Source organism: Aplidium turbinatum, chromosome 17 (genome assembly GCF_918807975.1).
Source record: "Aplidium turbinatum chromosome 17, kaAplTurb1.1, whole genome shotgun sequence".
Classification (NCBI taxonomy): domain Eukaryota; kingdom Metazoa; phylum Chordata; class Ascidiacea; order Aplousobranchia; family Polyclinidae; genus Aplidium; species Aplidium turbinatum.
This window is the reverse complement of record NC_137488.1, coordinates 1,004,223-1,130,051: the sequence shown is the minus strand read 5'-3', so window position 1 is coordinate 1,130,051 and position 125,829 is coordinate 1,004,223. Positions and strand designations below refer to the sequence as shown.

Here is a 125,829-nt window from a genome sequence, read left to right as displayed (position 1 = left end):
CCTGAAAAAACAGCTGACTGAAAATCGTGTTACCGTACCTATACTTCTAACCCAGCCAGTAAATCAACCACTTAAAACAATGATTCGACGTCTGCAGACGTTAAATAAATGTAAAATGGACCAATTTTGCTGGCTGGGAAAGAATGTGATAACCTAGAGTTCTTTCAACCAGAAAATCAATCTGCGAACGTTGAATCAATGTAAAATAATGATTTGCTGGCTGGGACGCGACAACTATTTTATGCTTTCATTCATCTTGATTTGTCATGAGAGACACTGCGATGCTAAGCAGCCATGACCACATGTGGAGAAGCTATCAGTGCAATTCATCACAATAAACTCAAAATCGCTTGATGTAGCATGAATATGAAAAATGCTGTATTTATTGTAGAAAAAAATAATTTGTTTCAAAGTATTTTTTTGAATGTTCACAAATCATCAAAATTAAAATTCGAACGAAGAAAATCGGACATAAAATGACTAAATGCCAGCAAAATTCGCGTTTTTAGAGCTTTTTTGCAACATATGTCTTCAGAATACACAAACTAAGCATTTATTTCGAAAACAAATAATTACAATATAAAATAAAAGCATTTGACTATGTACATGCATATTTTCTCAAATGTGCAATATTTAGCGGCTGAGTTATAACCCATTAATCAGGGCGTGGCCAAATGGTCCCGTCTCGTGCTTTTCGCGTGTCTTTGCAACGAATACCAGAAAGGGTTAAAGTGTCCTTAAAGCGTTTTCTTTGACCACCTACATGACGTTTGCCGTTAGTCAGTTCTCCGTAGAGCAGTTGTTTAGGAATGCGATGGTTCGGCATCCGGTGGACATGGCCAGCCCATCTTATTTGTGCCTTTTTTACGAGGGTAAGAGTGCTGGGCATGTTTGCTTTACTGAGAACTTCGGTGTCTGGGACTTTGTCCTGCCATCGAATCTTGAAGAGCTTTCGGAGGCAGGAGAGGTGGAAGTGGTTCACCTGCCTTTCGTGTCTCCTATAAAGAGTCGAGGCCTCACATGCATACAGAAGGGTCGTCAGAAAAACTGCTTTGTAAACTTTTAGCTTTGTGGGCAGCTTGATTCCCCGCCTCTCCCATACGTTAGACCTCAATCTACCGAAGGCGATAGATGCTTTGGCGATTCTGTTGTTGATTTCCAGGTCAATGGTGGCTGTGTTAGAAAGAGTAGGCCTACTACCGAGATTGATTGATTGATTGATTGATTGATTGAATCTTTATCCTCGGACTGGGAAAGCTTCTTGCAGAGCTTAATCCTGGCAGTTTCGCATACTTGTAGAGGCTTTGAGTCACTGACGCAGGCCCGGTCACCGAGATTGACAGAGTGGAGTTTCCGATTGTTGAAGTCTTGTTGCCGGGGAATTATTCCATCCATTAGACGCCACTGAATGGAGAGCAGTCCTTAACGTGCGTTGCTCAAGCGCACACCCCGAGAGTCGAACCAGCGCCGCTTTTGATGTTGAAGTTTCTTCGTTGCAGAAGTGACGCGCTAACCAATTGAGCTATCAGGGCGGATACTTGAAACTATCAGATACTTGAAACTTTGACATGCATGTAGTATCTGGTCGTTTACAGTGATGAGTGGTTTGCTATAGGATTTTCCAGGGGCTGGTTGATACATTGCCTCTGTTTTCTTAGTGCTGATTGTTAGTCTAAAATTATCGCAAGCAGAGGAGAACTTATTCATTTGTTGTTGGATTTCGCTTTTGGAACAGGCGTTCAGGGCACAGTCATCCGCGTACAGAAGTTCTTTATTGACAGTTTCGGTAACTTTGGTGATTGCTTTGAAGCGTCTCAGGTTAAAAAGTTTTCCGTCACAACGATAGCGATTTGGAATACCATTGCAGTCTTTATCTCTGAAAGCATCTGTTAGCATTGCTGAAAACATCATGCTAAATAAGGTAGGTGCCAGGACACAGCCCTGTTTAACGCCGTTTGTAACTGGGAAGGCTTCAGAGAATTCATTGTCATCACTCATCAGCAACGTAGGCCATCATTCCATCATGAAATTGTCTTACAATGGAAATGTATGTGCTTGGGCATCCGTATTTGTGCATGATCTTCCACAACCCTTCTGTAACAGATATAATCGATGCTGCCTCCAGCGGCATGTGTATGTTATATCCGCATCATGTTAACTCAAGTAGTTGTATCATGAAGAAGTAAGAAGTAGATTGTACTAATAGTTTTCTTGTTCTGTATTCATCGCAATCGACCAATAAAGACTAGACAAGCCATCAGTTGTCATACACAAGAGAAACTATCACATGGTGTCAGAACTGAGATTTCAAGTACTTGCCTAGATGACAGACTTTAAGCAACCTCAGCCCATGAACTTTGCTAGCAGCAATCTAGCACAAGCATGGAAAAAGTGGGAACTTGGCTTTTCTACTTATTATACAGCGGCAGAACTGTCCAAGAAATCCAATGCAACTCAAGTGGCAATTCTACTTCACTGTGCTGGGATGGAAGCACAAGAGATATTCCAGGACTTTGTATTTGCTAATGATCAAAGTGCAGACAATTATAAACATGTCTTGCAGAAATTTAGGCTTTACTGTGAACCTAAGAAAAATGAAATATTCCAAACTTATAAGTTTTGGAAAAGAGACCAAATGCCAGGTGAATCTATTGACAAATGGGTTCATGAGCTACGACTACTGGCAGATGGATGTAACTTCAGCAATGCAAATGAATAAGAAAGGAACCTGAGAGACAAGATTGTTTGTGGAGTTCATGATATCAGAATCAGGGAAAGATTGTTGCAAATGCAAGATTTGACACTTGCCATGGTCATGGACACATGCCATGCTGCAGAAGCCAGTAAAGAGCAGATCAGAGTTATGAATGAATCTGCATCACAATCAGTGAGTGTAATACATAAGACTGGTAAAGCAAAATCTAAAAGTACATGCAAGTACTGTGGCACTACACATGCTCCACGTCAGTGTCCAGCATATGGAAAGATATGCAATAAATGTGGTGTACGCAACCATTTTGCAAATGCCTGTCGCAGCACCACAGGAACCTTGAAGAAAAGAATAAATGAACTTGAACCAAGGTCATCATCACAGATCACTGAAGGTGAAGAAAGCTTCCTGAAGATTTCCTCAATCAATTCGCAGGACGACAGCGGTAAAGAATACCAAACAAAAATGAGAAAGAAAATGACAATAATTGACGATAAGTTGCAAAAATTTTCAATTGTATTTAAATGAGATACTGGTGCTGAAGCTAATGTCATTCCTTGTCGTTATTTTAAGCAAATGAAGCAAAAGCTAAATGCATGTAACACTACGCTATGTGGTTTTGGAAATACGAAAGTAAAACCAATAGGGACAAGTGTTATCAAATGTGTTAACGAGGATAATATGTCATATGATATAAGATTTTACATTGTAGATCTACCGTGCATGCCCATATTAGGCGAATATGCATGTGCTATGTTGAATCTCGTGAAGCGTGTAGATACCTGTGCAAACAAATCAACTCTCACATTGCATGATGTTAAGAGTGATTATGCTGATATTTTTACTGGCACTGGTACATATGAGAAAGAATATCGCATAAAGCTGAAATCTGATGCTACAGGTGTAGTTCAACATCCTCGTAAAATTCCCTATGCAATACGCCCTGTGTTAAGAGAAACCTTAAACAACCTAGAATCCCAAGGCATAATAGCCAGTGTTGATAAACCAACTGACTGGGTTAGCAACCTTGTCATTGTAGAAAAGAAGAATAAATCACTGCGCATTTGTCTTGATCCTAAGCCCTTAAATGAAGTGATAATGCGTGAGCGATATAACATACCCACTCCTGCTGATGTTCAGTCTCAGCTATCAGGAAAAAAGTTATTCACTGTCATTGACATGAAAGATGGGTACTGGCATGTTAAGCTTTCTGATGAATCATCATACTTGACAACTTTTCACACCCCTTGGGGACGTAAAAGATTCTTGCGAATGCCATTTGATATCTCATCAGCCAGCGAGATCATGCAGAAAAGAAATGAAGAAACCTTTGGAGATCTTCAAGGTGTATATGTCATAGCAGATGACATCATCATTGCAGCAGACAATGAAGTTCAACATAATGATACCCTCCTGAAAGTGCTAAGAAGAGCTAGGGAGAAAGGAGTAAAGATCAATGAAGACAAAATTCAATTCAAAGTGACCACTGTACAATACATGGGAAACATAGTCACTGAAAACGGTCTCAAGCCCGATGACAGCAAGATCAAAGCTATTGTCGAAATGCCCAAACCTTCAGACATTCAGTCTCTACAAAGAGTTTTGGGCATGACAAAGTACTTGTCACAATACATTCCAAATGAATCAACAATCGCAGCTCCTCTGCGTGAACTATTGAAGAAAGGAGTTCCATGGGATTGGACAAAGAAACATGATGATGCTTTGTCTGAACTGAAAGATCTACTATCCAGAAAACCTGTTTTATCATTTTTTGATGTAAAGAAACCTGTAACCATACAGTCAGATGCTTCGCAATGTTGTCTTGGAGCCTGTCTGATGCAAGAAGGCAAACCAATTGCTTATGCCTCTCGATCGATGACACCGGCAGAAGTAAACTATGCCCAGATTGAGAAAGAAATGCTTTCAATTGTCTTCGCGACAAAGAAATTCCACCAATATGTATATGGTAAAGAAGCTATCTCTGTGGAGTCCGATCACAAACCCATTGAGTCTATAATGAAGAAGCCGTTATGCAAAGCACCGCCGCGACTCCAACGCTTGATGCTTCAACTTCAACCCTATGATCTGAAGATTATGTTCCAGGAAAGCTCATGTATATGGCTGACACTTTGTCACGTGCATATCTTGAAGTAGAGTCAGATAATTCATTAAACGATGAATTGGAACATGTGATTCATTCACTTATAGAAAATCTTCCGGTTACAATACCAAATTTCAAAGAAATCCAGCAGGCAACAGCCAATGACAATGTACTGCAAAGAGTTAAAGCCTACTGCAAAACTGGATGGCCAAAAGCGAGAAAAGATGTGCCGATAGAAGCTCGCAGCTATTGGAACAGACGCGATGATTTGTATGAAGCTGAAGGTGTACTATTTTTAGAGGATAGGATTGTAATGCCACAAGCACTCAAACCTCAAATGCTCAAGCTCATTCATGAAAGCCACCTTGGCATGGAGAAGTGCAAGTCTCGTGCTAGAGAGTTACTTTATTGGCCACGCATGTCGTTCGATATTGAAGAAGTTGTTGCTAGCTGTGATATTTGTAATAAATACCAAAATAACAATCAAAGAGAACCCCTCATACCACATGATATCCCTGATGGTAGGTTTTCAAAAATTGGTGTTGATATTATGACTCTTAGAGGTATCGATTACCTTGTTGTTGTTGATTACTATTCAAAATACCCAGAAATTGTGCAGCTTTATGATAAAACTGCTAAAACTGTTGTCACTGAACTTAAACAAAGTTTTGCACGTCATGGCATCCCGAGTGAAATTGTTTCTGACAATATGCCCTTTTGCAGTAAAGATTTCTTAGAATTCACAACTGAGTGGTGTATTAAAACTACCACTTCAAGCCCTACATATAGTCAGAGCAATGGGCAAGCTGAAAGAATGGTTCAAACCCTAAAAAAGCTCTTTAAAAAAGCTTATGATGATCAAAAGGATCCGTACATTGCTTTGCTCGGAATGGCCCGTTTCGGTGAGTCCGATTCGGTTAGTCCGATTCGGTGAGTCCGATCCCTTAACGGGGGATTTTTTCAATTTTTTTTTTAAATTATCGGGTACCGTAGCCTAATTATCATTGCCGTTTTAGGGTTAGGGGTTAGGAGTTAAGGTTAGGGGTTAGAAGTTAGGAACTCACCGAATCAGACTCACCGAATCGGACTCACCGAATAGTAGCAGACCCACTTTGCTTGAGTATCGCAATTCACCTGTGTCTGGATTACAGTATTCTCCTGCTCAAATGCTTATGAGTAGACGATTAAGAACCAAGTTGCCTGTTGTGACGAATCTGCTTGTGCCACAAGTTGTTGATGCCTACAGGGACTTGTGTGACAGACAAAGTCGTCAAAAACGTTATTATGATCGCGGCACAAAGCCTTTATCTTCGTTAAAAAAGGGAGATGTTGTGAATTATCGAAGTAAATACAAGCAATGGAACAAAGCCATTGTAGCTAACAAAAAACATGAGCCTCGTTCATATGTCATCAAAACTGCTCATGGTCATGTCAGACGTAATCGCCGTCACTTGTATAAAACACGCAATGCTTCTCCGTGTTTTGAATATGATTATGACTACCTACCGGACGCAATGCCTACTCAATATACAAGTAACCACAATGTTCGTCCACCGCAAAGCAATAGCAACATAGATGCTTCACCTGCAGAAACATTGTCTGATGCTAATGCTCACATTCGTACATCAAGATTTGGGAGACCCATAATTCCTCCCGTAAGATATCGTCACTAAATTGTATTTTATTTCAAGTCAATATGTTGAAGTGCCGAGTAGTCGATGTGTGTTATGGTGCATTGAGCATGTGTCGATTATTATTGTTTTAGGACTTGCGACTTCACCACCGTTCAGATGCATCCGTAGCCTACATTTATTATCCATTTGACATGATTGGTCAATGTGTATCTCAATTGATTTATTTTATGCATGATGCTTAAGAAGAAGAGGGATGTAACAGATATAATCGATGCTGCCTCCAGCGGCATGTGTACGTTATATCCGCATCATGTTAACTCAAGTAGTTGTATCATGAAGAAGTAAGAAGTAGATTGTACTAATAGTTTTCTTGTTCTGTATTCATCGCAATCGACCAATAAAGACTAGACAAGCCATCAGTTGTCATACACAAGAGAAACTATCACACCTTCCCTGCTCACTGTATTAAAAGCTTTTGTCAAATCGACAAAGACAGTGTAAAGGTCTTGGTGTTGCTCCATGCACTTTTCTTGAAGCTGTCTGGCCGCAAAGATCATATCTACAGTTCCTCGGCCCTGGCGAAATCCACACTGGCTTTCAGGGAGGAGGCCTTGCTCGAGATGGTTCAAGAGGCGGTTCAGTAAGACACGAGCGAGAATTTTTCCAGCAATTGACAGGAGGGAGATTCCTCGATGGTTGTCGCACAATTGGGGAGTTCCCTTGCGTTTGTAAATGTGCACTATAGATGCATCTTTGAAGTCCTGGGGAAGTACACCTGTAACCCACATTGACTGGAATAATTCAGTAAGACTGTCAACAAGGCCCTTGCCACCTGATTTGTAGATCTCTGCTGGTATAGAGTCAGGTCCAGGGGCTTTTCCCAAGGGTAAGAGGTCGATGGCTTTCTGAACTTCATCAACTGTTGGGAGGGCGTCGAGTTCACGATTGGTGGTTACCTGAGGGAGGCGATCAATGGCTTCGTCGTTTATCTCTGAAGGCCGGTTGAGAACGTCATGGAAGTGTTCGGCCCACCTTTGTAAGATTTGGCTCTTGGTAGTGAGCAGAGTTGATCTATCGATGTTAAAGAGAGGGCGTGGTTTAGAGGTGGACGGACCATACACAGTTTTTAAGGCAGTGTAAAAGCGCTTAGTGTCGTGCCTATCTGCATAGCTTTGGATTTCATCAGCTTTAGCACTGAGCCAAGAGTCTTGCATGTTTCGCAACTTGGCTTGAATCTTGCTGCGTATATTGGTAAAGGCAGTTTTCTTGGAAACATCCAAGGGGTTACGCTGGTGATCTCTAAGTAGAAGTCGCTTGGCTTCCAGCATTTCCATGATCTCTGCATCGTTTTCATTAAACCAGTCTTGATGGTTTCTGACTGCGGGGCCTAGTACCTCAGATGCGGTGGAGTGTATTGTGTCTCGTAGAATGGTCCATTGACTTTCAATGTTGTTATCACTACTGGTTGTGGTTGAGAGATTGTTTCTCAGGGCACATTGAAACTCCTTCACAGTGTCAGGGGACTTGAGCCGGTTGATATTGAGCCGTTTTGTGACTGTTTGGCCTTGAGGTCTTCTCTTGGGCTTGATGTGAAGCGATTGGTTGGAGACTATTAAGCGGTGATCAGTCCAGCAGTCAGCACCACACAATCATGGCTTTGGTCACACGTACGTCATGTTGTCTTTGGTTCTGGTTATAACATAGCCTAATCAATGAGATGCCAGTGTTTAGAGCGGGGGTGCATCCATGATGTTATGTTACGGGTAGGAAGACGGAACATAGTGTTTGTGATAGCTAGGCCATGGGTGGCACAGGTTATTAGCAGAAGAAGACCATTGCTATTGCACTTTCCTATACCATGTTTTCCAATAATGTTCCAGACCTGGTGTTTACAACCAACACGGGCATTGAAATCGCCAAGAATGAATAACTTCTCCGATTTGGAAATGGAAGCAATAAGAGAGTCTAGTTCTTCATAGAATTTTTCCTTTGCATCGGTATTGTTGGTCATGGTGGGGGCATAAGCACTAATCAAAGTGGCATTGTTTTTGCCCAGAAGAAGCTGCATTGACATTAGACGGTCGTTTACCCCATTAGGTAACTTAGTTAGTTTCTTCACATGGAGAGACTTGATGACAAATCCAACACCAGACTCTCTGCGTTCGTTTATGCTGCGGCCACTCCAAAAGAAGGTGCAGCCACCTCCTATTTCAGACAGATGTCCTGAATCAGCAAAGCGAGTTTCACTTAGGGCAGCAATGTCGATGTTGTAGCGGGCTAGTTCTCTGGCCACGAGAGCAGTTCTGCGAGCAGGTCTGTTAGAGTTTGGGTTATCGAGCAGTGTTCTGACATTCCATGAAGCGATTTTGAAACTATAGAATTTTCTTTTGTTTTTTTGACCGCGTGAAGGGATCCCCACCAGCTGCGGAAGCATGGCCACGGTACGATGGAGCAGGCTATTTTTAGGGCACCTTTTCTAGCCCTGTCCTCAGACTACGGAGACGAGCAGAGCATTCCTAGATAGGGCTGCTCGGTCGCTCAGGGGGCTGCCGGATTCCACTGCTGCTCGGATTCACTGGAAAACGACCATATGGCCTGAGCCGCCTGTGTGTGGGATCATGGCTACAGCTTGGGTGTATCCGCACCATCTGATTCGCCGTTCCTCCATCGCCACAGGGCTTCTTGATCCAGGATCATGACTTGCGCGTGATTTTGTTTAAAGTGAGGAAGGGCTGCGCGGGACTCCAACCTCACTCTCAGGTTTCAGGGTCCAATGGCAAGACATGGTCAAGACGATTGGGTGAAGCATGAGATGCAGCAGGATGACCATAACGTCTACGTGTCACGTCATGCTCTTGGGCACGTCCTGCAACTGTGATACTGGATGGTGCCTTCCTGTCCGTTGAGCTATGTCCAGTGATGAGCTTCTTCCGCACAGTCTGCCACACATCCAGGTTTGAATAAGGTGACAAGCCGGAGTGGTGTTATTTGACCCATAGCTGGGGCCCTGAAAGGTGCTACTGCTACGGGCCAGAGCAGACCTGGGAGTAATGGAAAACTAAGGGGTAACTCCATATTCCCCATAACTTCAGAGTTCCCACACTGGAGCCTTTCCCACCGGTTGCAGTTTTTAACGTCATGCCCAGGACAAGACTAAATTTACCATACATCATGAATATAGCCTCTGAAGCTACCCAGACAACAAACCAGTCTTTTTTTACATTATATCAACATCTGCAGACATTAAATCAATATAAAAAAACGACAGGTTGCTGTCTGAGTAAGCAATACAGTAGTGTTCAATACCATGCAGAGCAAATTACACGAGATATAGTTAATAGTTACGGTATTAGCCTGCTTTCTTAAACAGTTGAAGTTGAAGTGCAAATTGCAATTCTCATAAGTTTCGGCCAAATGTTCTCATAATTTAAACTTGTTAGTTAAAAACATGATTGGCTATGTTAGCCTACATAAGTTTTGCACTTGGCGTTATGGTTGCGCAAAAAGACATGGAGGCTGGAGCCTGGAGCTAAAGTAACAACATGCCTGAGTGCATATTTGAGGTCATCGTCTCGCTTGAGTAAACAGGAAACAGCCAACCAATGAAGCGTGACGTTGAAAACAAATCACTTCAAGAACTGGAATCGTAGTTGTGAAGCACAGTTTTTGAACGTTTTGATTGAACCATCGCTCATTTTAGTCGTACATTTTGTACTAAAAGTACTTTTTTGACTGAGTATTACAATTAAGTTATTTATTTTCAGAAAAAAATTGAATTTACTACAGGGCCTTAGCCCATGTGCCTAACGTAACTACCGCCGGCACAGCACTATAGCCTACTGCACGGGACCACTGAACGAAAGGACCTCGCATTGATAAATTTCATTTCAAAAATATTTGAGCTAACAACTCGAACTAAAGAAGAGGTAGCATAAACGGGTGCAACCTAGTTCGTACCTTGAACCATTCTTACGGTCAGTTCGTACCCTGAAAAGATCAAGAAAAAAATTAAAAAAAGCCGAAGTCGCTGATCGCAGTTTAATAGCACAAAGCCGAAGTCGCTGATCGGAGTTTCCCCAAACAATTTGTAACAAGCTCGAGGGTTAGGGTTAGCGGAAACTGCGGGAAAATGTTTGCGGAAACTGCGATCAGCGAGGGTTAGGGTTAGAGCATAGATTACTCTATGGTTAGAGTTAGGGTAAGCGGAAACTGCGGTTAGCGGAAAAATGTTTGCGGAAACTGCGATCAGAGAGGGTTAGAGCTTCCCTAGTTAGAGCATAGATTACTCTATGGTTAGGGTAAAGGTTAGCGGAAACTGCGGAAAAATGTTTGCGGAAACTGCGATCAGCGAGGGTTAGGGCATAGATATCTTTCATATAGATATGCAACTCAGTGGTGCGTAACGATGTTTGAAGGCTAACAGCGTAGCTATGGCTGTATGCATTGACTTCAAACTTGGCACAGCAAAACAACTTTATTTTTAATATATTTTTTTGGATTTTGTTTAAATAAAACTTTCTTCGTTTTTAACTTGACGCATGGATTGCTTGTGATGACGTCACATTCTCGTTCCGCATGGACTGCTTTATGGAGATTCTGGGGATTGAAAACAAATCACAGTCACAGAGGGTACCTCCAAATACCCATTGTCAGGCATTGTCGGGCATTGTCGGCTTTTTGGGGGGTTGTGGAGCATTTTCAGGGGTTGTCGAACATTTTCAGGGGTTTCAAGTATTGTAGAGTAGGCTAACTACTTTCAGGCATTGTTGGGAATTTCTAGGCATTGTGTAGGATTTCCAGGCATTGTCGATCATTATCAGTGGTTGACAGGCTTGTGAGGCATTGTCGAACATTTTCAGGCATTATCGAACATATTCAAGGGTTGTCGAGCATTTTCAGGGGTTGTCAGGCATTGTAGAGTAGCTACTTTCAGGCATTGTTGGGAATTTCCAGGCATTCTCTAGGATTTCCAGGCATTGTCGATCAATATCAGTGTTTGACAGGTTTGGTAGTCATTATGGATCATTTTCAGCCATTTTCGAACATTTTCAGGGATTGTCAAGCATTTTCAGGGGTTGTCAGGCATTGTAGAGTAGCTACTTTCAGGCATTGTTAGGAATTTCCAGGCATTGTCTAGGATTTCCAGGCATTGTCGATCAATATCAGTGTTTGACAGGTTTGGTGGCCATTATGGAACATTTTCAGGGATTGTCGAGCATTTTCAGGGGTTGTCAGGCATTGTAGAGTAGCTACTTTCAGGCATTGTTGGGAATTTCTAGGCATTGTCTAAGATTTCCAGGCATTCTTGATCATTATTAGTGGTTGACAGGTTTGTCAGGCGTTGTCGAACATTTTCAGGGGTTGTCTAGCATCGACAATTCGAACGCGCTAACCACTCGGCCACGGCTGCCGTGGCCACTCGGCAGCCGTGGCCGAGTGGTTAGCGCGTTGGGCTCGCAGTCGAAAGCCTGCATGTTCGACTCCACCCACTCGCACTTGCTGTTGTTTCTCTGGGCAAGAAACTTTACGATAATTGCCTCTACCTAGTGATCGATTTCGAGTAATGGGTAGTACCAAATTTAAGTCATAAGTAAAGTAGACAACCGGAAACAGACATTGCTGTCGGCTGCAGCGTGGGTTAGGTGTATGTCGGAAGGCGTACACCGATGCATAGCGCTCAAGTCCGCTTTCCCGCAATGCAGGATAAAGATAAACAAACAAACAAAACAAAGTTGCATAACCTACGTGAAGAAAGATTATTGTCTTGATTTTTCATAGTAGGCTATTCTGTGAAAACTTGAAATATACGCCAAACAAAATATTCCAATTGAGCTCAAAAGCCACCACTCGCCAAGCCCAAACCATACAATAATAGCCTACCATAGATACGCTAGCCAAGCTGGCAATGTTGATTGTGTCCATAAAGTCAGTCGAGCGTGACGATAATTCCACGATTGCTGAGTTGCATATCTATATGTAAGATATCTATGGTTAGGGTTAGAGCATAGATTACTCTATGATTAGAATTAGGGTAAGGGTTAACGGAAACTGCGGTTAGCGGAAACTGCAGAAAATGTTTTGCGGAAACTGCCATCACCGAGGGTTAGAGCATAGATTACTCTATGATTAGAGTTAGCGGAAACTGCGGAAAAATGCTTGCGGAAACTACGATCAGCGGACTTCGGCTTTGAGCTATTTTTTCTCTCGATCTTTTCAGGGGGAAAATTATAAAATGATTGCGGAAACTGCGATCAGCGACTTTGGCTTTTTTTAATTTTTTCTCTCGATCTTTTCAAGGTACGAACTGACGGTCCGAACTGTTCATGGTACGAACTAGGTTGCATCCAGCATAAACGTGTTATCATTTCATTTAGAATCTACACTTATATTTTTTTTCGTGCAGTATTTCCGTTTATTACTTGATGTTTTTGTCCTAGCTTAGGCTACCCTATGCTTTTGGTCACTTCAGGTTTCTAGCCACTTAATATTTGTGTTTGGTTCGGCTTCTTTTATTCTTATGGAACTATATATTGACACAGAATGAGACAGCATAGGCTAGGCTAATGTATTTTTGGCAATTATTACTTTCTGTCGAAATAGGAATAATCACATCACAAGTTTGCAACACACACGCATTCATTTTAAATTGGACTACAGCGCAAGTGAAATCCCCAATACCACACTTTTTGGTTAGACTAACACAATTTTATTAACTTATTAGCCTATAGGCCTACTAACTGTTGTCTAAAATTTTAGTAAACTTTTTAACATTATAAAACTCTAATTTAAGACAAACAATTTATAGTAATGATAGGAACTGCATGGTTGAGTGGTGAAAACGTTTGCGCAACGTTCGCCAAGGACGTTGGTTTGACACCGCTCCAGAGTTTGCGGTTGTGCCTCGGCAGTCGGCAAAGACACTTAATGGCATGCTAAAACAAGGATAGCAGCTGACTTAACAACTAGGCTATATACCTCTTCGTTGCTTCTTATTGTGTTGCATTTGTGATCGCAGTGAAGGGTACGTACTCTACATGTTGTTGCAATGGGACCAAAAAAACGTGATTAGGCTAGCCTATTACTGGACTTTATGTCAACCTTACTGGGTGGCTTATATGAAACTGGGTAGGCTAAACAAACAAATAATTGAAATCCTTCTGTGGTCGGAAAAAAAGATTAAAACGTAACTTCGATTTCATATCTACAGTAATCACCAAACTTCTGCCGAAATCCAGTTTTTATTGGATGAGTTTGGGCAAATGCAAAGTGTGTGCCCTTACGTCTTCATCAATAGGTTGACCCGTTAGGCAATTGAGCCAAAAGGCGGCCAAAACAAGGTATAGCTTATAGTAACAATAAATGTTTGTCAGCAGCTGATTGTAGCAAAAATTGACAGCAATAGACAGTTAGACACCGGTGTTTCGTGGTCTGCAGCTCGTGCGAGCTTTACATATGTCACGTCTATGTTCTATAATTCATATTCAGTGCAAGTAGGCCATAGCCTAAGTGATAGGCTGCATTGATTTCACAAGTAAAGAAGCAAAAAAAAGCTACAAACTGAAATCTCTTAGCCTACTTATTGTAACAAATAAGACAGTAATTCTCTTTTATTATTATAAAGACATAGTAGCTAAAGCAGAAAGAAATTTCAAGTCTATCAGAATTGCAGACCAACAGCGTTTTGCTTAGACATTAACACAGTAACACACTACCAGCAGTTCCTTCAAGCGCCATTAGGTTACTAGAGCCCATTAAATAAGTGGCTTATCATTGTATTATGCCTACTTGATGGTTTGTTTTTTATATAAAAGTAAGAGAAATAAAACATAGTAACTTTAGCGGGTTTAGCATACTTTATTTCACACAAAATATAACATAATTAAATAAAATAAACTCAAACGTTTTCGACACGTACGTGTGTCCTCATCAGGAATTAAATCTGCAATTGTTGCAAAATCTGCAAAATCTGCAACTGTTGCAGATTTAATTCCTGATGAGGACACACGTACGTGTCGAAAACGTTTGAGTTTATTTTATTTAATTATGTTATATTTTGTGTGAAATAAAGTATGCTAAACCCGCTAAAGTTACTATGTTTTATTTCTCTATGGTTCAACAAAGCAAACTCTCTACCAAAGCTTTATCATATAAAAGTAACTTGACTAAAATTTAACAGTGAGATCCTTGTTTTTTAACGTTGATTCCATGTTTTTACAAAGATTCTACTAACTACGTGCTCAACAAGTTATCAAGTATTCACAAGCATTAATAAGCAATTGGTACTTACCAATGAAGCAGCCAGCGTAATTGTTTTCAACGTCACGCTTCATTGCACAGAGCTGCGGGAAAGGTTTATTCACAAAGATTGATTAAATCTTTATTTTCGGACTGGGAAAGCTTCTTTGTAAGCTCAATCGTCATCCTGGCAGTTTTCACGCTTCCTGTTATGCCACTCTCACAGAATTTAGGTTACGCTTCCTGTTAACAAATGCCACTCTCACAGAATTTAGCTCACCACATTTGTATTTCTGAAATAATTTAACATTTCATTAAATTTCATTTGCCTATTGCCTCTATCCAGTGATCGAATTCGAGTAATGGGTAGTACAAAATTTAAGTCATAAATAGAGTAGACAACCGGAAACAGACGTTGCCGTCGGCTGCAGCGTGGGTTAGGTGTACGTCGGAAGGCGTACACCGATGCATAGCGCTCAAGTCCGCTTTCCCGCAATGCAGGCTAAATATATGAAAAACAAAAAACAAAACATTTCAATAAACTTGTTTAATTTTTGTAGGCAATCATACCCCTAGACCTAGACAGAAGTCTAAATTATCCTTTTGTAGTTATGTTCCAGACGGTTGTTCGCCTGGTCAAACGTCATATAAAAACCGTTCAAGTCTACTGAATATTACGTCATGGAAATTCCTAAAACATGAGCCAAAATTGCGCCATCGTTCGTAAGACCTGGGTCAAACCTGTTGAAACCTGTTTGGGCCTGTTTCAGTTTGAAACCTGTTTAAACATGAAAATATTGCGTCACGAACTGCCGGCGTGCCTTTGAGTTATCACAAATTTTTCTGATTCATTCTCGAAGTTGTTTGTTGGAAGTCGGTCGCACATTTAACTGGTTTATTTGGTGCTTGCTAGCTGGACAAATTCTCCGTCTTTTATCCAAGTAATCTGTATCGTAGTGACAGTTTTAAAGGTGTAGGCATTGCATCTCCATTTCGATAGCCGCGGGCTAATTTTACAGAAATACACTGTTTGAAAAGAAGTTCAAGTGTGTGTTTCTTCGGTCATTATATACAGACGAACGGATTCGGGAACTTTATGTTAAAATTTTCCCACGAAGAGATTATGGTTTACCGCTGTGACCATAAAAAATAAAAGACGATTCTCTGTCTAGTGTTTGGCACAGAAGCACTTAGAAGCAAAAAATAAAAGACGAGTTCTTGTCAGTTGGTAGGTCAAGAAGAAATTAAAGCAAGAAAAATAAAAAACGATTTTGTTAGCTGGTAGGCCAAGAAGCACTTGAAGGCATAAAAATAAAGACGTGTTTGTTGTCAGCTAGTGCAGAAGAACTACTTAGAAGTACAAGAAATAATAAAAGAAGATTTGTTGGTTGGTAGTCTACACTCTTACAGAAGCAAAGAAAAGTAAAGACAATTCTTCTCAGTTTGATAAAGAAGAAAAATAACTTTGACATTCATTGGCAAGAAAGAAGATTAAAAGACAATCCATGTGTGCTTGTAGATTCAAGTGGAAGAATCCAAGCAAGTTTTGTGGACTTTAGGACTTCATACCCGTACAGCTACGGTATCGTGCATTTAAATTCTTTTTTGTATTTTTACGGTCTTGGCAGTTAAGTTTTTTGTAACTACTGTAGCCTAATAATTTTGTGTGTTTGTGTAACTTCATTTTTTTAATTGTTAAATTTAGCCCCAACATTTAATATGTCTACACTCGGTGGCGACAAGGACTCGACCGCCGTAGACTCGACTGAGTTTAAGCCTGATGATGTTCTTTGCGGTCGGGCAGGCCATTCTGGGGAGGGACCCATTAACGATGAGGCTAAGTCAGTTCGAGAGGCCCGGCATCTTAGACGGGATATTTTGACTCAAATTGGGAAACTTTCTGTAGCCCTAGGTTCTTTGAGTGATAAGCAGGAAATGTTAATTTTTAAATCTAAGTTATCTACTTTAGAAGAGGAATTACGGCATTTCCATGCTCTTTTGACTAAAATCTTTAACTCTGCAATCTTGGCAGAACTTCGTGATAGGGTAGATCCCGAATTTAACTCGTTAAAAAATAACTTTGAACAAAAAGAAAGTGAGTTTTCAGATATGTTGGATGCTGACATACATCCTGAGGATAGCGCCTCAAATGTAAGCACTGGGATGTCTAGGACTTCGTCTCGGATAGTGGCACAAATTAACCTGCAGCTAAGACGAGAGGAGCTCCAGATACAAGCTGAGGCCATTCGAGCTGAGGCTGCCGCGAGAGCTGAGGCCGAAGCGAAAGCTGCTGAGGCTGCCGCGAGAGCTGAGGCCATACGAACTGAGGCTGCCGCGAGAGCTGAGGCCATTCGAGCTGAGGCAGCCGCGAGAGCCGAAGCGAAAGCTGCTGAGTTCGCACTCAAAGACGCTCAGTTGAGGGCTGAACAACGTAAAGAGGTAGTTTTAGCTGAATATCGATCAGAGGTGGGCTCTCGGCGTAGCTCTAAGAAGGGCTCTTCTAGGCATTCCAGAAATGAACATCAATCGCAGTTTAATTTACATAACCTTTTCCAAACGCCCGTTCAACCTGTGAGTGGATCTGGGCAATCCACACGTTTTCCAGCTGTTTCAGGAGGTCTCGGGGCCGCGGCTAAGGGTCTTCCGAATGCTGTAGAGCCAAGGTCTGCGAATTACAACCGAACTCCTCCCCCAGAGCGTACAAGTCACGGGGCCGCCATTAGTAGTAATGCTTTGCCCCCTTCACAGTTTTCTGCGCCGCTAGGTTTTGATCGCCCAGCTACACGTAATTTGAGTGGTTGTGAGAGGCGTATCGCGTCTCCTGATTTTAACGTGTGTGAGGATCGTGATCGGGCTATGCACGTGACTGAGCCCACTCAGCCCCTTAAGGGATATAGCTTGTCTTCTCCCGCTAAATAGAGTTCTCAACAGCAGGATTGCTTTTTTGAATACCAAAATAGTAGGACGTTTTTCGATAAGGCGGCCTTGATTGGTTACGATGGTAATAATATGCCATTTATCTTCTTTAAAAATCGTGTTACGGCCTTAATGGCAGCTTCGCCCTTTAAGGGGACTTGTTTGACTTTGTTACAAGCAGCTTGTGTTAGAACAGCTGCGCAAACGATTGCTAATTTGGTTTCTGACACCCCTGGCTTGTCAGAGGAAGACAGGATAGAAATGTCGTTAGCTCGCTTGTCCCAGCGTTTTGGGGTTCGTGGAGGTCTTTTCGCAGAACCAGAAATTAGAAAGTATCGCTATGGTAGCAAATTGACTTCGACCTCTTCCAGTGATCTGAAAGAGTTTAAAGATGAATTATCGCAGTGTTTGCTTTATGCGCAAGCTTATGGTCAGCGTGATAAATTAGAAGGACGTTTTGTTTTGGATTTGGCTAAGCGACTCCCGTTTGACGCTAAGCAGCGTTATCTTGACTTTTTAGGTGATCAGTATGGTGGCACTGATGAGCCTACCTTTCAGAGTTTGTTTGAATTTGTAGTACGGGAGGAAACGCGTAAGTCGACTGATTTTAGCATTATGCTAATGGGCGATTCTGGTGAGTCGCAGCAATTTAAAACGTTTGGCAAAGGAAAATTGCCTTCATGTCCGGTTAGGCAGACGTCCGTAAAACCCCATGATGATGTGATGTCAGGGAGTTCGCAGTACTCGACTGTTGTTGGCGCACCGCGCGGTGGTGAGACTAGACGTAAAAACCTACCGGCATGTATTTGTTGTTCGTCACGTGGTCAAGTTGAATATCATTTTTTGTCTAATTGTAAAGAATTTTTGCGCTTGACACCTAAAGATCGGAGAGATGTCATTGTGAAAGCTGGCAAATGCTTGAATTGTTTGCGCCAGCATATGGTTAGGGATTGCGTTCATGCAAATAACTGTCGTAATTGTGGGCCTAACAACGATAGGAAACACTATTTTCTTCTGCATGATTTTTATGTGACGTCACGTGATTCTCTGGATTCGGTTGGGAAAGATGATGCTCGTGCCAGAGTTCCTGTGCGTAATGTTAAGATTGGAAATGTTAAAGCAGCCTTTAACCGCGTTACTGCTGCTCGTGTTTTGAATCCAATGACTGGCAAATCGAAGTTGGTGTATTGTCAGCATGATCCTGGTTCGCAGTTGACGTTTGTTTCGAGTGATTTGGTGTGTGAACTTGATCTTAAACCGTACGATAAAGCGTCGTTTAAAATGGATACCCTGGCTGGTCAGAAAGCTACTTGTGCTGACCTTGTCAAACTCAACATCCAGTCGTTAGAGACAGATGAACTGTTTTGTGATATAACCTCGGTGGTTAACCCAGCTTGGGCTGATGATGTTAAAACTTTACCGCATAAACAAGATTTAAATGGTTTCCGTCATTTTCATGACGTGAATATGTTTCATTTGAATGATTGTAGTACTGTAGATGTACTGATTGGCAACGACAACGCTTATTTGATGTGTGCAAAAAAAGAGCGTGTTGGTGAAAATCGTAGTGAACCACATGCTTTGCTCACTCCTCTCGGCTGGTTGGCTTGTGGTGGTAAGTCACCCCTAGATGAAAGCGTTGCTAAAGTGTGCAGAGTGCAGACGTCTTCAGAGTCGGATGTTATCTCTGGCTTTCAGCGTAAAATTGAGTCTCGTGATATGGAAATAGCAGACCTGAATAAAGTCATTCAGGATTTGACGTTGCAAAATGAAACCTGTGAATTGTCTCGCAATGATAATTTGGCTAGAGAACTTGTCGAACCGAAAATTGAGTTGAAAGATGGTCGATTTGAGATACCTGTTCCGTTGAAGGAAGATATTGATCTACCTAACAATTTTGTGTTGGCGTCAGATAGAGCTGCTGCTTTAAGAAAGAAAGCTTTAAAACAACCTGAACTTCGTGATTTCCTTACTGACACCATGAAAGATCTTAAATCTAATGGCTATATTGAGCGTACTGGTGAAGCAGGAAATGTCAAGGGATTTGAATGGTATTTACCATACTTTGTTACGTCACAATTAAAAAAGCGCATTGTTTACGATGGCAAGTCTGAATTTCGAGGAACTTGTGTTAATGATGTAATGTTTTCGGGTCCTGACTTGTTAAACCCTCTGGTAGATGTCTTGGCTAGATTTCGGCTTGGTAGATTTGGTCTCATGGCTGATGTGACTAGATGCTTCTTTCAAATAAAGTTACCCGAGTTGATAGAATCAGCTGAATTTCACAACGCCCTGAGACAGAGAGAGATAAACTGGGAATTTATACCTCCGTATGCTCCGGCGCAAGGTGGCGCCTGGGAGGCAATGGTTAAACAATTTAAAATTGCATTTTTTCACATTTTGGACTCTTCAATTCGTAAGCCCAATTTTATTGAACTGCTTACGTACACAGGCAGTGCCGTTCGGATCGTGAACGAACGCCCTTTGGTACCTTTGAGTGACGACCCTAGGGATTTTACTGTCATCACCCCTGCCTCACTTTTGACCCCATACTTAGACCCATACTGTGCTGTTGGGCAACCACATGATCGTGACCAACTAAGAAGGGATTATCGGTTCAATTTGTCACTTTCTCATCAGTTTTGGAGTAAATGGATCGATTTTTACTTGCCAGGTCTTCAGGGCCGGAAAAAATGGCTAAAAATGGCCGAGAATTTGGAGCCTGGTCAACTTGTAGTGGTAGGTTCTCTCCAGGACATTGGTAAACGTGGGAAGTATCAACTTGGGAGGGTGCATGAGGTAGTTCCACAAATTAGGAAAGGGAAGCCTGTGGTTCGTAGAGCTAAAGTTGCCGTCTGCAACTATGATGAGACTACGGGGAAAGTGAAAGTAGACTATGTGTTGAGGGATATTTCGTGCCTCGCCCCCGTAAAGAACACCTAAGTGTTAGGGTTTGAGCTTGGTTTTGTCTGCGGTGGCCGACCCTTGTCTGAGCCCAGAACAGTCGGTTATTATCGCAACCATTGTATATAGCGTCATTTTTTGCGTGTACCTAATACCTATGGTACCAATTTCATGTATCGTCGTGTTTATTCTTATTGCTGTTCATTCTTTGCATGCCCTTTGTATTTGCGTATTAACTTAAACGTGAGTGATTCAAACAATTTGTGTATCATGTGTTTCTATTCATTGGCTCACAATTGTCGTCAATTCTTTTTTAGTTATGCCATGTCAGACTGTCATAACTAGGGGCCGCTATGTTCCAGACGGTTGTTCGCCTGGTCAAACGTCATATAAAAACCGTTCAAGTCTACTGAATATTACGTCATGGAAATTCCTAAAACATGAGCCAAAATTGCGCCATCGTTCGTAAGACCTGGGTCAAACCTGTTGAAACCTGTTTGGGCCTGTTTCAGTTTGAAACCTGTTTAAACATGAAAATATTGCGTCACGAACTGCCGGCGTGCCTTTGAGTTATCACAAATTTTTCTGATTCATTCTCGAAGTTGTTTGTTGGAAGTCGGTCGCACATTTAACTGGTTTATTTGGTGCTTGCTAGCTGGACAAATTCTCCGTCTTTTATCCAAGTAATCTGTATCGTAGTGACAGTTTTAGAGGTGTAGGCATTGCATCTCCATTTCGATAGCCGCGGGCTAATTTTACAGAAATACACTGTTTGAAAAGAAGTTCAAGTGTGTGTTTCTTCGGTCATTATATACAGACGAACGGATTCGGGAACTTTATGTTAAAATTTTCCCACGAAGAGATTATGGTTTACCGCTGTGACCAAGTTAGAAACTCAGAGTCTCTCAATAAGCAAAACACCACAGTATCAAAAAGCCTTGGCCTACACATAAAGTCGCGCATACTTTAGTAAACGTATGAAGGTGGTAGCATTAAGAAAATGGCAAAACTAAAATCCTGAATTAATACATGTGATAAAATTATTTTCTTGAAATAAGTATTGTTAATTTTTGCAAACACTAAACTTACTCGTTGACAATAAAAATAGAATGCATAAAATCAGTCATTTTCGTAAACTTAGTTAGAAAATAACATGAAAAGAAATTTGAAATCAGTGACCCAGAGCAAACAGTTGTGCAGCAAAGATCTCGTGCAAGTTCGATTGGCAGACATGGTCGTCCCCTTTTGGCAAACAAAAGTTTGCTTACAGAAATTCTCCAACTCCAGCAAAATTACAAAAATTCTAACAACTTTGATTATTCATACTTACAGCTGGAAGCAGTAAAAAAGCATTAGGCCTATTATCGATAATATAGTTTCGGGAGAGACTTTGCTTTCTTGTACCGGACTTAGCACCAGACAGGCAAAACACAACAAGGTAACAAAATATTATAACAATAACATTATAACAATATATTTTACTTATTTACAAATAGTTTAACAGTCAAACGTTTTCGGCTTAACTTAAGCCCTCATCAGGAATCTGAAAATATTTAGCCTATAAAATGCAATAAATTTCAACTTCTTGAAGGTAACTAAATAACTGACTATAAGCATCAAGAAACACGCAGCGATTAAAAGCAATAGTGTGGAAAACATAGACAGACAGATAGAGAACAAATTACATTAGGAAAAAGCAACTACATGACTACAAAAGAATTCGCACCACGGGTAGTCTACGCGATACATCTAGTAAATGTTGAGGAGAATCGAATCCTGATGTAATTTGTTTTCGGTCTGTCTGTCTGTTTTCACACTATTGCTTTTAATCGCTGCGTGTTTCTTCATGCTTATAGTCAGTTGGTTAGTTACCTTCAAGAAGTTGAAATTTATTGCATTTTATAGACTAAATATTTTCAGATTCCTGATGAAGGCTTAAGTTAAGCCGAAAAACGTTTGACTGTTAAACTATTTGTAAATAGGCCTAGGCTATGTAGAATATATTATCGATGAAGTTTTAAAAAAAGGAAAGCGCTTCTGGCCGGGACTTTCTGGGCGGTGTCAGACAGACGCTCTTTGGAGTCTGAGGCAGATACAGTTGTTACGAGCAAGGTGCATTCATAACAAAGTTTTCCGGGTTTAGAGATTATAAATCCACTTTTTTTTTGTGTAAAGAAGAGAAAGAAAGAAAACTGCGTCATGCTTGAGTGAACATGTGCATATAGCCTCTGAGCCTCTATATTTTATTTGAATATAAGGACATCAATCAATCAATCATTTTATTTTTCGTCATTAACGCGTCCGAGACGAAAAAGATAGTAACTACAAAAATCGATATAAACCTACCAGCACGTTAACGAACGGGAAAAGGTGGTAAAACCTTGAAAGGTTTAAAACGTGCCTGAATGAAAAATTATGTAGTAGGCTATATATCAGTAGTTAGCACGGCCACAAAACCCAAAAAAACAAATAGCAAAACATAAAACGAAAACAGAGAGAAGAACACATGTAGTAATGAATGACAGCCTAATGAAAAGTGTTGTGGATTAAATTTGCCAGTTCCAATATTGATGTGGATGAGCAGTCATAATAATAAGATGGAGAAAGAAAATCGGACATAAAAGAAACCCATCCTCAGGCAAAAGCTCGTTTCGATGTGGCCCAGGAAAGCAGATGTTGAGCTCTTTCTATGGTAAGACTGCACACCACACAGTAGCCTAAGACGATTGAGGTTTGATATCCAGTTTAAGTTATTGTTTCTTGTCCTGGTGGGTGATGGAATGGATGAGCTGGTAGATGATGATGTCCTGATGGTGTTGATGAAGCTCTCATCCCCTTTTGCGACGTGTCGTGTTGATTATGGAGTGTTGCGTTTGCTGTTAATATCTACAAACATAAAAGTACAGCACAAGCAATCGATATTATTGTTAGGTAAGCCTAATCTTTTGTAAATAATTTCGGATTTCCACTATAATCTTCACAAGAATGCAAGAAAGCCTTTCTACGTTGTCTTTCTATTGCGTGTCCGTTTTGCTTAAATGTTGTTTTAGTTTGTGAATAAAAAGTGATTTTGTATCAGTCTTTCTAATTGAAGAAGGAAATTTGTTCCATGTTTTGTGTTCCATTTCTGATGATCTTCCTTTTAGCTTCATACTGGCAAGACCGTAGCAACAAAAAACGTGTCCTCCTCCAAACATAAGTCCAGCATCTTTCCAAAAAGAACCATAAAAAAAATTCCCTACTTTGAAATTTGACTAATCAGAGTCGCGCTGATCAGTACTTTAACACTCATTACTTTGAACTTTGGTAATTGCAGAAGAGAAAAGAGCAATAACAGTGGTGGGAATCAAATCCACGTCAATGAAATGACTACCATCGTCCTAAGCCTCTGCGCCAAGCCAGCCGATGGCAAAACGATGAATTAATTTAGCTACGATTTGCGTTTTTCCTTTTTCGTCCGAAGTTTCAATATAGGAGATTTTTTATGGTAGCCTACCTTTTGAAAAGTTGCGTCCGGGGACCCCTTACAACGCAGAAACTGGAATGCGATTTATTTCTCGGCATCTTTTGCTGCCTTTTGTTTACCAACTCCGCTCTGATACATTCTCTTGCACATCACAAAGCACGCTTCAGCGTTTAAAACGATAAAAAATTAAACAACTAAATTCAGTGGCGTATCCTGGTGGCTTAAGCAAGGGAAGCAATAAAACTCGTGGGGGTTAACGCGTGCCGAAGACACGCGTATTCTAGGGAGGTCCGGGGGCATGACGCCCTGATTTTATTTTGCAAAATTACACTCAAATAATGGATTATAGTGCTTTCTGGAAACACTTTTAGGGTAATATTTGTATGAAATTTATTAACAGATAAGCAGCTATTTACTTATTAAAGATAAGTCTTACTCACGAACGGGCAATAACTGCGGCAAAAATTAGAGAACACCAAAACTCAGCTACACAAAAAATTCAGCTAAACTGCTCAGCTACAGCTACCTACTGCTGTAGTACTAGTGTAGTAGCTTAAGCCAGTATTCATTTCAGTCAAGTCTAGCCTAGACCTCACATATCTTGTCTCACGCTAGCCAGCCAGGATAACAGTATAAAGATAGCATTTGGCTCAAACTTTTTCTTACGAGGTCGATATAACCGATTAAACCTAACAGCGCCTTAGATTTTCTCATTACGTAGCCTACCGATAGCCTACAATACGTTGTCAATTGTCATGACCTTTTTAAAGAGTTGGGTACTAAAAATGTTTTGTTGACTGTACTGCAATTTGCAAGGAGTTTTAAAGTTTCAAGAAAATTTCCCTGGTTCCTTGAATTAGAATCTTTCCGATGACCACGAAAAGGAAGATTTTGTTTAATGAGAAACTTTATAACTGCGATTACTCTCTGCAGGATTTACTCTCTGCACTACAAGAACACATGTAGTAATGAATGACAGCCTAATGAAAAGTGTTGTGGATTAAATTTGCCAGTTCCAATATTGATGTGGATGAGCAGTCATAATAATAAGATGGAGAAAGAAAATCGGACATAAAAGAAACCCATCCTCAGGCAAAAGCTCGTTTCGATGTGGCCCAGGAAAGCAGATGTTGAGCTCTTTCTATGGTAAGACTGCACACCACACAGTAGCCTAAGACGATTGAGGTTTGATATCCAGTTTAAGTTATTGTTTCTTGTCCTGGTGGGTGATGGAATGGATGAGCTGGTAGATGATGATGTCCTGATGGTGTTGATGAAGCTCTCATCCCCTTTTGCGACGTGTCGTGTTGATTATGGAGTGTTGCGTTTGCTGTTAATATCTACAAACATAAAAGTACAGCACAAGCAATCGATATTATTGTTAGGTAAGCCTAATCTTTTGTAAATAATTTCGGATTTCCACTATAATCTTCACAAGAATGCAAGAAAGCCTTTCTACGTTGTCTTTTTATTGCGTGTCCGTTTTGCTTAAATGTTGTTTTAGTTTGTGAATAAAAAGTGATTTTGTATCAGTCTTTCTAATTGAAGAAGGAAATTTGTTCCATGTTTTGTATTCCATTTCTGATGATCTTCCTTTTAGCTTCATACTGGCAAGACCGTAGCAACAAAAAACGTGTCCTCCTCCAAACATAAGTCCAGCATCTTTCCAAAAAGAACCATAAAAAAAATTCCCTACTTTGAAATTTGACTAATCAGAGTCGCGCTGATCAGTACTTTAACACTCATTACTTTGAACTTTGGTAATTGCAGAAGAGAAAAGAGCAATAACAGTGGTGGGAATCAAATCCACGTCAATGAAATGACTACCATCGTCCTAAGCCTCTGCGCCAAGCCAGCCGATGGCAAAACGATGAATTAATTTAGCTACGATTTGCGTTTTTCCTTTTTCGTCCGAAGTTTCAATATAGGAGATTTTTTATGGTAGCCTACCTTTTGAAAAGTTGCGTCCGGGGACCCCTTACAACGCAGAAACTGGAATGCGATTTATTTCTCGGCATCTTTTGCTGCCTTTTGTTTACCAACTCCGCTCTGATACATTCTCTTGCACATCACAAAGCACGCTTCAGCGTTTAAAACGATAAAAAATTAAACAACTAAATTCAGTGGCGTATCCTGGTGGCTTAAGCAAGGGAAGCAATAAAACTCGTGGGGGTTAACGCGTGCCGAAGACACGCGTATTCTAGGGAGGTCCGGGGGCATGACGCCCTGATTTTATTTTGCAAAATTACACTCAAATAATGGATTATAGTGCTTTCTGGAAACACTTTTAGGGTAATATTTGTATGAAATTTATTAACAGATAAGCAGCTATTTACTTATTAAAGATAAGTCTTACTCACGAACGGGCAATAACTGCGGCAAAAATTAGAGAACACCAAAACTCAGCTACACAAAAAATTCAGCTAAACTGCTCAGCTACAGCTACCTACTGCTGTAGTACTAGTGTAGTAGCTTAAGCCAGTATTCATTTCAGTCAAGTCTAGCCTAGACCTCACATATCTTGTCTCACGCTAGCCAGCCAGGATAACAGTATAAAGATAGCATTTGGCTCAAACTTTTTCTTACGAGGTCGATATAACCGATTAAACCTAACAGCGCCTTAGATTTTCTCATTACGTAGCCTACCGATAGCCTACAATACGTTGTCAATTGTCATGACCTTTTTAAAGAGTTGGGTACTAAAAATGTTTTGTTGACTGTACTGCAATTTGCAAGGAGTTTTAAAGTTTCAAGAAAATTTCCCTGGTTCCTTGAATTAGAATCTTTCCGATGACCACGAAAAGGAAGATTTTGTTTAATGAGAAACTTTATAACTGCGATTACTCTCTGCAGGATTTCTCTCCATCTATTTTTTTTCTTTATTCATAAGAATTTGCATTTCTTTGTCAATTGTTTGATGACCTGAAGCCTCAGTGCGAGCTCACTCCATTTATCAAAACACTGTTTGTAAACTTTTGAATTTCCATGACAGGAAATGCTCGGAGTAAGACGCCAAACATTTACAAAAGGTTTGAAAACAAATGGAGAATTATCATTTCTCGATTGAAATAACCTGCAACAGAAACAATATAATCCTGAGACCCTGAGTGGTTATTCGAATATAGCAACCATGATCTGAGAACATCATCAGCATTCGTTAGCGTCTTATAAAACCACTTCTTACTCAGAAAGCTAAAGGATCCATTCTCTTTGTCTCCTTCTTTACTTACTCTAATCGCTGGCTTGAATGACCCTTCTTTAGTCTGAAACCTTTCGGGCCCTAATTTGATCATCTCAACTCTCATGTTATGAGTTAACATTTCTGACCAAGTAGCCACATCGTTATGATAATAATAGACATCAACCATCTGTTTTATCTTTATCTGAAAGTGTTTCATTCATAGGCTGACTTCCTTCAATGATCACTTCGTTATTGTTTTGCTCGAGGTACACTTCTTCCGTCTCAACTTGAGGTAGCGATTTACTGTGGCTGCTAACCTCTTCTGTTTCTTTGGTAGAGGCAATTTTTACAAACTTCAACATGGCTTCTTTATTCCCTTTTAGTTCCTCTTCTCTAGCTTTCTTTTTCTTTCTAAAAAAAACTCCACTTTCTTTTACTATTTTCATAAGCAAAAAGTAGCTTAAAAAATTTGCAACTTTAATCTTGTTCTGGAATCTGAAGCACACTAGTTTAAAAACAATAACCAATGTCTATGGTAGACCATCCAACTAATTTACCTTCTGAGAACTGTCCATAAACCACCCCTTGCAGGGATACATTCACTTTCGCCTGAATGTTTAGTACCACTCCACTTTTTGATATCCAGTATAACATTGGTTTTATCTTTTTCGTTTTGTGAAGAGTTCACCATAGCTACTACTGAACGGGGAGATTTAAGCCTATGTGAAACTTGTCTATAACTCATTTCTATTTGAATTTTTAGATATTCAGATTTTTTTATATTAGCAAAGTGTTAATTCTGTTTGTGGTGTGAGTAAGTGGCAGGATATGGCATCTTCAAGGAGAACGTGTGAAAATGACCCTGATGTTTTTTGTTACATAAAGATGTGGCAGTTATAGGCTACTGTTCCTAACCAAAGGCAAACCATAACAAGTTTTGTGCAACAAGCATATCTTGCATATTTCAAAATTCGCCTGGATGATCAGGACAAATCATGGGCTCCACATACTGTATGAAGAGCTTGTGTAGAAAACCTTGCGGTTTTGCCATCTTTTCCTTTTGGTGGTGCTACAGTTGTGTGTTTGTAATGTCATTCGCTATATGTTTGCACCAGCAAAGAAGAATAACATTGAATAAATTGAATAGACACATAAAAATACGTTCAGTTCTACAGAAAAAAGAAATTCACATGCACATTTGGAAAACGTTACTTTGGGACAAACTTTCGCTTGCATGATTTTCGTAAATGTTGTGAATGGCTTTTGGATTTCCATTGATCGATCGTCTTAGGTTTAAAATATGAATTGGGGATTTGCACAATGCACAGTCACCAAACCTGGGCTACTTTTTAAAATGAAAAAAATAACAATGTAAGCCCTACTCTTACAAAAAAAAGGGCGTTGAACGTTTAGTGTTAGCAGATCAACTTTAAAGAATTGGGTTCAAGTTACCAGACTTCAATAAAATAAAATAAAAAATAAAAAAGGTCATGAAATACCTCAACGTTTTCATTAATAATATGTTTGTATCTTTTGTGTATTTAGACTTTATCGGAGACCTTGTTGACAAAAAAGGGTCAAATTCCCTGAAACGCCATAGTCTACCAATATAGATCAGGAGTCGATTTTTACCAAAAACAGCATTCAGATATCATAAAATCCTGATGTGATACAAAACATCTGATGATCAAAAGTGAGAAAAACTAACTGGAAAAGGTGATCAGGTACTATGACACTTCCTCAAATGGGCGATCAACCTAACACAGAAAGCAATCATTTAAAAAATAAATCAATAGTTTTTTTTACAAGTGTAAACCTTAAACCATTTGACCAGGTTAACACTCACAATAGCATTTCAAAAAAAAATCTGATGTGATTTTTGAATTCAGCACCCAAAATATAGCCTACCCTAGAATGACATTTACTATGCTGACACAAAAAGTGTGTTGGCTCGTGTAATTAATTGATTTTTGTGTCTCATAAAAGTTTTTTTTCCCCAAACTAAATATGACAAACTTACATTTACGTCATTTCGACAAAATTTTCAATGTCAAAGTTATATCATGTCAACAAAGTTACTTTCTCAGGCTTGTTACATTCATAAAAATGTTTTAAAGATTTGGATTTTTATATGCTCTTTTTCGTTGTGAAAATTTACGATGCAAGCATTGATTTGCGTGTCATCATTGCAGAAATCAAATTGCAAAATATGGAAATGCATATCTCACATAGTAAACTTATCCTAACAGCCTACACTACGGTGAAGGCTCAAATTACGTAGCGTCAGCATAAATTCATTTTCTTTTACCAGAACCTCAGCGCTATGGTGCAGAAGTTTCAGATGCCTATTTAATCACAAAACATTCATCACATTACGTTTGAAGTCAGGTTGCAAATTTGTGAAGTCATAGGCAGTGATCGATGGGCATTATCGGCGATAATTTTCCGGCGATAATCATCGGCGATAAATTGTTATCGCTTATCGTTATCGCTCAATTATTTTTTCAGTTATCGTTTATCGTTATCGCGAAAAGCAATATTTGATTATCGCCGATAAATTTTATTTCGGATCAACACATAAGTGGAAAGACCATGAAAAGTAATATTTTTACTAGCCACCTAGTTAATGAAACTAAAATTGAAACCAGTTCTTCTTCAGTGCCAGAAGTGTGTGTGCACAGGTCGTTGTCAGGGGAGGGGGCACCCCCCCTGCAGCGACGGCCCTGACAACACAATAATTTTTAGAGTTGCAAAATGCAATGAAATGCATGCAACAATTCTCTTGTTGTTTTACTGCAATCGGCAATCGCGAGTGAATTTTACAATTAAAATGTAAGCGCACAGGCGCACAGCTTCCTTTGAAGCAAAGCGAAAGAAATTGGCAAGTGGTTTGTGAAAGTGTCGCAATACGAGGCCGCTTTCAAGTAAACATTGCAGCAGAAAGAGAACTCTGATTGCAGCATCGTGCCTTTTACCGCACTTTTCAAGATCAAGACTCTGGAGAGTGGGATTTTATTGCATAGGCTTAGATTAGAGGCGTAGCAAGTTAAAAGTTGTTCCTGTTTAAAGTTAAAGAAAATTAGCCATGCAGTAAGTATGAAGTAGATAGGCTATGTATGACCGTCGAGAAAAGACGCAAGAACAATACAGTAGGCGTATAGTTCAGTGCTCTCGCCAGAGCGAAAAAAGTAGGGAAGAGGTCACCGGCTCAAATTGAGAGAGCACCAAAATGTTAACCTAATGAACAAGTCATAAAAAAGCCGGTTACATAATAAACGCCATAAGCTTTCGTGGGCGACAGTATTATGAATGCTGAGTGGTAATTTTGCAAATCAGAGTTAACAAATAACTAATCAACATAATAAGAAATTGGTTTATAAGGAGAGGCCACAGAGACAAAAACGTAACAAATAATGGCCTAGTAAATTTGAATGAAAAATCATTTAAAATTCAGCCAGAGAATTGGGGAAGCGCTGCAAACTTACTCAGTGGAATCCGAGAACCGGAAGCTCAGGGAGTTTATCAGAGAGTTTTTGGCAATAAATGGCTAATTCTAACATTGAAAAATCCGATATTGTTGTTCCGATATAAATTTCGTTTGGTTTGGAGGAATTTCTTGTGTGAATTCAATGGAGGATCTATCCAATATCACCATTTAACTGCCAAGGTTATGTTGAAAGGTTATGTCCAACTGGTATCTGAACGTATAATTATAAGCACGGCGGTTACCTCAGTGGTTTGATTTTGAATCAAGAGGTTGAAGATTCGATACCCACTGCCGCTGTTGCGATTCTATTCATGCATACCTTACAAAAAGTTTTGTCCCTTTACTTATAGTATATTATGTTCAATTTTTCGTCATGTTGATGAAAACAGTTCGTGCTGCATGAGATGGGCAGCGCTAATCAAGAAAAAAAAATTATTGTTATCGGACATTATCGGCGATAATTTTATCGTTTATCGTTATCGCTTAACTTTTTTTTGATTTATCGTTTATCGTTATCGCTTTAGGTTAGGCATTTTTCGTTTATCGATTATCGCTATCGCTTAACTGAAAAATGAGTTATCGCGCCCAACACTGATAGGTTTGTAAGATTTATATATTAACTTTCAATTTTTTGATAAAACTGTTTGTTTCACTGACCATCATGAAGTGGAGACTTAGCAAAATGCTTAATAAACCGAACCGAAGGTCAAAGAATGTATCACTCGTTATGTCTTCTGTTACGTGGCCTGGAAACGAACCAATAACTTATGACATAGAGCAGGAATGTCCAACTTATTATTATAGTGGGCCGCATTGTTACTTGAAATAATTCACCGCAGAACCTATTAAATTTCAAGAAAAACGGGTACCGTACAAAAAGTCACCGTTAAAAACCGTTAATCTCAGCTTTGAAAATAGAAACAAATAAAACACATATAGAAAGAAACAAAAATTTATTTCTACAATATTTTTGACATTGTTTTCCAGCTAAGATGTTATCAACATTTGCATTAAAGGACGATGTCTTGATTCTTAGGATGTTTGCTAAGTGTTTGTCGGTCAGTCTGTTTCTTTCTGCAGTTTTTTATGTTTTTTATGGATGAAAATAACTGCTCGCAACAATATGTGTTGCCCCACATGCACAATAATTTTCTGAACAAACTAAATAATTTATTAAATTCATTACATGAATGTTTTATAAAATAGGCTAAAGGAAAAATGTGTTCTCTGTGGAAAGTTTTCAAACTTTCTCGACTTTGCAGTTCAATCAGTTCAAGTTGGAATTCGTGTGGCGCTTTATCAGACTGAAATGAAACTGTGGATTACTAAATAATTTTAATTCAATTTCAATCTTTTTGAAGTCAGAAAATCTTACTGTAAATTCTTCAAGCAAATCTTCAATTCTACAAGCAAACCAGTAATTCATATAACTTAGCATACTTTTCATAGTTTACAGAACAGTCTTGAGCTCTTTCAGATAGACTACGAAAATATACAATTGCACCAGCTTTCAGTTGTGCTATGAAAAGTTTTAATTTCCTGGTAAAGCTACTTATTCGCTCGAACATTGAACTACACAACTGACCTTTCCCTTAGTAAATGCAAATTGAGCTCAGCTATAGCATTTCTGTGATGTCAACCAAGAAAGACAAATCATTCAACCATTCTCCATTTTCTTTCTTTTTCTACATGAACTGTTTTATTTTAGGTAACAATATTTGAAATCTTTGGTTCCTGTTCTACTGAGCCATCGGACTTTAGATATAATCGGACTTGTATATAATCCTGTTGCTCCCATACTATACTATTACTACGCCCCTAAAAACTGACTGGTACATTTTAATAAGGCTAAGATTTCAAGTTGATGATGATGATGGCGTATGAGCGATCTTTCCAAGCTAGATTGGGGGGCAAGAAATCTTCAGCCACTCAGCAGTCTCGTCGTTCAGGATTCTCAGACCATGCGCACCGTGTGGAGGCCGGTGGGTTAGGCAATGGTGGATGACATGATCTGCGGTCTGTTCCGTGGCACCACACTCGCATTCTGATGAAGGAGCCAGGCCCCACTTGTGCATGTCCGAACGAAAGCGGTCGACGCCAGTTCGCAGGCGGTTAAGCCTGACCCACGCAAGCCTTGCGAGGGACATCCCTGGTGGACGGGGATCGGCGTCGGGTATGAAATCACGGAGCGTGGAGGTGTGATTTTGCCACTTCGTGTTCCACATGTGGTTCGTCCAGTGTGCCGCACTTAAGCCAAGTTCTTCTGCGTTCTTAAGGAGTTGTTGTGCGGCAGGCACAAAAGGGCGTCTTGATTTCAGCCGCTGCTTTATAGGTTGTGGTCTCTTGAATGTTGCATGGAGGAGATGGTCCGGGTTCAAAGCGCGGCGAGCGAGAGAAATCTTGGCTCCTTTACGGCGTAGCTCAGCGGGTTGGATGCCTGCTAGGATGGGTAGGCAGTCCGTTGGAGTGGGACGCAGGCATCCAGTCACAGTACGCAGTGCATCGTTGATGGCGGTATCAATCTGGTGGGTGTAAGAACTACGACACCAGACCGGCACGCAGTACTCAGCGGTGGAATGAACAAGGGCTAGGGTAGCTGTACGAAGAGTTTTAGCACCAGCTCCCCAGCCGGAACCCGCCAATCGCCTCAAAAGTGCGACGCGTGTAGATAGTTTTTTGCGCAGTGACTCCAAGTGTCGGCGGTACGTGAGTGACCTGTCCAGGGTTATGCCGAGGTATGTAGGTTCGGCACAGTAGGGCAGGCGTTCCCCATCAATCTTGATGTTTATCTCACGCTGTGCCTCCCGGTTGTTAAGGTGGAAGGCCGCCGACACTGTCTTTGACTTGCTGAGCCTGAGTTCAAAATACCACTTGGAGTGAAAATGATTAGCGGCCGCATTAAAATATCAAGCGGGCCGCAGGTTGGATATCCCTGACATAGAGCATTTCATCCAACAATAACAAATGAATTAGAAGAATTAACTTAAAATGGGAATAAAGCTAGAAGAGGAAGATGTAGGCTACACTTGACTTGTATTATTATAAATAGGCGATTGCAATCACTAACTTTTCTAGCAATAGTTGCAACTATCACTTATAATTTATGTACATTAGGGTTACTCCTTGACATGATCTTGTCATCAAACTTTTTACATTGTCAAAAATGTAATTTTATGATATACCGGTGCTATGATTACATGGCTGTAACTTAGACTACTTTTTGAAAAAATTTCCATGTACATATTTCCATGGAAAGTCAGACGGTGTTGTGGGGAAAGGCTTGATTCGGTTTGGAATCTTTATCCTCGGACTGACAAAGTCTTGATAGGTTATTCCTGGTAGTTTCGCATGCTTGTAGAGGCTCTTGACACAGGGCTGGAACCGAGGTTGGCAGAGTGAAGTTTTCGATTAATTATTGGAGTGTTGTTGTCTTTCCGATTATTGGAAAATTAATTATTTACCGTCCGAAAGTAGGCTATTTCCACCGTGGAAGAAATAGCTTCATAGGGAGAAGGTTTGAAAAGCGGAATTGCGGTTTTGGGAATTTCCAGGATTTAGTGGTTTTTCGATTTCTCGTTTCCTAATTTTCTCGAGTAAAGATTCCCGTCTTTTTGCAAAAAGCTAGGATGAGAACAATCATATCCAGCTGGTTGACAGCAGTAGCGTAGCCAGGAATTTTGAAAGGGGGGGGTTTTGACCACCCAACGGCGGGGGGTCTGAGGGGGCCTCCCCCAGAAAATTTTGAAAAATTACTTTGAATTTGATGCATTCTGAGAGCATTTCCAACAAAAATGTGGGTGCAAATATTCCTGTAAAATGGTGCTGTCCGGTAGCATAGCAAAAGGATAAGATCATGTTTTCTTCGGCATTTTTCGGAAAAAAAAGCTACGTCTCTGTGTTTTCTTGTTGCTAATTCCTGGCTGAGATGTTTGAATGTTTGGTATTGGCAAAACTTGCTCTTTTAATGCAATTTTGTTTAAAATTAGGCAATTTTTTTTTAGATTGAAAGCATCATTCTCAATATCGTGACGTCACACGCGTGCCAAAGGGGGGGGTTGTAACCCCCAAAACCCCCCCCTTGGCTACGCCACTGGTTGACAGCAACCAAAAGGATGATAAAGCAAGAGATGAGATTACTGAAAGCTATAGTATCGATAAAAAAAAATCAAATCAAGGCCAACAATAGTTGCATCTTGTTGGCTATGCGCAACTCTAATCAATTGGAAGTGTTAGTAGCTCAACTCACCAGCATATCTGATAGAATATTAGAGCTTCACCTATTCTCTGCTCAAGGTTGTCAATGCAAAATTACATATATTTTGACGATCCCAAAAGAATGGACTATTGTTAGCAAGCTATTCAGCTGTTATACATTTTCTCGCTATATTGAAACCGCCTGTTGTCGTCACCTGTGATCTTTCCACGATATGTTTACTTAACACAACGAACAATTGAAGCTAAAATTTCTTTTGTGATTTTACTATTGCCAGTCAAAGCCGCGCTGGTGTATGGTTGTTACTAAGAATACCAGTTCTAGGCCAGTTTTAGACAACTAAAATTATTTTAGTATTTCTAAATTAGATTAGAATTGTAATTAGAGCTATTCAATTTTTTTGCAAAGTAGACCAGAATTATAGAATTAAAGTTACCCAAATTTTTACAAATTACAGTAGATTAGAGTTTAAATTAGATTAGAATTAGTTAGACGCAGTTGTCACAAATCTTTTTTTGTTTTGAAAAAGACGCCAATATGTCAACTCTGGCTCAAAGTGTCATTCCACCATCACAGCACTAAAACCTGCTTTACTATAGCCTACATGTCATAATATAGGCGCTGCGACGCCGATAAACAAATGAATTAAAAGTGTTTTTAATGACTTTGCTGCTGAAGCGATGGAATGACAGCATGGCATTTTGATCGTAATCGTTTTGTTGCATTTTCTTTGCATAAAACTAAAGTTTCCTTTTATTTGCTAAAAAATACTGATAAACAATCTAACATTTTTGGAAACATCCGAGATTAGATTAGAACTTCATTTAAAGCAAACAAGTTTTAACAAATTATAGATTAGAATTCCGACGTTTTGCTCTAATTCATGCAATTAGACAACTAGAATTATCTAGTTGTTCAAACTGTCTAGCTAGTGAAACAGACAGAAGCAAAAGATAAGATATATAGCAGATTTACATTAAATGCAGGATTTTCTGATGTTTTTCGCTCTAACTGGCCGACAATTTAAAACTAATTGTGTAAAGCTCATAACAGACCATCTGGTGTTGTTATGTTTTTATAAAACCAAATTAAACAAAAACAAAACCTACGGGCACCCTCCCGGGTCTTTTTACTGGGTCTAAGAATGACATTCATCTGCATGTTTTATAAGACATCAATGATGATACGACTACGACTATGCAAAGATGTGCGGTTGTAATAGCATCAAAAATAAATGAAAATTGTAATCCGGCTTATAAAGCTGCTCATTCTATTTTATTTGTGTTGCAAGCATAAAGCACAATTAAATCAAACATGCAAAACAAAGCAGCTTCATATTTCATGTTGTATCACACAAAGAAAATGTACAACATAATTAGGCTACAGTAAAATTTCAACGTTTTCAACATATACATAAAAAATATAGGAAAGGATGAATTTAATGCACAAACTAAAACAATAGTCCAGGACAACAGAAACTCAACACGTGGTATAAGATTAATAACAGGTCAGCTAAATACTAAGTATTGTAGTTTGTGCGTATTTTAATTTGCGTCACCTGCTTGTGTCTCACACCTCATGTAATCTGTTTCTCTCCGAGTTATCTAATTGTTATTATTCTTGTGCCACTTGTTGAGTATTTGTTCTGTAGTAGGTAGACCTATGTCACCAAGTTTTACGTATGAGCAATTGAGCATACCCAGTTTTATTTTCTTCAACTCATTTCAGAGTTTCTCAAGTGCAAATTGTCGCACAGGTTCACTCTCTGGTGCTTTCTTTTTGAATTCCTCGGAGGAAATATCCTCCAAGCCGCCATCTTTTCGTTACTTTTCGTTGATTAGATGTTTATGGATGTTATTATCAATCAACTGATTGGTTCCAATTGTTGTAGTTCTGCCATAAGAAAAAACAACTCAGTTATCAGAAAATAAGAACGCGGTGTTTTTATTTCATCTCGGGACTTTAACATAATTCTAAAATGGAGGATCACGTGGCGGCCAGGTCCAATTGATCCTCGTTGATAGAGCTAGTGTGATCAATTGCGACTTGAAACAACTTTCCTCTATATTGTCACTTTCCAAATTATTAGTTTCCGCCAGCCTTACTTCATTCCATTTCTATTTAGTACCACCACTTTCGTTGGCTACAATAGTCTTGTTTTCTAACTCAAACAAAATATGATTTAAAAGTGCGTTAACCTGGTAAGTGGCCAGTCCTGGACTGCTGGTTAATTTTGCTAATCTGATTTTTGTTTTTATTCCAACAGAATCGCTCAACTGCAAAGCGTTTATCACAGCGTTTCCCAGCCAGTGGGCTCGGCTCACCATCTGTCTAACTTCAACATCTTTGCTACAGTTCAAATGAAATGTAGAAAAATATTTCCCTGATAAAAGTAGCCCTGTTAAATATTCCCTTGAAAAATACCCCCTCTAGTCAACATCTCCAAGGAAGAATATCTACCCGAAAAAATGTCGCCCGAGAAAATCTCTTTGGTAAATACTGTCATGATAAAAGATTGAAACATTTTGTTGGAAGATATTTTCTCGAGGGTACCATTACCAGGGTGTTTTTTTGGGGGAGAGAATATTTTGATGCGGTAGTTATTAAAGTTAATTATGGTTTCTAGCACTAGTTGCAACGTTCATCTGATAAAATTGAAAGTAAAAGCAACAATAAACAGGTTGGTTTATTGCTTCACTGACGCTTCGCGCACCATGACAATGCGCATGCTCAGAGCGAATAATACACAAAGTAATTTTTCTGGGCATGGTTTTTACCAATTACCTTTCAAATGTGGTATTTTTTCAGCCAATTTTGATATATTTTCATTGCCATGCCCGTTATTGCTAGGCATTATTTGTGGTTGAACCATCGAAGCTATATTGCTAAGGACTTTGGCAATGGCACAGAGTAACCTGAAGAAAATGTTTAGTAAAAGGCCGTGGGTTGAAAAACATTGAGCAGCATTGACTTAGCATAATGTAGAATAAAACAACTATAACACAGAAAAACTTTAACTGATGTTTCTATTAATCAGACTAATACTTTCCATGACGTAGAACTAACAATACCTTCTGTAAATGTAAAGTTAACATTAGTGGCATGACTGCTGCAAACATCCCGAAGAGTTCCAATGGCTCGCCGATATCAAAATACCAGCCATTAACCTTATTTGACATAAGCAGGGTTAAAAGCAGAATTCCAATATTTGTTCATAAACCTAGTAACGACACCACGTCACTTCCGCTATCTAAACCAAAAAAGCATTATTCCTTAGGAAGTGGAAACAGCAAAATTCCAGTTTGCAAACACAATTTGAAAGATTCATCTCACAATCCTGCACACATCTCGCGAATGGCTTTAACCCGGAAGCAAGTCGCCAAAGGAAAACGGCATTTGATGCATTCTTCAGACAGCAACAAGACTCTAAAAATCGTCAGACTTCGTGGTCTGGAATTAGTTTCTATTAATTCTGAGATATTTGAAGATTCTGATGTGGAAGCGCTGTATCTTAGCCCAGAGAGAAAAGCTTGTTTGGAAGTAAGTTGCGTGTAATTCCTGAAGTGACTGCGCGCGCTTAGTTTCCAGAGCGCTACTCGGCCACCCAGCCTGCATATCGCAATGACGCAATAAATGCCAGATTGGGTGGACGAAGGCAGTCGAAGTTTTATAGGTGGGGACTGAGGGAGCACAATGTTTTTTTCAACGTTTTTTTATCACTTAGGGCAAGGGCAGGTTAGTTGATACAAAAGGTTAGTTGATACACCACTAAAAACGGATTCCAGAAAACGGATTTTGTAAAAATACCTCCACCAACTGGTGAAGAATAATGATTGAGTGGTGACATGATGATTTCGCTGTTATATCCAATTTCAAGTTTGTAAAATAATGCAAAATGTTCAAAAATTGAGTTTTTTTGTAAATTTTTTCAAATTTACAATTCAGTTAATTCTTGAGTGTTTGAAAAACGGTAAAAGATTAACTTATTGGCGACAGGCAGTATATAGGTGTATAGTATCATTGCATAAATCAAATCATTTTAACCGACTTAGTTAGATTGATGGCAGACACATTTTTGACAAAACTAAGGAAAAGGTTAGTTGATACATTTTAGCCCAGGTTAGTTGATACACTGTATCAACTAACCTGCATTCATACATTCAGTAACCTGCAATATTTCAACCATATTTTCAGGTAAAATAGGCCTACATGTGAAACTCTGTAAATTGGTTTGGAATTAGTTGTTGAACTTTTGAGCTGTGTGTAAATGAAGCTGCAGAACTTGTGAACTTGACAACATCACAGAATTAATAAGGCCTCTTTGACAACATGCCCCAGTTTTATAAAAGAAAAACTGATCGATGCAGTGGCGTAGTCAAGAATTTTGAAAAAAGGGGGTTTTGACGGCCGACGGCGTCTTCGCCAAAGGCGACACCCAGCGGCGGGGGTCTGGGGGGCCTCCTCCAGAAAATTTGAAAAAATTACTTTAAATTTGGTGCATTTTGAGATCATTTTCAACAAAGATGTGGGTATAAATATTCTTGTAAAATAGTGCTGTCCGGTGGCATAGCAAAAAGATAAGATCATGTTTTCTTGGGCATTTTTTGGTAATAAAGCTGTCTCTATGTTTTCTTGTTAATTCCTGGCTGAGATATTTGAATGTTTGGTATTGGCAAAACTCGCTCTTTTGATGCAGTTTCGTTCAAAATTAGGCAAACTTTGTTTTAGAGACATAGAGACTGAAAGCATCATTCTCAATATCATGACGTCACACGAGTGCCTAAGGGGGTGTAACCCCCCAAACCTCCCCCCACCCCTTGGCTACGCCACTGGATGCTACAGATCAACTGAAGACTCTCTTACTGTACGTTGTAGGCCTACGTGAACCCTGGCTGTCATAACAATTGACAATTATATCAATTTCCAAATCTGTATAACAGGTTGGCGTTAGGAAGAACATCCGGATGTAAAATATCTTTATCACATTTTACACTAGATAACAATATAAGACTGCAGCACTGTCATGGATTTTGGTTAACTCTGACCTGGCAATATATGGTTCTACTATCTACACTACAGTAGTTTGAGTATAAATTTCAAAAGTAGCCTATAAAGTATATTATAATTATATTCTCAGTATAATTGAGGCGTATTTTGATCGTATCAACTAGAAGTTCCATGTATCAACTAACCTCATAGGTGTATCAACTAACCTTCTTGGAAGGTTAGTTGATACAAACCGGAGATGTATGTTTGAATGAGTCTGAACTGATAACCAGTGACATCAAACAGACTAAACTTGGGGGAAAGTTAGCCCAACAAACGAAGTTTCTTTAGCACCATAAATGGTGTTTCTATATCCAACAGTTTTAGTAAAATCTCACTAAATGTGAAAATTGTATCAACTAACCTGCCTTTGCCCTAATAATAAATTGCATTAAAATGGTTCTTTAATATACAAACTTTAAATTGCGCTTTTAGGTATCGTAGAGTTGAAACCAAGTTATTTCATGGAAGAATAAGTGATCGCACTAATCTGCATTATTTCACTGTTTATTTTTGTTTCTTTTTTTAAATAACATCAAATTTGAATGTTTTAGCTGAGATGTGAGTGTGACTAAAGCATTGCTGAAACGAGTGGTCGGAAAACATGCCTATGGTTGAAATTTTGTTTGAGAGGTGCATTTTTAGGCCTTTTATTCCAATTTTTGTAAATCTAGTAAAGTCGGTTGTAGCCTATACCTAGTTTCAATTGAAATCCTGAAGGTGTTGCGACGGTGCCAAATTTTGTTTCAACTCAATAACTTATTTCGGTCACAAGCGCCTTTTATCGTTCCCGTTTTGTCGCTTCTACCTTTTTTAGAGTAGACCTTTGCTATGTTGACGTGTGTTGTTTTTGCAGTATTGGTCAGAAATAAAAACAACTGAACTGAACAGACTAAACAGTATAATTGAAATTTCATAAGTAATATCAAAATGTGCAAGTAATTGTAATTTTTGAAATTTGAATGCTTCCTTCTTTGCTTTTGATGCAAAACTCTTTTGCTTCTGTTTGGTTTAGATTTGCACCGAAATAAATAATTTCGTTTGATAGCGCGTTCAACAACGAAACACATTAACAACTAAAAATTCGCCGTTAAATTGGGAGAGAGCAATATGTTGTGCAGCAGTGTAGCCTACCAGTTGCTCGACCTTGTTAGTTTGTAAAGTAAAAATGTTTCAAAATCGAGTCCACACAAAACTTTCTTCCCTTGATTTTGTTTTGTTTCCTTTTGAACCGTTTTGTGCTGAAGGGATTTTTTTTTATGCAAAATGTCGCTGCGAACAGTTTTAACTGAAATTGTATACTTTGGAATTTCGAGTGGTCTAATCTAAAAAGTAAACAAAACCTAACCGATTTCTACCATTAAATTTGAAATCATCCAGTTTTTGTGAGCGAAAGAAGTTCTTTAGAAAATGTGTTCGTCGATTGAATTGATCCGTTATAACCTTAACTTTTGCCAATTAGAGCGTATCCGAGTTTTAAGCATTGATCAGCAATTTCTCTCTGTTTTAGTACAAACTGCCATTTCTCCCGAGCTCCGTTGGAAAGCTGACAAACCTTAAAGTGTTGGTTGTTGATACAAACGAACTTGAAGAAATTCCTCAAGAAATTTCAAATCTTCAAAACCTTGAGACTTTTGTCTTGAGCAACAATGACTTGGTGGGCTTACCAGAAGGTTTGGCTTGCTTGCATCAGTTGAAAAGTCTTCATCTAGCAAATAACAAGTGAGTTATTGAAGCCGCAAATGCGACAATGTTGCCCCTGAAAAAATTATGAAACAATATTTTGACTTAATTACTCCATGTATTGTGATGTTTATCAATATTCGCAAACTTTTATACAACCCCAACGTAAGTGATGAGTACAAGATCGTAAATGTATGAAATGCGCAGGGACCGTCGAGGGGATTTTCTGGGCCCGGTGCCAACAAGATCCTCGGACCCGAAATCCAGGCACTTTTTAAGAAAAACGCACCATAGTTGAAGAAACGCGGTAACTTCTTCTATTTCCCGGGCCTTAAAATCATTCCTGGCGAGGGTTTTAAAGTACTCCCCGGACCTTTTGTCAACGCTACTGAAAATGTTTATGCAAATGATATGCACGCTCCAAATGATGTCTCTCCCTAGCACCATGATGCCGATGCATTTCTAAGCCAATCGTTTCATTTCATCAAAGGCCTTTCTTTATCGGTAGTTTTGACAGGAAACCCAAGGGTCCATTTCAAAATCGTGTTCCAGACGGTTTCAGGGCCAGGAATCATTTCAGAAGACCCTGAAACGAAAAAAACAACAAATATTTTTTGTTATGGTTCGTTTGCATTCAATTTATTAAGTTTAGAAACAACTCATGCTTTCAGTGGAAAACCACATCTTTTCATGGTGATTCCATGATTTTATTACTATTTTTCTCTTGCCAGAGGTTTGCTATAGGCTTGTGTGTTGATTTTCAAAGTGTCTTTTTTGTAAAGTATCATTTGTTTTGGATGTTCAAGCATCTCATTGGTACCGACTCTAGCTAACCTCCCAATGGCCTTGCTCCCTTATGATACGGAAGCTTTTGAGCCTCGAGATATTGGCACAGACGCTTTTATATTTTCATTAAACCTTAACGTAATATAAACCAGCGGTTTTTTTAACACCGGGGAACAGGAGAAAATTTAGAAAAACGTTTTCGGACCAGCAACAAAAGATCATTGCGGATAGAACAAGTAGGCTATTTGTAATATTTTGTTACCCAAATTTGTCGTTGCGTACCATAATGCAAGATATTGGCATAGCATTTCTATTCAGGACAAAAATAACAACGAGGCGGTAAGAATAAATGTTTATGCTTAATTCACAAAACCTTTACAACGTTGAGTATGATATTGAAACTAGTCTTCCGCCAATGGTAGGACGGCCACGAATGGCTTTCAATATGATTCCCATCCTGGCACTTGAGGATACCTGTCGGCTGCGTAGCCGAGTGGTGAGAACACTGGAACGGCAATCTAAAAGGCGCCGGTTCGACACCGCTCAAGAGCATGCGGCTGTGTCTGTGGCAGGACACTTGAAGGCATGCCTGAAGGTGGACACGAAGATTGGCTTCTTTGCCTTCCCGTCCACTTAATCTAAGTCTTCAACCACCGGGCGTAAGCCTGGATACGACAAAAAAAAAAGGATATAAAGTCATAACATCACGGAATCTCAGTGACTTAGATCTCAGCCTGCATGTCCAATCAGCAGGCGCAACAAGAAATTATTGAAACCTCTAACCGCCCCTTAGCTTAGTGGTTACGCGCCCGGCTCAAGGTCACGCGGCGCTGGTTCGACTCTCGGGGTGTGCGCTTCACCAAATTTCAGAACTGCTCTCCATTCAGGGGCACCTAATGGATGGAGTAATTCTCCGGCAACAACATTTTAACAATCGAAAACTTCACTCTGCCAATCTCGGTAAACGGCCCTGCGTCTAGAGTCTCCACAAGTATGCGAAACTACCAGGAATAACCTATCAAGGCTTTGTCAGTCCGAGGATAAAGATTCTAAACCAACCAAACCAACCTCTAACTTTCAGATTCGATCACTTGCCACCCGTGATTTGTGAGCTGAAGCAACTTGGCTTTTTGGACATGAGCGACAACCAACTTCGGGATTTACCCTCAACGATCGACAACCTTTCCGCTTCACTGCACACGCTTCTACTTCTCATGAATCGAATCGAGAAGCTTCCATCCGCGTTCTCCACGCTCACGTCATTGACTTGTTTGTGGCTTGGCAAGTAATTTCAGTTGTAACCTCAAGGTTCAGTGAATTATAGTTTGCGGCAGCTAATACTAAGTAATGGATAACGGGAAGATCTATGGGCTACAGTAGCTCTTAGGAAGTTAGACCTCTAAAGGGGAAATTTAACATTTTCATGGGGTAATTTGGATTATAGTTTTTCGTTTAAATTACACTAAAGTGACTAAACTATTATATCAAGCCCGCGAAGTTTATTAGAAATGCAGTGCAGTAGCCTCATGCGGTCTGCAGGAGTCAACACCAACATTTTCGGAAAGTTTCAAAGTTTTTCGGAAAGCCATGGATCACTTCAATATTTATAAATTTGTTTTTTCGCAAATCCCAATATTACTTTGCATCAATCGTTTAAGTAGGACATGAACAGTACCCTAGTATTGAAATGAAACAAAAATATGAAACGCTTTGCTGACACCCACTGTCGATCAAAGAAAGAGCCTGCACCAGCGATAACCAGATAGGAGCAAAAATATAGTGAATGTTCCTTAGACTTCGTGAGGGTACAAATCTTGAAATCAACCTTGCACCGAAAGTCAACTTTTGGATTTTTTTAAATCTTAAAATGTCTTTAAAATGAAACTTCAATACTTTCGGAAAGGAAAGTTTTTCGATTGATTTTCCTTAAACTTTTATGAAATATGATTTTCTGCAATGGCTTTCCTTGCTCGTATAATACGAAATATGGCAACAAAGCTTGAGGTTGATAATAACGCAAGGTGCTGTTTATCCCTCGCCCAAAGCCCAATTTCACTATTTTATAGTCGAGTGCCTAATTTCATTACCCAGATAAGTCTACCTGCAAAATTATATCTTCTGATAAACTCAAAATAGGACAACAATAGGCTACAGTACGTAAAAAGAGCAATCGGAGTCAGAAAGCCAAATTAGATAAAAATTCTCATCAAACAGTCAGATAAGCTTAATTTAATCAATTAACATATAAACCATTATAACACCTAATAGATATGTTACCACATTGTAAAAGCCTGTCAATTAGGCTTTACTCAGGGTAAGCTACATGAAAAGGGTTAAGAAACACTGTCATTAGCGACCAATGGCCAAAAGTAACGATGCATTGAAACCTATGTTTTTTACAGGAGAAAATCAGCTCACGTCACTTCCCGATGACTTTGGAGAGCTCTTTCGCTTAGATTGGGCTGAACGACCTTGCTCGTCCAATATTGACAAAAACCCGTTGGTGCATCCACCGGTAGAAGTTTGTCAAATCGGACTTTTTGCAATTCGTCAATATTTCAACAATCTAAAAGCAAAGAAAACGATTTAACTGAACAACGTATAGAAACATAATGTCCCGTGCAATTTTGCTGTGCGATGAACCTTGAATAGCTTCAGTGTGTTGACAAATGAAAACACACTTTGTACTAGGTCAGGTAGTATTTTTTACTTCCTTTGTAAATTCATGTTCAATCTGCAAAAGGACACAACATATGTTGACTAAAAAGTCCACATCCATTATCCGCTCAGGATCCGAGAGCTCGATATAGCTCGTTTATGCCATGAATAGTTTCACGACATTTAAAACCGAAAGAAGCGAGGGAGCACCTGGCTCTTTGCTAGCCATCTTAGCGGCAGCCGACCTGGAAGTCCTCAATTGCCATCTCAATGATGAGATTTATAAATTGCTGGTGATTGAACCAATGTGGGCAAATGTAGGTGACGATTCCCATCACAGGTTTTCTAAATTCAATATTCACATTGTTTCCTATGGCCTGATTGTTGCATCACTATCATGTGCCATTTCCGAGCCGAAAGCTGGCAGTCATTTGCTCCTGCACGTCACGTTCCTCCGCTGCTCTTTTTGCTTCTTCGATGTTTGACAAGTCAGCCCACTGCTGTGCATCATCTCTCCAAGTTCGTCTTCTTCCCCTTCATTATTCCACCAACCCATTGATATTGCTGGCCTGCTGATCTTCTCAAAATATGTCTCTCGAACTTTATCTTTAGTTTTGCTAAATCGTTTGCACATTCATTTTGCACTCTAAGTCTTTTTCTTATTGCTTCGTTAGTAATGTGCTTATTTTTTGTATGATAATTTAGTATGAAGCTAAATTTAAAGAAGACAAAGACAATGTTGATAGAAAAAAGCAATGAAAATAAAAATTAAGCTGGAAGGAGAACAATTGGTTCAGGTCACCACGTACACATACCTAGGGTCCCTCATTACACAAGATGGAAGATGCACCAATGATGTAAAAAGAAGAATCGGTCAAGCAAAAGTGTCATTTTGGAAATGCAGAAAATTTTTAACAAAAAAGATATCGATTTACAGTTAAAACTGAGACTTCTATCTTGTTACATCAAACCAGTCATGTCATATGGAAGTAACGTTAGACCTACAGCAAACAAATTCACAAAAAATCAATGCTTTTCAACTCTGGTCTACAGAAGAATACTAAAAGTATCATATATAAAACACATTACAAACGAAGCAATTAGAAAAAGAATTGAAGTGCAAGATAGATGGGCAAACGACTAAACAAAACAAAAGATGAGATTCGAGGGACATATTTTGAGAGGATCGGCAGGACAGCTACATCAATTGGTTATTGAAGGTATGGTGGAAGGAAGGAGGTGCAGGGAAAGGAAGAGACGAACTTGAGGAGATGATGTAAAACTGTGAGCTAATTTTTTAAGAATCGGAGAAGCAAAAAGAGTAGCGGAGGAATGTGACATGTGGAAGCAAATGACAGCCAACCTTCGGATCGCAGACGACACGTGATGATGATGATGATTTATTTAGTGTTCTTCTGCAGCACTAGACTTGAAAAGTATTAGTTTGTTGTGATTTTTTTTGGTATACGTCCAACTTTCACTTCAAATGGCATAACTTGTATAGGCCTAAGATGGTAATAGTCTCGGTTTCAATCGCAAATCTATATCTCTTGTTGCAAAGTTAAACATCCCGAAGATGTGCTTGAAAACCAACGTTATTCCTTTGTTGAAAGCAGAAGAATTTCCATCGCTAGCAAACCTTTCATGCAATTTTCTTTATAGTATCACTTAAACAAGCTGTTCGAAAGATCTTGGCCGACTATTACCTGTTACTGAACTTAATTCTGCAATAAGCTAACGCCAAGACGCCAATTGTAACTCAATGTATTGAGGCTACTCGAAACGAAAACATTTCGATATTTTAACCTATAATGTTTGAAAGAAAAATTAATTGTAATTAAAGAAATAGACGCTGATGTCACTCAACCTCTGCTCTGGTTCCTCGATGTTATTGAGGATGAAAAATTATACTGTGCAGTGTGCAAGCATCCTTCATTTAGAATGCAACCGAACAATTCAGCATAATAAGTGAACAAAATCACTCAGGTTCGGTAACTTGTATAATTTATTGATAATTTTTTCACCACCGTCAAGGAGGCTTATTCAGAGTCTAATTCAAAGTACTGAAGAAGTCGCTTTTACGGTGGCAAAGGCTTTATCAATACAACTTTCCGAACGTGATTGATTTTCTTTACTTATTAAAATTAGATATATTATGTTATGTAATACATTATGTTAAATCCGCCAAGGTTACTTTGTTTGGCTGGTCTATGGTTCAAAAATGCAAACTCTCTACCAAAGCTTTATTAAAATTAGCTGTGTAAGTTTTTTAGGGAATAATTTTGTTTCAAAATGCAAGAAATTTTAATTTGTTCAACTTATGAAGACAAATCTTAAAATTCATACAGTGCAGGAAGCCTATGCTTCAAAATGAACTTGCATCTATGTGTTTCAAAGATTTTACAAGATAAAAAAATATGTGGCCCTTTTATTTTGTTGTAATCATGCAAGCCTACGCTGGGATTTCATTTTTCATTATCAAAACGAGAAATGAAAACTTTCGCTGGCTCCTTGTCCACATTAAAGCTAAATGAAAACGTAAAGTTCCAGAGTATCTTGTAAAAATATGAAAGTTGTAATCACGTTGTAGCCATTTACCGTTATGTCGATTGAACTATCATAGTCCACAGGTGAATAGACTGAGCCTTCCACTGGTGCCGATTCACAATATAAACTGGTTTTCCATGACACAGACAATTAAATCACAAAGCAGACCCAGACAGCAAATCAGTCGTTTTTACATTGATTCGACGTCTGCAGACGTTGAATCCATGTAAAAAGCTGGGGAGCGAGGCACGATACTTTGCGTTTAGCTGTCTTAGCCTTTGTCTATTCCTCAGCAGAGTACTGTGCACCTGTTTAGTGCCGCAGTGCTCACTGCCATAACATCGACACTGCCATAAACAGCGCCCTGCCCACGGTGACCGGATTCCTGCGTCCCACACCATTGGATAATCTTCCCATTTTTGCTGGTATCCAACCCGTTGAGATTTGTCGCGAAGAAGCCACTTTGTCTCTCGGTCGACGGGCATTTAAGCCCAATCATCTTTTCCATTCCAAGATCTCTGTTCTTTCAAGCGAGCGTTCCGTCGACTGAAATCAAGACACCAATTCGTGCCAGCCGCTCAACTTCGGAAGAACGAAGCTGATGAACAAGACGTCTCTGTGGCAACTTGGGAGGACTATAAATGGAACTCTCAATGGAAGTCAAACACCACTAGACTCCATTCGTTCATGCCCGATTCCGACACCCGTCCCACCGGCCTGATATCACAAAGAAAGGCTTGACAAAAAATCCGCTTAAAGAAAAATCCGACGCATCCGTCTCCGCACGGGCGTCGGACTTTTCCGCTCAACCAGCAATGGGGAATGGTTTCTTCCACTACTTGTGAATGTGGTGCTGAGGAACAGACCGCAGACCACATCATTAACAATTGCAACATCTTCAAGCCACCTAATGTAGTGAAAGGTCTGCGTGTCATGGTTGATGAAACATTGACTGCTTTCTAGTAGCCTTCCAGCTTAGTCCAGAACATCATGAATTCGGGGTAGTAAAATGATAGTCCTTCGGCCCCAGAGTTCCAGTTCAAGAAGCCGCGTCAGAATAGAAAGGTGTGCTAGGCTTGGTAGCCTACACGAGGATTTAAAAAAAGCTTTTATGAAATAGACATATTTTATAATAGGCTAATAATATGTAACACGCCGTCAGGGATTCTGTACGTCGAACATATAGGCTACTGCAGGGGTGCACATTGCACAACCTTTTTGCTATTACCGGCCGCATTCAGATTAATTCTATAAAGCACGGCCGCAAGTGAGTTTTAAATGATTTTTTAAATTTGGGTTATCTAAGAGAAGAATTTATTCGTTAATATCCACTAAACTTGTCATACTTATACCTAATAAGTGCCATAAAATATCAAACACTTTTTGAAATTAATTTATTCGTCTGCGATATTGCAACTAGAGACTCCCTAGATTTCGCATACGAACAGATAAAATTGCAAAGTTGGGAACCTCGCGCGATACCATCAGTCTTAGTTGAGACTCCAGATTTCCGTCCAACAATCGCGTTCAGTACTCGTTTTTCAGGTACTTCTTTTGTGAAAAGGCAGACTCGCATGCGTAAGTGCTTTCGAAAAGAACAGGAGTTTCTTTTGCCAATTCTTGCAACATTGGATAATCAAATGCACTTTTCCACGTGTCAAGCAAATTTTCTTCGCACTTGAACTTAATCACAACTGCTCATTATTTTTTAATTCCACCAGTTCCATCTGAAGATGTAACGGAGCACTTTCGGTTGCAATCAGGTGTGGAAAGGCAATGAGTCGTAGTGTATTACGCGAGAGAGCAATTGAAGAATAGTCAGTTTCCTTACCAGGATGAATGCACTTAACAATGTCTATGAGACAACACAACGAGTTCTCCATTCGAATAAGACTTTCCCGCTACACCAAGACGATATGCGACTGTATAAGAAGCTTCGCAGCGATTATTGTTCGATTGAATGAAAGTGGACATGCAACATGTCTCCTGTCGCACGCTTTTTTTTGAATTTTCGACACAAATTTTCCTTGACTCGCTTTCCAATTTTGCGTAATTGTGTGACAAATGACGACGAAAATGCTGCTTTGCATTATCTCCTTTAACTACTTGACTGCATAATAAACACATCATAGTATGCCCTGCCGTCTCGACCATGGAATAATCCAACTCCCGTTTGGAACTTAATACCCTTTTCTCCTTTGCTACTGTTCTTTTTCTTTTTAAGGACATAATGCAATGTAGGCTACCGTTACAATGAAATTGGGTAGAGGAAAAATTTTGTCTCAAAACAATTTTAACAATATAGGCTAGCCTACAAAACCTAATGATGAAAATGTTTTTAAGCTCTAAAATTTGAAATGTTGAATTACAAGGATATTCTCCAGTGGTTCTAGATATCCTTGTGTAATATTTAGAATAGATTTCATTTTTTTAATGAAATAATTTTTTTATTTCAACAACAGGGCACGGCCGGGTGCAATCGCAGGACTTTAATTTATTCACATTCCGTAGGAAAATCAGGGAAATCAAAGACGTACCGTTCCAAGTCTACAAATAATTGTAAAATAATGTTGGTAAGTTCAGGCTACTTAACCCTGCATAAATAATATTTTGAAAAGAAGCAACAATTTTAAACATTGCATCAAAAAAAAGAAGGGGTCTACCAGCGAACGGTGGGATGGTGTAGCGGATAAGGCGCTCGCTTTCCAATCATGCAATCCTGGTTCGACTCCCGGCTTAAACTGGTTGTTGAAGAACACCGCTCACCTCTACCCAGGGTGTAATAAATTGGGTGGGCGTAGTTGCTGAAGGAAAGGCGGCCGAGAGAAAGGAACTGGCCACTAGGGTGGATTGAAAAAACGTTTTTATAAAAAAAATATTAGCTTGGGGTTGAAAAACTTGCCAATTACTACTAAAACTAATTGTGCAAAATTAGAATGTAATCTGACGAGAGCTTGATCTGCCACCAGCCACTTGAAAATTTACCATTGGGCCATTCCGTGTCAATTCACACAGTCAAGAAATTCAACCTCTTTAATTTTACACACCTTTTCACTATCTTATATGATAAACACCTGCAAAGTTTGAGTGAAATTTATTGAAAAACACGAGAGTTATAAAGCATTTTGTTTGGGGGGTCTACCGAGGGGGCACAATTTTTTTTTTTGGCCATGTTTGAGATCCTATTACTGCTTAAGTAAATTAGGTAAGAACCAAATTTTTTTACAGGTGATAGTACTGCTGACAAGTATTGAAAACACAACACCGCTCACATTGTCACTCTAAAAGGTTAAAGGTCATAAACATCCAAATGTGGCCGTTTCAAGCTCTCAGCTAAAATTTTCCAAAAATTTAAAACCTTGCCAAGACCCTATTTTTGATTGGTTTTGGCTGACATTTAGTAGAAATGTTGTTTACAGGATTCTCTATAAACTGAGAAAATTTAAGTACAAAATATTAAAGGGGTTGGGAGGTATTTAATGTGAAACATGAGTCAAAATGACAAAAAACAAAAAAGAGGTCTTTTTAATATCCTGGTTACCCATGACCCCAGTAAACATTTACTTTACACTGAAATTTCATAAAGAATCCTGTAAACAACATTTCTACTAAAATTAAGCTAAAACCAATCCAAAATAGGGTCTTGACAAGGTTTTAAAATTTTGGAAAATTTTAGCCGAGAGCTGGAAACGACCACATTTGGATGTCTTTGACCTTTAACCTTTTAAAGTTACAATTAGTTTTAGTAGTAATTGGCAAGTTAATAAAACAACCCCAACCCCAAGCTAACAAAAACAACCCCAACCCCAAGCTAACAAAAAACAACCCCAAGCTAATAAAAATTTTATAAAAACGTTTTTTCAATCAACCCTACTGGCCATCCTACTCTCATTAGTGCCGAAGGCTTATTATAATGAAAACCGTATCTTTTCATCCCCCGATGTTTGGATCAAGTGTGGGACTCACCTTTACCAGCAAACATCTATTAGATTGGCCCATGATATAAGAAAAGGATCCACAGAGGATACAAACTGATATGCATAAATCAACAAATGAATAAAGAAATATCAGTAATCTCTCAAGTAGCCTACATGTAGCGTAGCCATATAGCTCCACACAGAATGAAAATTACATGACATTTAACTCTTTTTTTATTTTTTTCAAAGATAATGTCTAAAAAAGACATTATTAACTGCAGACAGTGGCCAATGTTTCGATCTGAAGGATTCCTCAGTGCAGTGAAATGATAGTATTAAGTTGTCTGTCTAGGATTGCTTCAAAGTTTTGCCAGAACTTGACTATTGAAAAATGCTGCTCTCAAGATAAATTGGTCATTTTATGCGAGAGTAGTTAATTTGGTAAACGGGCATACTTAAAGCCTCAATCTAATTGCTTTAAACAATTTAAATTTTCAAACACTGCTGCATTGGTGAGTTGACAAAATAAAGTTGTGACGTTTTGCAGATTTTCGGGATAGAATTACTTAACAAGCATCAGTATAGTTCTAAGCCAGTTGAGAACATCAATATTAGCTAAAAACACATCTGATAACCCTCTTATTGAACACGCCCTATGCTCTGAGCAGGTAATTTCGCATCCCATACTTTTACAAATCTCTGAAGGAAGCTTGCATAAACCAAGCAGCGTTCCGCATAACTGCGATAGTTTTTCCAACCGGGACAGTTTATTTCGAAACCAACATTTTTCGATCGTTACTGGTCGCATCATTAGGATTCATCCTAGAAGGCAACTTGTCATTGAGCGATGATGAATAACGACGCTCTTCGTTCCGATACGCGATTTCTTTGAAGGTTGAAAACAGTTTTTCTCTTCGCTTGATCTTTCTCTAAAAATAAAATTTTACCGATTACAGTCGGCAACTTTATTGAAGTGACATGTATTGATTTGTAATATGGAATAGTTGCAAAGACAATACACATTTGCTGGTTAGTGTAAACTGACGATTCACGATTTTCACTTTTAGCAACAGCCAAACAGCCTCAAATATCACACTAAAAAAACGAAATTAATAAACTCTGATGGAATTCAGTGTGTTGCTGATATCAGTCTTTTCTAATAACAAAAAAGTTGTTATAAAAACGACAAATGTGGGCTAACTCCTTAGTCTGACCTGTAGTTCTTTGTCCGGTTGGCTGAGCGCTATTGCGACAAATATGCAGCCCCCTCCGCCCCCTGCAAACATGACAACCCCAATAATCTGGCCTGGAATAAGTCTGCTTGACGATATTGAGAAGCATACGACGGTAAGCATACAACCTGCGTGGAAGTATCAATGCTTTCTTTTATTCGGTTTTCTAAGCAACAACTAGTTTAGCATCATCGCTGGTGAGGTGGCCTTGGCCATAAAGACATTGGTTGTTCTGTCAAGAACATGAAGAAACAAACAGACAACGTCGTGGTGTTGCACAAAATTTGTGCACAAGAATTATTTAATGATTCTTACGTTTCCCAGTAATGAGCAGTAACCCAAAACAAAGGGGGGTCTATGAAGTAGTTTTGGAACCAGGCTCAAGGTGATTTCAGAAGCTCGGAACTTTTTTTAGCAGCCCGGAAAATGCGGCATACTTGCTTTCTGTAGGGTACAACTTCTACTTTTTGAAGAAAACTGACATTTTTGTCAATAGTTTTGAGTTTTTGAGTTTGTCTTGTTTAAGGAACCCGGGAATGTCATTGGAACCGGGCCCGAATTGGTCTCTTAACGGTTCTAGTAAAGAGTCTTACACTCAACGTTTCTATTAGGCTCCATTTTATTTTATTTTAAAGATTCCGATAATGAGATCATGATAAGCCGCCAAACACATTTAAAGATTACTCTCTTTGGCTTGTTGTTGTACTACAGTACTCGTTGTACTACAGTACTTGCCCTATTATCCGGTTGACTTGTTTTCGTAGCATAAAAGTGATAAATTATTATGTACGTTCGCCGTGACATTCTGTTAGTCTCCCTGTAGTGCATTCTACAAGGTTTGCTTTCCAATAATTCTAAAATCAGCATTGAATATTTCTCCCCTCTGTGTTTTTTTCTTCAAATTCTCGAAAGGTTGACTTATGCCCGTGACAACTCAATCTTTATCCCACTCCTTTTAAAACAACAAGCTGGGTTTCGATTATGAAAAATTCACTGTGGATCAGTCCACCCTCTTGACCTAAGACATCACTGGCTTTTGAGACTTTACAGTTACCTACCCCGTATGGCACCACTGCCTTACTTGTAAGCTGCCACCAAATCTCCACTCCACAAAGTCATAGGAAAACCTAGAAGACACTCTGAGCAAGGACATAAACTTCATTGACAATAACAGCTCTCCATTGACATAACCGGGAAAGTGATTGTGAACTGAATGAGAAAAACAACAGATAATCTCCGCCCTTCTACCCGGACCCAAAGTACCTTGGGATGACATTAGAGAGATCGCTCAGTCGCTGCATAAAAAACTGTCGGCACGCGTTGCGCTATTCAAGCGTCTGTTAAGCTCCAGCTGGAGAGCGAGGGCTGGCACTTTGTGTATAGCAGCCTTAGCCCTTGTCTACTCTTCAACAAAGTAGTGTGTACCTGTTTGGTGTCGCAGTGCTCACTGCCACAACGTGGACACTACCATAAACAGCGCCCTGCGCACAGTGACCGGATGCCTGCGTCCCATACGATCAGACAATCTCCCCATTCTTGCTGGTATCCAACCTGCTAAGCTTCGTCGCGAAGATACCACTCTGCCTCTTAGTCGACGAGCATTGGAGCCAAACCACTTTCACATCAAGGTCTCTGCTTCTAAACAAGTAGGCCTACGCTGTATATTGAAATCAAAACACCAATTTGTGCCAGCCGCTCAACTTTTGCTTCTTCGTTGCGTTTGAGATCGCCGCAGGTCACGTTGTTAGATCCAGGCGGTAAGCATACAACCTGCGTGGAAGTATCAATGCTTTCTTTTATTTGGTTTTCTAAGCAACAACTAGTTTAGCATCATCGCTGGTGAGGTGGCCTTGGCCATAAAGACATTGGTTGTTCTGTCAAGAATATGATATGCCACAGCAGCCAATGGATTGCATGTTCATCAAGCGTTGTTAAGTTCACGTATATACAATATCCTGGGGTTGGTACACAGGACATGGGTAGATAATGTAGTATGTAGTCTGAAAATCCGAGCCACAAGATAATGAATCATCGAAGCCCCATTAGAATATGTTGCCATTGAAACGGCCCACTCTAGTTGGCAAGCAATTGAGCTTCACCCATTTCTTCTGAGGCAGTTTTGCTCCAGGTGGAGTGTTGGTATAGCGAAGGACTGTGAATCGTACTGATTTCGCGACTTCTTTCCATTCACTATTCCAAACTTCGGAAATGTGGAAGTTGGAGTTGCAGATAGCTGCAGCATGGCGCAGAAAGGGCATCGAGAGTTCGAGCGCTAGGTTCTTTGGAAGTCCGAGTGTAGAACGATCTGATTGACGAGGTGGTCAATGTCAGTGGTTCAAAGCCTCTACAAATATGCAAAACTGCAAGGATTAAGCACTCAAAAAGAAGCTTTCCCAATTACAGGATAAAGATCAAATCAACCAACCAATCCCTTTGACATACAGTAGCTTGTAAAACCACACTAAGTACGTGATTTTCTCTGAGCAGTCTAGCTGGGGCAATGCCTGATAGTACCGGTAGAAAGTCCGTTGGTTGGAAGTAGGTAATCGGTGATTATTCTCATGGTGGTGTTGAAGGCAGTGACAATTTTGCTAATGTGTAAGCTGCGCCACCAAGCAAGAGAAGCATGTTCGGAGGTGCTGTAAACATGTGCAAGAGCACTTGTACTGAGCGTGGATGTACTAGCACCCCAGGATGTTCCAGCTAGGCATCTCAGCAAGTTGTTGCGTTAGTGTTGTTTTCAAGAAAGTTGTTTTCGTCAGCAAGTTGTTTCGTGCTGAGAGCTTAGCATGGCGGGCTTCAGCATGGTGTTCGTAGGTTAATTGTTGGTTGAGCTTCACTCCTAGGTAGGCGGGACGCGGGTGTTGTAGATTACAACTGACCATTCTTACTTTGCCTCATGCTTAAACATTTGTATTGCTTCTCCTTGCGGTACTATGACGTAGGTAGGCTAATTGCTCGTTTAAACAATCAAGTAAGCTACCTGCCGCGACATTTTACTTGTGTTCTAGCAGCGTCGCTTCATACAGCAGATTGTTTAGTAGTTAAGACATTTCAGTTGCATGTAATCTTTAGTTTGTAAGCTGCAGTGTATCTCCTTATTTTAGTTACTTATTTAAGTTAATACCTACTACCTTATTATGTTGATGTTAACCGCTATGTTTATGCTCAGCTATATCGTGTGTTTTGTTTATTAAACCGTAATTTGAGGATTTGTGATGAATGAGTATGGATTCATGACAATTTAATAAACAGATACAGAATAGATCTTAAAGACTTAACACCAAAACTGTTTACTGCCGATCCTCACAGTAGCGAAGCTAGGAAGCTTTGGTCGCACTGGCATATAGGCTGTGGGCCGAGTCTGAAAATTCGTTAGTTGAGTTGCACCCCCCCTGTAGACAATACTTTCTTGATATCGTTCGATAGAGTAATTTTAGGTCATTTAATAGGTCATTTACATATTACATTCAGAAGTACGAAGGTATTTCGGATGCAGATAAACTCCGTCTTTTTGTCAATCATCTTGATAGCACAGCTTATGAGGTCATTTCAGAAGTTGGCACGTTTGAAGCTGCAATTACTCAACTTCAAAGTGCATATGACAAAGCTCCTCATCGAATTTATGCGCGTTATATGCTTACATCTTGCAAGCAAGAGGTCAACCAGACACTTCATGAATATTATCAAAAGCTCAAGAGCTTAAGTAGCCTACTGACTGCAATTTCGAAGCTGTGTCGGCCGTTCAGCACGGAGAGGAATCTATTCTTGATGCCTTTATCATCGGATTAACATCACAAGAAATTAAGCAACGTTTATTGGAAGAACCAAACCTTGTTCTACAAGCTGCTTTCGAGAAAGCTCGGTCGTTGGAAGATGCTCAAAAAAAACGCTGGACGAATAGTTGCAGAACCTTCGACACTGCATTCGCATCAAGTTGCTGTTATATCAGAACCTAAAGATAACCTTGAAAGAAAGCAAGATACTGTTGCAGCTACCGGTTCAGTAAAATGGTATAGCGAAACTCCTCAAAAGACTTCTAAATCTCTAGATACTAAAGTCATCATTCCTGTCACGATTAATGGTATTTCTGCAAATGCTTTAATGCAGGGATTCTCAAACTGGAGGTTGCGACCCCCCAAGGGGTCGCGTGACGAACTTCACGGGTCGCAGAAAGTATACCGATTTGCACAAGGCATACCGAATATCAACACTTCTGTGCGAGATGCTGTGATAGTTATTAACTTTATTAAGAGTCGCGCACTCAATAGGCTGCCCGTATTTTTGAAAATTTATGAGGTGAAATGGAATCGGAGTTAAAGCTCTTTTACTGCATCGTGAAGTGAGGTGGCTTTCAAAAGTCAAAGCTTTAAAATGGCTTGCCAATTAACGTTGAAAACCGAAATCGTAATTTTTCCAACAGAATAAATTCAGGCTTGATCCACCGTTTTCGCAATGACATCTTGCTTTTGGAGTTATGCAAAATGTCAGATTTGCTTGAAAAACTGAACGAATTTAATTTACCCCTCCTAGAAGAAAACATCAATATTTTGCATTGAAATCTAAAATTGATGCCTTCAGCAAAAAATTGAACATCTGGAGACAAAATTTCAAAATGATTTATCTGAAATGTGCTTACTTCGCCTACCGTTCCAGCCTAAACAACATTGAAATTGAAACCGCCTTGAGACCTACATTAACAAACACTAAGCCACGGCTGAACTTGCTTTGTGACAGAAAGCAGTCACACCCATCACACCGAATAAATATGTTGCTGTTTTGTTTTGTTTCCAGTAGGCTACCGATAGGCTTCTTTATGATGGTCAGAAATAAAAACAAACTGAACTAGGCACCAATAAATTGTTTTTGGTTTTCGTTAGGTTTGAGCTTTTCAATGAATACCACAAATGTTCGTTATTTTAATTGTAAGGGGCTGTGAAACATTTTAGGAGATTAAAAGGGGTCGCGAGCAAAAAAGTTTGGGAAGCCTTGCAATGGACACAGGGTCGTCGTTATCGCACATAAGCAAGTCGTTTAGTCAACAACTGCAACTAAACCTTAAAGAGACTGATCAGCGGATTGGTTTAGCAGTAAAAGGACGCAGCTCTAAAGGTGTAGGCATACGTAAAGTTGACGTGAACCTTGGTGGTCAACTATACCAAAAAGTGAATGTAATGGTGCTGGAAAATTTGCTAACTGATGTCACACTCGGTCAAGACTTTATGGAACAGCATAAAAGAGTCAGCATTTACTTCGGAGGTTCGAAGCCCACGTTACACCTCGGATTGTTGCAAGCTGTAAAGACGTCAACTCCTGTCAATTTATTCCAGAATCTAACGGAGGATTTCCATCCAGTGGCAACCAAAGAACGGCGTTATTCAATGCAGGATAAAGAGTTCATAGGATCAGAAGTAAAACGACTGCTGAAGGAAGGACTCATCGAGCCAAGTAACTCTCCATGGCGTGCGCAGCGTCTTGTGGATACCCAAGATAACCATAAAACGCGAATGGTCATTGACTATAGCCAGATTACAAATTACTTCACTAGAATTGATGCGTATCCACTGCCACGGATGCAGGACGTGGTGCAAGATGTTGTAAAGTTTAATGTGTATTCGACAATCGATATGACAAGTGCATCCTATCAAGTAGAACTACCCAAATGCGACAGGATATTTACTGCGTTTCAAGTTGACGGTTCACTTTGGCAGTGGAAAAGAATACCATTTAGGCTGACAAATGCAGTGCCATGTTTCCAGCGAATTGTGGACGATATTATCAAGTCTAATGACTGCAAAGGTACGTTCGCTTATCTTGATGATATTACAATCGGTGGTAAAACGCAGCAAGAACATGATGAAAATTTGTCGAAGTTTTTGCAAGTAGCTAAAGAGTGTAATTTGACATTTAATGAGTCGAAATGTGAATATTCGACTGACTGCATAGCCTACAGCAGGGATGGCGAACCACTGACCCGCGGGTCACGAAGTGACCCATCACAGATTTTCAGTGACCCACTTGTCTTTTTTTAAATAATGAAATTTAAACAAATGTTTCAGCAAAGAATAAATGTTTCACTAAATATTTGTAATAAGGCCCCACCCTATTTTAATCTAGTAGGCTACCGTACCGAATTGCCATATAGCAGTCTGACACACAAAAAGTTGTAAGTGTGGTAACAAAAATAGTCAACTATATTGCATCTCATGCTCTTAATAAACGCCAGTTTGCAAATTTATTGAACGCGTGTGACAGTAAATTTAATTGCTTACTCTTGTACAACAGTGTAAGGTGGTTAAGTTGTGGTAATGTTTTACAGCGCTTTGTTGAATTGTTGGAAGAAGTAGCCTACAACTTTTTTTAGCTGAAAAAAATCAAAAATATCCAGAGTTAAGCGAAAGTACATGGTTGAATGATTTACATTTTTTCGCTGATTTTACAATGCATTACAATGAGTTAAATACTAAATTACAAGGCTGTGAAAATATTGTATTATCCATGATTGGGCACATTAAAGCATTTGAGAAGAAACTCGCTATTTTTTCTGTAGACCTTGAACAAGGTCAGCTGAACTATTTTCCTCAGTTGTTGAAGCACTTTACTAGCACCAATTTAACTTATGAGCAAAAGCAAACTGCACTCAACAAGTATGTTTTACTGACAAAAGAGGCCAAAAATGTAATGTCAGAAAGGTTTACCCAGTTCCGAAAGCTAGATACCACAGTGCAGTTCATTCTTTTCAATTTGAAAATCTTGAATTATCAAACTTCGAATGGCTTCGTCTTTACAACTTGGAAATGGAAATGATAGACTTTCAAGAAAGTGCAGTTTGAAAAACAAAATTTATAGATTTAAATCATCTCCTACAAACAATTAAAATGAAAACGGATATGGATGGTTGTGACTTTCCTGCTGCTGAAAACCATGCTGAAAATATAATTCTTACAGAGTGGAACTCCCTGCCAAATTCGTTTGAAACTATGAAAAGATTTGCGGTAGTTCTGTTAACGTTGTTTGGTTCTTCATATTCGTGCAAATCTTTATTTTCGCACATGAATTTTATACAATCAAGCACACGGAATCGTCTCAGCTCAGATATGATCGAGTGCTGCATGTGTGAAGCTAAAAACTACAGATTACCAACCAAGGATAATAAGACTTGCAGAGAAGATGCAGCAGCAAGTTTCGCATTAACATGTAGTTTTGCATTAACATGTAATTAAATGTATGACCCACTTTTGCTTTTTCAAGGATTAAGGTTTCTTTTGTGACCCATGCACTAAAAAAGGTTCGCCATCCCTGGCCTACAGTTTTTGGGTTATCAAATTTCTAAAGGTTGTTTAAAACCAGATCCTGACCGAGTGAAAACTCTTTTACAGCTTCCTTCTCCAATAAATAACAAAAAGCAGCAGCGTGTTATCTGACTTTTCGCATATTATGCCAAATGGGTGTCTCATTATTCTGACAAAATTAAACCGTTAATAGAAAACAGCGACAACATTTTAAATGGTGATACTTTAAAAGCGTTTGAAGAGCTTAAATCAGAATTGACCACTGTGACACTGGGAGTAATCGACGGAGAAGCCATGTTTGTAGTCAAAACTGATGCTTCAGATGTTGCCTTGTCAGCAACCTTAAATCAACGAGATAGTCCAGTTTCAGTTTTCCCGATCGTTGACAAAAACCGAAAAGCATCACTCTTCGATAGAAAAAGAAGCGGCTGTTATTGTAGAAGCAGTGCGGAAATGGAGCCATTTGCTGGCCGCGCGGCGTTTCAAACTTGTAATTTATTAGCGATCAATCGCGTTAATGTATGATTGCAAAAGTAATAGTAGCCTAAGTTGAAAAACAGTAAAATTTTGAGATGGCGTGTTGAACTTTCACAGTATGAATATGACATAGTTTATCGACCAGAAAAACTTAACGTGGCACCCGATACCTTATCAAGAGCGTATTGTGCAAGTTTGTCTAGCAATTTAATTATTTGTGCGAGATTCATGCGAGTCTTTGCCACCCTGGCGTAACAATAAGAATGCACCATATCAAAACAAAGAATCTACCTTATTCGCTCGGCGAGATAGATGATCGAAGATGATGATCTCAGAATGTAACATCTGTGCTGAAATTAAACCTCGTTTCCACAAGCCGATTAAAACTCCCCTTATAAAAGCCACCCAAGCTATGGAACGCCTAAATATTGATTTCAAAGGCCCATTGCCTTCAGCCACAAGAAACAAATATATATTGACTGTAATCGACGAGTATTCGAGGTTTCCACTTCCGTTTCCTTGTGCAAATATGAATGCCGGAACTGTTATTTCATGTTTATCGCAATTGTTTTCTTTGTTTGGCCTTTGCTCATATATTCATTCTGACAAAGGGCCTGCATTTATGTCAAACGAATTTATATCATTTGCGCACAGCAAAGGAATAGCTCTCAGCAAAACTTCAATATACAACCCTCGTTGTAATGGTCAATGTGAAAAATATAATGATATTATTTGGACCGCAGTGCAACTTGCATTAAGAACGCGCAATTTGCCCATTTCAAAATGGGAAAGTGTTTTGCCTGACGTTTTACATTCCATACGTTCACTGCTCTGTAGTCTGTACTGCGATCAATGTATCTCCCCACGAACGCTTTATGAAGTTTAGTCGGCGTTCCATGCTGGGGTCATCAAGTCCCACATGGCTCAGTACTCCTGGTCCTGTTCTATTGAAGCGCCACATTCGTATGAGCAAATATGAACCTACTGTAAATGAAGTAGCATTACTTCATGCTACTCCGACGTATGCTTTTGTGAGATAACCGCACGGTCGCCAGACTACTGTATCATTGCGTGATGTTGCTCCTGTGGGAGAAAGAAATGTTTTCGAAAATAGCGCAACTGATTCTGACACTTCTTTTTTCAATAACGATCAATCGTACAATGTTGAAACCGTTGCCAGCGATTCACCAGTTGATAAAATGCATCACAGCAACGTGAGAGGTGCTGAACCAAACACCCAAGTTGATCGTCATTCTGAAGTCAGTGAAGAGCCTAACACAAGAGAAGAGTCAATGTTGAGGCGTTCTTCGCGCATAAAGCGCCCTCCCGATCGTCTGATGATAAATATACCTGATGATAATGATACGAATACCCGTTTGAACTCGAATTCTTGGCAGGGGAGAATGTTGTAGATTACAACTGACCATTTTTATTTTGCCTCATGCCTAAACATTTGTATTGCTTCTCCTTGCGGTACTATGACGTAGTCAGAGATGAGCAAGATCACCAGTATTGGTGATCTTGAAGATCAAGATCAAGATCACCAAGAATAGGTGATCTTGAAGATCAAGATCGTGATCTTGAAGATCAAGATCACTTTCAAGATCATTTTTTGTGTACTTGAAAAAAAATGAAGTTTTTGATCAATGATGTTGCAAAAAATAATTACTATAAGCAACCTGGGTAAAGGTATATAGTTGGTATTGCTAACTTTTACTTTTTACTACTCGATCGTTGGCCTAATAATTGTAATAAGTTAGTGACTGTTGCTATTAGGCCTATCAGTTGCTGACGTAGTTTGCGTAGAATCGCAACGTCACACCCAAGGCCGAGGTTAATTACAGTAGTACTTAAAAAGTCCCAAATTTGCAATTAGTTTTATACTTTTTATTTATAATAAATAAATAAAAATAAACTTTGAACCGCATCATATTTTACCAAATTTTTGTCTGGTCCGTGTGGGAGTTTTTATTCGTGTTACTAAGTAGTTTTAATTTTCACTGCATTGTGTCAATGCTTATTGCACCATTTACCCATCTGGCAACTTTGATACTGTTGTCTGCTTTCAAAAACGTTCAGAGGTTTGCGGTCAGACAAACCGCTCCATACTCAGACCCTAAACAAGTCTTGATCTGGTTGATTTGCTGCAATAAACCTCTTTACATGACAAAAATCGGCTAGAGTCCAGATTTTTTAACACCGCCATTCTAGACTTTTAAAACATCTAAAATGGGGTCAAAGAAAGCAAACATTTCTTTAAAATTCACACATGGAAATTGTGAACAAAGTTAAATCATTTTTTGTATTATACGTCAACATAAAATACATGGAAGTTGACTTCTTAATTATGACCAACACAAAAAACTTTTTCAATTTTGAAAAGGCAACACTGACCAGTTTAGATGGAGACTTTAAATCGTCTTTTGTTGGGCACATATCATATTAACAGTGGCTTAATGTTAGTAGTTGCCACTAACTACTTTGTACAGTACGAGTTCTAAGAAAATGCCTCTATCTAGAAAATAAAATTCAATTTTAAAGTGATCTTGATCTTATTGTTCTTCAAGGTTAAGATCACACAAAAAAAGTGATCTTAGATCAAGATCAAGATCACCAAAAAAAGTGATCTTCGAGATCAAGATCACGCCCATCTCAGGACGTAGGTGGGCTAATTGCTCGTTTAAACAATCAAGTACCTGTCGCGACATTTAGTTTTGTTCTAGCAGCGTCGCTTCATACAGCAGATTGTTTAGTAGTTAAGACATTTCAGTTGCATGTAATCTCTAGTTTGTAAGCTGCAGTGTATCTCCTTATTTTAGTTACTTATTTAAGTTAATACCTACTACCTTATTATGTTGATGTTAACCGCTATGTTTATGCTCAGCTATATCGTGTGTTTTGTTTATTAAACCCCACTTTGAGGATTTGTGATGAATGAGTATGGATTCCATCCCAAGCCAGAGCCGACCATCCCAAGCCAGAGCCGACCAGTAGCCTTAACAAAGCTGCGCGTGTTGAGATCTTTTTGTGTAGTGACTTCAAGTGTTGGCGGTAAGTGAGCGACCTGTCCATGGCTAACCCCAGATATTTAAGGTTTGGGCAGAAAGACAACATTTTCCATGGGTGTTAATCTTGAGCTCACGCTTCTCGGTTGTTCAAATGGAAAGCTGTCGTCACTGCTTTGGTTTCGCTGAGCTTCGGTCTCCATCTCTGGAGGTATGCTGAAAGTGTCGACATATCCTGGTTTATTGTCGACATATCCTGGACATTCTAATGTTTTCCATGATTCGACAGATGTAGAATGGTCAAATCATCGCCAAGGACGTATTTTACGAATGCCGTGTTTGGCAGGTCGTGGGTGTAGATGTCAAACGGAAGGGGACGCAGGACAGATCCCCGACTGACACCTTTTTTAAGGCGTCGTAATCTGTTTGGTTTACAACTTCCGGTAGTGAGGGTAAAAATTTTGTTGCAAACGAGCTCCATGATCATGCGGACCATGTGCCTTTCCGGGAGCAGGTGGAGCAGTTTGCAGATGAGGCCTTGGTGACATGTGGCGTCGCATGCGGTTGTAAGGTCAAGAAACACAGCACCGGCCTTCTTCTTTGCCTAATTGCAGTCTTCGATATCTTGAGTCATGAGAGTGACTAAGCCTGCAGCAGATATTCCACGTCGAAAACCAGCTTGCTTCCGGGGAAAGTGTGCATCTACAATTGGTTCTACCCGAGAGTAAGTGAGACCTTCGAAGGTTTTAAAAACAGAAGAGATATAGGTTGATTGTTCTTCGAATCTTGTGGTTTGTGAGGCTTAGGGATCGCGACTACTTTGGCTTGTCTCCAGATTTTGGAGATTTGAGTTGGCATAAGTAAGAAGACAGGAAGTTGGGCAGCTAAAATTTCATGGCGGTGCCAGCATGGAGTACAAGTTCGGAGCAGATGTTGTCAGGGTCATGGGACCTTGTGGGTCTTAGTTGAGTGGAGAGCAGTGGTGAACTCATCCAGTGTGAATTTACCGAAGAACTTGTAGTCGCCTGCTTTATAGGTCCCGTTTTTAATTGGTTGTGATACGATGTTGTTGACTCTAACGAGACATTGGCAGCGAAAGCGTGCTGAGCGGCCGTAAGGTTGTTGACTGTACTCCATGCTATCCGGCTACAGTATGTAAAGTCGTCCGCCATTACGATGCTGCATCACAATCTACAATTGAAGTCAAACGGCCAGAGATTGTACAAAAGTACATTAACTTTATGGGTGGTGTAGATTTCTGTGACATGCTATAGGAACTGTACAGAATCAACATGCCAATGAAGAGATAGTACTTTCGCATCGATTTTTATTGCATTGACTTGGCCGTCACTAGTAACAGCTGACAGTTGTATAGACGACAATGCAAGATGAAAGGTTCAAGCTTGACATCGCTGAGGCTTTGCTAAAAGAAAAGCACAAAAGAGATCGCCCATCGCTTGAAATATTCGAAAGTATACCCGTTCCTTATAAACGACCCTGTGTTGTTCCTGTACCAGTTGATGATGTTCTACAATGATGGTTACTACCACTGGCCTATGACGTTCGACAACGTTGTCGGTATTGCTCAGCAGGTTTCAGTCGATATGAGTGTTCAAAGTGCAAAATAAGACTTTGCTTGAACATAAAGAACAAATGCTTTTTCAGTCATCATGTGAAATCTTGAACAATTGTTACTTGGGTATCAACACCACTTATTGCTGCTACAATAGCATTCTGTTAAGTTTTTGAACAATTATTTTCTGTAATCCAATATTGCTGCCACTGGTACATTAAAAACGCTATTGTTCATAAACAAATAGCCTGACTTACTCTTCGGTTTGTAACCTTTTGCAGTCGAAGTTACAGGAAAATCGTGCATCTCAAAGTCTTTCTATTTGTGCATTCTTTATGCGTAATGTAGCCATTTGGCAACAATTTTTGTTATTTTTTGTTTAAACAGCATAAAATAAAAATTTCGATAAAAATGAGTTTATTGGGTTACCAATGATATTAAAAAGCAAAAAACTGTAGAATGAAATCGGCCACTTTTTCACTTTTCTCTAATGTTGCCTATAAATCCAGTTGTATAGGCCACGTGACGTGAACTTGACATAGGCCTGCATCGGTATGTGAACCAGATATTTACGGATTATGGCTGGGAAAACACCTTAATTGTATGCACAAGTCTTCTTCGTTTAATTCTTACGTAAAATGTTGAGGTTCAGCTGATTATAAGCATCGATTACATCGCTATTTTAAATAAATTCAATCTCTAACTGTTGTAGGCCTACTTTTGTTCCTAAAATGTACAGGTACCTAAATTTGTTAGTTGTGATGACGTAAACTATGACGTGACGTTTTCTACACTGTGATGTGAATATTTGTATTAAGTAATTTTTTGTGTATGTTTAGACATAAATATGGAATCCGTTGATGTTACTTGGCTTTGTATAAATGAAGTAAAACATTCACCAATTTTGTAAACCAACCTGTAATAAACACAAACCCGCATATGCTGATGGCCACGACCATCATGTAGCGCTTTCTGGATGTTAATTCATGCAAGATACTGGACGTGCCTTCGTTTGTTAATCCAAGCGAAAGCTTTGGTGAAGCTTCGTGACTTTTCAAGTTTTGCTTCCAGTCTGTACGATCATCGCAGCCAACCTGATAGTGCAGCGGGTTATCATAACCATTGTGCAAATTATGACTAAAGCATGACATTTTCACCAGTGTTAGTACATATCATAAGGTTCATTTTAAGGTTGGGAGGTAAGTCAGATTTGACCTCTGATGACCTTGAGAGGTCAATGACCTAAACATGACCTAAATTACAGTTTTTCAATTTGTCTCGCGAATTATTTGAAAGACATGTTAAGATAATTTGCTGCAGTGTAATGTTTAATGTACATTAGACAGAGGCTATAAAAGCTTGAAGTAGCCTACAGTGAGGCCAGGTGGGGCTCAGACACATGAATAGTACATATCGGTAATGATATACAGACGAATTATCCATATTGCGCATAAATGTCGAGGTGTGTCATCGCAGCTAACAGTCTCCCGAACATGCGCATAATGCAGTGCACTTCAGTGCAGCCTTGATGCACTTGCAGTAGCCGATACACCCCTTCCTGTAGTTGCAGTGGATCAGTTCTTGGCAAGATTTTGATGCCTCTGGCAGTGTCGTCCAGAGGGGGCTGCCACCAAGAAGCCTCCTTTGTCCAGCCCCAGTCAAATGGGCTCGGAAACTTGGGATTTAGGACCAGAGTTTGGTTCCAGCAGTTGGCTTGGAAAGAAACCCGCCTGATGTGTTGCTGGAATGCTGCCTGCGTAGGAAGGATGTTTTATAGAGCCCTCGACTTGTATGCAAAAAGCTGTTTCCAAGCGTCGTTCACTTCCATGATGTCGCTGGTGCGGTCATACATCAGCACAACGAAGCCCTCCAGCAGTGACATTGACTCCTCACTGACATCACTTAGCATGCGTAGTGGTTTTTCGAAAGCATCAGTCACCTCTGGGAAAACTGTCCAAATCTCCCAGGCAGTCTTCTCTCTGCCGGCGAATGCGGACACATCAGTATCGCACCCTACCAGGGCAGACACATCAGTATCGCACCCTACACCCTATGAACACCAGTAGCTGCGATAGTGTAAGCGCAGCGGTTGTGTTGGTTGTGTTGGCCAACTGAGTCTGGTGCTTGATGTTCGCCCCATCGAGGATTATGTTAACCAGAGCAAGGAGAGATGGTGTCACCGAATTTATCTGAAAATCAGCTCGGAACGCACTTGCTCAGCTCGGAACGCACTTGCTCAGCTTGGAACGCAAAATCAGCTCAAAGGTGAATCTTGTCTCAAACATTTTTCTACGGACTACAAGTGCTGCTCTTACTAGATACATCGCATCACTGTCATAACCATAGGCCTTCATCAGGGCGGGAGCGGGACCTATGTTTTTCTCAAACAAGAGTTTCTCGGCCCTGCGAATGCGCTCTCAGATCAGGAAGTGCAGAAAGAAGCCTATCCTTCAGTCTGGTTATGTGTACCCTGTTGGTTACCGTGGCACCCAGCTGCTCTAATTTGGTCTTGTAGAGGTTAGCCATGTGGTAGAGTTTGAATACGGGGCATTGTCCTCATCTTCATACATGTCCTCCATGAACACCACCAGCTCAGCAAAGGCTATTCTCTGCAATCGATCATCGTTCTCGTCTTTGAGTGATGCTGGTCTGATTTTGTTGTATAATGCACGGAGACAGTTGCGATGGTACTTTGCCTCGATGGCAATCAGGTCTCCTGCAGACAGCTTGGCCAGCAGTTCAGTGTCCTCCAATTCAGTGGCAAATCTTCGAACGTTCTTGTCAATTCCCATTGTAGCTTCTTGGTGCAAGTCTGCTGTGCCACCTGGCTTATTACAGAAGGAAACAGATAGCCTCGGTTGACTGTGCAAGCCTGTGGGCAGCTGTTGATCGTGCGCTGTGCAGGGTTTGAGTACCGGTACCAAATTGTTGTCCTGAAGCGGATTCTGCTCTGTTCTGCTGGTCAAATAATTTTTGTTAAACTTTAAACGACATTTCTTGTGCCACTGATCACTGTGTATCCTCAAATTAGCTTCTATGTCATCGCCATCATCCAGTCTGTTGACGTCGAGTTCCATTGGCATGTGACGAAGTCCTGAACTGGACGAGGTCTTCTTTCAATGATGCATAGCCAACACCTCTCGGTCTCACGGTAGATCTTAGTGGGCACTGCAAACTAAATACCATCGCTACAAGAGTAAGAGTGCAAAACTTCCATCCTTGCTGCCTGCACAATCTGCATATGCGCGTTAACAAATAACAATCATCACTACTGAAAGAATAAAAGACAAGTGTTGCCATTGTTGTTTCACAAAATACAGTAAGCTAAATGCAAAAAGCCAAACAAAAAATTTGGAGCCAAACCGATATTAAAAAAAGTCAAAATAAGGCTAAAAGACCAAACCCACATTTTTTGGCCAAACGACTTCAAAAAGGGCCAAATTTGTGAAATTTAGCCGTAAAAGGGCCCATCTGGCAACTGTGATAATAATGACCAACACACTAACACAGTCAACACGCTGTAGAATGTGTAGACACTTTTATTATAACACATTTGCATAGTTTGTACATCATACACACCTTTAAGATTAACCAATAACGTCAAATATCAATATTCTGATACTTTGAGGTCATTGACCTCTCATGGTCATCAGAGGTCAAATCTGACTTACCTCCCGATCTTAATAAAATGACCCTTATGGTATGTGCTAACACTGGTGAAAATTTCATGCTTTAGTCATAATTTGCACAATTGATTTGATTTTGAGAGGTTATCAGCTGTACTATGAGAACATCATTGTTATGTCCTTAATTTAGTTTTTCCTAATTATACAGCAGTTATGACGATTGACTTAGTCAGGCTTTCTGGTTAGCCGTTCATAGGCATATGGTGATGCGCAGGTATGCGCCATAAATGGTGCAGTCGTCGATCCGATGCTATCATTCACCATTGTAATACGTTTGCATAACGCAGTAAAGTAAATTGTTTCTTGGGAAATGGGCACTGTTCGAAGAACTATCTTACTAAAATTATGTAAATATTTCACAAAGGGATTGAATAGACCCAACGTCAAATGGTGTCAAATGGTCAAATGAAACATCTTTCGATTCATTTACTTCTCCCCTCAGTTCGCGCCATCCGTTCAACGCAAAATAAATTTTCTCAGTAGCTTTTCTCAAATATTCTCAGTTTTCTCAATTTTCTCAGTGGCTTTTCTCAAACTGTTTACTCAAACTTCACGTTGTATCCACACTCTGTAAGTCTGGCATTACAATTGCTTACTTTATTTTCAGAAGTGAAAAGTAATGCTTGGCCGACACTTGATTGCCTCATTCGCTCATCCCACGAACCTCTCCTCAATGACTGGTTGGAATTTTTGGACTGGTGATGAACAGAAGAAGATGTCATTTTCTGTAAAGTAAAGAATAAAACTAATAGATATTGCAGCAGTGTAAATTGGTTGCCTGCTCATTGGCATCAATCTGTTGCTGCAATGAAACTTGTTTCGACGATAACGTTGTTCGTCATCTTCCATTGATGTTCTGAGACCGAGAGTCTATTGTTTGTCACCTCGTCTGCGATTCTTCTCCGAGTTGCTCCGAATAGCCGGAGAGGAGCCAGACTTTGGTATCATCAAACTGAGCATACCTTCCTCTTGATGGCAGGAGAGGACGTGATGGTTGTTCCTCAGCACGACATTTACAAGAAGAGGAAGATGCCCATTCCCATTGGGAGCAACAAAACAGTCATCCTTGCAAAGATACCTGGGTCTTATAAAGAACTCGCCAGATAGAGCGTGTGTCTGCTTTGGGGACGACAAAATGGAGTTTGCTTGTGCTGGATGTAGAAGTTTTTTTGCTTAATAGATTTTTTGCAGACGCAGTAATTGCATGATAGTTATGGCGATTGTTACAAAGAATTCAGACTTTACAAAGTGGCTTATCTGTTTTAACAGTAAACTGATTGCTAATTGCAGCTCAATCATATAAAATTCTTTCGTAAAATGATGACATAATGAGCGCCAGGTGAACATATGATATGCAACTTGGATTCATGCCAAAAAGAAGAACAATAACAATAATGTGGTGTAGCGCGTGTCGTCACGCACCACATCTCTCTTGCCGACAGCGCAGTGTGGGTTTGCCGATTGCCTGGCTTGGCTTCTCTTGGTTTCTTTCGTGTTGGTTCATTCTCTAGTTTTCAGTTAACAGTGTAGTAGTGCAATCGACAGTTTTTAGAGTCTTGTTTTAGTTTGTCATTTAATACTTTCTGTTAATATTCTTTAATTAAAGCTAGTTTTCAATTGCAGGATATTCACGTTTTAAGTTTATTAAAGCCTACTTTACTGAAATGAGTTTGTTGGTTTCAATGTAGGTCATGTCAATTTAATAAACTTATTTAAGCAAGAATCAGAAAGATGGACAGACATATTCCTCGTCCTAAAGACCTTTCAGTTGATCCTAACTCCGCTGACGCTCCTACTATTTTCAAGTTCTGGTTTCAGACTGTCACTGACTACATCGCTACACTTGAAGAGGTTCGCCAGGAAGGAACTCCTAATATCAACAAAACTAGAACAATACGTAGCTTCTTGTCCCCAGAGGTATACCTCTATGTCGAGGAAGTTGACGACTATGATGCAATTGTAGATACTCTCAAGAGAACATACGTAAAGAAGAAGAACAATGTCTACGCCAGGCATTTACTAATCAGCCGAAAGCAAGCCAGTGGAGAAACGGTCTTGGAATACCTTAGAGCGCTGAAATTACTCTCTAAGGACTGCACTTTTGACGACGTTTCTCCCCAAACGTATAAAGAGCAGCTTATTCGGGATTCTTTCATAAATGGCTTACAGTCTCCTGTCATCCGCCAACGTCTTTTGGAAGAGAATAACATAGACCTTCAACGTGCTTCGGAACTGAGCGATAGTATAGAAAGAGCACAACAACAATCTTGCATCATGGGGAGAGCTGCAAACACTTCGATAGCCTCAACGACAAATTATGCGTGTGAAGGTAACAACATGCGTCCAGAGCACAAGGATCACGACGTTTCTGCAGCCACTTCCAAGTCCAAGGTACAAACCAGAAAATCATGTTACTTTTGTAACGGACCACTCCATGACCGTTGGTCTTGTCCAGCACACAAACAGAAATGCTACAATTGTGGAAAACTAGGGCATTTTTCCAAGGTCTGTCGCAGTAAAAGTTCATCAGTATCTTTGGCTTCTGCTGCAGAAAACCTAGTTGCTAACGCGGATTCTCTTAATTACTCGTCAACGCCTTCCAGGCACAGAGGCCCGTTATATTTTGCTGGAGCTCCTAACTGCCTACATCGCACAGTGGTGGACGCTTTGGTAAATGGACATCCAGTTAAAGCCTTGCTGGATTCAGGTGCCTCGGATAACTTTATTGATAGAAAATTGGTAAACAAGCTGAAGATAAACCTTACGAAACAACCTCACACTGTGACCATGGCGTCGACCCATCACTTGGTCAAGACCGATGGCTGCGCTTGTTTGCATCTTGAACTCCTCGATAGAAGTTATCCAAAGATTTGTTTCGATGTCATTCCAAACTCTTGTGCTGTTGTGATTTTAGGCCAAAATTTCTTTCAAAAACACGAGAAAGTCACTTTTCAGTTTTGTGGCCCCGAAAAACCGCTTGTAATTTCCGCAGCAACACCGAAGCTCGTAGCACTTACCTCGGCTCGCGTGGATCCACCAAGTCTTTTTCAATACATGCAACTTAATTATAAACCTGTTGCAGCCCCTTCCCGTTCTTATTCAAAAGATGACGTCTCATATATTGAAAAGGAGGTGGAAAGACTATTAGCCGAAGACATAATCGAACCTTCAAGATCTCCGTGGAGATCGCAGGTGCTTGTTGTCCGGAATCAACATAAATGCCGCCTTGTGATCGATTATTCACATACCGTCAACCGTTTTACACTTTTGGATGCGTATCCCCTTCCGCGAATTGAAGACATTGTCAACAAGGTTGCAAAAGATAAAATCTACAGCTCTCTTGATCTGCGGTCCGCTTACCACCAAGTTTCCCTCTTGCAAGAAGAAAGACCATTTACAGCATTCGAAGCTCTCGGCCATTTGTATCAATACAAAAGACTGCCTTTTGGTGTAACAAATGGAGTTGCTGCCTTTCAGAGAGTTATGGATGACTTCATCAAAAGATACAATCTGAAGAAAGTTTACGCCTATTTAGATGATCTAACCGTTACAGGGGAAACTGTACAAGAACATGATGAAAACTTGAATGCCTTGCTTGATGCTGCAGAGAAGAGTGGATTTACTTTTAATAAAGACAAATCGAACATTAGACAATCTACAATCAATTTACTTGGCTACCAAATCTCGCACAACCAAAAGAAACCAGACGCTGAACGACTTCGACCACTGTTGGAAATGCCCCCACCAAAAACTCTGAAAGAATTGAAAAGAATTTGTGGTATGTTTGCATACTATGCCAAATGGATTGAAAGATTTTCATTGAAGGCTGGTCCACTCTTAAAGGCTGTTATGCTTTTGGACGAAAATGCTTTGAATTCATTTAAAACACTAAAGGAAGAATTTTTGGCTGCTAGTCTGGGAACTATTCGTGATGACCTAAGTTTCGACATCGAAAGTGACGCTTCTGACTACGCTATAGCCGCAATCCTCTCCCAAGGCGGTCGCCCTGTCGCTTTTATGTCCCGCACCCTCAGTAACTGCGAACAGAAGTATCCGGCTATCGAAAAAGAAGCTACAGCAATCATTGAAGCCGTTCGAAAATGGGCCCATTTTTTAAAGGGTCGCACCTTTTCACTTGTCACCGATCAGCAATCGATCTCGTATATGTTTGATAGACGCAACCGTGGGAAGATCAAAAATAACAAAAATTTTTTGTGGCGTCTAGAGCTAAGCCAGTTTCATTACGAAATCCGTCACAAGCCCGGAAAAGAAAACATAGCTCCTGATGCACTATCAAGAGTGTCTGCAACTTTGAGCCCTGGAAAAGACTTGCTTTCTTTACATGAATCACTTGGACATCCAGGATATGTTAGATTGTATCACTTTATTCGATCCCGCAACTTGCCGTACACCAGCGAAGAGACTAATAAAGCAATCTGCAACCAATGCCAAACTTGTGCTGAACTCAAACCACGTTTTTACAAACCACCAAGAGGAACTCTTGTCAAAGCGACGCACCCATGGGAACGACTATCTGTTGATTTCAAGGGTCCTGTTAAAGGTTTGAAGCCCTACCTGTTAGTGATTGTAGATGAATATAGTCGCTACCCATTTGTGTTTTCATGCAAAAGAATGTCTTCCGAGTCCGTCACTGATTGTTTAACTAACTTATTTTGCCTGTTTGGTTTCCCTGCTTACATCCACAGCGATCGAGGAACTGCTTTCACTAGCCGAGAGATCAAAGATTTTCTTTCTACGCGTGGAATAGCTACTAGTTGCTCATCACCTTACCATCCTCAAGGAAATGGACAGTGCGAAAGGACAAACCAAACGGTATGGAAAACAATAAAACTTCTTTTGAGAACGCACCATGTTCTGGAGGACGATTGGGAGAAAGTCCTTCCACAGGCTTTGCATTCTATTAGGTCATTGCTATGTGGGTGCAGGAAGAACCTGAAATCCTTAAATGTGCAGAAAGAACCTGAAATCCATAACATACTAACAAACGATTATAACACGACGTCAACAGACGCTCCTTCGAATTTAACTACTGACGTTCGCGAAGGCAGTGATATTACAAACCCGATCACATCAACTAATGAAAGGTTTACCGACAACAGTACACCTATCTTGAGACGTTCTACTAGAATTCGAAAGTCACCAGAAAGATATGGCTTCTGAGTCAACATCTTGTCTGGTCCTTTTCGAAATATATTTGGCTGGGGAGAATGTGGTGTAGCGCGTGTCGTCACGCACCACATCTCTCTTGCCGACAGCGCAGTGTGGGTTTGCCGATTGCCTGGCTTGGCTTCTCTTGGTTTCTTTCGTGTTGGTTCATTCTCTAGTTTTCAGTTAACAGTGTAGCAGTGCAATCGACAGTTTAAGTAGAGTCTTGTTTTAGTTTGTCATTTAATACTTTCTGTTAACATTCTTTAAAGCTAGTTTTCAATTGCAGGATATTCACGTTTTAAGTTTATTAAAGCCTACTTTACTGAAATGAGTTTGTTGGTTTCAATGTAGGTCATGTCAATAAACGATATGTTTAATTTGAGAAGGATACAGGAAAAATATATAAAGACAAAAAACTGTAGCCTACATGTGGTTCGTTGATTTAGAACAGAGGCTCCCAAACCGCGTGCATACGAGATGGTCAAAAGTTTGCCGCAAAGCACATTTTCTTTCTTGCTGCAGTAAGCTCAGAGGTGGCCAACTTCTCATCGATTGTGATTGACTAGACTAGATAATTTCTTAATTGCGAAAGGCCCAGTGTCGAATTATAGGCTCTATAAACCTAAACCATAACCAGTGATATGTGATGTAGTGATCTAATTTTTCGACCGATAATTTTTTACAAAATACTGGGCATAAAAGCTATTTCTAGCTAAAGGGTAACATTTTTTGAAGTTTTATCTAAACTGATTAAAATCTGTGGATTTTAGAGCATGTTGCACTGATTAAAATCTGTGGATTTTAGAGCATGTTGCATATATGCACCATCAAGGGGGGTATAATATTAGACATTGCATTGTTTTGAAATATTAGAAACTCTGGAAGTCCTTGTGTTGGCAAAAAAAGTCTGATATCAGGCGCTGCGCTGTGAAAGTATCACACGTTTGTGCCGTGAGTTTATTCAGTTAAACGGAAGCATTTTTAGCCGTTTTTGCTTCAATTGAATCTAATCTTTTCAGGCTTAGGCTACATGAAATAAGAATTTTAGTTACATTATCTTTCTATGTTCAAGCTGAACACAGTGAAATTTATTTTAATCACTTTGAGTTCAACCTGGATTGAAACATTTAAAACAAGTTGTCACTTTGGATCGATGTTGAGGTGTGGGGCACAATGCGACACATTTTAAGGCACAATTGGATAGTGTCCTATTGTGCCCGGTAACCATAATTACTAAAACTATTCTAAGTGAGGTTAAAAACGATTTTGTGATCTAATAAAACTTTCCAAAGGTGATATTGGGAAGTAATTTTGACAACTTGAGGTAATTCAACAGATTAGCAGATAAAATCTAATTTGATGCATAATTTCATTTTTTCCTTCAATTGGTTTTGTGGTACATCTGTGTCGTCTGCTACAGCTGGTTAACCTCTCCATACCCATACAAAAGGTAAGCCAATTAACCTAGCGTATAACACCTATAAGAATTTTTTACAAGACAAACTAACAATCATTCCAAGTAATTCTGGTGCTCCAGTCGTCGGCTCCAGCTCGTGTCCGAGCATTGGTTTCGTCTTCAATTCGGATTTGGGTTTGGATGGTGATGTCGCATGATGTGGCTTTAGAGGCCCAGTCTATGATGAAAAAGACGTGGGCAAAAGTCACATTGTGTGGAGGGTTGGGAAACTGGTTTGTTTAGCTTTTCGTTTCTAATGTTTCATTTTTCCTGAGCTTTTTGTATCCCGTTTTCTTCAAAAGGCACTTATGTGCACCACACTGTTTGCTTCATGTTTATGCAAAGTTTAACGTAATCAATCTACAGCAATTAATAATAATTCTTAACCTACAATATACAAGAAAAATAAAGTAAAAATATAGACGACTGAACCTTACAACCAATACGAAAAAAGGAAAATCAAAAACACGAACATTTAAGAATAAACGTACGGTGAGCTTACACAAAAAACTATGTACAGTGTCTCGTTTTTAAATAAAATTAATTGAAGTGCTCGCAGCAACGACAGTGGTGTAGTTTTAAAATAGGAATCGAAGTCGCGGGAAGATTTTGACAGTCGCGGTTTTTTTTGCTTGGTTTCGTTCCATTTTCACCAAAATGTTTTCGTTTTTGACTATATTTTGCACAAATTTGTCATATTTTGGGCTTGCTTCATCATTTGTGATGTTTCGGTTACCTACTCTACGAGATACTTATCAGTAGCAATCTGGCTGGAAATATACAACAGTGCGCAAACGGGATTGTTCTCTCTACTTTCTTTGGTCTAAGTTTTTAACGCCATGCAAATAATAAAAAACAATTGTGCACTTTTCGTTTTATTTCTTCATTTTCTCAATTCTAGTGATAAGCAAAGTAAACGACTGTTCTGTAACTCAACCAAACCAAAAACTGGTGAATTTTGCTCCATGTAGTCAAAACGTGAATCGTGTAACTTTCAAAAAATGTGAGATCATCTGAAGGCGAGCGCTAGACTAATTTAGTTTCTCGCGCAAGCTTGCGGTGATCGAAGCCAAACGTCACACCAGCCCTCCCCCAGATGAACCATATGAGTATCCAAACAATAATGGTGAATCGACAAAAGATGAATGATGTATAAAATAATGCAATAAATAAGAAAGCGACATAGACATAACTAAACGTTGTTCAAACTTGTGGTGTATAAGGCATCACATGACTTCGTAAGATTTCTGTTAAGAAACCTTTGAAATTCATCGGACAGCAATTCGCTATAAAATTTACCAACTTAGCTCATAGTATCAGGTGTGCTGTGTGTAATGTTGTTAAATACTTATCCTCAAGTATTTGCTTTCAATTCCATCAAACCTCTCGCACGTGTCTACGGGTCCCTCATATGTTTTTATTTGTCAGCACAGATCTCATCGGCCACAAATCCATTCTTTCTGGATGTGCCACAGCAATCTCGAATTATAAATTTGACTGGTGCGACGCCGCCAGGATTGCTATTCAATCCTGCCAGTATATAAAGTGTAGAAAGGAAACCTGTGCGGGGTAGAGGAAAGCGTTTGGAATATCTATGAAGTCTAATTAACAGTATTTACTTAGGTATGCTAACAACAACACCCTGAATGATCGGTAGAAGCGATACTAACAAATTCATCAACAAAACTGCACTCAAGATAAACAAAATTAAATACCCGCTTGCATACGTAATTTTAGTTTGAGATTTTATGTTTACAAACTACAGTACAATAAATACTTCAGTTTATATGTTCTTTTCTCCTTTGTAAGTCCTGAATTGTCCTACTTCTCTTTACTTCGTAAGTCCTTTCTTCTTAAAACAAATTGGCTGGAAAATCGTCTCTTTTCTAGAACTTTCCTTTGAAATTGTTTGTCAATCTTCCTCTGCTTCGTTGAAGAATTTACAGTTGTTCAATATGGTTTCTATAACGTTAAAAGTCGTAATCACGTCCAAAAGATCACGTCCAAAAGATCACGTCGTAAAGATCACGTCGGGAAGATCACGTCCAAAAGATCACGTCCAAAAGATCACGTCGTGAAGATCACGTCCAAAAGATCACGTCGTGAAGATCACGTCGGTCACGTCCATCACGTCCAAACAAGTCACGTCGGGATCACCAATGTGCGCAAACGGGCTTGTTCTCTTTCCTTTTTATTGGTCTAAGTTTTTACGCCATGCAAATAATAAGAAACAATTGTGCACTTTTGTTTTATCTCTTCATTTTCTCAACTCTAGTGATAAGCAAACTAAACGACTGTTCTGTAACTCAACCAAAACTAAAAACTGGTGAATTTTGCTCCACGTAGTCAAAAAATGAAACGTGTAACTTACAAAAAATGTGAGATCATCTGATGATCTGAAGGCAAGCGCGAGACTAAATTAGTTTCTCGCGCGAGCTTGCAGTGATCGAAGCCAAACGTCACACTACAAGTACAGGTTACCATTATCTTATCTTTATTGCATTTTGGCTCTTTGTGACGTCACATGTGTTGTATCAATCTGCTTGGCTTCCATTTGAACGTCTTAATTGAGGCTTTTGTGATAACGGACGGAGGTAGCCCTTTGTAATTCTGATGCTTTTTGCAGATTAATTAAGGTTATAATATTTAATATCTTTTCAGGTATTACTGATTTATTGCTTTTGCATATTTTTCAGGACCTTCTGATGATCCCTTTGTTAGGATGAAACAGGCTGGAGAGTGGAGAGGTTTAGAAAGTAATAAATATATTATTTAATATGATCTGCTCTTCTTAGCTTTTTGTTTGGCATTGAGCACTTTTACTAGTATTGATAGTATTTATTGTTTATATCTAAAATAAATAAATAGTCTTCTTAGTATTCTATTTAAAAAGGAGTTGTAAAATTTTGTTTTCAGGAGAAGAGACAATGAAGTTGTGGAGTTGAAAGTATTTTGAGGTGACCAGATTCCATAAAAATCTGAACTTAGGCTTAGTTTAAAACAAAGAACAAAAATAGGCTGCTTTTGTTTGTTTTCTGATCGATTATTTTCGACTTCTCTGCAGTTTGTAGGCCACTTGTAATTATTACAACAGTGAATTGTATCCGATTGTGCAATGTGCATCACCTGAATACCATGAATGGATTTCTTTGAATCGAGAAGGCTTGGGGGCATCGTTTCGTCAAACTTATTGAGTATGAGGCTACTTTCCCTGAGCTTCAACTGTTCCAACACGTTGTTGCTTCCTTCTCTGGACTTCGCTGTCTCTTGATCTGCACTAAAAAGTCGAGCAATTAAAGCCTTATGCCGTTTGTCATCATAAGGTAGACTAACCCATATTATTTAGTCTAAGGTAGGTTGGAAAGGCCTATTTTTAAAGTTAAACCAAAAAAAATTGTCTGTGGTTACAAAAGAAAGGAGCACAGGAAAACAGATAGACTAGAAATCGGTAAATTAATTTTGTTTGTTGTAGCCTACGGTTTTTGTTGTAGACTACAGCGCTGAAGAAAAGTCATTTGGATGTCAGAATTTTCCCTGACATGTTAGTGAATTTAGTGTTCAAATCTGCATCAAGGAGAAGTGTTAAAAGGTGCTTATAAATGTCAGAGATTTTGTCACTCAAACTATTATGCTCAATTAATGCATTTCAAGTATTCAATTTTCTGTGTTTCCGCCAGGCATCACCTTTTTGCTGAAACTTCTTGACAATTGTTTTCTTATAACGTTTATTGTAGGGGAGAATGAACATGTCACTTCGATCTCTCTAGTCTTGGGGAGAATTAACTTTCTCCCTCTGGTAAAGAATGATATGGTAGCCTTACAGATGAGATGATAAGATGCAGACCAATACTGTAGTTCAGGCTTTAGAGCAGTAGTTGTTGACCAGAGGTCTATGAAGCGAATTTAGGGGTCCGTGAAAGTTTCCGCTTTTGGAGCATGATTGATAAGTTATAAAATTTAAAAATTGGTTGTTCTTTATTTGTGTATTACAGTGATTCTCAAACTATACGTCGCAACGCATTGGTGTGTTGTTTAAAATTTCAAAAAACGTCGCACAAAGGTTTGGTTTTTTAACTAGAAAGATATCATTTAATAAGGTTATGTTGGCAATGTTCGATCGTAGACGTCGCTAAAGCGTCTAGACTGGAAGCCAAACGCTAGGCCTCATCTTGGCAGCAAACAGGATTGGATGCCATATATCGGTTTTAATGCCAACTTTTAGATATTTAAGCGTTTTTTTTTAATGGATTCTCAGGTTAAAATATGGCATGGTCAACAACACCTTAGCTTAGATTATACTGTTGACAAAATCTTCCCAAAATGCAATATTATGAAAAGCATCATCAAAATTCGGAAAAGTTGCCTTTTCAAACCTGATGTTTAGTAACTAGGCTACTGCTTATTTATAAAAACAGACTTTTTTAAACTATTTATAAACTTATTATTTTTTAAACAATGCTGAAATTTTTTTTAAAAAAGCCAAAAATATATCTAAATGCCGAAGTCCAAATAACCTGCCAAACGCATTAAAAAAAATTCTAGGCATATAAAGCATCGTGATAATTCCATAATTATGTCAAAGTATGTTTGTTTTTCTTTTTGTACAATACGTAGTGCGGGTTGAGGGTTAGAACCAAAAGTTCTGCAGTTTAAATCAGCAACACTACATTAGGTGATATTTTGTGAGATTGATATTTTTATGTTAAGAAAAATTATTAAAGTAGCGTTAATACCTTTATGACGTTCAAGTAGGCCTAGATATACTTAGGACTCAGGTATATTTAGGACTTACATTGTAATTAAAAATATATTGTTTTATAACCACCACACAAGATACTTCACCGCAGTCGTCAGAAAAATGCCATAAACGATTTCAGAGCGCAGTCGTGACGTCACGCTACCTGTGACGTGATACATTTTGGCTAGGGTTACATCCGTGCTACCTGAAATTCACGGGCTACCTAAAAGTGATACACTTAAAGGCTGTATACCAGCCATGACACTACCACTTCGGTAATATGTTTTCATTTGAGGAATAAATTTGATGTTGCCCAGCGACGTCCACGGTTCAATTTAATTCTTACACTAGAACGGCCGAAAAAAAGTATACCTCCAACGGCTACCCATGGCCACCTTGAGATGCGGCCTGATTTGTCACATTTTGCAGATTTTGATTACAGCCACTGCTAGTGCTTGACTGACATTTTTTGAGATGTTTTTACTTTTTGCGGTTTCCTAATGACAAAAAACTTTTTTGTTGCCTTGGGGAAGCAGAAGCAAATGAGAAAAAGTAAGTTGAAAAACGCAAAATCAGACTGTTATTGAAAATTAACAGTCTGACTAAATTCTACATAATCAAATTTTCTTTGTTTTTCAACATGTGAAGATATTAAAACCTATTGTGTCATCTGGGGAAAAGAATGAAGAAAGCGTAAAAATCTAACTTTTAGAAAAATTTATTTAAACGTTCGCCCAAAGTTAGAAAAACCTGAAAATTTCTGCAAAATGTGACAAATCAGGCCGTATCTTTAGGTGGCCATGGGCTACCTCGAACGGCCGCTAGTATCTAAAGCGACACTTTTAAAACAAATTTCATTTTTCGGTAAACTAACAGTAAGAGTTCATTTTATTTTAGACTGATAAAATTATCTGAAGCACTTATTACTTTTGTCACCTATTTGCGCTGTTCATGTTTTGGTTTTAGACGAAAATTATGACGTAGGCTACCAGGTTTTGATCAATTCGAAGGTTGACTGTATCTGTATCTTGACTCTGTACGATGATCATAAAATTCAACAGAGCGACAACATAATTACCATAAAAATGGCCTGCTGAACTGAACATTACGTCACATTTCAACTCTTGTTATTGGCGAACGTGATGTTCAGTGGGGAGTTAGTTGCCTGCTTATATGTAGCCATGGACTTCATGGCAGGATCTGACCAAACAGAGGCCAGTCTAATCATATTGCGTGAAAGCGAGTTTTCGTTTCGACAAAAGATTAAGACAACAAAACGCCAGATAAACTGAAATCACGTGGCTATTGTAAACATCATCAAAATTAAATTAAAGTAGGCTACGGTAGCCTATTTTATGTTAACTTATATTGAATTATGGTTTACAAATATTCTGCTATTAACTGCAAATCTGGCTATAGTGGTCACGAAAAAATGCAAATATTACTTTTCATACAAAGTCATTTCCCCTGATAGATCTGAAACTTCTCACTGCTTGGTTGCAGAGAATTGCCAGAAAAGACTTTAAGCCAAGCCAATATTCAAGGTTATGTTCATTACCTTTCAAAAGTGAAGATTTTGTTGAAGAGTCTCGTGATCAACAACAGAGACACAAAAGGAAAAGGACAGATACCAAATTGGTCATACGCACGGTTGAAGCCTGAAGCCGTACATAGCCTACAGTTTTTGAAAATCCCTCTTCATATTACGCGTACAATGATCCCCCTTCTAGAAGCACATCTTCTTTGTCCTCAATGCATCAAATGAAAGAAGCAGCCCTGTTACAGGGAAAAAATGCAAAGTTCTTAAATGAAGACAAATTTACAAGCTTAGATACGTTTCTCAAAAAGCTTTCTGAAGAAAATCATCTTCGCGGTTTCATTAATCAGAAAACTGAAACTGGAATCAATCTGCTTCATTTGTCCGAAGATTTACCCGTGATGGCTCTGTCATCAATTGTAGATACCAACCTCAACTGTATAATGCATACAGTCAGCAACAAATTATACTTCGAAATCAGTACAGCCACATTGTTTCTTCTGAAAAGTTGTCCTGTTTTTCTGAACTGCAAAATTTAATGGATTTTGTCAAAAACATGCCCCAGAGAAAGGTTAAAACTGCAGGTGAGTTCAAGTCCAACCTGACTAAATTAATTGGAGAATATTTGGAAGTGTGTGACAATCACGAAAAAGCATTGCTAAAAATTTACTTCGGAGCAAGTTTAGTTATTGTTTAAGTACAAACATCAGCGACCATACTCAATGGAATTAATGTTGTTTTCGTACATCAGCGGAGTAAATTATTTCATTTCCATGCAACAGATTTTTGAAAGTGATCGTAAACTCCAAGCTTTTTCTTTGTTGAAATATTCTGAAATTTCAATCACTAACATTGATGAAGCCTCCAAATCAAACAGTGGTACAATGCTGGAAGAGGTAACATCTATGGCTGCTACCCTGCAAGCTGAACTCTTTTCAATGTCTCACCAACCGAAACTGAAATATATTACGTTACCGGCTACTGCTGTCGGTCGCTAGTAAAGTCATACAAATGCGATTCCTGCAAAGAAGCGACTGTTGAAATGGTAGAAGAATTTACAGCAGATCTTCCAGAACATATCAAATCCTTTTTTCGAGAAGTTTGTCGAGGCAGTCTCTAGCCTATACGGCCTCTAAACGGAGGTCTCTGAATACCTAAACTTGAAAGTTGAAACCTTTAAACAATTTTATCATTATTTTTGCTGTTGACATGATCATACTGAGGATGCTGTGATGCGAAATCGATTTAAGCTTATCATTAAAAAATGAGGCTGGTAAGCTGTTTGTTGCGTTGAGTAACAAAAGCTTGTATCAATGGCACGAGACTGTCAACCACTTCAAGTGGACAGTTTGCTGGTCGGTTCAGAAAAACAGAAAAGTTTTATTGGTCAATCTAATTTATTTTGTTGAGGATTTCAATGTTTCTTCATTGATTTACATTTTATTCGTCCAAGCATTATTTATAAGCCTACCAGCACGTCAATGAACGGGAAAAGGTGGCAAAACCTGAAAGGTTTAAGACGCTCCTGAATAATAGTTTCTGTAGCCTAGTAGGTATATGTCTGTAAGTAGCAAGGCCACAACCCTCCCTTCCCCCAAAAAAATAGAACAGCAAAAAATATAATGAAAACAGACAGCGGCACGAACAGGTTACACGTGTGCAGTGGAAAGAGTTGTGGATATCAAATGCAAGAAACAATGGTTCATTTAGTCAAATTTTCGTTAGGTCGATAAAGTGAATTTTTTTTAAAAGCAACTTCTTTTTGAGTTTTGGGTCAATAAAAATTACCCTATTGATAACATAACTTTGTCAATGTCATCAATCGTCATAAGTGCGTCACGAGTTCAGCAAATTTCTTCGAAGTGCGTCGCTTCGAAATTTATGGAACATTTGATTCCATTAGGGGACGCAATATACTAAAATTTCAGATAAAAATTGCTCAGGGGATGTGATCACTTCGAACCACCGAGCAGGGTCGCCAAGAATAAAAGATAGAGAACCACTGCTCTAGAAAGAGTCTGTTAACAATAAATTATTTTTCTTCTGCGCTTACTTCAACGGATCTACATTTATTACACTTTGTCATTTTTCTTGTGCTTTACTCTGCGCGTTTCTGAAGGAGTGTCAGACACATAGCCGTACGAGCCAGGGGGGCAGCTGCCCCCCCTGTTGTTTCAAAACGTCGCGAATTTGGGCAAAATCTTGCAATTATTAGGGCAAAAATAGCTACATAAAAAGCTACAAATATGCATGAATTAAGAAAAACTATAAATTAACATCTTTTACCTGTCAAACTCAGTACAGCCTCTTATTTGCACAAGAAATGTGCAGCAAAATTTTCATTTGGCACACCCGTATTGATGTATTGTATTGCATAGTGATCAAACTGTAGTACGAAATGCATTTAACCAACTGCATCATGCCAAGTTGGGCAGTCACCAAAATTGTCTCCATTACTTTTGTGAAACCACCTGAATCAAAACGCAAAATTTGCTATATAGCTACTTTTATTAATTTTCACAAATGCATCGTGTTGATTTGGGCAGCTGAAAACATGAAATTATCTGATGAAACTGATTAGTCTGTTTATGCAACTGTCCAAATTAGTGTGAGGCAGTTTCCCCAAAATGAACAAATTTATTAATTTTTTCCATTTACATAAATGTAGGCCTTCCGTTTAGATTTGGGCAACAAAAAAATATGAAATTATCTGATCATAGTCTATTTATAAAACTGCCCAAATTGGCATAATGCAGTTGCCTCGCCATTAAAATTTACAAAAGCTTTAATTTTTTTCATAATACAGTAGAATTCGCCTATAACGGCTTCGTTTATAACGTCAATTCGCCTATTGCGTCACATTTCGCTCGGTCCCGGCAGAATTCCTATCTTTTACATACATTGTAGTTCGGCTACAACAGCATCGCCTATAACGTCAATTTGCATGTAACAGCACCCTTTATTGGTCCCCAGACGTCTTTTGTTCGTTTATAACGTCACTTTAAGCCATCACCTTTACCACGAACGGTCAGTCTTTTAATTCAGTTAGCGCTGCTGCTTGCAAAATGTCTTCCCTTTATTTTGCTACGTCGTTCGCAGCAGGGACTTTAATTAACTGAATTAACTTTTTCCCGCGTGAAAAACTATCACGTGTAAAAATAGCTCTACAGCTGACCTTTAAACAACTCAAAGCAACAGTTGTACGTGCAGTAGCCTACTTCCGAAGTCACGACGATAGCGAGCAAATCCTACATTATTCAGCAAAAGCTGAACGATATGTGGTAGAGAATCCGAGTCAAAACCGAAACAGCTGAAGATCAATGCCTTTTTTGCTAATAAACTTCTCTACTAATACTGTATGTAACGAGCTGTATTGCGCAAATTTCCTGTACCTTTCGCTGTAGGTTATTTTTTTTTAAACAATTTCTTTGTTTACTGTATTTTCTGCGTGACTTTTGTCAGTTTGGTGGTAGGCTACACAGTAAACCTGACTGGATTATACACCTCTTTCTTTAATTAAAACACAGTTTTGGAATAGTTTGCAGTAGTTCGTCTATAACGTCAATTCGGCTATAACGTCAGTTTTTGCAATCCCCTTGGTGCCGTTATAGGCGAATTCTACTGTATCCATAAATGCATCATCTTGATTTGGGCAATTACAAAATATGAATTTATATAAATCTGGTGAATACTTTTATAAAACAGTTCGGGTGGAAAAGTTACAGTACTTTTTCAACCATAAACGGACATAGCTGTAGAATTTTGACGCGAATTGTACGTTAAGAATATCTTTCTCACTGGCGCCAAGCAGTGGATCGGATTATTATATGCGTCGCTTAGTTAATACGGTTTTGGGACCTACAACAGACAGAGAAACAAGCCAAGTAGATTGAGTCTGAACACGGTCTTGAGCTCTATTAGTTTATTATGCCCAATTACAATTATACTCAATTTCAAAATTTCCTTTCAGAGAATGCTCGGTGTAATATTAAAAAATAGGTAGGTATATTTTCTTGCCTGTAAGTGTAATTCTCATTAAAAGATTGTTGTATGTATTCCTGCAGTAAATACAAACAACAATACAGTACATTTTGGTAAGTAGGCTACTAATATATTTTCTGTTGCTGATTTTCCTGATATGATTTGTGCATTGTGCAATCATATAACTGCAGACAGGCTCCATTGTTTCAACTTCAAGGTCTATTAATCAGTGCACTTGGTCTATATAGGTCTAACTTTAACCAGTATTCTACCTTATACCTTTTATACAGAATATTTAAGTGGGATTGTTTTTTATTTGTGGGGTTTAAAACAATATTTGTTACTCCTACAAGGGCGCGAGAAGTAGTGTGCTCAAGGGGCTTTATCCCCCCCTAGAGCTAATTCAGCCCCCTGGAATTTTGGATAATTGCTTCAGCCCCCCTAGAAAATTCTGATAATTAAGGTAGCCTACATAACATATTTTCAGAAAATTATTCGAACAATAATTGCTACGATGAATCGAGTTCCTATTAGGTGTGATCGCGCTCATCATTCGAAATAGAGTCGTCAATCACAAGAAACTATTCTAGGCATTCTATTTGAATAAGTTTCTGGGAATGCTGGAGTAGCAGACATTGTATAGGTTCCTGTATTTTTACTGATAATATCATACAAACTAATCCAAAGCTAAAACAAAAATATATTGAACTGCAACATGACTACTGAGGACAAGGCAAAGATGGATGAGATACTAAAAGGAATGGAAGAGATTATGAAAAGTCAAAAAAGGTATGAGCAAAAGTATGCTATTGTACAAACCACTGCTGCACCCCCTGCTGTTGCTGTGTCTTCATCTTTTACAGATGGACTTCAGCAGGCCCAACACTTCGAGCTGACGGAGCTATCCAAACAAGTTTATGCTCTTCAAGAGCAAGTTTGGGAACTCCAACGCTCCGTATACAGGACAGAGCGCAAGCTAGATGACCTGGAGCAGTATGGGCGAAGCAATTGCCTTATACTTCATGGATGTACTGACGCCCCAAACAAGGGAAGTAATGTAGATTACTCGAAATATGTTGTAAATAAAATTAATCAAGTAGTTAAACCAACTAACTGCCTTACTGTGAGTGACATAGACGCATGCCACCCCTAGCCATCTAAAAAACTCAACAAACCAATAATTATTAAATTTGTTAGAAGGATGACAAGGGACGAAATTTTTTATTCAAAAAGCAAATTAAAAACTGATTCTGATGGTCCTAAACTATCGATCACAGAGTCCTTGACCAAACGACGTCTGTCATTACTTCGTCAAGCGAGAGATGCTTTTGGTTTCAACTTTCAAGGACGTCTGGACATCCAAAGGAACAGTGTAGTGCTTCTGCAATAACAAAAGGCAAGTGATAGACGATTTTTCAGATATTGCAAAAATTTTTAACCATGAGGCATCTTAATCTATTTTGTTAGGCTATAACATTATGCAGTTTTCAATTATCATTTTGAAGCTAAACGAATCATATGATATTTACCAATGACAATAAAACCAAACTCAGGAACCTTTTTACTTTATGCATTCTCTTAAACCTTAGCTTAGCTATCTTTTAAGCTTAGCTTTAAACCAACCCTATCTTATACCTTTTTGTTTTTCAATTCCTTGTTTATACATGATTATAAAACCAAAATGTAACTATTGTATAAAAACAATCAGAAAAAATCAAAAATATATTAAGTGTTTAACTTGTCCCATTGAAGTTCATGTCAAATGTTGTAAAAAAAGTGCAAATTATCATGACATACAAAATTGGACATGTACCTTGTGCAGTGACTGGAATCCCCCTTTTGTCCATCTATCCAACACCGAATTAATTACACTGGTTGAAAGCCACAGTGTATCAACAAATCTTACCTTCAAGCCTGATCATTTGAATGATATGTTTGCTAGCACATCTTACACAAATAACAATGACATAGATGACCTTTTTATGCCTAACATATCTGAAACATATGTAGACTCAACAACTGTCAACAAACTAAAAATGGACTGCTCACTGGGGCCAGTGTTCTCTTCATTATGCATCAATGCTCGATCTATTGTTAATGTAAAAAATTTCACCAAATTTGAGGCCCTGCTGATGTCTATAAACATCAGTCCTGATTTAATTTCTGTAGTCGAAACATGGATTCAGCCTAATTCAAAAGGTCCTTACTTAAACCTACCGGGCTATACATTCATATCAAATGCTCGAAAAAACAGTCGCGGTGGAGGAGTAGGAATATATTTAAAAAGTGATATTATGTATACCAAGCGTGATGACCTAACCATTATGAAAGAAAAAGTATTTGAGTCTATTTTTATTGATATTTTTGTTGGTGGTAAACAAGTGACCTGTGGTAGCATTTATCGAGCACCTGCATTGGAAGCTAAGTCAAATTTGGAATTTCTTGATCTGCTTAGTGAGTGCATTAATAACATAGGTACATCAAAACAATGCTATATAATGGGAGATTTTAATTATAATCTATTGGATTATGAAAACATCAATGTAGGCAATTTTATAGACTTGATGTTTTCAAATTCTTTTTACCCACTAATTAATAAACCTACCAGAATAACTGACACCAGTGCAACAGTCTTAGATCAAATATGGTCCAATGTGCAAACAGGTAATGAAACTCGCTGTGGAATTCTAATTAATGAAATCTCAGACCACTTCCCAGTTATGTATTGTACTAACAATGGAAAACCCTCAGTTACATGTCATCAATATACCAGATCATTTAATCTCTCAAACATACAGAATTTCTCAAATGCTCTGGAAAATATGGACATCACTTGTTGCTTAAATCAAACTGATGCTGATGAAGCTTATGAGTCATTCATAGGAGAATATACCAGTCAATTTAATAAGCATTTTCCTTTGCAAAAAACACCTTTAAAAGAGAATAATTCTTGGTTTGATAAAGAACTACTACATCTATTACGAAGAAAAGAGCGTTTGTTTAAAAAGTACATATCAAATAAAACTATTCACTCCAAACAGAACTACACCTCTGCAAGAAACTTATACTTCCATACAGTTCAGCAAAAAAAGAAATTTTATAAATCTGAATTTGAAAAGCAAAAGTTTAATATGAAAGCTACTTGGCAAACAATCAACAATCTATTAGGTAAATCCCAGTCTAAGACTAACCATGGCATCAAAATAAATGATAGTACAGTCACTGACAGATTAACTATTACAAATCACTTCAATGATCACTTTTCCTGTGTTGCCCATTCCCTTACAAAAAAATTCCCAAATCAAATACAATATTTTCAACATATCTTGATTCTCCATGCTCTGAGACAATTTATATTTATCAAACTACTTTAAATGAAATAAACAATATTATTCATGCTATGCCAGCAAAAACTAGCAGTGGCATCGATGAAATACCATCCATAGTTGTAAAGTCAACCCCAAACAACATACTGCATGCTTTAACTCATATATTTAACTTATCTTTATAACGAGTGGAAAATTCATAAATTCATTTAAGTTGGGGAAGGTGATACCAATCTTTAAAAAGGGTAGCTGCAAAGATTCAAACAACTACAGACCAGTCAGCCTACTACCTGTTTTTTCAAAGATATTAGAAAGACTCATGTACAACAGATTATACTCGTTTTTAATTAGACATAAATTTTTCTATAACAATCAATTTGGTTTCAGAAAAAATCATTCCACAAGCCATGCTGCTTCAATGCTAATACTTAATAGATAGTATCACTAGTATACTCAATGACAACCACCTTGCATTAGGAATCTTTCTTGATTTATCTAAACTAAAGCATTTGACACCATTGACCATAAAATATTGCTAGCTAAATTATATCATTTTGGAATAAGAGGCGTGGCCTATGATTGGTTCATGAGTTACCTGAGTAATAATAATAATAATAATTTATTTGCATCAGACAAAGCTGTCCATATCCAAAACAAAACAACAAAATAATACACAAACTGCAAATGCACAAATAACGAACAACAACAACGAAATAACATCTAAAAATAACAAAATAATACACAAACTGCAAATGCACAAAATCTCAATAAATAGGCTATCTACTGTTACAAGTTTACAGACAATGGTACGGTAGCGTTACAAGTTAGAAGAACTGAAAGTATTGAGAACGATAAAAACAATCAGATGACATGGCAGCCATCAAAACTAGTTAATAGCATACATAGAATTATTATAATGAAGACGGTAATTTGATATATGATGGCAATCAGACCTCATCAGGGAGGCAACAATAGAGTTAGACGATACTTCGCATCTTCCAACAAAAGAAAAAACATATTTACGAAGTAATGCATCAAATGTTATGATGTTACACAAGACTTGATGTTCACGTACGCTATAGTGTTTAGGCAAATTATGTATAATTCTAAACGCATTATTGAAGGCAACACGCAGACGATTAATGTCACGTTGATGATAATTTTCCCACAGATGACATGCATACATTGGAGTACAATAAGAACGGAATAGAACATTTTTAATATCACTGGAGCACTTGTAAAATTTGGATTTTAATTTGTTGGCAGAACAGTAGATTGATCGCACTTGTCGATTTATATCCTTGTCGTCACACATTGCCGTGTCAAGAAAAACACCCAAATATTTGACACTGTCTACGAATTTGATCTCACTTCCATTGAGTCGTACAATTGGATTCATATTTAACTTTAAGTGTTTTGTTTGGAAGTACATAGCAACTGACTTTTTGCAGTTAAAAATGACATCGTTAGAAAGCGCATAATCTTCACACACATTCAAGATACTCTGCAGACCATGAACACTTGGAGAAATACAACAAATATCATCAGCAAACATGAAATGATTAACAAGTGTATTACCTATGTAACAGCCTGCCTTGGTTTTGCTTAACACAGTCGATAGATCATCCATATACACGGCAAATAAGTAAGGACTGAGAATACCACCCTGTTTGACACCATTGCTGACAGAAAAAGACTGTGAGTAATGACAACCCCAGCGTATGTACATCCGCTGATGGGTATACCAATAAACTACTAGACGAACAAGGCACATTGGCACTCCTCGTTGAATTAGTTTCTTGAATAGGAGGTTGTGGTTTACCCTATCAAATGCTTTCGAAGAATCTAAGAATACAGAAAAAACAGGACTTCCACGTTTTCTGTAGTAAGACACAGCTTGCTTAAGTACAAAAATGCACATATCTGTGCTATGCTTAGGTTTAAAGCCAAATTGATTATCGTTTGTTGTGAGATAGTCATTAATAAAAAAAAGTACAACATGTTCAAATAGTTTAGAAATGACAGTAGCAAGAGCAATAGGTCTGTAGTTTGCGATGTCTCTGTAATAGAAAACAAAGAGTGGTTTTCAATGGCACACTATCTTCTAATGTTAACAACAAATCTTTGGGTGTCCCACAAGAGTCTATCTTAGGCCCTTTTTTATTCCTGATTTATGTAAATGACTTTCCTAACTGCCTTCAACACGGAACGGCAATTATGTTTGCAGATGACACCACCATTATATATAAAAATAAAACCGTTTCTACGGTATATGATACGGCAATCAAGAGCTTGTATGCATAGATCAATGGCTATCAACAAATCGATTGTCTCTAAATGTCACCAAAACCAAACATATATTATTTTCAAGTCAAGGAAGCAAGACACTATTATACCACCCACCCTTGAATAATGAATATTCGAAAAAGCAACATTGAACAAGTTGCCTCAATAAAGTTTCTGGGAATAATTGTAAACGAGCATTTGTCATGGAAATCTCATATGGAAATCTTGCTTCAAAAAATAAGATCAACACTCTGCGTGACAAAAAAAATTAAGCCTTTCCTAAACAAACAAGCACTTCTCTCCATTTACCATTCTCTAGTTGAGAGTCAGATATTATATTGTATCTCAACATGGTGTCATGAAAACAAAACTACATTGCAAAAGCTGCAACGTACATGCAATAACTTTCTTCGTATTGTATTTGACATTGACCGCAGAGAAAGCATAAAAGGAGTAATGGAACTCAATAATTTAAAATCAATTAACCACATGAACAGTTTTTTTTTTAAGGTTTGGTTTGGGTGACCGCTAAGTAGTTTTAAAAGACCGCAAGTGTTTCATTGAAATACCAAAAAATAGCCATATTTGCTTAAACGAATTATTTATTAGGCTACTGCAGTTGCAAGTCCAAATTTTGGGAAACCGCTGGAGAAATTTGGGGGACCGTTTCGGTCCCCCAAAACACCTTAAAAAAAACACTGCACATGAAAAATACAGAGATTGCAACTTTCATGTTTAAAAATTCAAAAAAGCTACTTTCCACAACATTCAATGATATAACTATGTGTAAACAATCAAGTAGCCTAACAACAAGAAGTAATTCTTCTTATATTCCGATATATTGCAGAATTAACACTTGCAAACAATCAATACGGTACATGGGGCCAACAGTTTGGAACAAGCTTCCAACTACTATAAGAAATGAATGTACAACTGTAAAAGGCTTTAAATCAAAAATAAACAAGCTAAATCTTCCTTGAAATAATCCCATCTAAGTATTACATCATGCACCAAACATACTAATATATATATACATTTTTTTTTTATTGCCCAGCAATGATTAGCCAATGTGTGTAGATTTATTAGCAAAATAGTAAGATTGTAAGTACTTCTACTGGCCTTCTAGTTCTTGTGTTTTTTGTCCACAGAAGTTCTACAGAGTCTGCAGAAGTTTTTCCATCCTTTTTGACCAATCTCCATCTTTCGGTGAAGCGGTGGCCATGTGCTCCAACCAGTTGTTTTATTTCAATATCTTGGACTGGATCGTCATGCTATTGTCTGATTGTTTATCTATTTTTTTAACGTAATATGCCAAATTGGATATGTTTTGTCACTTTAATATGGTTTAACGTGTAAAACATACGGTAACCCAAATTTATCATATTACTGGGACATACCACTACTACATCCCAGCTGGCGATGATTGTCATTTTTGCATTAATTCAACGTTAGCCAACGTTGGATCGGTGTGGAAGTGACGAGTTTAGCTTACAGGGGTCTAAAATTATCGCTTTATCAACGCAACTTTTATCAAAGCACGCTTGATATCTTTAAGACATAACTTCCCTGGGTATAATTGAATTTCCGCAAGATGATGATGTTGTTTTTTGCTAGTTTGATTTATTTGTTTTTTGTCATTGCTTCATGTCGTCAAGTTATAGCCTATCTATTTTGTGAGTCGTGCAAGGCCTGGTGCGTTGCGCTTGAAATGGCTTTGTCCGTGGTAGGATTTCTTTGTGGGGTTTTCTTTGCCTGCCTTGCTCTTTGCTATGAGCTAAACGCATCAAGACGTGTTCCCCTTACGACCATCAGCACTCTTAATAACGCACCATGGCCGATCTTCATAGCAACTGTCCATACAAATCTTCAATATATCAGCTAAAGTTATGTAGGCTAATAAAGTTATAGCCTATATATGTTTATTTGTTCTGTAACATTTTTTATTTTTTTATTTTCCCTTTATATCTTAAATTTTTCTGAAGGTGTTGCGACCGTGCCAAATTTTTTTCAACTCAATAACTTACTTCGATCACAAGCACGTTTTAACGTTCGCGTTTTGTCGCTTCTACCTTTTTGTTGACCTTTGCTATGCTGACGTGTATTGTTTTGATATGATGGTCAGAAATAAAAAAACAATTCAACTGAACTGAACTGAAACTCTACCTCGCAGTAGCGGTTCCAGCCACCCTCCCTACTAACACGGCGTTCCATCGTTTATTGGACATCATTCTGCAATATTCACTTTACACTTACAGCATAGAACAGCAAGAGATCTGGTTGTTATAATGGAGTGCGGGCCAAACTTAAAGCATTATGCCTTGGAGCGTTATACATTCACTGCAGTAATCATGCTCTCGATTTGATTTTGCAAGACGTTGTAAAGGAGGTGAGGCTTGTTGCCGAAGCCTTAAACTCCGTTCAAGGTGTTGCAGTTGTAATTCGTGAATCGTCTAACTAAACGTAAATCTTTATTCATGTCGTTTTTTGGTTCCGATGAATTTGCCTGCAATTTTCTGGGTTTGTGTCCTACTCGTTGGTGCGTTCGTGCTTCTGCCCTCGCTCATGTTGTTAAGTGCTACCCTACCCTGTTGCAATGTCTGACCGACATGACAGAAGATAGTGCAATGGAAGGAGATGCACGTGCAAAGATAGCCTATTCAGCTTGGTAAAATAGGCACACACGATGCGGCTTTATTTTGCGATTACCTGCAGAGGTGAAGTTTTTCAGCCTGCGGAAGCCGTCGCTAGACAGCTCCAAAACAAGAAGATCTCCGCTTCTTTAGCTTTGGATCCATCATGATTTTCCGCGAACGGAACAAAAATCTCAGAAAAAAGTGAGCAAAAACTCCAGCAAAGTGAGCAAAACTCCAGCAAAATTTCGAAACACAGAGGAATCGGATGCTTTGTCGTCTGCGGGAGAAGGAGCGTGGAAACGGCAATACATCAAAGCCCTTGATTTGTTCAAGCTGAGCTTGATCGAAGATTCGACCAGGTGGATCTGCTTACAGCAGCCAACAGAGAAAAGGCCCTTCTGAGCTGTGAACACGGTGAGGAAGGATCTGATACTGAGACCAGCTTACCGGATGCCATCAGAAAAGATTGCCTGAAACGGAACTTACCTTGCTCAGCGATGCTGTATAAGTGGAAGAACCGCAAACGCCGTTCAAAAGGTTGCTGAGATACAGTACTATCGCAACCCTCCAACACTAGATCTCTCTCCCACACTAGATTTTTTCAAAGAAATGTGAAAATTCGTGGAGCTCTGCCTTCGCCTCCCAGTTTCAGCTGCATCATCAGAAAGTTCTTTTGCTGCTCGAAGACGCCTGAAAACGTGGTTGAGAAGCTCAATGACACAATACATATTTATCTTGCGTTGATGTATGTCCACCAAAACATTTTGAACACTGTCGATGTCAAAAAGCTCATGACACAGTTCATATAGAGAAGAATCTGAGCGAAAAGCAATCTTCGGAAGAGTGTGAGAACTCATTTCCACAAACTGTCGTTTTCACATCACTTTCTAATTTGTTCGTTTTCTTTTTAATTTCCTGAACAGCTGATTTGTTGTTGCCGTTCTTCGTTTCTTACAACTTACAATGTGTGTGTTTTGGCGTCGTTTTACACACAGGAGGGACCTATAAAAGTTGCTACCAGTTTTAAGCGTTCTCCTACATAAGGGGGGCCTGGGGGGCGAAGCCCCCCAGAAGCTTATAACACTATTGGCAGCTTCAGCCCCCCCTAAAGAAAAATAGTTTCCGCGCCACTGTCTAGGGGAGACCGGGGCTAAAAGTAACAGGGGTAAGTTGTAACACCATCATTTTCTCTACAACTAAACAGAAAAATGTATTTCTCTATTGCGCCCTCTATCAAGTGTATTGTAGCTAAGTTACAGAAAAACCCTCGTTTCAATATCTCTCCGTACAGTTGAGTTATAACGAAAAGCATTTTTTGCCTACTGAAAGTAAAATTTTAGAAAAATAAACTTGTAGTTACTACAAGAAAAAGTAAGCTAGAGGGCTGGTCTTTCTTTTTGATTATAACCATTTACTTAGGTATTTAAAAAATTAAAGGTGACCAAAAATATGTGGCATTTTATTGGTGAAATATCAAACAGTTTATGGCTAACTGCTATTGGGGCAAGATGTAACAAGAGCTGTGTTATGTTCTTTGGCAGTAAATGAGCTAGATTACTTGGTAACTGTTACAATTATGCGTAATTATAAAAGAAAAAGTGAACGTGGGAAGATTCCACCTGCTGTATTAAAACGTGCTGCTAAGGAAGCCATCACTGGAAATGAGTCTATTCGAAAAATTGCCAAAGATTACAACATATGCCATGTGACTGTGTTCAGACTGGTTAAGAAAGTTAAAGGTAAATTTAACTAACCTACCTAAGATAGCTTACTGATTGTAAGAAAAAACATTGATCACCTGTAGGCCTATGTCTTTCGAGCGTATTCGAACAGTAGACCTGGAGAAAACTGGGTCAGGTGTGAAAAGTGCCAAGGTTGGTCGCATTCTCAATGTACCGAGGGATTGCCAAAGTATTATTGTCATCTTTGTGAAGAGTAAAGGAAAAATGTGAATTTTTGAAATGCATATTATGTTGTGTGCAGTTTTGCTTCAGTGTGTACCTTCTGGTGAACATTTTCTGACCTTGAGAAGTGAATAGACCTTTCTTGAGCAAAAGTGAATGTTCAGTAAAGTGTTTGCTATTTATTAGCAGCAAAAATATTCTGTTACAACTTGCCTCTGCCTGTATTACAACTTTACAACTTGCCCCAGATCCGGGGCAAGTTGTAACGCCCGATTGAAGTTTTTCTAGGCCAATTTTCTCAAAATCCTTAATACATATCACAGGGCTTTAGGTGGAATAATATGCGTAAATAGTCTACCTATACAACTAATCTAAAAACAAGTCTGAGCGAATTTTTTGGACAGACATATAGGCTAATAAATCATCCAAATAAATTTAAAAAAAATGTTTTTCCAAAAAAAAGAGTAATTAAAAAAATAACTTACACAAAACGACGTAAACAGTCAAAAACAATCACAGAACGTAATCTTTCTTTGACTTAAAACGTGGACGCTGTGAACGAGCAGCAGTTCGCGTCAAAATAAGTTCATGTCTACTATCATGGCCGATGACTTCATCGCTTACTTCGGTGGCGAGTTTGACTGCGCGCTCAACTGCTTGTGTGCAGCATGGAAAACTGTCAATCGATGTAGGAACATCGGTCTCGACGAAAAGCTCTGAGCTGTTGGATGCTGAAATCGCGTAGAATTGATGGCTCAGTGAATTTCTGCTGACTCCACCGGAGCAACTACTATGTCATTATTTGCATTCAATCAATCAACGTAAAGTACGACTGGTAGGCTACCACTAGCATTATTACGAATTACTGTCCTGAATACCTGTAATAAATTGCGAATTGTGTTTTAAATATCCCTTCACTTCACTATTATGATTATAGGCCTATGCAGTGTTGGGCGCGATAACTCATTTTTCAGTTAAGCGATAACGATAATCGATAAACGAAAAATGCCTAAAGCGATAACGATAAACGATAAATTATCGCCGATAACGATAATTTTTTTCTTGATTAGCGCTGCCCCATCCCATGCAGCACAAACTGTTTTCATCAACATGACGAAAAATCGAACATAATATACTGTAAAGGGACAAAACTTTTTGTAAGTTATGCAATTTCTTGGTCCAGAATCAAACCACTGAGGTAACCGCCGTGCTTATAATTATACCTTCAGATACCAGTTGGATGCTTTTATCAATTGAGTTACACTGCCGCTTACGTGCAGTAGGCAAAATAATTAAATCAAATGAAAATACCATAGAAAATTCCAAACTTTGTATTTTGCTTTCTACGGGCTGTTTACAGCAAAGTCAGCAATAATTGAAAAAATTCCAAAAAACGCAAAATGCTTGAAAATTTATCAGTAATCTTAAGCGTTATTGGTAGTAAAAATGTGCATACTGTGAAATCCATCAAGCTTGTCAAATTAGTCGTGTTTGTTCAAGAACAATAACATAATTATCGTAATTTACTGATAATTTCAGATAAATTTTTTCTGTTTTCTTTGTGAACACCATCATTAAAGCAATGGCAGAACGCTGAGTTGTTGAGATAAGAATTACAATATAGGCACTGTACTATTAGTGGGAATAAAGATATTTGATTGAGCGTTGGCTATGTCGCATAGGTAAATCGTCGTCGTATCCAGGCTTACACCCGGTGGTTGAAGATTTAGATTAAGTAGACGGGAAGGCAAGGAAGCCAATCTTCTTGTCCACTTTCAGGCATGCCTAAAAAAGTGTCCTGCGAAAGACAGTGTCCTGCCCTTTCGATTGCCGTTCCAGCGCTCTCACCACTCGGCTATGCAGCATAGGTAAATGAGAAAGGTTATACTGTATTTAGCATAATTTTACCACGCAACTCGATGCGCCTATTGTCATGCAAAAACTACTACAAGATGCAAAAAGTGTGATGTCGGTCTGCATGTCAAATGCTTGCAGCAATATCATATTCTGCAATGACTTGCTTCAGTGATGGTGGCGCGAAAGACCATGTTTCCAATGCAAAAGCGGTCTCGTATTGCGACAGTTTCATAAACCACTTACCAATTTCTTTCGCTTCGCTTCAAAGGAATCTGTACCGCCTGTGCGCTTACATTTTAATTGTGAAATTCACTCGCGATTGCCGATTGCAGCAAAACAACAAGAGACTTGTTGCATGCATTTCATTGCATTGCAATTTGCAACTCTAAAAATTATTGCGTTGTCAGGGCCGTCGCTGCAGGGGGCGTGCTCTTCCCATGACAACGACCTGTGCACACACACTTCAGGCACTGAAGAAGAACTGGTTTTAATTTTAGTTTCATGAACTAGGTGGCTAGTAAAAATATTACTTTTCATGGTCTTTCCCCTTTTCCACTTAAAATTTATCGCCGATTAATTATCGGCAATAATCAAATAGTGCCTTTGGCGATAACGATAACTGAAAAAACAATTAAGCGATAACGATAAGCGATAAAAATTTATCGCCGATAAATTATCGCCGATAATGCCCATCACTGAATATGTTTTACTGAAACAGAACCCAATTATGGTAGGCCTACTTGCTTCAGTCAGTAGGGTAACACCCTACCTGTTCTGCCTTCACTGAGTACTGATACCTGTGTCCAGGGCCGGATTAAGGTTTTCATGGACCTGGGGCTATTGGTAATCTGAGGCCTATATTTCATTCCCCTCATTGTACCAATCACAATTAAAATGAAAGAACAAAAATTATACCCGAAGTACAGTATTTACTTAAACTCATTCAAATGACATGTTTTCTGGATTTAGACAAAGCAGAGCTGTTAATAACATCATCGGTGTCTATTTTTTCCAAAATTTTGTTTTCAATGCAGAGTAGAGCTAAAGAATGCAACCTTTTCTGGCCCATGGATGAACGCAGTTGATTCTTTACTCTTTTAAGCACTAAAGAAATCATCAGACAAAAATACATTCTTAGTAGCCTACAACAAATACGCTAGGAAATGCATACATAAACTCATTTTCATTGATGAATCTAAACATTCGAGTTTCTTTGCTGCATTCGCTGTTAAAATAGTGTTGTTTAAGCAGTGCAGAAAAATGAATCATCTCTTCAGGCAGTGGTTCTTCTAGAATCTAGATCATCTGGATAATTTAGTGAAGCAATGTTTTAGCACTCTCTCCAATTTTACAGTTAGACATGGTGTTTAATTCCGCCAGAAACAAAAATCTTATTTGAAGACGATCGTATGCTGCAATTCGGGATTTCATACACAAAATAATTTGGTCAATGATTGGCAAATATGAGTTTACTTTGAATCTGCTCGATGGATCAAGTGATGTGTCTTCAGATCCACCTTTGCTATCCAAGCATACTTTTCTTCTCTTCCTTCTTGAAATTTCTTCAATCAATATAATGATGACAGCCACTCAATACTCTACCCCAGGCTTACTCAACTAATCTTAACAAAGGTCCAGTTTGACAAGTTGTATATTTTTAGCGGTCCGGTGAACAAGTTATTTCACACGCAACCACTAAATGGCTGAGTGGCCGAGTGGTTAGCGCGTTGGGCTCGCAGTCGAGAACCTGCATGTTCGACTCCAGCCACCCGCACTTGCTGTTGTTTCTCTGGGCAAGAAACTTTACGATAATTGCCTCTACCTAGTGATCGATTTCGAGTAATGGGTAGTACCAAATTTAAGTCATAAGTAGAGTAGACAACCGGTGTAACGGTCCAGGAGTTACTGCGGTCCAAAAGTTACCGTGCTGCTGTAGCGTGGCACTCTAAAAATGACGTCACACTACAAATAACAAGAGCTGCCCGGCGCTTCTGAAGGCAATACAAAAACAAAAACTTTTCAACTAAGTTTAATTGGGTAGTTACTCTCAAAATAATGCATACTTTTTTATTTAAGATTAATTAATGCCTAAAATTGTCAATGTAACTTTTTGAGCTGTAGAAATTACAATTATTTTCATAAAAAAAATAACTAATTACATTTGGCAACCCTGGTAACTTTTGGACCGCAGTAACTCTTGGACCGTTACACCGGAAACAGACATTGCCGTCGGCTACAGCGTGGGTCAGGTGTACGTCGGAAGGCGTACACCGATGCATAGCGCTCAAGTCCGCTTTCCCGCAATGCAGGATAAAGATAAAACAAACAAACAAACAAAAACAAAAGCTAAACTATTTTATCAAACCACTTTCTTAGGTAAAATGTAACTCGAATTAGATTTCTGAGAAAGTATTGGAGAGTTTGGGAGTCGAAGACCCCTAGCAACTAGGATAATCACAGTAGAAATTGCTTCCTCCCAGTAGAAATATGTTTAAAAAAGCCCTGAAACGTGGCAAAGAGGGTATTCTTCCAAAAACTCAAGGTCCACCATCAACCCCCAGAAGGTCCGGATTCGGAGCGCGGTTCGCCAGTTGAGTAGCCCTGCTCTACCCTTTTCTTTGAGTTCTTGAAATTGGGATCTAAATGTTTGAACAAAGTTATGTAGACCCTGAAGCAAATTTGTTGCCTTATTCAAAGTAATTTTGCTATGCTGTAGCGCCCGACTAGTTTTATGAAACCGTTCCATTATGCAAGACCATAACTCAATTGAAATAACGGTTTCAAGCTTTTCCATTAACAAGATAAACCCCTTGGCTGTTTCTTTAGTCTGTGATTGTTCGTCATTGTCATCAGACATTGCTTTCAAGACTTGAAGAACTGCTTGATAACTTTTTCTTAGCGCATGTATAACGTCATATCGTGTGCCTCCTAATGTGTACCGTATCAGACGAAGGCTTAATTGTTGGCAAATGAGTTAAGAAGCACTGGTTTACACAGTTAGCATTCGTTCTATGATATTCGTCCTTTATTCTTTCGATCCTGATAATAAGCATGTCAGTTGCTCTTAGTAAGTTGTTATCGGTGGGCCTATTTTTTTGGTGGGCCTGGGGCTGCAGCCCCATCAGCCCCCGCCTTAATCCGGCCCTGCCTGTGTCGTCCATATACCCTGACTTCACTTTTTATAGGCCCTATAGGCTACTAAGTAGTCTACTTACTTACATACCGTGCCTTCACCTTTTATATAGGCTACCAAGAAACCGACTTACGTGCATATCATGCCTTCGCCTTTTATATAGGCTACCAAATAGCTACCAAGTAGCTTACTAACTTGCATAGGCTGCCCTGTCATCGCCTTTTATATACGCTACCAAGTACTTAAGCTACTTGCATACCCTGCCTTCACCATTTATATAGGCCATCATGTGGCCTACTTATTTACATACCATGCCTTCACCTTTGAAACAGGCTACTAAGTAGCCTACTTGCATACCATGCCTTTACCATTTATATAGGCTACCAAGTGGCCTACTTACCCAGTCAGCAAAGGTTCGTGGGGCCCACTTGGGCTGCATATGGGTTACCTACATTGTACTGCGTGGGCCCCAGTACCTATGTGTCCATGGTTTGCAGAAATGTCCCAAGTGGGCAGCCCACCTACGTCTAATGGGTGGGCAGCCACCATGAAACCATTATTAAAATGTAAACCGCCGTCGCATTGTATCGTTGTATATATTCAATTTTTATGATTATTGCACTTTAATATAGCATAATGGACCGGTGCGAACGTATATTTTATAATTTTTCATCATGGTGGGTAGCCTACTTCATGCCCACAGAAAGCCCAGGAAGTTTATTTCAAGAAATGAAAATAAATTCCCACATACATTTTCATGATATGATAACATTATTAAGATAAATTCAATAAAAGATGTCGGGAATCGGTTGTAAAGAAAAAAATATGAAGTAGGCCGCGCACTTGGGGCATAATCAGAAACATCAGATAAACTCACCTTAAGCCCACAAGCCCACGAATGCCCATGGAAATCCCAAGTGGGCCCCACGAACCCTTGCTGACTGGGTACTTACATACCATGCCTTCACCTTTTATATAGGCTACCAAGTAGCCTACTTACTTGCATACCATGCCTTCACCTTTTATATAGGCTATCAAGAAGCCTACTTACTTGCATACCATGCCTTTACCTTTTTTTATATAGGCTACCAAGTAGCCTACTTACTTGCATTTGCATACCCTGCCATTTGTATAGGCTACCAAGAAGCTCAGACGACGACGACTCTGCCATCACCTTTTATATAGGCTACCAAGTACTTATAGGCTACTTGCATACCATGCCTTAACCATTTATATAGTCTACCAAGTAGCCTACTTACTTACATACCATGCCTTCACCATTTATATAGGGTATCAAGAAGCCTACTTACTTGCATAATATGCTTTCACCTTTTATGTAGGCTACCAAGAGCCTAGTTACTTGCATACCAAACCTTCACCTTTTATATAGGCTACCAAGAAGCCTACTTACTTGTATAGCCTGCCATCACCTTTTATATAGGCTACCAGGTACTTAGGCTACTTGTATACCCTGCCTTCACCATTTGTATAGGCTACCAAGTAGCCTACTTGCAAGTTTAACTGTATGATGATTGATGAATCAACCATGTTTGGTGGATGTGCGGCGCACACACTCTGAATATACGCCACTGCAATATCCAGGTTTGCCATCGACATGAACCCCAAAATAAGGACAACAGAAAAATTAAATTTTTATACAAAATAAAACAAACGTTTTTGAACAAATCTCAGCATTTATACGAGTCATTATATATCACATGCCATATTGTTTGCCAGAAACAATATGTTCCAGGAACTCATTGTTCGTAAAAAAATACTTTGTGCATCTCACGACAACTCAGGTCTAGGTTTACTTTTACTGTAGTAGGGATTTGGCTGTCATTCCACTAAGTATATTCACTAATTGTTAAATATAAGACAAAATAAGGACTCAAATCAAAAAGAAGGACATTTCCTAGCAATAAGGACAGTAATATTTTCTAAGACAGAGTTCTTCAAAATAAGGACAAATCTTAGAAATAAGAACGGTATGGCAACTCTGGCAATATCCCTGGAATGGGGTGATTTACCGATTAGGTCCGTGTTGTGCACGGTCTTCTTGGCGTTCAATTAAAAAATGGTTTTCGATTTCGCCATTTACTCGACAAACCTCCTAAGAAACTCGAGTTGCTAAGCCATCTGACTCCGACGGCCCTCCCTACTGTCTACCTACCATGCCAAAGTGTAGAAGCATAAAGCAATGCACAAGCAAGATATCTTCAAAGATGATATCAGTTGTTCTATCTTGATTACTTAGGTAAGAAATTCTATCTAGCTGGTGATCTTGTTATGTTAGTTTTTTACTGTTATCATGCACCGCATAGCCTACATTATATTTGGGCAATTTCTATAAAAGCATGCAGATTCGGGCAACTCGTACGGCTATGGTCAGACACACAATTAATACGCTTCCATGCCCAGTTTTTCTTTGCTGTGGCATGGCACTTCAACACTCAAATGTTGAGCGTTTTTTTTTTTACTGATACAGAGTAAGTGGACAAAAGAAAGAAAAAAAAAATGGCCTTGAGACGATGAAAGAAATCTTAACGCTTCAATGCAACTTTAAAGGTGGGGATTTCTGTGTATTTTTGAAGTTAAAGATAAGCTCGTTAAAAACATTAGATCTTCGGAGAAATATACGCAAAGAGAGAGAGAGTAGGCTACGGTATTGTGTATAAACTGCGTAATTTCCTTAGAGCGTGTTACAAAACAATTCTGTGCCACTTTTCCTTTTCATAAATGTTATTGTTTAGCTAAAACCTGGCATTTGGTGTAGTAAAACGCGTTTCTTATTTTTCCTCCTTTCACAAAAACCGATGGCAGCAATATGCTTTGGAAGTATCCTGTTTAAGTAACATAATAAACGTGTTTAACACTCGTAAATTGGTCAGCGCGACAGACAAATTTGTCAGGAATCGTGCATCATCAAATATGGTAACCCTACTTACTCAATGGATGGCTTTCTTTCTTCCTCCATCCAATCGAGTTCAATGAACAGATTGTTGCGGTCAATGTCAGAAGTCCGTTAGTAGACAAGAATGAATTTATGTGAGGATACATTTACGTACAGATGGCGTTGCAACATTAATCAGTTTCATATCTGTACAATGCTGACAAATGCTGTGATGGCAACAGCATTTGCAGAATGAACGACCACCTTTAAATCACGAGATGATCAAAACAAAAAGACACACAAGACAGTGAAGTAAGTCTTCTGTGACGCAATAATTTACTAAGTTAAAACTTAAAAATAGGCTTAATGTGTTTATGTTCAGCCTTCTGCTCTTTCAATTCAATTTATTTTTCTTTGTCGAAACGCGAATAAACAGTAGGCCTACTGTAGAAATAATATGCAGCAACAAAACCAACAAAAGGAAAAGGTGACAAAACCGAATTGGTTTGACGTGCATGTACATTGTACATGCTACACAATAAGCGTGCATTTCAACAACATACAATTCATGAACATTGAGTAGTGGTTCTTAATGTTTTTCCTTGTTGGCACCACTTTGAAATCATCAACTAGTTTTCGCACCCCTTCTAAAATGACTCAAAAGTAACGTTGTTTACATGTGTAAAACAAAAGTTGTTTAATGTACGATTGTACGTACACACTAACCTACGGTTTAAGTAGGCTATTCGAAGAAATTTTATTCTAACATTGCGATGCCTTAGCATCGATGATTTCTAGTGTTTGTTGAAGCTGAAACGCTTCTTGGTTCTACATGTAAACATAACCCTTCTGCTGCTGCAATGGATTTAGTATCAGCTTCGTTTATAACAATATTGTTATTAGCTTTGAGTCTTTGACAGTGCTATTCAAAACATATTGAATGCTGTACTTGACTGTACTTAATTAAATTAGTGACCCCTTCCTCAGTATGTACGCCATCGACTTGGTTAGCCTTGCTAAAAAAACAGCTTGAAACAAAAGAACAGAAAGAGATAACTTGAATAACATCACAGCAGTTATTGATGTTATTGCGGCACACCGTGCACAAAAGTGTGCAGATTGGTATTGAGCCAAGCTGGCCACTCTGAAGGCTGATAGTGGCCACCTTTTGAACAAGCGTTCCGAACTGGTGGGTAAATGTCGTCATAGAAACAAATTTAATCTCAACTACTTCAAAATAAAATAAATTCCTTTTGATTTTCACAGGTTTTTTTTATAAAAATTTTCATTTGATTTTTACAGGTAATAAATCTCATTTAGTTTTTACAGGTTTTAAAAACAGATTTCATTTCATTTGTTCAGATTACTACAAGTTACATCATCACAATTCCTTGTGATTTTCAAAAATTAAATTTCATTAATGTATTGTAATGATGTAATGTATTGTATTGAGTTTAAATTTAACCGTTGTTATTGCGTTCATAAACGTAGTTGCACTGATGAGAATTTAATATTCGAAAACGCGTTCTGCAACACTGTTTTTTGCACTCTGCAATGCCTGATGCATATTTATCTGTAGATTTTCATCACGCATTGAAGCGGTGATCTGATCATGAAATTTTCTAGGGTTCGAGAAAAAGTTTTCTCTGCCTATAAAACGTTGAATGGTAGTTTAATCAATTATTTCTGAAAGTTCCTTGGTTTCATATTATCTAAATTTTATTTGATTTTTACAGGTTTTAAATCTCATTTAATTTTTACAGGTTTTTTTAAAAAAAACAATTTTCATTTATTTTGTTCAGGTTACTACAGGTTACATCATCACAATTCCTTGTGATTTTCACAGGTTATAATTTTGAAAAATTAAATTTCATTTGCTTTTTATAAAAAAATTCTATAGGTTTTTTTATAGGTTTTTTCACAGGTTTTTTACAGTTTTTTACAGTTTTTTTTACAGTTTTTTACAGTTTTTTTACAGTTTTTTACAGGTTTTTTACAGTTTTTTACTGGTCATTTACAGGTTTTTTTTTTAGGTTTTTTCACAGGTTTTTTTATAAAAATTTTCATTTGATTTTTACAGGTAATAAATCTTATTTAATTTTTACAGGTTTTAAAAACAGATTTCATTTCATTTGTTCAGGTTACTACAGGTTACATCGTCACAATTTCTTGTGATTTTCAAACATTAAATTTCTTTTGATTTTTACAGGTTATAAATCTCATTTAATTTTTACAGGTTTTTTAAAAAAAACAATTTTCATTTATTTTGTTCAGGTTACTACAGGTTACATCATCACAATTCCTTGTGATTTTCACAGGTTATAATTTGAAAAAATTAAATTTCATTTGATTTTTACAGGTTATAAATCTCATTTAATTTTTACAGGTTTTTAAAAAAAACAATTTTCATTTATTTTGTTCAGATCACTACAGGTTGCATTGATCATCACAAATGCATTTTGCTTCTTTGTGATGTCATAGATGTTGCCATCAAGTTGCTTGGTTTCCAGTTGGACAAATTAATTGAAGCTTTGTGGTAATGGATGGAGGTAGCCCTCAGTAATTCTGAGGTTTTTTCCACAGATTGGATTACGGTTATAATATTTAATATCTTTTCAGGAATTACAGGTTTAAAGGGTTTTTTTGCAGATTAAATTACAGTTGTAATATTTAATATCTTTTCAGGAATTATCAATTCATTACTTTTTGCATGTTTTTCAGACCTTCTGATAATCCGTTAGGTGAAACGATTTGTAAAGGCTTCAGATAGTAATAACTATATTTGATTTATATTTAAAGAATATGTGAGAGTTGTTTTAAGTTTGCGGGCCCCTTGTAAAGGTTATTGGCTTTTAAATTCATTCCGGGTCCGAGTCTAAAAGTACCCCTGGAACACGCTGTCAACGCTACTGGTTGTTGTACGTTCATCGTAATATATTAAACGCCATTGTTTTACAGATATCATAAGACTAAGTAATGGCAGTCAGTGGGGATCGAGTGTGACCAGAGCTGTGAGCAGGCCCGGATTTAGGTGATAGGGGGCCAGGGGCACTTTTAAATTGGGGGGCCTCCGTGCAAAAAAATTTTTGCGCCTACGGCGCGAAAACCCACCTTTACGTCCACATTAGCATTAATGCACTACTGCACAGCATTTTTCAGAAACTTCAAAGGATGAAAGAAAGAAAAGATAACACAAAATCACATTTTTTCTACGTAGGGGGGCAATTCAAAAGTCGGGGGGCCCGGGGCACCTGCACCCTCTGTCCCCCCCCTCCCCTAAATCCCGACCTGGCTGTGAGTCCATTTGTGAGCATTTTTTTCTTTGGAGAAAATTGGAACAACAAATTTATAAAAAAGGAAAGTTGTGATGAAATTACGCAAGCTGAGAAATCAAACAACAAGTAAATCACGAGGAAATAAGACATTGGATAAATAGACAAAAATGCAAAAAGTTTATCGTATTTATATTTTAAGTATGTAAGCTTATTTATCGTATTTATATGTAGGCTAGGCTATGGCCGAAAACGTTCGTAGTTTATGTTCAGTTTAATATATTATGTTAAATGCCGTGTGGTTGCTTGGTTTCATCTATCTATGGTTGAAGAAAGTCATCTCTTTACCAAAATTGTATTATATTTTAAGGTCCTCACACTAAAAAATCACATCTTTCGTCCAAATATGTTTTCAGTTCAGTTTAGTTTGTTTTTATTTCTGACCATCACAACGAAAAAAAAACAATGATGGCAAAGGTAGACGACTTATCAGTTATCAGAGGATATTGCAGGACTACAGGAAAAGCTTATCGAACGGCATCACAATCACTTCCATCGACAACTTTTTCCCTAGTGTCACTTGGAGAATTCGGGACTTTGGTTAAAAAAAGCCAGTAATTGGTAACGAAGCAACGACTTCTCTGCTGCCGTTTGCGACCACGAATCTGTGCGAGCAAGGATTTTCGCCACTGACGATTACTAAAAGCAAGGCTCGCAATCGCCTCGATCTTGGTGACGATCAGCGCATTACGCTCAGTAAAATAAAGCCGTGCATTGAAGATAGGTATGAAGGAAAAATTTCTGTTTCCTCAATCACACTAAAATAAATCAATCATTTGTTTGTAATAATTCATTGTTTCATAGTAGCCTACTGTGTATTACAATTAGTTGTCTGTGGCTTTTTCTATTTCGTGCATATCAGAAAAAAATACATTTTTTGATGTTTGAGGCTTGGGTCGTGAGATATTCATAAAACTCAGATTTGGGTCGCGCCCAAAAAAAGTTTAAAAACCACTGCGTTAGCTTATCACTTAAAGCAAGGTAGGCAAACGAAAACCCCTGAAAGAAATCCTACCACGAGCAAAACCATTTCAGAACGCAACGCACCAGGTCTAGTAAGAATAACAAAAAACGATACAGTAGATTTTATTAAAACAGCATAGAAATATAAACAAATTGTTGATGACTTTTTCTTTTCAAGTCACGTCGATAATACTGGTAATCAGTTAATTGCGTCCCGATTAGTCGTAATCGTATGTGCAACCGTAGGCCGCCGCAGCAGACGGAGTGCTACATGCACGTAATATCGTAAGCGCTCTTGAAACATTTGAGTCCCATACTTGATCCAAGCATCGGGGGATGAGAAGATAAGGTTCTCATCATACTAAGCCTTCGGCACTAACGAGAGTAGGGTGGCCAGTTCCTTTCTCTTGGCCGCCTTTCCTTCAGCAATTACGCCCACCCAATTTATTACACCCTGGGTAGAGGTGAGCGGTGTTTGTCAGCAACCAGCTTAAGACGGGAGTCGAACCAGGATTGCATGATTGGAAAGCGAGCACCTTATCCGCTGCCGCATTTTTCCAAAATAAAGATAAATATTGAAATAAATATCTAAGAATATAACTACAGTAGGCTACAAGCATTTCTGTGACATCATTGGCAGTCTTATAACCATGTGCAATTACTGGTCACAGCGGTAAACCATAATCTCTTCGTGGGAAAATTGTAACATAAGATTCTCGGATCCGTTCGTCTGTATGCAATTACCGAAAGAAACACTCTTCTGGAAGCGTCTATTCAAGAATTGTATTTCTGTTAAAAATAGCCTCAAAGCTGTCGAAATTGGGACGCAACACCGTACGCTTCTAAAAACTTGTCACTGCGATACAAACATTGTGAAGTAATTCTCAACAGGTGTTCAAAGGCGATGATGCAATGTTTCAACAGGTGTGATAAAAGTCTTACGAACGATGATGCATTCTTGGCTCATTTTTTGGGAAAAATTCAATGACGTAATACGCTAAGATTCAGTAGACCTGAACGGTTTTATGTGACGTTTGATTTGGTGAACAATTGCCGGGAACAATTATAAACAGATGAAACCAAGCTACCACACGGCATTTAACATAATATATTAAACTGAACATAAACTATCTACGAACGTTTTTGGCCATACCCATGTTAGCCCTTTTCAAATAACGAAAAAATAACTGATTTTACATCTACATTGAAGTAAATAACTGATCTTCACACTAAATTGAAAACGAAATGCATAAGAATGAAACGGCAAAGCAGTGGAAAAAGGCACATCACATGGCGGTTAATTCCGCAAGGCAAACACGCAGCATATGATGAATTAAAAAAAAAATGTTAAGCAAATAAGAAGCACCTGCAGCAAACAACTGCGTATTGAGGCTAGGATTGCATGATTTTATTAGCAAAGCCTCGTGGATTTTAGTGTCGAATTCGGTGAAACATTTACGCAAAGATCTAAAAGATTTCAAGGATGGTTTGTTGTTTAAACATGATTGGCAATCGAATATATAATGTATGGCCGAAAACGTTCGTAGATAGTTTATGGTTAGTTTAATATATTATATTAAATGCCGTGTGGTTGCTTGGTTTCATCTGTTTATGGTTGAAGAAAGTCACCTCTTTACCAAAATTGCATGTGCAATTACGAGGATAACTTAGCTTAAGAATGCAAAAGCTCACACACTGCGCGAGTAGGGCCTATAGCAATGGGACCTAGCAGCAGAATGCGCAGTTGCACCGTACGTGCACCGTACGTTTATTAAATGCTCGTATTTTTTATTTTTATTTTTTTGTATTGGTTGTAAGGTTCAGTCGTCCCCACATGGCTTCATCAACTGTCACGCCTCCAGTTGCTTTAGGTATGTGGAGCCAACTGATTCGTTCAACTAATTTATCTATATTAAACCGTTAAGTTTGGTGGCCGTGTTTATGAGTTAGTCTGAGCATAAATCGTATTGACCTGAAATAAATTGCGACCTTAACAAATTAGGTATCGTTGGAAAGCTTAACTCCTCTAGATTAAAATTATCACTCTTCTCCAACCAGAGACCCTTGGCTAAAAAGTTATGGCCGTTTTTTAAGCAGCACCTTGCGCCGCTAGTGGCGAAAGTGCATTTTTCCTTTTGCGCAGGTTTCTGGTCTCATTTTCAACTTTTTTTCTTACGTGTATAAGAAAGAGACAACTCACATCTGAAAAAATATTTTTATATTTAAATGACGTCACTCTTACGTCATCAAATTAAAATTGCTTACCTATTACTCCCAGCCCATTGATAATTACAGATCCAATACATTTGTTCTAAAAGATCGTGTTTAGACAGAACGGAGCTTCATGTAATGATTCAAGGGGATATTTTGACCCCAGGTCCGGTTTAATGACAAAACTAATTGCTACAAGTGGCGAGAGTATATTATGGGCATTATACAAAAATGCGAAATTTTTAAAACTTTAGCCTACTTCAATAATTATGCCTTCGAGGAAATGGTTGTCAGTTGAGTGCCCAAGGCGTGGCACTATTGTTTTTGTCGAAAATTCGACTCACACTGCTAATGGATATGCCATGTCTGAGGAGTACAGCTCAACTATCCAGTGGAATCTTTCGGGTAGCCCAAATTTGGGCAATACACAAATATCCATCGAACAAGAAAAAATGGGCAAATCGTGCGTGGGTCTGGGCAACCACCCTATGTATTAATGCAGCAGGCGCCTTCCTGCCATGGGAGAATAAAGATCGCCATGAACTATGTAGTACCGTACAATATTGTTTTCATTTGATATTGTTTTATATTTTATTATCATAAGCAAACTTAAGTCATGAGTAGAGTAAACCGGAAACAGACATTGCCGTCGGCTGCAGCGTGGGTCAGGTGTACGTCGGAAGGCCTACACTGGTGACCGATGCATCGCGCTCAAGTCCGCTTTCCTGCAATGCAGGATAAAGATAATAAAACAAAAAACAGTTTTAGTTCATAAAATACAGCAAAATGTTTTAATAAGGCGGTCCTGTCATTATTAGAAGAAAAATCGAAAGTGTTCCAAGTTGCACGATGGCCTGACCAGCGAACCGAAAATTTATTAACAGTTTGTCCAACATATTGTTCATGGCAGTGACGTTCGGTGGCTTAAACCGTTGGGAAAGCAACTTGGAAATATGCTGCCTGCAGCAATTTTTGAAAAACACTTCCTGCATGTTGAGAGTCAGTCGAGAGCCTGCATGTTCGACTCCAGCCACCCGCACTTGCTGTTGTTTCTCTGGGCAAGAAACTTAACGATAATTGCCTCTACCTAGTGATCGATTTCGAGTAATGGGTAGTACCAAATTTAAGTCATAAGTAAAGTAGACAACTGGAAAACAGACATTGCCGTCGGCTGCAGCGTGGGTCAGGTGTATGTCGGAAGGCGTACACCGATGCATAGCGCTCAAGTCCGCTTTCCCGCAATGCAGGATAAAGATAAACAAACAAACAAACAATTTGGTGCGCTTTGAGAGCATTTCCAAAACAAATCAAACATAAAAATCTGTCAAATTGTGTTTCGCCTATGTCGTGATCATTCATCCATTTAATGTTTAGAAGTCATGAATAATCTTAATTTTAACGTTGCAGGATCAAAATCCAGTGTTAGACATGGAATAATAGTTGTCTAAATATTTAATTCGTCATGAATGTTCATTCTCAGATATTCAGTTAGTCCTACACTACAAAAGCTAACACTTAGGCTTAAACATTACAACCGCAAGCAATTTGTACAAAAAGCTGGATAAGTTTGCCTCCTGCGTATAGAAGCTTAACGAACTAAATATTGTATCCGCACCTGAACGTTCATTGGCAAAGTAACGTTATATCAACGCTGTAAAAAGGGCAAAGGCATGACTGTGAAAGCTAGTAGGCTAAAGTACATGGCGAGGAGACATCAAAAAACAGCAACAATTATTTCGGCATTATGAAGCTGTGCTCTGCACCGTGACGAGAGACCATTTTGACGAGTTAGTCTATCCGCTCTAGCGAATGTTCGCATTGACGTCACTGGGAAAGCACAACTAACCATAACCATAACACATCTGATTGGCTAAGCAGCTGGTGACGTTTAGCAAAACGATTAAGGATTGGATAAAACAAAGGCGTTTTTTGACATTTTTGAATCTGGGAAAGCAAGTTTGATAGTTGCTTACCTGGAGCCTCAGTGATTGTTTCTGACAGAAGCGTTTGCGTTAATTGGCATTTATAGGCAAGACATGCGGTTTGGTGAGGACTTAGACTACTCACAAGCGTTACGAGTAATTCTAGTCACGAATACAGTAATTTTCAAGTTAAAATAGACGTGATAAAAATAATAAGAAGTTAAACCTAGAATTCAGTCATTATATTTTGCATAGTTTTCGCTCAGGTAAGCACTGCTTTCCTTGCTTTCCCTCACCGATCGTCACTGGTTCATGGCAAAGTAAACTTGTTGCTACATAAATCCCATAATTGCTGCAATAGAGTTCATGTTTTAACCTAAAAAGTCTTTGTGGAGTGCTCAAAGTCGTTGTACGTGAAACCATTGACAAGCGATGATGACCATGGTTACCACACAACGCACAGCGACCACGTTTTCAGAACAAGACTTTAGGTCAGAAAGCGAGGCAGACTCCGACTCAGCTCAGCAGCAGCCTAGAGCAGTTACAATATTAGAATAATATTTAGTGGATTTGGTAATGACTGCCATCTGAATTCTTGCATATCTTTTTAAAGCTGATCAGAAAATGGTAAAAATGTAGCCTACTTTCAGACAAGCATGGTAAGCAGCAGTGGCCGGGTGGTTAGCGCGCTGGGCTCGCAGTCGAGAGCCTGCATGTTCGACTCCAGCCACCCGCACTTGCTGTTGTTTCTCTGGGCAAGAAACTTTACGACAATTGCCTCTACCAAGTAATCGATTTCGAGTAATGGGTGGTACCAAATTTAAGTCATAAGCAGAGTAGACAACCGGAAACAGACATTGCCGTCGGCTGCAGCGTGGGTCAGGTGTACGTCGGAAGGCGTACACCGATGCATAGCGCTCAAGTCCGCTTTCCCGCAATACAGGATAAATATATAAAAAACAAACAAAACAGTTCAGGAATGAAGAGTGGGGAAAATCCAGAAAATACTGAAAGCAAGATTAAAATGTACTGCAACCACAGCTGATTAATTATATTGGTAGGCTTACCTTGTTGATATATTGCAGAAGTTGTATCACATCCACTCCAAGCATGAGCAAACAGCAAGTAATTTGGCACCTCTAGTGAGTGGACAATGTCTGAAATCTTCCAGTACCGTACTTCAGCTTTCTTTGACTAGAATCACTATTCCGATCAGTAGGCTACTAAAGTAGGCTAAATTGTGTTTTGTTTGTCACTCCAACGATGCCTACTACTACCATACTGCATTCATTGGTACAAATACTTCACACGTCTGCATGCAATGCCATTTAAAATCCAAGATGTTAAATAAAAGAGAACTCAACTTAAAGAACAAAAACTCAAAAATTTATCATAAGCTAGACGATTAGACATGCTGCATGCAGGGCCTATAAGAGGGGGGTACGGAGGGTAGCCTACGGCGTACCCTTGAGGGCTTGTTGGGGGGGGGCCAAAATTGTGATTTTATACTTTACGAGCAAAAATGTTGGTTAAAACCATCCTAAACGACTAAATTCAAGCATAAAAGTTGTTATTCTACTAAGGGGGGCGTAGGGTAGCAAAAGGGTCCGGAAAAGTAATTGAGTGCATTGCACGCAAATTCGGGGTCGAAAGTGGTGCTTTAATGCCTTTCGTGCAAAAATGTCTGTCAAAAAGCACCCTAAATTAAATCATAAAAGTTGATTATTCTCCTGTGCGGGAACGGGAAGGCATAGGGTAGCAAAAGCAATAGGTTGAGAGTGTTTTTGAGATTTTTTGTGTTTTTTAAAAATTACTTGAAAAAGGTAGTTTCACGCTTATTTCTCTTTGAAATGAATTTCGGAGTTGGAGCCGGAGTCAATACTTTCGGAGCAGGAGCGGAGCCGGAGTCAGATGATTAATTTGATTATGTCTTCACAAGATGTTATGTTTGAGCCTTGGTAGAGAGCTTGACTTGTTGTACCAGATTATATAACACTCAGTAACGTTAGCGGATTTAAACATTTTTTATTAAACACACAAAAAAAACAAGAAAACACTACTAAATCCAACGTTTTCGACACCACATAGTGTCCTCATCAGGAATAATTATAGGCTACATCTAAGAGAAATAAATGAATGAATTTGAAAATTTTACATTTTAAAGCTGTACAAACGACACCTCTCAACAGCACCATCAACAACTTACACACGAATTCAATGCAGGATAGCCTACACAAATTGGCGAGGGACAGATCACATGATCTGCACAACACGCAGTTCAGAAGCAGTTTAACGAAGAGCCACAAAACTTGTGTTTGGATTTCGAGAACTAACCTATCCAGAAAGACTGAAAAAACTTGGTCTGCCCACTATAGAACACAGAAAACTCCGAGGTGACCTCATCGAAACATTTAAATACATGCATGGCTTGAATGATGTCAATGTCAACAATCTATTCACACTGGACCTGAAAAACATTGCTACAAGAGGACACAGCCTTAAGCTGGAAAAGCCAAGGCCCAAGACCAGAAAATTTGGTAACTTTATTACTTGAGTATTATTAAATGAGTGGAACAGTCTCCCTGAGCATGTGGTTGCTTCGCCAAGTGTAAATTCGTTTAAAGCTTCATTAGATAAATTTTTCGAAAACCAGAATATTGTGTACACCCCACAATGTTTCTAATTTTTATGTTGTGTTTTGTACAAGCTCACCACAGTAAGTTTTGTTTCCAAAATTTTTAACGTTACTTTCTATTTATAGCTACTGTTGTTGTCAATATCTAATACAATACAATTTTGGTAAAGAGGTCACTTTCTTCAACCACAGACATATACAACCAAGCAATCACACGGCATTTAACATTGTTACGGACAATTTTCACCAAATCAAACGTCATATAAAACCGTTCAGGTCTACTGAATCTTAGCTGGCATCTTACGTCATGGAAATTGCTAGAAAATGTCCAAATATTGCACCATCGTTCGTAAGACCTGATGAAACGTTGCATTGCCACCTTGAACACCTGTTTGAATTGCGTGACAATGTCTTTCATTATTGCGTCACAGTTACTGTTTGCGTGAGTTTGAGATATCGCAAATCTATTCTCTCATTTTTAAAATTGTTGATTCGTAAGGTTGTTGCTTGAAAGTTGGTCGCAAATTTAACTGTTTGCTTGGTGCTTGCCAGCTGGACGAAATATCAATTTTTATCTAAGTAGTTTGGATTGTAGTGACAGGTTTTTAGTGGTGTATCACGTTGCACCCCATTTTCGACAGCCAATTTTACAGGCTAATTTTACAGGAATACACTTTTTGAATAGACGTTTCAAAAGAGTGTTTCTTTTTCGGTCATTACATACAGACGAACGAATCCCGGAATCTTACGTTACAAGTTTCCCACTAAGAGATTATGGTTTACCGCTGTGACCACAAGTAATAAAGACGAAGTTGTTGGTTGGTAGGCTACAGAAGCAAAGAAATAATAAAAGAAGATCTTGTTGGTTGGTAGTCTACAGAAGCAAAAGAAAATTAAAGACATTAGACTACTTCTCAGTTGGTACTGAAGAACTTCAAGCTAAAAATTAAAGGCGTTTCTTTGTTGGTTCTGAAGAAAAAAACAACATTGACATTTATTGGCAAGAAAGAAGATTGAAGACAATCCATCTGTGCTTGAAGATTCAAGTGAACGAATCCAAGCAAGTTTTGTGGAACTTTAGGACTTCATATACCCGTACAACTACGGTATTGTGCATTTAAATTCTTTTTTACATTTTTTACGGTCTTTGCAGTTAAGTTTTTTTTATAACTACTGTACTATTTTTGTGTGTTTGTGTAACTTAATTTTTTTAATTGTTAAATTTAGCCCCAACATTTAATATGTCTACACTCGGTGGCGACATTGACTCGACCGCCGTCGACTCGACTGAGTTTAAGCCTAATGATGTTCTTTGCGGTCGGGCAGGCCATTCTGGGGAGGGACCCAGTAACGATGAGGCTAAGTCAGTTCGAGAGGCCCGGCATCTTAGAAGGGATATTTTGACTCAAATTGGGGAACTTTCTGTAGCCCTAGGTTCTTTGAGTGATAAGCAGGAATTGTTAACTTTTAGATCTAAGTTATCTACTTTAGAAGTGGATTTACGGCATTTCCATGCACTTTTGAGTAAAAATTTTAACTCTGCAATTCTGGCAGAACTTCGTGATAGGGTAGACCCCGAATTTAACTCGTTGAAAAATAACTTCGAACAAAAAGTAAGTGAGTTCTCAGATATGTTGGATACTGACATACATCCTGAGGATAGCGCCTCAAATGTAAGCACTAGGATACAAGTTCGTCTCGGATAGTGGCACAAATTAACCTACAGCTAAGACGAGAGGAGCTCCAGATACAAGCTGAGGCCGAAGCAAGACCTGCTGAGGCCATGGCGAGAACTGAGGCCATAAGAGGTGGGCTGCCGTGAGAGCTGAGGCCGAAGCAAGAGATGCTAAGGCCATGGCGAGAGCTGAGGCCATAAGAGGTGAGGCTGCCGTGAGAGCTGAGGCCGAAGCAAGACCTGCTGAGGCTATGGCGAGAGCTGAGGCCATAAGAGCTGAGGCTGCCGTGAGAGCTGAGGCCGAAGCAAGAGCTGCTGAGGCCATGGCGAGAGCTGAGGCCATAAGAGCTGAGACTGCCGCGAGAGCTGAGGCCGAAGCGAGAGCTGCTGAGGCCGCCGCGAGAGCCGAAGCGAAAGCTGCTGAGTTCGCACTCAAAGACGCTCAGTTGAGGGCTGAACAACGTAAAGAGGTAGTTTTAGCTGAATATCGTTCAGAGTTGGGCTCCCGGCGTAGTTCTAAGAAGGGCTCTTCTAGCCATTCCAGAAGTGAACATCAATCGCAGTTTAATTTACATAACCTTTTCCAGATGCCTTTTCAGTCCGTGAGTGGACCAGTGCAATCCACACGTTTTCCAGCTGTTTCAGGAGGTCTCGGGGCCGCGGCTAAGGGTCTTCCGAGGGCTGTAGAGCCAAAAGCCAAGGCCTGCGAATTATAGCCGAACTCCTCCCCCAGAGCGTGCAGGTCACGGGGCCGCCATTAGTAGTAATGCTTTGCCCCCTTCACAGTTTTCTGCGCCGCTAGTTTTTGATCGCCCAGCTACACGTAATTTGCGTGATTGTGAGAGGCGTAACGCGTCTCCTGATTTTAACGTTTATGAGGATCGTGATCGGGCTGTGCATGTGACTGAGCCCCCTCACCCCCTTAAGGGATATAGCTTGTCTTCTCCCGCTAAATCGAGTTATCAACAGCAAGATTGCTTTTTTGAATACCAAAATAGTAGGACGTTTTTTGATAAGGCGGCCTTGATTGGTTACGATGGTAATAATATGCCATTTATCTTCTTTAAAAATCGTGTTACGGCCTTAATGGCAGCTTCGCCCTTTAAAGGAACTCGTTTGACTTTATTACAAGCAGCTTGTGTTAGAACAGCTGCGCAAACGATTGCTAATTTGGTTTCCGACACTCCTGGCTTGTCAGAGGAAGACAGGATAGAAATGTCGTTAGCTCGCTTGTCCCAGCGTTTTGGGGTTCGTGGAGGTCTTTTCGCAGAACCAGAAATTAGAAAGTATCGCTATGGTAGCAAATTGACTTCGACCTCTTCCAGTGATTTGAAAGAGTTTAAAGATGAATTGTCGCAGTGTCTGCTTTACGCGCAAGCTTATGGTCAGCGTGACAAATTGGAAGGACGTTTTGTTTTAGATTTGGCCAGGGATACCTTAACTAGTACGGGATGCGCAACTACGCCCCTAGTGTTGATTTTTGACGCCAACTGACGGTACACTTATACATGGCAGTGATGGCACATTTGCACAGAACTCAGCACTGGTCAGCAGTCAGTGAGCACAAGAATACAGATTATACAGTAGACTACGGTTATCGGTGATTAACCTGATCTGTGGGCTACTGTATAGTTTAGTTTGTAAAGCCAATTTACAAGACATTGCAGCCTGTGAGTAAAAAATATATTTTAATGTTACAATTGGTTTATAAGGGTGTTCACTGTGTGGTTACTGGTTAGAGCTAAAATCAGTATTATTCAAGAAGGAGTAGATTACTTGACCCTAACTGACCTTTTTATGCATAAAGCCTAACTCTTTCCAAAGGTTACTGATAAGTGGCACATGAAAACAGATGTGTAGTGGTGTCAGGCCTAACTGTCCAATTTTGCAAAGAGACAAAATATTGGGGTTAATCTGGCATTAAAAAATGACTGCCTACTATATTTTAATCATATGTAATACTGTGTAGTAGGGTGGCTCGTTTTTGAACTTTTTTTTTAAATTCTCTCGCGGTAGTGGGGAAATGGTGCCAATGAGTGAGAAAACGCTCATGACAAAATTTGAGATTTGTAAAAAATTGTCTTCAGCCTCCTCATGGGGCCCAAAAATCGAAAAATGGGGTCAAAAACGCAATTTTTTTTTTAAATATTTTTAGTTTGGGTAGATACAGTATTGTTTAGATATATCTAATTAACCGAAGAAAAAAAATTGGCGTCATTTGAACTATTCCTTCAGCTTCCTCACAGCTTCTGAAAATTTTCATTTTGCTGAAAATTTCGCATTTTTGTTTGTGGTTACATAACTACAAACTTCGTCAGTGACGTCAATTCAAATAAAAGACGTCACTTTTTCATACCAAGTTAACCCAATTTCATTAAAAAATGATGCAACAGTTCAGGGCAGGTCTATAAAGAGAAATACAATGACGTTTTATAGCTGGCAAAATGTCTAACGCAATTATGTATCATGTAACCACCCACAAAAATGCGAAATTTTCAGCAAAATGGAAATTTTCAGAAGCTGTGAGGAAGCTGAAGGAATAGTTCAAATAACGCCAATTTTTTAAATGACGCCAATTAGATATATCTAAACAGTATTGTATCTACCCAAACTAAAAATTTAAAAAAAAAATTGCGTTTTTGACCCCATTTTTCGATTTTTGGGCCCCATGAGGAGGCTGAAGACAATTTTTTACAAATCTCAAATTTTGTCATGAGCGTTTTTTCACTCATTGGCACCATTTCCCCACTACCCCGAAAGAATTTAAAAAAAAAGTTCAAAAACGAGCCACCCTACTGTGTAGGCTATATACTATAGTCTAATCAAATATAAAGCTTTGAAAAAGGGTGCAAACTATTTCGTACCCCGATTTCAGGGGACGAAATCGGAGTACGAATTGTTAAGGGGACGAAATAGGTTGCATCCTTTGCAAAACATATTTATTTCGTATGCTGCAGAATAGAAACTATTAATGTTATTTATTAACCAAAACATACAATTTTGCTTACCCTATTGTACCCTAACTGAACTGTAACTCCCTAAAACAGTAATTTTTTTTATTTGTACAATATTACAGTTCAAGGTGAAATTCTGATCCAGCATATAAGATTTTTTATGCAATAACAATATGGGATATACTATCGTTGTGCTCCAGGGTGCAAAGTTGGTAATCGTGCGTTTAAAAGAACTGGGAAAAAGTTTCAATGTTTCGATTTCCAGCAGATACTGAAATGTTTAAGGCTTGGATTAGAGCAATATCCAGGGAAAATTTAACTGTGACACCATACACAAGAATTTGTGGTAAGCATTTCTATGGAGATGATTTTGAAACAACATTAACCGATAGCCACTTAGATCGCCAACAACGCAGAAAGTCTGTGAAACTTGATTAGCCACGGTTGAAGCCATCCAGCAGTGCCTCGCATTTTTGCTGACCTGTCTCACTATTTGACAAAATCTCCAGTTAAGCACTCAACTTCTGCTGCAACTGCCACAGAAAGACTGAAAAAAGACAAAGCTAAACTTCAGGATCAAAATGAAGAATTTCTGTTGCAAGACTTTTGTTGTGATTTGGGTTATTTAAAAGATAAACTCAATGAAGTGGTTATTTTATCTGGATATATCAAATTGTTAAAAGAATCTTCTTTGGAATTCCACTTTATAACATATAACAATGGCAGCCACATTTCTCCTAAGTTAATGGCATCTTTGGTGGTAGGGGAAAGTTTAGATGTGCAAGGTGCATGCATTTGTATGTTCTATTTCTGTGCCACAGCCCACAAGAAACATTTCAGCATCTGATGAGCTCTGATTCATTAAGCAAAGCAGAAGCAAAGTATCAGAGCTTTGCAATATTCTGTCATTCTGCAAAAACCTTCTAGAATCACCAAGTGGTAACAATAGTAAGACTTTTGCCAAGTCGGCTGTTGCAGCGCTTGACAATGCAAGGCAAACCTGGAAGAAAACGAAAGCGAAGATGAAGATTTACCCCTAATTCAATTTGTGTCCGAGCAACTTCAGTTGTTGTACATCAATAAAAATAGCCGACGGTATTCACCCAGGTCCAGGTTGCTAACCATGTCGTTTCTGTGGCAGCTCACTAGCAACTCAATTTACAAAAAACTTAGTGAGTTTTTTATACTGCCATCAGTGAGAATACTCCAGCAAGTTTCAAGTGATTGTAATCTAGAAACTAAATCTATAGATTTGCAATACTTGAAGCAACGAACTGTCGACTTATCTGAAGAAAAAATGGTAACCTTGCTTATTGATGAGGTATACACTGCACAGAGGGTTGAATATTACAATGGCGCTTTCATTGGATTAACAGAGGAAGGCCAACGAGCGAAAACTGTGTTGACATTTATGGTGCAATCAGTATGCAAAAAATATAAAGATGTTGTGTGCCTGGTGCCAATTGAAAAGATAAGTACACAACTGCTTCGAACCTTCTTTAACAAAGTGATGCAATCTCTAGATGAAATTTTTTTGTTGTTGCTATACCTGTTGACAATCATGTGTGCAATAGGTAAGCTTATAATATGCTTGATGACAACTATCTATAAAAAATTTAATAGGATTACAGGGTGTTTCAAAGATTTAACACCATTAACCTTTAAAATGTATTTAAATCAAGGTTGTGAAAAGTCCTATGTTTATGGTTTTTTTACAACAATGATTTCAATACATTTCAAAGGTAAATGGTGTCAAATTTTTTTAAACACCCTGTCACGTATTATATTTTAATCCTATTTCAATATTGTTTTTCACAACCCGTCCATAAAACAGAATTTTTAAAAATGTGAAAATAGAAGAAATGCTGTTCAGAATTGTCGTTCCACCTTGATTATCATTTTATAATAACATGCTAAAGCATTAGGCTATTGTTTTCACATTCATTCAAAGTCCAACTGGTTTATGATATCTGAAAGTTTTTGCAAAAAAATTGGACTGCAAATGGTTAAAATGTAATAATTTTTATACAAACAATTGCTGTAGGTCTTCTAAAATTCCATTGTGGAGAAAAGTTACAACTTAAGTGCAAAGTGTTTTTTGCCAGTTTTTTTTTTTTTTTTGGCTGGCAAAACTAAAACAACCTTGATTGAAAGAAATAATGTCACGTTTTTTAAAATATCTTGTCTATTTAATGAAACTGGTTTAATATTACATGCTAAAATTTATGTGTGATTTCTAATTGGTTATGCATTTTCAGGAGGTTGTTTATGGATTTATGTGGAAGCAATAAGCTCTCAAACAGCGTTGCACACCCTGCAAGGAATGGAGAGCGTTTATTTCTCTTGTTTGACTTCACCCACAACTTTAAAAATATTTTTAACAATTTTGTGAATAAGTGATTCCACATTCCTCATATTTCTGGTGCTGAACATATTTGGGAGAGCAATGCACAGCTGGATTTGCACATGTAAAGCGCTTGTACACTTTTGAAGAGCATAAACCTCTGAAAATAGCATTTGCACTAAAGAAAGCATCACTTAATCCAGGGGTTCTCAACCGGGGGTACTCGTACTCCTTGGGGGTACGAGATTAAACATCAGGGGGTACGAAGATCCTTGGGCCTTCAGCTTTTCAAACAGATTTCACTGTACAGTTATGTTTTGGAATTGTAAATGATATTATGGCATTATGGTCTTTGCTTTGAAAAAAACAATTATCTACAAATAATTGTTGTTATTTAGTTGGCTAAGTAGCCTCATTGTCTCATAACAATGTGTTTTTTACTTGTTGCTGCTCAAACTGAAAATGGAAACCTTGCTAATTTTCCTTGTCTTGATCAAATTGCTCATAACTCTTTTCTGCAAAATGTCAAAAATGAAATTATTTCCCATTTAAAGATGCTGGTTGATTCTTTCGATGGTTACTTTTTTACTGGTGAAATGAATTATTTCCAGCATTGGATTATAAATTAATTTCTCTTTGATTTAAAAAAATGTCCGATGAGGATAATTTGCAGGAGAACATCATCAAAATAAATAGCTGCCAAAAATTGAAACTGCAATTTGACAAATCAAAGTGAGAAGATTTTTGGTGTGCTGCTATAAATCCTTCCCAAGTCTTGCTATGGAAGCCATGACAGTGTTAATTCTCTACAACTTATTACTGTGAAAGTGGCTTTTCGACCATGATGTGTATGAAAAATAAGTACAGAAATCGTCTGCAACTGCAAGATGATCTACGTGTTGCCTTGAGTAAAATCGAACCATCGCTTGAGCGAATTTTGTCATTAAAGCAGCAACAAATATCTCATTAAGAAGTGACAAACGAAATAAATGACATTTAATTTCTTTTGGTAATTTTTGCATGTTTATGTGAAATATCGGTTTAACGTTTAGTTGAGCTATAAAAGCAATTTAATTTAGCAATACATACCTGAAAAACTCAATCAGAATTTTTTTGAGGGTGCGAAGAATGCTCTGACCTGACAAAGGGGTACAAACAGCAAAAAGATTGGGAACCTCTGACTTAATCCATATGTGTTCTGCAGGCCACTCAAATTTCGAACTCATTCGCTGTTTCATTGTTTTGCTAAAAATAAAAAACGTTTTAATGCACCTGGACGTGAGGAACCAGAGAAAACGGCCAGGAAAGTAAGAAAACTTACCAGTGGCAGTGGTACAAAAGCTGCATGACTTAAATTAAGTACAAATTTAGGAAAGCCACAGACCCTTTAGCCCCCCTGTTATGTCTATGGTTATTTTACCGCTACTAGTTGTAATGTATTGGAACCGCACCGTTGCACTCTTAATTTTGTGTGGGAATTCGCCCTTGCCAGTGTCTCGCATTTTGCTTTTTGCGCTTTTCATGACGTCATAATTGGTCGCCTATAAATAGGCTTCCTTGACAGTGTTGCGCCAGTTTCTTATATTCTTACATTTATTACGTTATTACAATTATAAGTTCAATCGACTTAGTGTCGGAGTCATGTTGTAGTTGTCGAAGTCTGTGTAACATTACAAAGCTCCTACTTATTCTTTGTTGTTTGCAATTAATTTTGACAAAGTAATTGAAAAGATAGAAGTCGTTTACATTTGCACAACGTTGGAAATAACTAATTTATTTGGTCGATATGCGTTGTATTTAATGTGCGTGCTGGCGTTATTTTATCGTAGAACTTTACATATTTCTTGATTTTGCAATTGTTTTTTTAACAACGTAACTGAAGATACAAGTCGTTTACTCATGCGAAACGTTGGAAATAAAAACAGAGAAGATGTCAATCACTTGTATATTGCAAAACGTTATAATGATCATTGTGCTTATATGGTAACTGCAGGCTTTGTAAAGCTTTGAAAATAGCTTAGAAAAGCAATGGCTTTTATCGCGACAACGTCGTACCTTCAGTTGGCGCCTCGTATTTGTAGTTTCGCATCCCTGAATAGTTTAGGTATCCCTGGATTTGGCTAAGCGACTCCCGTTTGACGCTAAGCAGCGTTATCTTGACTTTTTAGGTGATCAGTATGGTGGTAGCCTACTGATGAGCCTACTTTTCAGAGTTTGTTTGAATTTGTTGTACGGGAGGAAACGCGCAAGTCGACTGATTTTAGCATTATGCTAATGGGCGATTCTGGTGAGTCGCAGCATTTTAAAAAGTTTGGCAAAGGAAAATTGCCTTCATGTCCGGTTAGGCAGACGTCGGTAAAACCCCATGATAATGTGATTTCAGGGACTTCGCAGTAGCCTACTCGACTGCTGTTAGCGCACTGCGCGGTGGTGTGACCAGACGTAGTGACATACCGGCATGTTTTTATTGTTCGTCACGTGGTCAAGTTGAATATTATTTTTTGTCTAATTGTAAAGAATTTTTGCGCTTGACACCTAAAGATCGGAGAGATGTCATTGTAAAAGCTGGCAAATGCTTGAATTGTTTACGCCAGTATATGGTTAGGGATTCCGTTCATGCAAACAACTGTCGTAAGTGTGGCCCTAACAACGATAGGAAACACTATTTTCTTCTGCATGATTTTTATGTGGCGTCACGTGATTCTCTGGATTCGATTGGCAAAGATGATGCTGGTGCCAGAGTTCCTGTGCGTAATGTTAAGATTGGAAATGTTAAAGCAGCTTTTAACCGCGTTACTGCTGCTCGTGTTTTGAATCCAATGACTGGCAAATCGTAGTTGGTGTATTGTCAGCATGATCTTGGTTCGCAGTTGACTTTTGTCTCGAGTGATTTGGTCTGCGAACTTGGCGTTAAACCGTATGACAAAGCGTCGTTTAAAACGGATACTCTGGCTGGTTAGAAACCTACTTGTGCTGACCTTGTTAAACCCAACATTCAGTCGTTAGAGATGAATGAAATGTTTTGTGATATAACTTCGGTGGTTAACCCAGCTTGGGCTGACGATGTTAAAACTTTACCACATAAGCAGGATTTAAGTGGTTTCCTTCATTTTCATGACGTCAATGTGTTTCATTTGAATGATTGTAGTACTGTAGATGTACTGATTGGCAACGACAACGCTTATTTGATGTGGGCTAAAGAAGAGCGTGTTGGTGAAAATCATAGTGAACCGCATGCTTTACTCACTCCTTTCGGATGGTTGGCTTGTGGTGGTAAGTCACCCTTAGATGAAAGCGTTGCTAATGTGTGCAGAGTGCAGACGTCTTTAGAGTAGGATGTCATCTCTGGCTTTCAGCGTAAAATTAAGTCTCGTGATATGGAAATAGCAGACCTGAATAAAGTGATTCAGGATTTGACGTTGCAAAATGAAATCTGTGAATTGCCTCGCAATGACATTTTGGCTAGAGAACTTGTTGAACCGAATATTGAGTTGAAAGATGGTCGATTTGAGATACCTGTATCGTTGAAGGAAGATATTGATTTACCTAACAATTTTGTGTTGGCGTCAGAGAGAGCTGCTGCTTTGAGGAAGAAAGCTTTAAAACAACCTGAACTTTGTGATTTCCTTACTGACACCATGAAGGATCTTAAATCTAATGGCTATATTGAGCGTGCTGGTGAAGCAGAAAATGTCAAGGGATTTGAATGGTATTTACCATACTTTGTGATGTCTCAATTAAAAAGCGTATTGCTTACGATGGCAAGTCTGAATTTCGAGGAACTTGTGTTAATGATGTAATGTTTTCGGGTCCTGATTTGTTAAACCCTCTGGTAGATGTCTTGGCTAGATTTCGGCTGAGTAAATTTGGTTTCGTGGCCGATATGACCAAGTACTTTTTTCACATTTTGGACTCTTCAATACGTAAGCCCAATTTTATTGAACTGCTTACGTACACAGGCAGTGCCGTTCGGATTGTGAACGAACGCCCTTTGGTACCTTTGAGTGACGACCCTAGGGATTTTACTGTTATCACCCCTGCCTCACTTTTGACCCAATAGCCTACTTAGACCCATACTGTGCTGTTAGGAAACCACATGATCGTGACCAACTAAGAAGGGATTATCGGTTT

General features: G+C 38.8%; 3 protein-coding genes and 1 pseudogene across 7 annotated transcripts; 1 reads left to right on the top strand and 3 right to left on the bottom strand.

The window, feature by feature from the left end:
* Positions 1-655: 655 nt before the first annotated feature.
* Positions 656-1,998, bottom strand: LOC145786827 (uncharacterized). The gene is made up of 2 exons (XM_082598568.1): positions 1,556-1,998; positions 656-998 (listed from the first exon to the last, which is right to left on the bottom strand). The coding sequence occupies exons 1-2, from the start codon at positions 1,996-1,998 to the stop codon at positions 656-658; spliced, it is 786 nt and encodes a 261-aa protein (XP_082454694.1).
* Positions 1,999-37,949: 35,951 nt separating this feature from the next.
* Positions 37,950-44,952, top strand: LOC145786825 (uncharacterized). The gene is made up of 4 exons (XM_082598567.1): positions 37,950-38,387; positions 41,404-41,615; positions 43,444-43,643; positions 44,765-44,952. The coding sequence occupies exons 1-4, from the start codon at positions 37,950-37,952 to the stop codon at positions 44,950-44,952; spliced, it is 1,038 nt and encodes a 345-aa protein (XP_082454693.1).
* A 6,754-nt stretch (positions 44,953-51,706) lies between these two features.
* On the bottom strand, positions 51,707-103,927 carry LOC145786775 (uncharacterized). Of its 5 annotated transcripts, none has more exons than XM_082598513.1 (6): positions 103,718-103,927; positions 78,501-78,646; positions 69,346-69,474; positions 65,980-66,157; positions 52,699-52,844; positions 51,707-52,413 (listed from the first exon to the last, which is right to left on the bottom strand). In XM_082598513.1, the coding sequence occupies exons 1-6, from the start codon at positions 103,827-103,829 to the stop codon at positions 52,252-52,254; spliced, it is 873 nt and encodes a 290-aa protein (XP_082454639.1). In that variant the 5' UTR covers positions 103,830-103,927; the 3' UTR covers positions 51,707-52,251. The 5 variants fall into 5 exon arrangements, with proteins under 5 accessions (XP_082454639.1, XP_082454641.1, XP_082454642.1 ...); XM_082598515.1 differs by having other exon boundaries at positions 52,699-52,760; XM_082598516.1 differs by having other exon boundaries at positions 65,997-66,157.
* LOC145786804 (uncharacterized) lies at positions 98,771-100,493 on the bottom strand (annotated as a pseudogene).
* Positions 103,928-125,829: the final 21,902 nt, after the last annotated feature.

Excerpts from the sequence above, each read along its gene's own strand:
- LOC145786827 (XM_082598568.1), bottom strand. The coding sequence starts at position 1,998 with ATGAGTGATGACAATGAATTCTCTGAAGCCTTCCCAGTTACAAACGGC. Across the intron at positions 999-1,555 it reads CATGCATGTCAAAGTTTCAA|GAGACACGAAAGGCAGGTGA; the intron begins GTATCTGATAGT and ends GACTCTTTATAG.
- LOC145786825 (XM_082598567.1), top strand. The coding sequence starts at position 37,950 with ATGACTGCTGCAAACATCCCGAAGAGTTCCAATGGCTCGCCGATATCA. Across the intron at positions 38,388-41,403 it reads AGAGAAAAGCTTGTTTGGAA|TACAAACTGCCATTTCTCCC; the intron begins GTAAGTTGCGTG and ends TCTCTGTTTTAG. Across the intron at positions 43,644-44,764 it reads ATTGACTTGTTTGTGGCTTG|GAGAAAATCAGCTCACGTCA; the intron begins GCAAGTAATTTC and ends TGTTTTTTACAG.
- LOC145786775 (XM_082598513.1), bottom strand. The coding sequence starts at position 103,829 with ATGTATCCTCACATAAATTCATTCTTGTCTACTAACGGACTTCTGACA. Across the intron at positions 78,647-103,717 it reads GAAAGAAAGCCATCCATTGA|ATCAAGAGACAGCGAAGTCC; the intron begins GTAAGTAGGGTT and ends TTTTTAGTGCAG. Across the intron at positions 52,845-65,979 it reads CGGGTTTGTGTTTATTACAG|GTTGTATGCTTACCGTCGTA; the intron begins GTTGGTTTACAA and ends ACTTCCACGCAG.